Source organism: Microtus oregoni, unplaced genomic scaffold, assembly GCF_018167655.1.
Source record: "Microtus oregoni isolate MIOR12 unplaced genomic scaffold, Mior012 000000F_ref0000247, whole genome shotgun sequence".
Classification (NCBI taxonomy): domain Eukaryota; kingdom Metazoa; phylum Chordata; class Mammalia; order Rodentia; family Cricetidae; genus Microtus; species Microtus oregoni.
Genome location: NW_024543059.1, coordinates 44,862,794 through 45,004,254, shown reverse-complemented (window position 1 = coordinate 45,004,254; position 141,461 = coordinate 44,862,794). Strand labels below are relative to the sequence as shown.

At 52.4% G+C, this 141,461-nt stretch overlaps 3 protein-coding genes across 4 annotated transcripts; 2 read left to right on the top strand and 1 right to left on the bottom strand.

Annotated features, from left to right (window-relative positions):
* Nucleotides 1-20,849: 20,849 nt before the first annotated feature.
* Nucleotides 20,850-33,447, top strand: Napsa (napsin A aspartic peptidase). The gene is made up of 9 exons (XM_041658149.1): nucleotides 20,850-20,980; nucleotides 29,129-29,264; nucleotides 29,348-29,471; nucleotides 29,584-29,702; nucleotides 30,198-30,397; nucleotides 31,762-31,884; nucleotides 31,977-32,121; nucleotides 32,473-32,571; nucleotides 33,186-33,447. The coding sequence occupies exons 1-9, from the start codon at nucleotides 20,907-20,909 to the stop codon at nucleotides 33,423-33,425; spliced, it is 1,260 nt and encodes a 419-aa protein (XP_041514083.1). The 5' UTR covers nucleotides 20,850-20,906; the 3' UTR covers nucleotides 33,426-33,447.
* Nucleotides 33,448-37,717: 4,270 nt separating this feature from the next.
* Kcnc3 (potassium voltage-gated channel subfamily C member 3) lies at nucleotides 37,718-49,784 on the top strand. The gene is made up of 4 exons (XM_041648534.1): nucleotides 37,718-38,568; nucleotides 42,282-43,389; nucleotides 45,437-45,631; nucleotides 48,909-49,784. Exons 1-4 carry the CDS (start codon nucleotides 37,927-37,929, stop codon nucleotides 49,043-49,045), a joined length of 2,082 nt encoding a protein of 693 aa, XP_041504468.1. The 5' UTR covers nucleotides 37,718-37,926; the 3' UTR covers nucleotides 49,046-49,784.
* Nucleotides 49,785-52,400: 2,616 nt separating this feature from the next.
* On the bottom strand, nucleotides 52,401-124,864 carry Myh14 (myosin heavy chain 14). Of its 2 annotated transcripts, none has more exons than XM_041656335.1 (42): nucleotides 124,847-124,864; nucleotides 108,684-109,079; nucleotides 104,377-104,533; nucleotides 101,180-101,207; nucleotides 100,928-101,030; nucleotides 100,382-100,405; nucleotides 97,794-97,886; nucleotides 97,497-97,560; nucleotides 95,896-95,994; nucleotides 94,916-95,056; nucleotides 86,952-87,047; nucleotides 84,616-84,734; nucleotides 83,355-83,507; nucleotides 83,096-83,269; nucleotides 82,392-82,565; nucleotides 81,972-82,086; nucleotides 78,600-78,787; nucleotides 77,785-77,906; nucleotides 77,120-77,189; nucleotides 76,602-76,762; nucleotides 75,835-75,943; nucleotides 74,811-74,942; nucleotides 74,106-74,312; nucleotides 73,577-73,714; nucleotides 73,188-73,311; nucleotides 72,846-73,017; nucleotides 71,587-71,799; nucleotides 70,466-70,610; nucleotides 70,088-70,294; nucleotides 69,316-69,420; nucleotides 69,084-69,236; nucleotides 68,090-68,338; nucleotides 66,638-66,850; nucleotides 63,011-63,223; nucleotides 61,818-61,979; nucleotides 60,657-60,785; nucleotides 59,706-59,794; nucleotides 59,510-59,633; nucleotides 57,983-58,191; nucleotides 54,828-54,936; nucleotides 53,227-53,399; nucleotides 52,401-52,953 (listed from the first exon to the last, which is right to left on the bottom strand). In XM_041656335.1, the coding sequence occupies exons 1-42, from the start codon at nucleotides 124,850-124,852 to the stop codon at nucleotides 52,800-52,802; spliced, it is 6,012 nt and encodes a 2,003-aa protein (XP_041512269.1). In that variant the 5' UTR covers nucleotides 124,853-124,864; the 3' UTR covers nucleotides 52,401-52,799. The 2 variants fall into 2 exon arrangements, with proteins under 2 accessions (XP_041512269.1, XP_041512352.1); XM_041656418.1 differs by lacking the exon at nucleotides 124,847-124,864 and adding an exon at nucleotides 112,380-112,534.
* Nucleotides 124,865-141,461: the final 16,597 nt, after the last annotated feature.

Below are 141,461 nucleotides of genomic sequence, written 5' to 3'. Positions count from 1 at the left end.
TCATCCGGGAGTGTTTTATCCTTTAAACCTGTTTTTTTTTTTCTTTTTTTTTTTTTTCCTAATTCGGTTTGACTTATTTGGTCTGATTTCGGTTGCTGCATCGGTGGAGAGGCTTATGGGCTACAGAAACCGTTCACCTCAGTCCTGCAACGAAGCTGGCCTGCTCTGAGATTCAGCCACCAATCCATACTTTTTCAGAAATAAAGCAGGACAAATGCCTGACTGGGGTGCCTATTAACGTATCAAAGTGGATGCTGGTCTCTCAGCACCAACACCTGCTACAGAGTTACCCCTCCCCCTCAACCTCCCTAGCCCAAGCTTTACTTCTCTTCCCTCAGCTTCCTTTTTCTATACAACCCAGCCGTTTTGACTACGTGTCCTCTTGCTCTCTTGGTCCTCTGCCCTCTTGGTTCCTGGTTCCTCTCTCTTCCTCTCCCACCACCCTATTCCCATGGCCCAGTTTATTCTGCTGGTCAACTTCAGTATGGATCCTTCCAGAAACCTCTGGCTGTTTTCTCCCTCAGATCTACAATAGACCTTCTTCTCAACCATGCAGAGCAGTCCTGTCCTGTTTTTTAATTCAATATATATACACACATATATATGTATGTGTGTTCATGTGTGCAGCTCGAGGCCAGCCTGGTCTACAAGAGCTAGTTCCAGGACCGGCACCAAAGCTACAGAGAAACCCTGTCTCGAACCCCCCCCCCCCCAAAAAAAAAGAATTTTCTATGACTTATTAAACTTTATTTTATGTGCAATGATGTGAAAGTGTCAGATCACCCAGGACATGAATTTACAGACACTTACCAGCTGCCATACGGGTGCTGGAAATTGAACCCAGGTACTCTGGAAGAGCAGTCAGTGCTCATAACTATTGAGCCGTCTCTCTAGCCCCACAGATGTATTTAATATTCATTATAGTAGTAAACTGTCACATGCTGTTTGAATTCACTTAGTTGGATCTAGATTCAGGGTTGCTCCCACCCCCACCCAAACATATGTGACTTAGTGTTCTCCAAGACCCCTTGTCTGAGGTTGCGCTGGTTCCCTGGGCCCTCTGAGACAGGGAAAGGAGGACACCACCACCCCAGAGCAAAGGACCCAACCACTGTTTATCCCAGCATGTGTGTCCCGTGCACTTCTGCAGTCTGCTCTGTCATTACCATGACAGGCGAGTGATTGCGTGCGTGGTGAGGTCACTGCAGTGTGCCCGTGCTGGGAAGCTAGTAGGTCTGGTAGCTGAAGAAAACTGACTTCCCATACTGGTGGCCTGTGTTGGCTCTGGCCAGGCCAGGCTGTGGGTTGGTCCATCATTACCTAAGAGCTGGTTCTGCCAGCTCCTACTGGAATCTTTTATACTTGAGTGATGGGTGTGTTTTGTTTTGTAACAAAGTGTTACTATGCAGACCCAGGCAGCTCTCCAACTCTGTCCTGCTTCAGCCTCCTGAAAGCTGGAATTACAGATATTAATCTCCTCTCTTGGTCTTGGGGGAAGTTTTGGTTCTAAGCATCAGAAACTGCAGGGCTTGCGAATCCTGGACATTTTTCTTAAATGTGTGTGTGTGTGTGTGTGTGTGTGTGTGTGTGTGTGTATATATGTGTGTGTGTGTGTGTGTTATGCTTGCCTACATATACTTTTTTAAAAAATATTATTTATTTAATGTATTGCTGAGTGTTTTGCCTGTATGTAGTTCTATGTATGCCTTGTGCTCGTGGAGGCCAGAAGAAGGCATAAGATCCCCCTGGAACTGAAGTCATAGATAGTGAGCCACCATATGGGTGCTATCAATCAAATCTTGGGTCCTCTGTAAGAAGAGTCAGCTAGTGCCCTTTACCCCTGAGTCATCTGTCCACCCCTGTTCCTGGGCTTTCATATCCACTGAGAAGGAGAAATAACAGGAGGCAACAGACCAGAGGGACAAAAACAGAATCAGGCAGTAGAGAGTTAGTAGTTTTGAGGGGCCAGTGGCCTTGGGGTCCCTGGTTGTGCACCTAGCCAGTCCAGCTTTTTATCCGAGTCTCCTTATGTACCAGGTTCCGGTCCCATAACACATCTGATACACCTTTATTTTTGTTAATGGTTTTGTTGAGATTTTTCTCACTGGACAGTTGACCTATTTTGAATTTTACCAAAAATATAACTTTATTTAAAGAGTTTTCACCAGGTTTCGCAACCTTCTCTATAATAAATTTTAGAACATTTTTGTTCACCCCACAAAATAATCCAGCCATTAGCAATTGAACTCAGTTCTCCTGTCCCACACTGGTCACTAGGCAACCAACCATCAATCAACTTTCTATCTCCATAGGGTATGGCCATTCTGGAAATGTACTGAAAGTAGAATCCTAGAACTTATTCTCTGTGACTGGCATTGTTTATTCCGTGTACTATTTTCAAGGTTCATCTATGTTGCCCACGTATCAGTCTTTCTGTATGTTTGTGGTTGCGTGTTTATTGTACGGATATACTACACGCCATTGCATGTTTATTGTACGGATATACTACATGCCATTGCATGTTTATTGTACGGATATACTACACGCCATTGCATGTTTATTGTACGGATATACTACACGCCATTGCGTGTTTATTGTACGGATATACTACACGCCATTGCGTGTTTATTGTACAGATATACTACACGCCATTTATTTACCACTGGCCACCATTTGGGTGATTACTACTAAAGGCAACTGCAGCAAACGCTGAAAGAAAGCAACGCCCAGGACACACCAAGACCAGGTTCTCAGCACAGAGATGTATTTGTCCCTCATGCCCTCGTCTCTCTAGGTTTCTCTCAGCTCTTACTAAGAACTGCAGCTTCCATGCTGGGCAGTGGTGGCACATGCCTTTAATCCCAGCACTCAGGAGGCAGAGGAAGGCAGATCTCTGTGAGTTCGAGACCAGCCTGGTCTACAAGAGCTAGTTCTAGGACAGGCCACAAAGCTACAGAGAAACCCTGTCTCGAAAAACAAAAGACAAAAAAACATAAAACAAGAAAGAAAGAAAGGAAGGAAGAAAGGAAGGAAGAAGAGAGAAAGAGAAAAAAATGAAAGGAAAGCTCCTTTAGGCCTGTGTTTGGGCTTCTGTGCCCCTCTCCTCCCTGCCCGCAGGAGCTGTCTGCTCAGTCCTGTAGCCCCCTTAGGTCTTTCTGGGTCTCTGTGATGTCCCTCTGGTCCCTCAGCTTTCTCCTGGAAGTTCTGCAGCCTCTCTATGCCCTTATAGCTACATTGTTCTCTCTCCTTGGACTGCAAACAGATTTTATATTATTCCTAAGGTCTACTCAGGTTCACAATACTATTTGTCAGGCCTGTTTGCCTTTGCTCACTTTTTAAAACTTCAGTTATTTAGATAAACTGAGGCACATGTTATGCCCAGATATCAGCATCCCAAAAACCAATAGGAGACTGAGTCCTGAATGTAAAAGCAAAGAGCCTTTATTCTTATTCAAGTTTGAACTCAGACCCTCCACATGTCCAATGTATTGGCGTGATCAGACAGCCCCAAGCTCAGTTGGGGTGGGGTTTTTTATAATAGCAGAGCTTGGGGTGAAGGACTTCTAAGGTTCAGGACTCCTGATTGGCTGACATTTATCTAGGGTGTCCTGGTGAAAAGTGATGGGTGTGTGCTGGCAGGTGGTCCTGTCTACAGTGGTTGGAACCTTAGGAATTTCCTTTGGATGGTCTGTTCCTAGGTGCTGGCTGGGTGGTCTCAGTTTGTGGTCTTTCTAGGAAACAGGTACTGCCTGAGGGTAAACTGAGCCTTGGCCTCTGTTGAGATCCTAACTAACCCAGATATGCTGTGAAATATTACTTTAAGATGTGTTACAATCATTTATGCTGTGGAATATTTGTTTAATGATGCAAAGATGTGTTGCATTCTTTTATGTTACATTTGTTTAACTCTGTGAAACTGTGTTACTCTGCCTATCTAAAAATACTTAGTTGGTCTAATAAAGAGCTGAACAACTGGGAGCTGGAGAGATGGCTCAGAGGTTAAGAGCATTGCCTGCTCTTCCAAAGGTCTTTTGGTCCTGAGTTCAATTCCCAGCAACCACATGGTGGCTCACAACCATCTGTAATGGGGTTTGCTGCCCTCTTCTGGCCTGCAGACATACACACAGACAGAACATTGTATACATAATAAATAAATAAATATTTAAAAAAAGAGCTGAACAACCAATAGCAAGGCAGGAGAGAGGGATAGGCGGGGCTGGTAGGCAGGAGAATAAATAGGAGAGAAATCTAGGCCTGAGAGAAAAACAAGAAGTGAGGAAAGGAGAAAGAGAGTAAGATGCCAGGGGTAGCCACTCGGCCACCCAGTCAGTCATAGAGTAAGAAGGAAAGAAGAAACTGTGGATATGTTTGGGTTGACTGCTGTCCTCTGGGCAGACATCACTGGAGGGGCTGGAGGTGAAATGTTGTCCTGTTTGAAAGCCAGAGATCGACCACAATGAACCTCGTGGACAACTGTCAATTTAATTGATACAAAAACCACTTAAATTATACTTCTTACTCAAATATGTCCTTTTCAGCTGGACAGTGGTGATGCACGCCTTTAATCCCAGCACTCTGGAGGCAGAAGCAGGTGGATCTTTTTGAGTTTGAGGCCAGCTTGGTCTACATAAGGAGTTCCAGGACAGGCTCCCAACTACAGAAACTCTATCTTGAAAAAAACAAAACAAAAAAACAGTCAGATTTGTCCTTCTCAATCTCTGATGATGTTGAAGGCTAAGTATTTTACAAACACCCAGCTTTCTGGTCAGTCTATCCCATGTGTATAGTTTAGCTTGCCGACAGCCTTCGCGCTCTAAGAGATTTGGAGTTTCTAAAGGTCATGAGAAATAGACAAGTTATCTAGGTCAAGAAAAAATGAGATACAAATTGTGCAGGTCTAAGAAAGTAATCTAAGGTATATAAAGTCTAAAATAAGAAAGCTTAAGTTATGAGATCTGAGAACATATGTAAGTCCAAGAAATAAGTCAAGACAAGTCTAAGAACTCCTCTCGGTGCCTCCAGCTCCTTACAGAGGGCATGTTCCAATACGCAACCTCGACCCACCCCTCCAGACTCCCCCTGCTCCAATACACAACCCTGACCCACCCCTCCTGACTCCCTCTGCTCCAATACATAACCCTGACCCACCCCTCCAGACTCCCCCTGCTCCAATACACAACCCAGACCCACCCCTCCAGACTCCCCCCTGCTCTAATACACAACCCTGATCCACCCCTTCTGACTCCCCCTTGCAAAGTTTTTTTTTTCTGCTCCTTTCTCCCTTCCTTGGGATCTGTTCCCTCACTCGGAAAGGCTGTTCTCTCCAAAGTTGGCATGAGCTCTGCCTTCCACCCAGCAACAGCTCCCAGACACCCTACTCCCTTTGTCTCCCTTTCCTCAGCCACACCCACTCTCCAGAATCCCCAAACCCTTCTCACCCTCTGCCCACTTCTTTAGTCAGCCCACCACCGTGTGGGGTACCACATCTCCATTCCTCACGGCACATCATGAACCTCTCCCTCTCTATGACACCTGCAGACCCTCTGCCTGCATCTCCAAACCCAACACCCATGCCCTTCACCAGCCTAGGCTTCAAACCCATTATTCAGTCCCTTAACCCAAGCAGTTTTTATGCCTCACTTATACTGACAGTCAAAAACCAAAACCTAGTGGAACCTCCCACCTAATCCAAGACCTACACTCGGTTAACACTGCCATTATCCTTCTCCATATGCCCCTTTCCAAACCGTATGGACCTGGCTTGCCCCTCTTCTCCCTGCTGCCTGCTTCAGTCCTTGCCTCTCTGAGAGCAACCTCAGTTTCCTCAGCTCCAGGGTTACCCAAGTCACCTATCTAAGATTCTCTCTCAACACCTGGCCATCTTTGCTCCTCATCTCTGTCCTCAACCCGTTTCTTCCACTCACGGGTCCTTAGATACTCACCCCTGGTATATTCCCTATAGCAACCAGCTTCCGGGCTTCTCCTGACCACTTTCTTCCCACCCACAAACAATTCCTCAAACTTAAATTGCTGTCTTTTCTGCCCCAGTCCTCTGCCTCCCAGATCCATCCTCATACCTCCCAAATACAGACACTTCCTAGGACCGACTTTTGCCCCTGTCACTTAACTTGTAGAGACCCAAAAACTGGGAGCCTATTAATACTTTATCTGAAGGTCGGAGAGTTTTAGCTTGTTCAATTGTTGGGAACAAGTGTGGTCTGCATGTCCAGACCTACGGTGTGGTTACTTGGTCATTTTGATACTAAGATGGCCCGCACAGGTAGATCCTTGACCAATGGTCAGGACTTTCAAGCGTACTTCTGCCCCTTCTTTAGAGATAGAGGGTTTGACCTTGGGAGTGGCAGCCTTCTCTGGACACTTGGCCTAAGGTGGGTTCCCTGCCTAAACAACGGAATGCTAATGACTTGATATCTCAAAGTATTGAAGCAAAAACTGTTCTAGTTGCTCAATGTCGCCTGTTAAAGGCTTTTGTCTTCTTCCCTGTTGTCTCGGGTATAAAAGTGTGTGGGAAAGGAACCGCAGAGTTCCGCATTCGCTGAGTTGCCCTCTGATTACTATCCTACCTCTTAGTGGTTCTTTCTTATCTCTGTTCCTCCTACTGAAGGCTTTTCTAACCCTCACGCTCCCACCCTGGGATGTGCAAGCTCGCCACAGCTAGGATCACAGCAGAAGTCACCCCAAAATGGTGGCCCCCAATATTACCTCTCCAAAACTCTTGAGAGAACCGTCTCCAACCCGCCTCCTTGTTTCCACACTCGCTGCAGTTACACCTCAATCATAAACAAACCCCGAGATCCCTCCAACAATCTAGTCCCACCTCTAGCTCCCTCAACTCCTAGCTTCCAATGGATCCCCAATTCCTTCTGTCGCCTCGGAGTCTATCCCTCCAAAATTCCCTTATCAAAAACTCCTCCTGCTGGGCTGGAGAGATGGCTCAGTGGTTAAGAGCATTGCCTGCTCTTCCAAAGGTCCTGAGTTCGATTCCCAGCAACCACATGGTGACTCACAACCATCTGTAATGGGGTCTGGTGTCCTCTTCTGGCCTGCAGACATACACACAGAGTATTGTATACATAAATAAATAAATATTAAAAAATAAAATTTAAAAAACCTCCTCCCGCACCTTGCCTGTCCTCCACACTCCTCCACACTCATCCCTCTGCTTCAGCGCTCCCCAGATCCACTTCTCTCCTGTCTGGAAACTGTCAAAGACCTCCTAGCCGTTCCTCCCACACAAGAGTATCCTCTAGCTACTTCTGCCTACAGCTTCCTGCGAAAGGCAGCTCCTTCCTGTCAGACTCCCACATCAGACTGGCCCCTCCACGATCAATAAAGACGGTCAGTCAAGCCAGATTCACCCCACTTCCCTTCAGGCCACCTTTCTGCATAACCCAGATAACAACAAACTTAACCCTCCTCCAAATGGAATATTTTGTAGCACAATTCGTAAAAACTCAGAGACAGATATTGGGGTTCAACGTGAAGATCAGAAAAGCAAAAGCAATGAAACCGCTAGAGAGCTCTTACCTCTTGAAATCTGCAGCCTGAAGGAGCGAGTTCCTGTCTCCCCCACTCAGTCTTTGCTAGTGCTGGGATTAAAGGTGTGCACCACCACCGCCCAGCCTCTAAGGCTAACAGCGTGGCTGATGGGATTACAGGTGTGGGCCACCACTCCTTGGCCTGCGTGGCTGTTTGCACTGACCTTCAGGCAAGTTTTATTTATTAAATTTATTTTTTAAGACACAAATAATACACCACTACATTTCACTGTGTTCAGAACCTGCTCTTTCTCACCGTTCCCTCCCATAAAGCCCCCCATGGCTTCAGCGTTCTCTGTGCCCACCCTCCGCGCAGTCCATTGCCAGAGATACCCCAGTTGCCAATGCCCACCTCCCAGTTACTGACTGCTTGTCCCCTTGACCATCCCCGTCCCCCTTTGGGAACCAAAGCCAAGTTCTCTCAATCTTTCCACACCAGTCCTCAAAATCTGTTACAGACTGTGCCTGTCACTGTTTGCCAAGAGCCTCTCCCATCATCCATGTCCCTAAAATGTATCAATTTCAAAACCTACCTGGACACCCCAGGAAAGACTATTCTGATGTAATGGAAGCCCCTCAAACTGTATTCCCCTAAATACACACAACCAGTCGCTGCTCCCCCAAATAACCTTATATAACCAATCTAAATTTCCCTGGCTCCTCTCAGGACTCTCAAACAGACTCCAGATAAGTACTCCTGCCAACCAACAACCTAAGTTTTCCTGCCTATTGCCTATTCCTGAGGGTGGAACCTGATCTAGGGACTCCTCAAGTACCAGGACCATGGGCCTAACAGTGTCAAATGTACACCCAAGATAAAATATTTTCCCCTAAACTCCTTAACTTTACCTCTGTCCCTATTCTGTCTGTCCCAGCAGACTGTATGTCAGCTACAGACTCCAGCTCCTGCTCCAGCTCCTCTTCTAGTTCCTGCTTCAGCTCCTGCTCCAGACTCCAGTTTCTGCTCCAGCTCCTGCTCCTGCTCCAGCTCCAGACTACTGCTCTAGCACCAGCTCTAGCTCCAGCTCCAGACTCCAGCTCCAGACTCCAGCTCCAGACTCCAGCTCCAGACTCCAGTACCAGCTCCAGCTCCAGCTCCTGCTCCAGCTCCAGACTCCTGCTCTAGCACCAGCTCCTGCTCCAGCTCCTGTTCCAGCTCCAGACTCCAGCTCCTGCTCCAGCTCCAGCTCCAGCTCCAGACTCCAGCTCCAGACTTCAGACTCCAGTTCCTGCTCCAGCTCCAGATCCTGCTCCAGCTCCAGCTCCAGACTCCAGTACCAGCTCCAGCTCCAGCTCCTGCTCCAGTTTCTGCTCCAGCTCCAGCACCAGACTCCAGCTCCAGTTCCTGCTCCAGCTCCAGCACCGGCTCTAGACTCCAGCTGTTTCCTCAAAATCTACATCCTGGTCTAGCCTCATAGACTACACTTCCCTAGGCTGGGACGAACTTGCAGAACCTGGACACTGACTGACACAGCCTGCTCTTCTCAACCTTGACCAATAACAAATCTTCCTTGGGTCCCTAACAACACTGCCCCAAATGTCAGCAGGAAGCAGAAAGAACAACATCCACTTTCCCCACAACCAGTAACCCAACAATCAATTGGAAATGTGGGGATGAAGAACTCCAGCCACCCTGAGCACAGCAAACAAGGCTCTGCCCTTCACCCACCCCCTCCTCTTTGCTAAACATTCCTTCAAGGTCTACCCCCTTGCTTAGCCATTTCTTCCTCCAGATGCCGACTACCAAGGTTCAACTGTCAAAGTACTGAAATTCAGCAATCAAAATCCCCTTCGATGCCCTAGTTAACATGCCCAATCAAAATTAACCAACTTATCCTAACACAGGGGTTCCCCTCTTATCTTTGTAAACTGCCATTTGCCTATGGGATGAGTCTGTTTCTTCTCTATCTAGAGGCAGTACTTTGTCCCTCTGGGCAAATATCCCCCCTTCCCTTGTTCTTTTCTCCCTGTCCCTTGTCCTCTGTCTTCTGTGTCTTTGTTCCTTATTTCCTGCCTTTTGTTCCTCTGGGGTAGACAAATCTCCTTTGTGCTCAGAACTTGGCCTTGGTGTGTCCTGGGCCATCCTTTGCATTATATACTGATGTACAAGAGTTGTTCATTTTATTTTGTTCTGAAACAGGGTCTCACAAGCCTAAACTTGGAAAGATGGGAACAGGTAAGGGCACTGACTGCTTTTACAGAGGACCCAGGTTCAATTCCCCAGTATCCACATAGCAGCTGGAAACCATCTGTAACTGCAGTCCCAGGGGATCCAGTGCCCTCTCCGGCCTCTGCCGGCACCAGGCACATACACTCTCACACATGCAGGCAAAATACCCACACATGTGAAAAAATAATAGTATTAAAAAAGTTTAAGGTGGCACTGAAGGCATGCTCCTCCTGCCTGGTGAGGTCAGTGTTGAGATTCGAGTTATGCACCGTAAGCTGACGTTTGCATCAAACAGCCCTGAAATCCAGGAGACAAGTGAGCCTTCTGCCTCCCCCTCCTGATAGGAGGGCAATGTTGCTCCGATTTCCCCACATCTGCCAGCATATGTCATTATCCTTTTTACCTTACCCATTCACAGAATGCCAAGTCAGACTTCACTGTGGTTTTTTTTTTTTTTTTTTTTTTTTTTTTTTTGGTTTTTCGAGACAGGGTTTCTCTGTGGTTTTGGAGCCTGTCCTGGAACTAGCTCTCGTAGACCAGGCTGGTCTCGAACTCACAGAGATCCACCTGCCTCTGCCTCCCGAGTGCTGGGATTAAAGGCGTGCGCCACCACCGCCCGGCTTTCACTGTGGTTTTAATTTGCTCTTCCTGGTAAGATGTGTATCAAAGGGCAAACTACAAAAATACAAAGAGATTTAAGTGGGGTCTGGTGCCACAATCCTATAGCCAGGAGTTCTAGGCCACCTTGGGCTACAAGAGACGCTTTCTGAAGAGAGCAACAATAAAAAATCTCTCTTTCTCTCTCTCTCTCTCTCTCTCTCTCTCTCTCTCTCTCTCTCTCTCTCTCTGTAAGTGCGTGTGTGTGCCTGTGTGTGTGTGTGTGTGACCGCATGCGCAAGTACTAGTAGGACTGGCATCCAACCGGTCTTATTTCTGACTCTACAACTGACAAAATTTTATTTTATGGAACAGTAAGTGTCCCAGGAAGCGAGCAGAAGCAATTGTTTTCTGCAGAGGAAGAACAAAAGAAGCAGGAAGAAAATATTTTTTATTGATATTTATTGAGCTCTACATTTTTCTCTGCTCCCCTCCCTGCCTCTTCCTCTCCCCCAAGGTCCCCATGCTCCCAGTTTACTCAGTAGCTCTTGTCTTTTTCTACTTTCTACTTCCCATGTAGATTACATCTATGTAAGTCTCTCTTAGTGTCTGTATTGTTGTCTAAGTTCTCTGGGATTGTGATTTGTGGGCTGGCTTTCTTTGCTTTATGTTTAAAAACCACCTATGAGTGAGTACATGTGATAATTGTCTCTCTGGGTCTGGGTTACCTCACTCAAAATAAGTTCCATCAATTTTCCTGCAAAATTCAAACTGTCGTTATTTTTTTTTCTGCTGAGTAGCACTCCATTGCATAAATGTACCACATTTTTTATCCATTCTTCAGTCGAGGGGCATTTAGGTTGTTTCCAGGTTCTGGCTATGACAAACAAAGCTGCTATGAACATAGTTGAGCACATGTCCTTGTGGCACGATTGAGCATCCTTTGGATATATACCTAAAACTGGTATTACTGGGTCTTGAGGAAGGTTGTTTCCTAATTTTCTGAGAAATCGCCACACTGACATCCAAAGAGGCTGTACCAGCTTGCATTCCCACCAGCAATGCAGAAGTGTTCCCTTTTCCCCACAACCTCTCCAGCATAAGTTGTCATCAGTGTTTTTGATCTTGGCCATTCTTACAGCTGTAAGATTGAATCTCAGAGTTGTTTTGATTTGCATTTCTCTGATGACTAAGGATGTTGAACATTTCCTTAAGTGTTTTTCAGCCATTTTAGATTCCTCTGTTGAGAGTTCTCTGTTTAGGTCTGAAGTCCATTTTTTTTATTGGATTATGTGATCTTTTGGTGTCCAGTTTCTTGAGTTCTTTGTATATTTCTGAGATCAGACCTCTGTCTGATGTGGGGTTAGTGAAGATCTTTTCCCATTCTGTAGGCTGTAGGCTGTAGGCTGTTGTTTTGTCTTGTTGACCATGTCCTTTGCTTTACAGAAGCTTTTCTTCAGGAGGTCCCATTTATGAATTGTTTCTCTCAGTGTCAGTGCTGCTGGGGTTATATTTAGGAAGTGGTTCCCTGTGCCAATGTGTTCAAGTGTACTTCCCACTTTCTCTTTTGTAAGGTTCAGTGTGGCTGGCTTTATGTTGAGGTCTTTGATCCATTTGGACTTGAGTTTTGTGCATTTTTTAAAGATTTGTTTATTTATTTATTTATTTATTTATGCAGTATCCTGCCTGTAGGCCAGAAGAGGGCACCAGATCTCATAGGTGGTTGTGAGCCACCTCGTGGTTGCTGGGAATTGAACTCAGAGCCTCTGGAAGAGCAGTCAGTGCTCTTAACTGCTGAGCCATCTCTCCAACTCCAGGAAGAAAATATTTTAAAAAGCAGCTTGATTGTTGCAACATTGTTCCAACATCAGATTCTCCTTAGAATGAGCTGGGAAGGTTGCTCAGCCCACTGGCAGCCTAAGTTCCCTCTCTTGAGACCCAACCCAGCAGGGGTGGGGGGAGTGGAGGGAATGGGGAAATGGGGGATGGGGGTGTTGGCGACTGTAAGTAAAGTTGTCCTCTGCCACATGGGCGCTATATGTATGCACACATAAATAAATAAATAAATTAATAATAATAATAGTAATAATAATGAAAAGTAGCTGGGTAGTGGTAGTGGCGCACGCCTTTAATCCTAGCACTTGGGAGGCAGAGGCAGGTAGATCTCTGTGAGTTTGAGACCAGCCTGGTTTACAGAGTGAGTTCAGGACAGCCAGGGCTACAGAGAAACCCTGTCTTGAAAACCAAACCAACCAAACAAATAAATGGGAAAATAAAAACCAGCAAACAAACAAATAAACCGCGTAGCGACATCAAGGGACCCTCAGTGAGTTGGAGCTGGGGCTACAGGCATTCTGGAGTCACCTGAAGTGGGGGCCGAGATCAGAACTCCAGTCCGGAGATAAGAACAGCCCGTAAAAGTTTGTTACAAATGCAGCAGACGTGACATTTGAAACTGTGTACACAGGGTCACGAGGCTGAAAGTCCCTCAAGCGGCACTGTGTCCCTAGGTCCGTACCGGTACCGCACATCAAGTAGGCTGGGGTGGGGCCAACAGTGTTTGCTTTGCAGGCCGCAGGCTCTGCGCTCCAACCACAGCACCAGAAAGTAAAATCCACCGAACTTCTAGAAGACAAAGATTTGAGGAAATGACCTATGACAGGGGGAGGGGGAGGTGCTGTAGCCAGAAGAAGCAGCCTGGACAAAGGTACTGAGGCAGGAATAATTCTAGTACGTTCCAACACCAGGAAGCCTAGGGTGTGTGGAGGCTTTGAGTAAGAGAGCATGCAACAAGAGCAGGTGGAGGCAGGAGGATTGCCAGTTCAAGGCCGGCCAGGTTTACATAATTAGTTCGAGTGAGCCTGGGCAACTTAATGGCACCTGTCTCAAAACAGTAAAAAGAGGGCTTAGGATGTGGCTCAGAGGTAGAGCACCTACCTAGAAATACCCTTGGTTCCAGGTTCTATTCCCAGTTGCTCTAAGGATTTGGTGATATGGTCCCAGTTGCTCGGCTGTATGAGAAAGAGCATTTTCTCCCAGCTGGCTTGGACAATACCATCAGAGAGGAAGAAACTACCAACGCTGGGTTTGGCTAGGACCCCAAGCAGGTAAACTGCAGAGGTCGGTGTACCACCCCGCAGCTGAAGTCCAAGACACAGGTCCGTGCTGCCACCGTGTGGCCATGGTATGATTTGCAGACTACATTTCATAAAGTTCTTGGCTGGGAAGTGATGTGAGGGTCCCGGAATGAAGTGGCCCAGAAGAGGTGAGGTGGGTTGGGGGAGGGACAAAAGAGGAAGAGATGGGAGGGACAGGAGAGGAGCCAAGGACCCAGAGACCAAGAGACTAAGTAGTGAAAATAGCTGACGTTATATAGGAATCAGAAGCTGAGAGAAGGGAAGGGAAGCCAGGGGCTGGAGAGGGTCAGGGCAGAGGCTGCTGAGAGAAGCCAGGACCCTGTATCCAAACAGGCTTTCCTGGGGTATCCTGGTGAATTTTGAAATTGAGACGTTTCAGAAAATGGATGATTGGGGAGGTGCTTGGCAAATGGTGAGAGGGAAAGTCTGTAGATTTTTGGGGCTGTGTGAAAAAGTTGAGAGAACTTGGCTTTGGTACCCGCCCTACACAGTCCAGAAAGTCACCCACAAGGGACTGTGTAGGCAGAGGCCGCTCGTTGGTTCCTGGCCACCCAGACCCGAAATAATCACACAGAAACTATTAATTAAAACACTGTTTGGGCTACTAGCTTAGGCATATTCCTGGCTAACTTTTGTATCTTAAATTAGCCTATCTCTATTAATCTGCGTATCGCCTTGTGCTTTGGCCTAGCGGTAAATTTCCGTCCAGCGTCTGTCTCCTGCAGGGGTGGTTACACAGCTTCTCCCTGACTCTGCCTACTCTCTCCTCTATCTGCTTGGAATTCCCATCTTGCCCTATTCTGTGCTGCAAAAGGCCCAAAGCAGATTCTTTATTTGCTATCTTTTTGTTTGTTTGTTTTGTTTTTCGAGACAGGGTTTCTCTGTGGCTTTGGAGCCTGTCCTGGAACTAGCCTGTCCTGGACTAGACCACGCTGGTCTCGAACTCACAGAGATCCACCTGCCTCTGCCTCCCCAGTGCTGGGATTAAAGGCATGCGCCACCATCGCCCGGCACTTTGTTAATAGTATTCATAGCATACAGAGGGGAATCCCACATCAGGACTGGGTTCTGCAAATTTACCCTTTTTTTAAAAATATTCATTTATTTATTTATTATGTATACAATATTCTTTCTACATGTATGCCTGCAGGCCAGAAGAGGGCACCAGACCCCATTACAGATGGTTGTGAGCCACCATGTGGTTGCCGGGAATTGAACTCAGGACCTTTGGAAGAGCAGGCAATGCTCTTAACCGCTGAACCATCTCTCCAGCCCCCAAATTTACCTTGATATAATCAAGAAAATACCCCCTCCACACACAAACAAGACTCGACACTTCCTCATGAAGAATCACTTCCCAGCTGGTACCAGCTTGTGCCACGTTCTCATTTAAAACTGACCACCAAAGTTATCATAAAGTCTCAGTCCCCAACTCAATTTCTGCTGTTTTGTCACCCCAGGGACACAGGTGAATGGCACAGCAATGGTTATTTTGCTCCCCCACCATCACCCACAAAAGCCCAACCTTGTTCACCTTGCTGGCACATGGGAGTGGTACCCACTTACAATGCTGATATGCCAGCCAGTTGGATACTTGGAGCCCTCGTGCGGCTTTGAGGCCACTAAGAAATCTCATCTTACAAGGGGCTGTCCCCGAGGCCTCCCCAGAGTTTCTTACAGCTCCACTGAAGGAGTTTACTCTGAACCAGAGATCTGGGGGATGGGGTCACCTCCCTACCCTGCCCCCACAACCTAGTGCATTCTCAGGTAACTGTCCTTGAAGGCTTGAGCCCTTCTGGGCTTTTTTTTTTTTTTTTTTTTTTTGGATAGGGTCTAACTATGTTGGTGGCCTTGGAATTCACTGTGCAGACCAAGCTGGCCTTGATCAGCCTACCTTTGCCTCCTGAATGGTGGGATTAAAGGCATGCCCCACCATGCCAGACATTTCTAAGGGAAGTGAAAACTTCAGTGTCTCTCCCTCTCCCTCTCCCTGTTCTCTTCTCTCTGTGGTAGCTAAAGTTATGTTTTAAGTTTAGACAGCTGACCTGAGCTTGTGGGAGCTCATGGGTGAGATGCATGGGGCCAACTTAGGCCCTCTGCATGGATGTGACCTAGGCCCTCTGCATGGATGTGACCTAGGCCCTCTGCATGGATGTGACCTAGGCCCTCTGCATGGATGTGACCTAGGCCCTCTGCATGGATGTGACCTAGGCCCTCTGCATGGATGTGACCTAGGCCCTCTGCATGGATGTGACCTAGGCCCTCTTCATGGATGTGACCTAGGCCCTCTGCATGGATGTGACCTAGGCCCTCTGCATGGATGTGACCTAGGCCTTCTGCATGGATGTGACCATTGTATAGCTTGGTCTGTTTGTGGGGCTCCTAGCAGTGAGTTCAGGACCTGTCCCTGGCACTTAGCTGGCTTTTGGGAACCCGTTCCCCATGCTGGAATGCCTACCTTGCCCAGCCTTGATACAGAAGGAGGAGCTCAGTCCTGCCTCAACTTGATGTGCCCTACTCTGTTCACACTTAGGGGAGGCCTGCCCCTCTCTGAAAGGAGATGGAGGAGGGCAGGCTTGGGAGGGGAAAGGTAGGATGGGGAAGGGAGGAGGGAGGGAGGGGAAACTGTAGTTGGTATGTAACATAAATGAAAAAATAATTAAAATAAAAAAGAAGCCAGGTGGTTGCGGTGCATGCCTTTAATCTCAGAGACAGAGGCAGGTGGAACTCTGTGAGTTCAAGACCAGCCTGGTCTATGTTATGCCCAGAACACGGAGTTCCCCCAAAATCAACTAGGAGATCGAGTCCTGTATGCAAAAGCAAAGAGTCTTTATTCTTATACAAGTTTGCAAACTTGGACTCCCCGTGTGTCCAACATATTGGAGCGATCGGAGAGCCCCGAGCTCAGTTAGGGTTGGGTTTTTATAGTTGGAAAGGTGGGGGTGAAGGATTTCTAAGGTTCAGGACCCATGATTGACTGACACTTGTCTAGGGGTGTCCTGGTGAAAAGCGATGAGTGTGTGCTGGCAGGTGATCCTGTCTACAATGGTTGGAACATTAAGAATTTCCTTTGGATGGTCTGTTCCTGGGTGGCGCCTGTGTAGTCTCAGTTTGTGGACTTTCTTGGAACCAGGGTAAACTACTGAGACTCGGGCCTCTATTGAGCTTGTCATTGCTGGGTCTTCCAGGTCAGGTCCCAAAGCTACAGAGAAACCCTGTCTTGAAAAACCAAAAGGAAAGAAAGGAAGGAAGGAAGGGAGGAAGGAAGGAAGGAAGGAAGGGAAAGAGGGAGGGAGGGAGGGAGGGAGGGAGGGAGGGAGGAAGGAAGGAAGGGAGGAAGGAAGGAAGGAAGGGAGGGAGGAAGGAAGGGAGGGAGGAAGGAAGGAAGGAAGGAAGGGAGGGAGGAAGGAAGGAAGAAAGGAAGAGAGAGGTAGGGAGAGAGGAAAGGAGGAAGGAAGGAAGGAAGGAAGGAAGGAAGGGAGAGAGGGAGGGAGGGAGGAAGGAAGGAAGGAAGGGAGGAAGGAAGGAAGGAAGGAAGGGAGAGAGGGAGGGAGGGAGGGAGGAAGGAAGGAAGGAAGGAAGGGAAAGAGGGAGGGAGGGAGGGAGGGAGGGAGGAAGGAAGGAAGGAAGGAAAAGCTAAGTAAGCCAAGAAGAGCAAGCCAGTAAGCAGCATTCCTAAAAAATTAAGTTTAAATTACTGTGCTTAAGAAATCTACAAAACAAACCTGCCTCTAACCTGTAAGCCCACTTGCCTGAGGACACATAACTTCCTGGAATGAGGGGGACTGTTGTTCAGTCAAGATAATAAAAATTGATGAGTACACCAGGCTGGCCTTGAACTCACAGAGATCCACCTGCCTCTTCTTCCAAGGCATTCATCACTACTCTTGACTGTTCTCACTAAATTGTCCAGGCTGGCTTTAAACTCACTCTGTAGCCAAGGCTAACCTTGAACTTGCCATCCTCCTGCCTTAGCCTCTCAAGTAGCTGGGATGGCAGGGCTGTGCGTCTAAGCTTGGCTAGCCTCCCTCCTAACTCCTCCTCTAAGCCTGACTAGCCTCCCTCCTAACCCTCACCTAACTCCTCCCCTAAGCCTGCCTAGCCTCCCTTATAACTCCTCCCCTAACTCCTCCCCTAATCCTGACTAGCCTCCCTCCTAACTCCTCCCCTAAACCTGCCTAGCCTCCCTTCTAACTCCTCCCCTAACCCCTCCCTTAATCCTGACCAGCCTCCCTTCTAACTCCTCCCCTAACTCCTCCCCTAATCCTGGCTAGCCTCCCTCCTAACTCCTCCTCTAAGCCTGACTAGCCTCCCTCCTAACCCTCCCCTAACTCCTCCCCTAAGCCTGCCTAGCCTCCCTCCTAGCTCCTTCCCTAACTCCTCCCCTAATCCTGACTAGCCTCCCTTCTAACTCCTCCCCTAAACCTGCCTAGCCTCCCTTCTAACTCCTCCCCTAACCCCTCCCTTAATCCTGACCAGCCTCCCTTCTAACTCCTCCCCTAACTCCTCCCCTAAGCCTGCCTAGCCTCCCTCCTAGCTCCTTCCCTAACTCCTCCCCTAAGCCTGACCAGCCTCCCTCCTAGCTCCTTCCCTAACTCCTCCCCTAAACCTGGCTAGCCTCCCTCCTAACTCCTCCCTTTCTCCTCCTCTCTCTGTGTCACTTTTTTTTTTTTTTTTTTTTTTTTTTTTTTTTTTTGGTTTTTCGAGACAGGGTTTCTCTGTGGTTTTGGAGCCTGTCCTGGAACTAGCTCTTGTAGACCAGGCTGGTCTCGAACTCACAGAGATCCGCCTGCCTCTGCCTCCCGAGTGCTGGGATTAAAGGCGTGCGCCACCACCGCCAGGCTCTATGTCACTTCTTTTCACTTTTTTCTCCCTGTTTTTCCTCACAGAGAGGATTTGAACTCACGATTCTACTGCCTCAGCCTTCCAGTTACTACAATTATAAGCATTTGCCTCCAAGATCAATTTTCTTCTGAGATAGTTCTCATGTAGCCCAGACTGAACTTAAATTTGGCCACAGATGACCTTCAACTACTAATCGTTTTTGCCTCAGTTGTCGGGGTTACCCGCAGGCAGGTGCCACTGGCGTATGGAGGCCAGCGGTGTTGTCAGAAGGCTCCCTCTGTCACTCTTCACCTTGGTTTTTGAGACAGGATTCCCTCACTAACCTAGAGTTCATTGATCGGCTAGATTGGATGGTCAGCAAGCCCATGGACCTAGCTGTGTTCCCAAGACTCCCCATGTCTAGCTGTATTCCCCAGGACCCCCATGTCTAGCTGTATTCCCCAGACCCCCCATGTCTAGCTGTGTTCCCCAGGACCTCCATGTCTAGCTGTGTTCCCCAGACCCCCCATGTCTAGCTGTGTTCCCCAGGACCCCCATGTCTAGCTGTGTTCCCCAGGGCCCCCATGTCTAGCTGTATTTCCCAGGACCCCCATGTCTAGCTGTATTTCCCAGGACCCCCATGTCTAGCTATGTTCCCCAGACCCCCATGTCTAGCTGTGTTCCCCAGACCCCCATGTCTAGCTGTATTTCCCAGGACCCCCATGTCTAGCTATGTTCCCCAGACCCCATGTCTAGCTGTGTTCCCCAGGGCCCCCATGTCTAGCTGTGTTCCCCAGGGCCCCCATGTCTAGCTGTATTCCCCAGACCCCCCATGTCTAGCTGTGTTCCCCAGGGCCCCCATGTCTAGCTGTGTTCCCCAGGGCCCCCATGTCTAGCTGTATTCCCCAGACCCCCCATGTCTAGCTGTGTTCCCCAGGGCCCCCATGTCTAGCTGTGTTCCCCAGGGCCCCCATGTCTAGCTGTATTCCCCAGACCCCCCATGTCTAGCTGTGTTCCCCAGGGCCCCCATGTCTAGCTGTGTTCCCCAGGGCCCCCATGTCTAGCTGTATTCCCCAGACCCCCCATGTCTAGCTGTGTTCCCCAGGATCCCCCATGTCTAGCTGTATTCCCCAGACCCCCCATGTCTAGCTGTGTTCCCCAGGGCCCCCATGTCTAGCTGTGTTCCCCAGGGCCCCCATGTCTAGCTGTATTCCCCAGACCCCCCATGTCTAGCTGTGTTCCCCAGGGCCCCCATGTCTAGCTGTGTTCCCCAGGGCCCCCATGTCTAGCTGTATTCCCCAGGACTCCCCATGTCTACCTGTGTTCCCCAGGGCCCCCATGTCTAGCTGTGTTCCCCAGGGCCCCCATGTCTAGCTGTATTCCCCAGGACCCCCCATGTCTAGCTGTGTTCCCCAGGGCCCCCATGTCTAGCTGTGTTCCCCAGGACCCCCCATGTCTAGCTGTGTTCCCCAGACCCCCATGTCTAGCTGTGTTCCCCAGGATCCCCCATGACCTAGCTGTGTTCCCCAGGGGTCCCCATGACATAGTTGTGTTCCCCAGGACCAGAATTGCTCCACAACCCAGTGTGGGGAGGAACTCAGGTCCTCACACCTGGATTGCAAGTGTATCTCCCAAGTCCTGCTGAATGCATTTTCAGTCCAGAGACTTTACAGCTGTGGTTCTCAACCTTCCTAGTGCTGCGTCCCTTTAATACAATGTGGTGATCTCCACCATCCAGTTATTTTGTTGCTACTCCATAGCTGTAATTTTGCTACTGTTACGAATCATAACATAAGTTTCTGATGTGCGACCCCCAGAAGGACTGCAATGCCGGGGTTGAGGACCACTGCTCTAGAGAACACTTGCTCTGCTGATAAGAGAATCACTTGAGCTTAGCAACATTATGGGATCTTGTTTCAAAAGATAAAGAGGGCTGGGGAGATGACTGAGCAGGTGAAGACTCTTGCCACAAAACCTGTGGACCTGGGTTTGATCCCTGCACCCACCATGTGGAAGGAGGGAACTGACCCCTACAAGTTGTCCTCTGACCTCTGAATCCATTCTGAGGTATGTGGGCACACACACAAATTAATTAATATTAATTAATTAAAATATCAAAGAGAGAGAAGCCCCTTCTCAAAAAAAAAAAAAAAACTCAACAAACAAAACCAAAAAAGAAGATTAGAAAGAGTGGGCACCCTGAGAGGCTGGCAGGGCCACCAACCCACAACAGCGTGTTTCTGTTGTAACCGGCCCGGACCGCTTACATTTCAGTCCCTTCTTCTTGCTCAAGAAAATCTGTGGTTAATGAGTCTCAGAAAAGTGAACTGAAAGACAAAAGTAGAAGCCATAGAGGTGCAGGAAAGGGGTGGGTGCTGCGTCTGCCCTCACCACTCCTTCCAAAAGTGCAAGTCAAACAGCACACATCTTAAATAGTCAGGTTCTGGTCCCCGTGCCACCTGCTGCTGAAGGACTTCACACACACGCACACACACACACACACACACACACACACACACACACACCTCACACGGGTGGTGGGACGTGGACAGGGTGGAGTCTCAAGAGGAAGAAAGGGGCTGCAGGACATCTTGGCCTAGCTAGTCTCAGTCCCCAGAGATGTCGCCGCCATGGATGCTACTGTGCCTGCTGTTACTGAGGAGTTTGGAGCCTGCAGGGGCCACGCTGATCCGGTATGGAGATCCCCCCCACCTCACTCCTGACAGATTCCTACCACTTGCCCTTTAGCCTGGGTGCACCAAGAATCCGAATTCTTTTTTCAAAGTTCCCAGACTTTTCTCCTTTTTAAACTTGTGTGTGTGTGTGGGGGGGGGGGGGGGGGTCTGTCTGTCTGTCTGTCTGTGGTGGCGTGTGCAGGGAGGTTAGGGGACAACGAATAGGTCCTGTGAATCCAGCTCAGATTCAGGTTGTGAGATCTGGCGGCCAGGTTCCTTATCCCCTGGTCCATCTTAAAGACTCCGTTTCTCAACTCTCAAACTGCGGTCTTCACTCTGAGAAATTTAGCATATTTCCTAATACCCCACATTTTTTGTTTGTTCGGTTTGTTTTTGGCCAGACTGGGTCTCATGTAGTCCAGGCTGACCTCAAACTCCCCATGTTGAACTCCGGGTTCTGTTGCTTCCACCTCCCCAGTGCTGAAAGTCCCGGGAAGGGAACCTGGGGTTTTGTGCTACGCAAGAACCGTACCCACTCAGCCACATCCTTAGCCACAGTGCCACATGTCTTGTTTGCTTGCTTGTTTTTCAACACAAGGTTCCTCTGTAGCTTTGGAGCCTGTCCTGGAGCTTGATCTGTAGACCAGGCTGGTCTCGAACTCACAGAGCCTGTCTCTGCCTCCCGAGTGCTGGGACTGTGGGCACGCTCCACCACCACCCGGCTGCCCCCCACGTTTTTCTTAAAGACAGGGTGTTACTACTAGAACTCACTATTGTAAAACAGGCTGGCCTTGAACTCATAGAGCTCCTTCTGCCTCTATCTCTCAAGTGCTGAGATTAAAGTATGGCCAAGTGCTGAGATTAAAACTTGGCCAAGGTATGGGCCAAGTTTTAAATCCAAGATATTCATTTGGCTAGGTGGGGTGGAGTGGCCCAGCATTCGGGGAAGCTGAGGTAGGAAGTTGAGTTCAAGGGTATAGAGACACTGTGTCCAGACACCAAGAGCTACGGAGGTGGTTCAGGGGTGACACACTTGTCTAGGAAACACCAGGGCGTCCATTCAATGCCCAGCACCACAAGGCAAAACAACTCTGGTCCCAAGGACCAGGACTGGAGACCTCTCCTTATCCAATCAGGATACATTTTGTGAGGAGGTTCCTTGGACCTGAGCCCTGGTGGTCTGGCTTTAAGACTCAGGCCCTCTGACTTTCCCTCCATTCTTGAAGACCATGTCTGTGGTCTGGAAACTTCGATACCCCAGATTCTCACTTCTAAGCATGCCTGTTCCAGGAAGGTCTCCCCATGAGCGACCCCCAACACCTTGTCTCTGATTCTTCTCTCAACTTCTCCCCTTGTTTGCTTTTACCACCTCCCAGCTCTTGATGGGGGCACCGTTCCAGAAAGCATTTCTGTCAGGCTCAAGACACTCTGGGCCTCTCCAGGCCTCTTCACGGGCCTGGGTGGGGTGCCAGGGTGAGCAATGGCCAGAGGGCTACCATGCCTGGCTCCATTAACCTGCTTTGGGTTTTGTTTGCTTTCTTTAAAAAATCTGTTCATTATGTTGTGGAGTTTGTGTGTATTCACAGCACTTGTGTGGAAGTCAGGGGACATGTTTCAGGAACAGGTTCTCTCCTGCCTTACAGGTCCTAGGATTGAGCTCAGGTCATGAGACTTGGCAGCAGGACCTTTGCCCTCTGAGAGGGCCATCTCGCCAGTGCTGATGCTGATTTCTTCTCTCTCTCCCCCCCCCTCCTCTCTCTCTCTCCCTCCTTTCCTCCCTCCCCTCCCTCTCTTCCTTCCTCCCTCCCTCCCTCCCTTCCTCTTTCTGAGGTCCCACGTAGTCCAGACTAGCCCTAACTGGCTATATAGGCAAGGCTGAGCTCCTGGGTCTCCTGCCTCAACCGTTACAGGTGTGTGCACCACCTTGCCTGATTTATGCGGTCATGGGAGTGGAAGTTAGGACTTCCTGTATGGTAGGTGAACTCTATCAACCGAGTCACATCCCTAACCCCTTTTAACCTGATTTTTAACCTTCAGTCCTGGGGCTTGGAGCGCAACTGAGGCTGCAGCTTCACCAGTAGCCTCCTCCAGCTGCTCCCAGAGCCTCGCCGCAGCCTCGCGACTCCTCATTGCCTTTAAACCCAGCACCACATGGCTAAGTCTGGTGAGCAGCACAAGGTACATCCGCACATCCCTCTGGACCACAGCTTCTATGTGTTGAACTTGAGGAAGCATTTCCCAGAAGATTTCACCCCAGGGATGCTGTTTCTTTCTCTTCTTCTTCCTCCTCTTCCTCATCTTTAATAGGGTCTGGAACTCTCTATGTAGACCAGGCTGGCATTGAATTTGCTGTGATCTGCCTGCGTGATACTCAGTCTCCGCTGGGATTAAAGGTATACACTACCATGCTGGACCCTGGTGTCTTTTCAGTTACTGCTAGTTTCTCAGCTCCAGCTAACCAGCATTCATTGTCTCAGCAAAGCGAAGCTTCAAGGTTCTTAATTTATCACATAAATTACCTTGACAGAGTTTCTTGTTTTGTTTTGGCTTGGTTTGGCTTTTTGAAACAGGGTTTCTTCTCTGTGTGGCTCTCCTGAAACTCACTCTGTAGACCAGGCTGGCCTCTGCCTCCCGAGTGCTGGGATTGAAGGTGTGTGCCACCACTGCCTAAGCCAGATGTGTATAGTCTGCCTTGCTTTCAACATGCTTAGCTTCCAAGTTCCTGCCTAACAGCCCACTGAGCTCTGAGCATTCAACAGCTTCCTCAGCCCAAAGTCCAAATGCCACCACCATCCTTCCCCAAACACAAGTCCCAGGCATGCCCTTGAACCCGGCACAGACTTCTATCTTAGTTAGGGTTTCTATTGTGTGATAAAATATCACGGCCAAAGCACCTTGGAAAGAAAAGGGTTGATTTCAGCTTTACAACTGCTCAGGTCAAGGCTTGGCACCGAGGAAAACAAGGCAGGAACTGGAGGCAGGAACTGAACAAAAGCCGTGGAAGATCACTGCTTGCTCCTCTTGGCTTACTCAACCTGATTTCTTTCTTTCTCTATTTCTTTTTTAAAAACTATTTATTTTTGTTTTATGTCCATTAGTGTTGGTTCCCCTGGAGCCAGAGTTACAGACGGTTGTGAGCTGCCATGTGGGTGCTGGGAATCGAACCAGGGTCCTCTGGAAGAGCAGCCAGTGCTCTTAACCACTGAGCCATCTCTCCAGCTCCGTCAATCTGTTTGCTTATACAACCCAGGACCACCTGTCTAGAGGTGGCATTTCCTATGGTGAGCTGGTTCTTCTCACATCAAAAAATGCACAAAGTCTTACCCACAGGTCGATCTGGTAAAGGTGTTTTCTCCATTGAGACTCTCTCTTTCAAAATGACTCCAACTGTGTCAGGTTGTTATAAAAGTAGCCGGCATATGCCTGCATGTAAGTATGTGTTCTGTGTACATTCCTGATGCCTACAGAGACCAGACGAGGGCCTTGGATTCCATGAAACTGGAAGCATAGATGGTTACAAGCCACCATGCGGGTACTGGGATCAAACCTGGGTCTTCTGGAAGAGCAATAATGTTCTTGCCAGCTGAGCCACCTCTTTAGCCATGATTTTTTTAAATAGTCTTATTCTGTAGGCCAGGGTGGTTTGGAACTCATGGCAATCCTCTCATATCAGAGATTGTATATGGATTAGAAATTCTCAACACCACAGTTGTTTATGACAGAGGCTAAGGACAGGCAAAGCCTTTACAGGATACTGCCACCACTTGGAGGCAGAGGCAGGAGGATTGCTACAAGTTGGAAGCCATCAAGGGCTACATAGCAAAACTGGGTTTCCCTCCCCACTACCCACTGCCCACATAGAAAGAAAAGTGTGCCCAATACCACTGCTCGAATGGACCACGCTTCATGTTGAAACTCTGAGGAGCGCTGATGGCGCGAGCTGCTTCCCCTTTCGTCGTGGTGGAGCTGGGTCTCGTCTGCATATGCTTCACAGAAGAGCTGGGCTCCACCTGCCCCTTCTCCAGTCAGACCTGTCCTTGCTAAGCAGATCTTCTTGTACATTATTGAAGGGGAAGTTATGGTTGTTGGGTTAAAAGTTATGTCTAGAGTCTTCTTCCTTCTTTTTTGCCTCCTTTACTTCCTTTTTTGATATCTTTTTACTCTCCCTTTGTGGTACTGAAGACTGCACCTGCAGTCTTGTGCTTGTTAGCCAAATATTCTACCATTAAGTCACACTCCAGCCCTCACTGGGGGATTCTAGGCAGGGCTCTACCACTAAGCCACACCCAGCCCCTCACTGGGGGATTCTAGGCAGGGCTCTACCACTAAGCCACACCCAGCCCCTCACTGGGGGATTCTAGGCAGGGCTCTACCACTGAGTCACATCCCCAGTCCCTCACTGGGGAATTCTAGGCAGATGCTTTACTGTAGGCGAAGTTTTCCTGACCCCCAGCCGCTCTCAAATAAACACCCCGAGGCTTATATAATTACAAATACTTGGCCAATAGCGCGGGCTTCTTACTAACCTGCTCTTATATTTTAAGTTAACCCATATTCCTTATTTATGCTCTGCCACATGGTGGTACCTTTATTAGCATGGTACATTCATCTCCTGCTCCCTCTGCATCTGGCAGGTGAGTCCAGACTCCCTTCTTCCTCCCAGCATTCTCCTAGTCTGGATCTCCTGCCTAACCTTATTCTGTCCAGCTATTGGCCAGTCACCTTCTTTATTAAACCAATCACAGCAACATATATTCACATGGTGTAAAGGAATACTCAACAGCACTCTACCTCCAAGCCATTTCTCAAGACCTCTTTTTACTTTTAAAAATATTCATCGTTGCCAGGTGAACTCATGCCTTTAATCCCAGCACTCAGGAGACAGAGGCAGGCAGATCTCTGGGAGTTCGAGGCCAGCCTGGTCTACAAGAGCTAGTTCCGGGACAGGCACCAAAGCTACAGAGAAACCCTGTCTCAAAAAACCAAAAATAAAAAATAAAAAATAAATTCATCGTTGAGCTGGGAGATGGCTCAGAGGTTAAGAGTACTGACAGTTCTTCCCAAGGTCCTGAGTTCAATTCCCAGGACCCACATAATGGCTCACAACCATCTGTAATGACACCTGGTGCCTCCTTCTGGCACATTGCATACATGCAAGCAGAACGCTGCATATATAAGAAATAAATAAATCTTTTAAAAAAATATTCATCTTTTAAAAAATCTAAATTTTTGGGCTGGAGAGATGGCTCAGAGCACTGGCTGCTCTTCCAGAGGACTCCAGTTCAGTTCCCAGCACCCACATGACAGCTCACAATGTCTGTAACTCCAGTTCCAGGGGATCTAGCACACTCACACAGACAAACATGCCGGCAAAACATCTGATACACATAAAAATAAATAAATCTTGGCCTGGCAGTGGTGGCACACACCTCTAATTCCAGCACTCTAGAAGCAGAAGCAGGGGGATCTCTGTGAGTTCAAGTTCAGTTTGGTCTGCATAGTGAGTTCCAGGACAGCCAGGGCTACAGAGTGAGACCTAATCTCAAAATAAACAAACAAATAAAAAGACCACCCACAAATCAATTTTATTTTCTTCTTTTATATTCTTTTGTAAATAGTGTGTGCACTGTGTTTGCTGTGTGCACTGTGTGCGTGTGCACATGTGTGTGTGTACCATGTATGTGCACTGTGTGCATGTGCACCATGCGTGTGTGTGCGCCGTGTGTGGTGTGCATGTGCACTGTGTGCATTGCACCGTGTGTGCACTGTGTGTGCGTGTGCACCGTGTGTGCACTGTGCGTGTGCACCATGTGTGCGTGTGCACTGTGTGTGTGCACCATGCGTGCGTGTGCGCTGTGTGTGGTGTGCATGTGCACTGTGTGCATTGCACCGTGTGTGCACTGTGTGTGCGTGTGCACCGTGTGTGCACCGTGTGTGTGCACTGTGTGTGTGCACTATGTGTGCGTGTGCACCGTGTGTGCACCATGTGTGCGTGTGCACCGTGTGTGCACCGTGTGTGCGTGTGCACCGTGTGTGCACCGTGTGTGCGTGTGCACCGTGTGTGCACCGTGTGTGCGTGTGCACTGTGTGTGCACTGTGTGCGCATGCACTGTGTATGTGTGCACCGTGTATGGGTGTGCATTTGCTGCATTTGAGGACAGCTTGCAGAAATCAGTTCTCTCCTTCCACCATGTAGGTCTGGAGAATTATACTCCAAGTCCTCAGGCTTGGCAGCAAGCGCCTTTCCCCACTGAGCCATCTTTGCAGCTGGAACTGTAATCTATAGTCTCTTATCCGTATGCTGCATGCTGTCCTGCTTGGGAAAGCCTCCCTCTTCTCAATTGGGTCGTACTGACTTCTATTTCCTTAGAACTTTCCCATCAAGTCTTTGCCACTTTTGTGATTTATTTTGCCACGAAGGGTGAAATTAGGCTCTGGCATTGATATCCTGTATCCCCAGGTGTGGGAAACAGAGTCCCACCATCATGCATGAAGTGGCCGAGAATTCACAGCATTGATATCCTGCATCCCCAAGTGTGGGAAACAGAGTCCCACCATCATGAAGTGGCCGAGAATTCACAGCATGATGACAGGTTTTTAGCTCCCTACCCCATCCCCTGCCAAGGTCCACATAAAGAATTGTCAATGAAAGTCTGGAGAGATGGCTCAGTGGTTAAATGTACTGACTGCTTCTCCAAAGGACCCAGATCTGATTCCAGCATCCCATGGCAGCTAGCAACTGTCTGAAACTTTAGTTAGAAGGGATCTGATAGCATCTTCTGGCCTCTGCAGGCACCAGACATGCACAGAGTGCACACAAAACACCCATACACGTAAAATAAAGTTCTTTAAATCTCAAAAAAAATTGTAAATGTAATGTCAAATCAGGGTTTCCTTTTTTGTTTCTTCTGTCAGAACAAATTACAGCTTACTTCCTTCTAAGTTTATGTGTAATTTAAATATTTTATATATTTATTTTTATTTTTTAAAAGATTTATTTATTATGTATACAACATTCTGCCTCCATGTATGCTGACACACCAGAAGAGGGTGCCAGATCTCATTACAGATGGTTGTGACCCACCATGTGGTTGCTGGAAATTGAACTCACGACCTGAGGAAGAACAGCAAGTCCTCTTAACCGCTGAGCCATCTCTCCAACCCCTATCTATTTATTTTTGATAGTTTATATATACTTTTTTTGGTTTTTGTTTTTTGGAGACAGGGATTCTCTATTTAGGTGGTTCTGGAATTCGCTCTGTAGATCAGATTGGCCTCAACTAAGAGAGATCCATTGCCTCCCTCCTGAGTACTGGGATTAAAGGCATACACCACTGCTGCCTGGCCTACAATATTTTATATATACACCTAAAATCGTTATTTTTAATTGTGTGTGTGTGTGTGTGTGTGTGTGTGTGTGTGCAGGTAAATTCAGTGCTGGTGGAGGCCAGAAGTGGGCGTTGGGTCTCTTGAAACTGGAGTTCTAGATGACTGAGAACCTCCCAGTATGGATATTGGGAACTGATCTCAGGTTCTCTGCTAACTCCCAATGGTTCTTAATCACTGAAAACCATCTCTCCAGCTTCGCCTTCCCCTCTCTTTCTTTCTTTCTTTCTTTTTTCTTTTCTTTTTTTGAGACAGGCTTTGGAGCCTGTCCTAGAACTAACTCTTGTAGACCAGGTTGGCCTCGAACTCACAGAGCTCTACCTGTCTCTGTCTTCCAAGTGCTAGGGTTACAGGTGTGCACCACCACCATCCGGCCCTTTTCTCCCTCCCTTCTCTCCCTCCCTTTTCTCCCTCCCTTCTCTCCCTCCCTTCTCTCCCTCCCTTCCCTTCCCTCCCTCCCTCCCTCCCTCCCTCCCTCCCTCCCTCCCTCCCTTCTTTCTTTCTTTTTTGGCAATCTTTGAAACTCTCTGGGATTGGTGGTCCCAGGAGAACAGCTTAAAGAATCAGGATAGCGGTAGGCCTTTGAGTGTGTACCCTGGCGATGGCTTTCTCTTGTTGCGCCATGAAGCTGCCCTCAGCAGCACGCCTTGGTCACTGTGTAATACTCACTCTTTGGTCAATATTACAGAACCTGGGGACAGGTGCTATGGAGGGTATCTACCCCAGGAAGGTCTCCTAGATGCATGGCTTTTTCAATGTCCAAATTTCCTCACTCTCTAGAGTCCCTCTTCGCCGAGTCCACCCTGCACACAGGATCTTAAGCCCACTGAGTGGATGGGGACAGCCAGCAGAGCCTCCTAGGACCGCCACCTCTGGTGACGAGCCCACCTTTGTGCCTCTGTCCAAGTTCATGAACGTGAGTCGCGGCTCCCGTGTTCCTGCCCTTGCGGTGGAGTACCCGGTGCTCTTCCTTTATCGTGTGTCCTCTTGTGCCACCAGACGCAGTATTTTGGAGCCATTGGTTTGGGGACGCCCCCTCAGAACTTCACAGTTGTCTTCGACACGGGCTCTTCAAATCTCTGGGTGCCCTCCTCGAGATGTCATTTCTTCAGTTTGCCCTGCTGTAAGCTCCCCTGAGGAAGAAGAGGGGCTCAGCCTCGGTATCTCCTTGGCTGCCCTCCCAGGTGCTGAGTCTCCCATCCCCTGAGTGACACCTGTCTTTTCTCCCGAATTAGGGTTTCACCATCGTTTCAACCCCAAGGCTTCCAGCTCCTTTCGGCCCAATGGAACCAAGTTTGCCATTCAGTACGGGACTGGGCGGCTGAACGGAATCCTGAGCCAGGAGAATCTGACTGTAGGTGACTTCAGCCCAGAACCCAGGGTCTACCACCACCTGGTTCAGGGAGGGGCTTGAAGAGGCAAGCCCTCATGGGAGAGGGGGAGGGGATTCTTGAGAGGAGGTAGGGTCTCCTAGGGATGGGATGAGGGGCACCGGCTCCTGGGCAAGGGTTAGAGCTTCTCAGAAAGCTATGAAAGGAGGTAGGGTTTCTAGAGAAGATGATGGGATCTCCTTAGCAAGAGGATGGGGCTTCTTGAGAATGGGCGGGGCCTCGAGAAAGGGGGTGGGACTTTTGAATAAGACAAGAGGCTTTCTTTGCAAGTAGGCGTGGCCTCCCCGAGGAAGTGGACCCTCCGGAGTGGTGGGGCTGATGTGTGTTTTCTTGGGAAGCCGCAGGGATTCTCATGCAGATCATCTAGATTACGCTCCCATTGCCTCCAAGCAGGACCTCAGACATAGGCCGATAATGTTTTTCTAGAAGTAACTGATCTCACCTCAATTTACTCCTAGATTGGGGGAATCCAGGGTACCTCTGTGGCCTTTGGAGAGGCTCTGTGGGAGCCCAGCCTGGTCTTTGCTTTTGCTCGCTTTGATGGGATCCTGGGCCTCGGTTTCCCAACTCTGTCTGTGGGAGGAGTTCAGCCTCCGCTGGACTCGATGGTGGAACAGGGGCTGCTGGAGAAGCCCATCTTCTCCTTTTACCTCAACAGGTATTGGGTGGGAATTGTCTCCATACCTCAGAGTCCAGCTCTTGCTAAAACCCTTTCCCTTGGGAGGAGGTAGATTCCGTCTTCCTAAGGTCCCGATATCTAGGCCCTCTCCCTCCACAGTTCTCGGGGACCAATGAGTTTACTCAGCTCCCTTACAGAGCACAAACGAGAGTTTACCCACAGCGGCGTGGCTGCTCCTCCCCTAAAATCTCTCCCCAGCGGGGATGGTGAGTTCCCTGTAGCTCCGCAAATGGTGCCTCCTCTAGTCTTCCCCAGTCTGTATCCTCTAGACCCTCTCCCAGGCCACTCGCTATAGAGGCAGAGTGGTATGGGAGGGGGCAGCTGGGTACTCAGGTGGGGGGGTCTCACGACCCTCCTCACCCTTCCAGGAGGGAATTAAACAGACAGCAAGCCCAGATGGGATGGTCTCCTTCAAGAGGCACAGCCTGATCGTGCCCAAGATAGTGGTTGCTGGGCTGGGCACACGGGCACTCACAGCACCAGCCCGCAAAAATCTCCTTCGGGAAGTGTCACTATCAGCACAGGAAGTCCTGTGGTCCTGCATTCAGGAAAGTGCTTACCCAGTACAGAAACATGAGGAGAAACCCCACCACCTAAGTGGCAGCTCAGGACATGCCAGTGACACTCAACTGTGGGTCCACAAAGTCCCAGACTCTGAAGTCAAACAGGAAATTCCATGTGCATCTGACAAGTGCTCCACTTAAGGACCCTTACTTCGCCCCAGAGAGAGCTCGCACTCCACTGGAGAGCCCTCCCGAGAGCCAGGATCACCCATTACGCATCAGCTTTCAGTACCAGGCATGGTGGTGCAGGACCAGGAGTTCAGGACCATCCTTGCCTGGTCCCAGCCCCCATCCTTAGGACCTGCCACACCCTCCAGCCTATTGCCTTGGTTACGTTACTGTTGTGGTGATGGAACACCAGGACGAAAACCTCCCTGCAAGGCAAGGGTTTGACTTGCCTTTTACAAGGCAAGGGTTTTACACTTCCACACGCAGGATAGGAACTCAAACAGAAAGGACCCGGAGGCAGGATGCTCCGCATGGCTTGCTCAGCCTGCCTTCTTACAGAACCAGGACCACAAGACCACCCACAATAGGCTGTATCCTCCCACACGAAATACTAATGAAGAAAATGCCTTCCAGGCCTGCATGCAGCCAACTCTTACTGAAGTATTTTGTCACTTGAAGTTCCCTCCTCTCCAGTGACTCTAGCTACTGTCAAGTTGTCATAAAACTAGCTACCATACCTACCTAGAAGCCAAATGACAGAACGTCCTATTCCTGGCCACCTCGGGGACCAGCAAACTAAACCCCAGCCTCTTCTGCACTTTGCCTCTGCAGAGATGCTGAGGGATCTGATGGAGGAGAGCTGGTCCTGGGGGGCTCAGACCCAGCCCACTACATACCCCCCCTCACTTTCATACCAGTCACCGTCCCTGCCTACTGGCAGGTCCACATGGAGAGGTAAGGAGCCTGGCCTCGTGGGACTGGAGCTGAGGGTCTGAACAGCCAGACCCTGCCTCTGACGACAGCTCCTACCCCATCCTTTTCCACAGTGTGAAGGTTGGTACAGGGCTGACTCTCTGTGCCCAGGGCTGTGATGCCATCCTAGACACGGGCACATCTCTAATCACAGGACCTAGAGAGGAGATCCGGGCCTTGAATAAGGCCATTGGGGGATTTCCCTTCCTGGCTGGGCAGGTGAGGATCACTCCTGGTTCCCGTGGGTGGCAGACTCTGGGTGGGAAGCTGCTGTCTAAAGGATGGAAACAGGTAACAAGGAAGTAAACGAGGAAGGCAGGCAGACCCAGAGGTCCAAGAGATGGGGAGGGAGGAAATAGGGGGAAGCCAACATGCTTTCCAGGTGAGTGGGAGAGAAAGTCTAGAATTGGACCTAATGGGAGAAACCTACCTAACAAGGCCTTTCTACAGGAGGTTCTAAACACCTGACCACTCAATGCAAGCTGTAATCTAGGGCACTAGGGATCACCCAAGACACTTGAGCAGAGCAGGAACCACCTGCCCACCTTCACCGTTCTTCTTCTTCTGCAGTACCTCATCCAGTGTTCCAAGATCCCAGAGCTTCCCCCCGTCTCCTTCCACCTTGGTGGAGTCTGGTTTAACCTCACAGGCCAGGACTATGTTATTAAGGTAAGACGACTGCCATAGTGACATCAGAGTCACCAAATGGGGCTCTGCTTCACGGGGCTGCACACTAACACAGGAACTTTGCCTTTAGAGAGGAAGGGGGTCTCACTGTGTAGATTTGGCAGGCTCAGAACTGACCTCAAACTCAGAGATTCTCCTGCCTCCTTCTCAAGTGCTGGGATTAAAGGCCTGTGCCTTCATACTCAGTCGGAATTTTGCCTTTTTTTTCTTTTCTCCATTTCAAAGATTTTTATTTACTTTCTCTGTGTGTGCACACTTGACTACAGCATATGTATAGAAGTCAGAAGACAATTTGAAGGAATCGATTTTTCTCTTACTCTGAGGGGGTTGGAGGATTGAACTCATGTCGACAGACTCAGCAGCAAGCACCTTTACCAGCTGAGCCATTTCATAGCCCCCCCCTCTCTTCTTTTTTTTTTTTTAAAATGGGTTTAGCCCAGGCCAGCCTTGAACTCCCCATCCTCCTGCTTGAGTCTCCCGAGCGATGGGATCACTGGAAGGTGGCACCATGCCCAGCTAAAAACACTCCTTGTTCTGTTCTGGGTGCAGAGGAGACAATCAAACCCGGATCCCAGTGACACGCAATGTCCTTACAGATTCTTAAGAGTGATGTTGGCCTCTGCCTGTTGGGCTTCCAAGCCTTGGACGTTCCGAAGCCTGCAGGACCCCTCTGGATCCTCGGAGACGTCTTTTTGGGGCCCTATGTGGCCGTCTTCGACCGAGGAGATAAAACCAATGGCCCGCGCGTGGGTCTGGCGCGTGCTCAGTCTCGTGCAACCGGGCCGGCAGGAAGAAGGGTTGCCCAGGTGCAGTTCCCCAGAGGACGCCCCATTTAGGGTACAGGCACACAGGGCTTACAAAGGCTATGCTTCTTTCCAGTTTTTTTTTTTTTTTTAAAAATCACTTTCCATTGAAGGAACTCATTTTGGTCACTTTCGGGAAGGGGAAATGAATGTCTGACCTCTAGAGTTTAGGAAGAGATGGGAGGGAAGAGAAACATTCTATTCTGCAGTCTGCGCGCCAGCCAGAGGTCCCGGAACAACAATCTCCATGAAGCCTCTGGCTCCCAACTGCCCGTAGTCAAAGGCCCATGCATCGCGGAGCATCATGGACTTTGTAGTCCTTTTTTATGTTGGCTTCCCGCCGAGGGCGGCCACAACCTCAAGTGTGGGAGGCGACAAGTCGCGATGACGGTGACAGGTGGCAGTGGGGGTGAAATCGGCAAAGGATTCTTTCTAAGGAGATAGGTCACCATTCTGCGGACCTTGTGTGTCCTATTCTCTCCCTGGGGATTCCAGGGCCCCTGGATCTTTCATGAAGGTGGCCCTTGAAGACCCCTGTTTGTCGGGGGCGGGGTCTGCCTCTGCTCCGTTGGCGATGTCACAGCTCCCATATGCATGCAGTCCCTCACTCCTAGAAGTGCTCAGCCCGTTCACCCCTCCCCCCACGACATACATCCCTTCAGTCACCTAGACTTGGGGTGAGTATGAGGGAGGGGCAGAAGTTCAAGTTCTGAGGGTTGAAGACAGTCTACAGCTCAGCTTGTGAGACAGAGGACTCAGGAGACGAGACTGGGAACCAAAGATTGCAGCGGAAGGACCCCCTTGATTCTGAGCTTAGGGGTGGTGGCAAGGTACTTGTGTTTTGTTTGTTTGTTTGTTTAGTTTTGGTTTTTGGAGACAGACTATTCTGTGATGCCCTGGCTGACCTAGTACTCGCTCTGTAGACCAGGCTGGCCTCAAACTCACAGAAATACACCTGCCTCTGCAATCCTAGTGCTGGGATTGAAGGCGTGTGCCCGGCTGTGCGGGGCGTGTGGTGGGGAGGGCATTAGCAGTGTGTTTACAGTCTTGGCTTCACTGAGACTCTTCCCTGGATTTTGCACTGGATAGGTTGGGAGGAAGGGAACAGAGCAAAAAGTAATCTTAGAAGTCCTGAAAGGGGAGATTGGTCTCTAGTGTCTTGATCTTGGGAATAGGGAGAGGACAGCAGGAGAGGATGCCAGGGATGCCAGAGGGTGTCCTGTGGGGGGCAAGGATGAGGATGAGTGAGGTGGACCAGGACTGAGAAGAGTCTCAGAAGTAGGCAGACATCCTTCCTGGATCCCCTCAACTCAGTTTTGATTCTGTTCCCCTGTGGATGTCCTGTAACACAAGCTCCATCCAGTCTATGGTCAAAGGGTGGTGATTCTCTACTGACCAACCCCTCTCCCCATGCCCTGGGGAATGTAGCAGGCTTTTTCATGATTCTCCCAAACCATGACATGGAGACTTAATATTAGTTATGATGTTTGACCTTATCTCATGGCCTGTCCCACTAGCTCTTATAACTTCACCTGTTTCTTGTCATTCACATTTTGCCTCATTCTGTATGCTTCCTCCGTGTCTGTCTGTCTGTCTGGTGGCTGACTGGCTGGACCCAGGAATCTCCCTCTCTTTCTTCCTCATTCTCTCCTCTCTTCTTCCCCAAACCTAGATTTTTTTCCCTCCCATTTATTCTCCCTGCTTGCCAGCCCCGCCTATTCCCTCCTCTGCCTAGCTATTGGCCATTCAGCTTTTTATTAGACCAATCAGGTGCCTTAAGCAGGCAAGGTGAAACAGCAACACATCTTTACATAATTAAACAAATGCAGCACATCTTTAAATATTCCACAGAAGGGGCGGTCTTGGGAGATACCCAAGTTTCCCAGGTCACATGAGTTTCAAACTGTTGTCTAACCCCCTAGTCTTCTCTCTGTTTCCTCCTCCTTATCCCCATTTCTGACCTCTGGGGGGCGGGAGAAGACCAAATGCTGGTTTATTTGGTAACTGGATCCCATGCTTGGCTCTGTAAAGAGCAGAAAGTCAGGGTGGAGGTGAGGTGTGATAGAGGATTGTGATTTAGGCTTTTGTGACAGTCATATTTCCATCCTCTAATCCATCCTGGCTCCAACTGTCCCCTCACAGCGAGTCACTGCTTCTATCTGTCACCTGCCAGAATTAGGAGTGCGCAGTCGGTAGTAAGTGCCTCTTAATGGGAGCTCCAGAGTCTGGGGCGGGTGAGGACTCCTGGGTCTGCAGGACAGGCCTCCCTTCTGCGACTCTACAATGATGCAGACTCAACTGCTGTCAAGATGGGGTTAGATTGGGATGGAGAATCCAGAGACAGAGGAACCCCGGGAGAGAGGACGACAGAGCTTCAGAAAGTGAAACAGACAGAAATCCAGAGAGAGGGACGGGGCAGAGTCCGGGGGGCGGGGGCGCAGAGACTCAGAGGGGAGGAGATAGAGACTTAAAGAGGGAGGGACAAAGAGCTAGAGAAAGGGACTGGCACCAAAGGAGGGAGACAAAGACCCAAAGAGAAAGGATGAGACTCACACACACAGAGACACTTAGAAAAGAGGAACCAGATTCCCAGAGTGGTAGGGAGAGGTGGGCGAACACTCAGAGACAACGGAGAAAAGGTGACGGAGACACTTAAGCGGGAACGGGGCTTGGGATGGGAATACGAACCCGCGTAGCGCCTGCAGAGGGAGGCGACGAGCCAGCGACCGCCGCAACCCCTGACCCGCCCTCTTCGCTCTCGCTGGCGTCTCAGCCCCCGCCGCAACCCCCGCCGCAGCCCCCGCCGCAGCCCCCGCCGCAGCCTGCAGCCTCCGCCGCAGCCACTGCACTTGCGGTAGGACCGCCCAGGAGGCGGGGCCTACCAACTAGGAGGCGTGTTATCTCTTGTCCGACTCCTCCCTTCTTTCTCCATAACCCCACCCTTCCCCATTGGCCCGCTTATTCCAGTGGTTGAGAAGCTGTAGCCAGCTCCAAGGGCTGCACTCCCCCTTGCATGTACTGGCACCCTCTCCTTTACTCATCTCTTTGCCCTCCTGCCAGCAACCTTTATGGTTTAGGCCTCATTCTCTTTCCTCCACCAACTGGAAACTTTGCCCCTCCCCAAGGCTTCGTGGACCATCCCCTTGGGTCTCTGACACCGAGTCTTTACATTCCTGGCCCAGACCCCCGTGTCCTGTGAGTGTCTTTCCCCTAAGAGTTGTCTCATTTTCCTCCCTCCATCCCACCAGGCTGGCGGTTCCTGAAGCTAAATGCCCATTTTTAGTGCCCCACTTCTCCATCCACTTATCAGTCCCATCTTCCTCTGGACCATTGAAGATGTTCCCAACCCATTACAGGCCCCGCCCACTTGTCTACGTTTCTTCCACCCTCTTCCTAATGAAGTCCAAGTTTGCAGCCTCCAGCAGGAGCTGGTGGTGCACGCCTGCCATCCCAGCTACCAGGATGAGGTTGAGGCAGAGTCAGGATAGCAAACCTAAAGCCTCCCTGGACTCTACAACGTGCAGTTTCGGTCCCTCCCTAGCTTCCATGCAGAAGTTCCCAGGCCTCTCCTTCCACCCCTTCCCACTATCCCTGCCCCCGGTCAGCTTTTCAATCAGGTTCCATCTCCACCTCCAGTTCTGGTTCCGCCCCTTCCCCGCCCCCAAGTGAGACCCTTCCCCTCATTCTTCCGTCCCAATAAGAAGGACTGTTATTGATTTCTTGGGTTTCCAATCACTGTTAACCTAACTAAACCCTCCCCTTGTTCATCTGCTTTTCCAATACAGGTAGGGGAGTGACCAGTTTGGTTTCTTTGTCAGCTTCTCCTCCTGTGGTTACTCCCTTTTTATGAACCCCCTATCAGATTTTTTTTTTTTTGAGATAGTTTCATGTAACCCAGGCTGGTCTCCACCTCACCTGTAGCATGATCTTCAACTCCTTATCCTCCTTCCAACCCTCCCTCCCCCCGGCTCCACCGCACCTGTCTCTTTCTCATACCTGGCTCCTAGGTCTCCATTTTCGCTGTATTGCTGAGTTAGGCATTTTTAGGGTTCCCTTGACGCCCCGCCCCCTTCTAGGTACGACCCAATCCCTGAGCCTTCTCTGCAACCCCACCTACTCTAACTAGGCTTGGTCGGAGTCCGTCTAGCCATGGCCCCGCCCATCTCCGCAGCCCAATCAGCTCTTGCCCTTCCTCCACCTATCCAATAGCCCTTTCCTCATACAGTCATCGTCTCCTCTCACCCAATCAGCTTGGACTTTCCACCCGGGCCCCGCCCCTGCTATCCCGCCCCCAGCCCCGCCTCCCTGTCCAATGCTGAGCTCAGTGTGCGTTTGGTGGTTCCGCGGGCGCCAGGGGCTCGGCGAGCAGCATCTGCAACCGGCACCAACGCCGCCGCCACCGGAGTCTCCGCCGCCGCCGCCGCCTTAGCAGTGCACGCAGTTCGGCCCCGCCGCGTGCCCGGCGGGTGCCCCGCTTTCCCGTGGGCCCGGGGGCCGGCGCGCCGAGCCATGCCCCGGGCTGCCGGCGGTGGCCATGGGGCGGCACGGCGGCGGCGGCGGCGACAGCGGTAAGATCGTGATCAACGTGGGCGGCGTGCGCCATGAGACGTACCGCTCCACGTTGCGCACCCTGCCGGGGACCCGGCTGGCCGGGCTGACCGAGCCCGAGGCGGCCGCGCGCTTTGACTACGATCCGGGTACAGACGAGTTCTTCTTCGACCGCCACCCGGGAGTCTTCGCCTACGTGCTCAACTACTACCGCACCGGCAAGCTGCACTGCCCGGCCGACGTGTGCGGTCCGCTCTTTGAGGAGGAGCTAGGCTTCTGGGGCATCGACGAGACAGACGTGGAGGCCTGCTGCTGGATGACCTACCGCCAGCACCGCGACGCCGAGGAGGCACTCGACTCCTTCGAAGCTCCCGACTCCTCGGGCGCCGCCAACGCCGCCAACGCCGGAGGCGCCCACGATGCAGGCCTGGACGACGAGGCGGGCGCAGGAGGCGGCGGGCTGGACGGAGCAGGCGGCGAGCTCAAGCGTCTGTGCTTCCAGGACGCAGGCGGAGGCGCCGGGGGACCTGCCGGGGGCGCGGGCGGCGCGGGCGGCACGTGGTGGCGGCGCTGGCAACCCCGCGTGTGGGCGCTTTTCGAGGACCCCTACTCGTCGCGGGCCGCCAGGGTGAGCGCGCTCTCCGAGCACCTTTAACTATCCCAACCTCTCTGCTCCCAGAGTACTCCATGCCAAGTCTTTCCCCACCCGTCCCGTCTCCCCAGTCCTCTGGAAGCCCTCTTTCCCTGCAGCCGGAGTTCCCTACGCCCCTTCAAACACACCCCTCCCGAACCTTCAGCTTCTCCCGGGCCTTCCAAACTCCAACCACTGCTCTAAGTCATCGTAGATGCTGAGAAATGGCTCCCTAACTGAAAATCTCCCAGACTTCCCTGGCAGTCTCACCCTTTCCTTTTCCACACACCTCCTGAGACCTTCAAAATATCTCAAGCCCTCAAAATGTCCTTAGCCAAAACTCAACTCCCCGTTCCTTGAACACCCCGAAGCCCCTTATTCCCGGTCCTCGGTGTCCCAGACCTTAGAAACACTACCTCCCGTGTCGTCGTCGTCCCCTCTCCAACTCTCCCTCATTCTCTGTCAGGGCCCAGTCTCTAGATCTCTGTTTCTTTCTAACTTTGGACCTCCTGGCAGTTTGTGATCTTCTGCTCCTAGCTCTCAAAGTTCTAGAAGATCCCCGCCCCTGCAGAACCTCCAGGACCTCACTGAACCTCCAAACTGCTGGTTCCAGTCAGGACAGTTTCCCAACGACCTAGCTACAACGCTGAGTCCGGGGAGCGGTGTAGGGGGGGTCTTTTGTAAAACTCTCCTCCCAGATTCTTCCTCACCCTCTTCATCAACCCCCTGCAAAGACTCGCCCCATAGAGCTCAGACTTCCGCAATCAGGACCCACTTTTGTGTCTCCAGAAGGGCCCCATGCTTTCCCTCTCCTCTTTAGCACCTCAGTTTGTGCCCCTCCACTTTGAACTACCCTACAGTTGGCATTATATCCCCTCCCTCCAATCTCACACTGTCCTCTGCCTGTAGGATCCCTTCCCATTTCCATTCCTCCCTCGCCAGTTACTTTCTCATTCTGCCAAGTGACTTTCAGAAGTTTGAGTCCCCTCCAATCTAGAGACCTAACTCCTGCTACTCACCCCCAAGTCATCAGTCCAGAAACTTCTCATATGGTTTCCGTTCCCACCCCACCCCCTCTTGGGATAGCTCAACCCGCTGGGTTCTCCTCTCTTAGCCTTGCTTAAGCTTCCCCTACTATCACTCCTCCGTTTGTCTCCCCTGATGGTAAATCCAGAACCCTAGAAACCCCTAGGTTCCCTCAACAATCTCTCGTGGAAAAGTTTGTGAGCCGCAGTAGATACCCTCTTGATAGCTCTGGCTAGAGCTTTTCCTTCTTCCTAAACTTCCTCCAGGTCGGGAGACCCTAGAGGAGGGTGTGTGGGAATAGCCAGGGGAGTAAATTCAGGACAAAAGAGGGCACTAGCAAAAGTGGGAAACAGAAAGCCACTCCTCCCCTCCTCCCCTCCCCCCTCCTGCCACCTCGCCGCGTCCTGGGCCGGGAAGGACGCAGAGCCGCAGTGCCGCATTCGGGCTGGTGGGGGGGGGGGGGGGGGACCGGAGGCTTCGCATAAAGTTTTAGTTCCTGAGAAGCGCTGAATTGGCGACATTTAGGGTTGAGTTGGGAGGAAGGGGAAAGAAAGAGGGGCAGGAGGGACATGGCCCCAGATGCTCCTTCGCGCCTCAGAGCATCTCCACCCCCACTCGATGCTTTGGGGCGCCCTTTCTTCCTGTGACCCATTGAAGGGTGCTGAGACTGAGAGGAAGTCTTTGGGTGATGGCCAGGCTAGGGGTCCAGAATGGCTACGAAGGTCACGCATTTATTAATTGCACCGACTTTTGTTTGTCTGTTTAAATATCCGCTGTGTGCTGGGTACTTTCCAACCTCCAGGTGGACCTTCTTGCAAATTGGGAGCGCAAACCACTTTCAAGCTCAGGGTCCAGCCCTCCGGGCTCTGCTTTGCTTTCTTTCTAGAACCTCGGTACCCTCCCATGCCTTCTGCTTCGGAGTCACTTCAGGGGAAACCAATCCTGCACCTGTGACTGCAGCGGGTGCCCACCCTTCCTTGGACTCCTGGGAGGGAAGGGATTAGGCAAACTATAGGCCCGGTGGCTTTTAACTGTGAAGCCAAAGCCTTAGGTACTGCGGCTGCGCGCGGCTTGCTTGCAGCGCTTCGGCTTGGAATGAGTTAAGAAGGCCACCAGGCCACTGCGGCTGCGCACTGCGGCGGGGGAGCTGTCCGTGGTACTGGCCGCCGGGCGCCCTGCTCCGGGCCCGGCCGACCCGCCCCCACTGCAGTACCGCAGCCTGCTGGTTGGGGGCGGGGAGGCCCCGGGCATGCGCTCTGCAGAGACCTCAGGCCTCTTCTCCACTGCAGAGAAACCACGTCGGTGGTCTACACTACTGACCACTGTCCCATCCAACCCTAAGGCCGCTCATCCTTCAGTTATTAAACTCTGACTGAAAGCCCAGGCCCCTGAATTCACATCTCCATAACCATAACCCCTCCCTATACACAAGGCTTCCTGGTCCTCTTCCCGTATCAGATTCCCCCACTTGGCCCCCTTCTCTGGCCTTTGCTTGAGGTTAAAAGTCCAGATCCCCACACACAGGCCTTCCTCCACAGGACTCTCCTCTTTCTGATCTTCCCCCATTTTATAAGACAGCCATCTCTCGGACCTTGCCTCTCTAGTCCCAACTTCTTCCAGATCCTGATCTAGCCCCCTCTTCCTCACTAGGTAGCAAGACTCTGGGTCTCTCCCACTTTGACAAAGCACAAGCCTCTCACCTCCCAGTTACTGGACTTTGGCCCCTGAATTTACCCCCGCAGAACCACAACCTCCCCATCCACAAGGCTTCTCGGTCCTCTTCCCTCTCCTTAGCCTTATCTAGCAAGGCCTTCCCTCTTCAGTTCCCCTACACCCAGACTTTCATCCCATCCCCGAACTACCGCAGGTCTCTGTTTTTAGCAGATCACTTGCAGTGGGGTCCTTAGAGCATGGCCATTTTCTGACCCCCTTATCCTTGCCCCAGCTAACTGATCCACTGTACCCTAGTAACAGCTCAGATCTCACTGTGTTCCAGGCACTCAGCCAAGCACTGTTTTTGGAAGCAAGCCCTCTGTACACTCACCAAATCTTCATAACAATTCCATTAAAAAACAAAATTCAGATCCAAAAAGCTTAACCCTTGTTCCAGTTTGACAAATTCAAATCCAGGCTTTTGAGAGGGGCCTAGTGGCAAGCAGACTTCATATCCCAGTGACTCAGGAGGCAGGAGGACTACAAATTCAAGGCCAGCCCAGTCAAATTAGCGAGACCCTGTCTCAAAATAAAAGTTAGAAAAGAGGGCTAGGGATGTATCTTGGGGACAGAATGCTTACCTAGCCTGCGTAAGGCTGTGGGTTGTACCCCCAGTGCCACAGAAATAAGATCTAGTGTCCCCACATGCCCTTACCCTTCCCCAGGTTCAGGTTGAGTCCCAAACCTCTGAGACATGGGTAGTGTGGTTGTCCCTCTCAGGCCCATCCCTGAATAGAATATTTGAACCCTTCTGGGGAAACCTGATATGGGAAGTACCCAGAAAGTGCTCTTTCCCTGGGTCAGCTGTGGCAAGCTTCTGCCCTGAGCTTCTCAGAACCATTTAAGTGGGGACACTTGGATTCTAATGGGATTTGGGCCCTGAGGTGGGGAATGGGAGGCAACCTGAAGGGTCTTTACTCCAGTGATGCAAATGTATTGGTCACCCCATCCTCTCTCCCTCCCTCCTGCAGTATGTGGCCTTTGCCTCCCTGTTTTTCATCCTCATCTCCATCACCACCTTCTGCCTGGAGACACACGAGGGCTTCATCCACATCAGCAACAAGACGGTGACGCAGGCCTCCCCGATCCCTGGGGCTCCCCCAGAGAACATCACCAATGTGGAGGTGGAGACAGAACCCTTCTTGACCTATGTGGAAGGCGTGTGTGTGGTCTGGTTCACCTTTGAGTTTCTCATGCGTGTCACCTTCTGCCCGGATAAAGTGGAGTTCCTCAAGAGCAGTCTGAACATCATCGACTGTGTGGCCATCTTGCCCTTCTACTTGGAGGTGGGCCTGTCAGGCCTCAGCTCCAAAGCTGCCAAGGACGTGCTGGGCTTCCTGCGTGTCGTCCGCTTTGTTCGCATCCTGCGCATCTTCAAGCTGACCCGCCATTTCGTGGGCTTGCGTGTGCTGGGCCACACACTCCGGGCCAGCACCAATGAGTTCTTGTTACTCATTATCTTCCTGGCTCTGGGGGTCCTCATCTTTGCCACCATGATCTACTATGCTGAGCGCATTGGTGCCGACCCTGATGACATCCTGGGCTCCAACCACACCTACTTCAAGAACATCCCCATTGGCTTCTGGTGGGCTGTGGTCACCATGACCACCCTGGGCTATGGAGACATGTATCCCAAGACATGGTCTGGGATGCTGGTTGGGGCGCTGTGTGCCCTGGCTGGTGTGCTGACCATTGCCATGCCTGTGCCCGTCATTGTCAACAACTTCGGCATGTACTATTCACTGGCCATGGCCAAGCAGAAATTGCCAAAGAAGAAAAACAAACACATCCCCAGGCCTCCACAGCCTGGCTCACCCAACTACTGCAAGCCTGACCCCCCACCTCCACCCCCGCCACACTCCCACCATGGCAGCGGTGGCATCAGCCCACCACCGCCCATCACCCCTCCCTCCATGGGGGTGACTGTGGCTGGGGCCTACCCACCTGGACCCCACACACACCCCGGGCTGCTCAGGGGTGGTGCTGGGGGACTGGGCATCATGGGATTGCCTCCTCTCCCAGCCCCTGGTGAGCCCTGCCCACTGGCTCAGGAAGAGGTGATTGAAACCAACAGGGCAGGTGAGACTGGGGCCAGCACTGGGGGTGCAGGGAGACCTGGGGAGAGGTGGGCAGGATTGCAGGTGCAAGGCTGGGGCCAGCACTGGGGGTGCGGGGAGACCCAGCAGGATGGGGGAGGTGTCTCTTAGGTTCAGGGGTGGAAGGCAACAGTAGACAGAAAGGACAAATGGTTAGAAGGCTAGAGAGGAAGCAGAAAGGACTATAGAGACAGGCTCCATGTGCGAGAGTGTTTCTGAAGGTGTGTTTGTAGCCAGGCTGCTCCGAGAGACCCGTGGGCAGACAGCATAGCGAGGCTGTTTGTAGACTCGGAAACCCAGGTATCTGGGGCATGCTTCCTAGCCCTTGGAGGCACTTGGTACCTCCCATCTTGAAAAGTAGAGGTAGGAGGATCAGGAGTTCAAGGGCTAACCTGTGCTACACGTCCCTGTCTCAAATATCACCAGGGAAAAAAGTACAAAGAGAGAAAGAGAAGGGAAGGAGAGAAGTTAGGACGGGAAAGTGGGTGGATGGGAAGGAGAGAGATAGCAGGGACTCAACACTGGGGAGCCCGAGACAAGAGGGTCAGCACATGTTCGTAGCTATCCTAGGCCACACACATCCAGAGACCCTGTCTCAGGAAAACAAACAGAAAAAGGTTTTGAGTGACCTCCTGGGCCTGCAGTCCACTCGCATTCTCTGTCAGTTTCCTGGGAAAAGATGAGAGAGGGGAGAGAGAAAGAATAAAGAAAGAAGAATTCTTGTAACCCCAATACTTAGGAGGAAGAGGCAGGAAGATCAGGAGTTCAAGGCTGGTTGGAGCTACATGAGACCCTGTCTCAAAAAGAAAAGAGCTCAGTGTAAATAAAACACAGGGAGTCTCACATGACTCCCAGGAAGGCTAGGGACAAGCCTGCACACCAGGGCAGTGCATGACTCTGGCAGACTGTGCCGAGGCCAGAGCTGGGGAAGGCAGCATGGCTGGTCTGCCAAGTATCACCATCACTGATGAGAGGGAGACAGTGGAGTGGGCAGTCAGCAGGACAGAGTTTAGGACCCACCTACATGTGGGCAGAACAGCCAGGGTGTGGAGCTGCAAGGTACGGTCTGCAGAGACAGCATGAGAATCAGCCAGGCCTAGTTGATCACACCTGTTACCCCAGTATTTGGGGAGCTGAGGCAGAAGGATGAGGTGAGTTCAAAGCTAGCCTGGGCTATAGAGCAAGACTGTCTCAAAAGAATTTTTTAAATGAGTCAGGCCAAGAAGAGGGAGGAGCCAAGAAAACGGGTGGCTGTGCCTGATTTTGCATGTTGTGTGTGTCGTGGGGGACACTGTTCCTTGCAGGCAGTGACTTGGGTGTCCTGGAGGAAGGAGTTGAGCCCCCCCCCCCCAGGCCTTAAGTAGGTCAAGAAAATGAGCTAGTCTGCCTGGCCCCCCATCTTGTTCCCTTAGCCACTGACCCAGTTTTCCACCCAGTAAAAAATAGCTCAAGTCAGAGCCTAGGGGACCCCCACCTCACCCTCCCTCACCTGTCACCTCCCAGCCCTTCCCCACCCTGCCCTTTGCAGCACCCCACACTTGTCCCTAAGCAACCACTTTGCAATCCGTGGCATCCTCCCTGTCCCCTCTCAGGGCCTGGCACCTTAATGCTGGTTGTGCCCAGCACCACTTTTGTTTTGTTTTGTCTTTTGTTGTTTGTTTGTTTTGTTTTTTCTTGGAGGCAGTCTCACTATGCAGCCCAGACTGGCCTCAAACTCAGAACCCTCCTGCCTCAGCCTCCTGAGTGTTGGGATGATAGGTGGGCACCACCGTGCCGGATCCACAGTAACCACAGCGGCCCCAGCCACTCTCCCAGTACCAATTGTGGACATTCCCATACTCACGCAAGACCCGATTGCCACTTTCTAGCCCTCGACTCTGCCCCTCAGCCAGCCACTGCCCGTACCCTCCGCCCATTGTCTTCCCGGCCTACCGCCCCCAGGGTCACTCTCGGACCTCCATCCCTCCAGCGTCCTCCACTCTCAGCTCTCCCTTCAGTCTCTGTTCTGTCTGTGACCCCTCACCTTGCAGTGGACCCCCGTCCCAATGGGGACCCCGCAGCCGCTGCACTGGCCCACGAGGACTGCCCTGCGATCGACCAGCCAGCCATGTCTCCAGAAGACAAGAGCCCGATCACCCCCGGAAGCCGGGGCCGCTACAGCCGGGACCGAGCCTGCTTTCTTGTCACTGACTATGCCCCCTCCCCTGATGGCTCCATCCGAAAAGGTGAGGTGCCCCCCAGGAGCTCCCCAGAGACCCTTCCTCTCTCTCCAGCCCCGGGGAGGGAGGAGAGGGGATGGGGGAGGTGCCAGACTTCCCTCTGTGTCCCCCTCAGCCCCAAACTACCTTCTTCCCTATCCTCCCTCGCCTTGAGCCCCAAATTTCCTCACCTTTCTTTATTTCATCTCCATCTCCCCCACCCTCCCTGACTCTCCGGCCTCTTCCCTCAACCCCAGCCACTGGTGCTCCCCCACTGCCCCCCCCATACTGGCGCAAGCCAGGCCCCCCAAGCTTCTTGGCCGACCTCAACGCCAACGCAGCGGCCTGGATATCCCCCTAGTGGACGAGCCCCCTTCCCCCTAGGGTAAGTAGTTCCCCACCATGCCCCCCAACTTCCCTTCCTTCTGTACCTCCAGCTAACCTCTGAGAACACGCTCTCCCTGACCATGACCCTCAGCCATGGTGAGCAGCTGCACCCAGTTCCTGACACTGACCCCACCGTCACCCCAGGACGCACCTAGTCCTCACTAACACTCGAACTAACCCAGCCCCAGCTCCCACCTGTAACCTCTTCACCCCAATCCCCACCCCACTGCTGCCTCTACCCTCACCTGTCTGCACCCCTCTCTGGGTGTTTCTATCTAGTCACCAATGTGGGTTGGATGCCTGGACACTCCCGAGTGCAGGAAGAGTGAGCCAGGCAAGTTCTCTCTAATCTTAAGATGAGAGACAGGGACACAAGAACCAGGAAAGTGGGGCTGTACTAGAGGCCAGGCAGTAAGATGGGTGGAGCAAATCATGAGGCTGGAAGCTCGTGAGAAGCCGGATGAGAGTCTAGCAACAAGAGGAGGACCTAGCTGGAACCAGGTCTGTGAGATGAACACATGACAGCCAGTGGTCTGTCAGGAGGGATAGGAAAAGCCAAGCATGGGAGTACACATCTGTAAATACAGCATTCTGATGTTGGGGCAGGGGGGTTGTGAGATTGAAGGGTTAGAAAACAAGATCCTGCCCCCACCCCCCAATTTCTTGTTTTAGCTACTATACTTTGGGGTGATTTGTCACATAGCAGAGGTAGCTGTTACAATGCCCCACCATGAGGAGGGAAGAACTTTCCTGGAAGGCTCAGGCTCTCTCTGAGGTACTCTCAGCCTTGGTGTGCTCTCTCAGTGTGAACAGCGCTGTCTATCTGTGTTGTGGGTAGGCACCGGCACAGCTGACTCTGGGAAAGCTGTCTGAGAAAGTGACTTGAGACCTGAAAGGAGAGGCCAAGTACCCAGACCTAAGTGCTGAGAAGGCTGGGGAGGAGGGAGGCTGGGTTTGAACCCTGTCCATAGAGCTCTTGCCTAGAAGCCCCAGTGAGGGGCTGGGGCATGGCTCAGCAATGGAGAACTTGCACAGAGGACGGGTGGTGTGGCTGAACGGGGAAGGGCTGCAAGGGCATCCGAAAGCTTAGTGCTGGGGAGGCCAGCTCTGTCCTAACATGGGAGAAGTTGCTTGCAGGTGTTGATCTACTACCTGCTCGTTCTAGAAACAACACAGCACCTTCTTTAGAAATATAAACACATGAAGAATCCTTGCTCTTGGCCTAAGGCTGTATGGAACCCCCATGTTCCAAAGACCTCCAGGGAGTGCCAACTGGGAGCAGACAGGTGTGAGAAGCTAGGCTTCAGGCTCCTAGCCCAGAGGGGTCTGTGTGCCTCTCCCTTCCATGTCGTTCCTACACCCACCCCATCACCTTCCATGTCCATCTCATCACTCCTTCCTTCCTTCCTCCCATCTCACCCCACCCCCGCTTGAACCTAGACCTCTATTCCTTACCCCTTGTTGGAGGGTTCCTGGTGGGATGGAGGGCAAAGCAGAGTGTGTGGGGAATCCCGGGGGGTGGGTGAGGCCCTTGCTTTTTTCGCATATGATACCAAAATCCATTCACTGAACTCAAATGATGGCCGGAGCTGATGGGGCTGGCTGAATTCTCTGCCCCAATATTCCCCTACTTGCCTGCCTCTCTGCCCCAATATCTTCTTTCCTTACTGGCCTGTCTATATTTACCCTCTGACCTTCTGACTCCCATACCCAGCCCCATTCCTTCCATCCTCGGTCCCCCCCTTTCCCAGCCACCCCGGAAGCTCCTGCCATATTTGATGTCTCTGGCTACCCCCATTTCACTGCTCCCATCACCCCCGGAAAACACCAGAGAGGAGAAAAACATCCAGGCGTTTCTCCGTCCCCCCAACAGTGAGCCTGTGTTGGGGAGCCCCCATCTGCCTCCCATTCCCCATCCTTGACTCTCTGTTTCTGTCCCCAGCTCTTGTCACCGCCTGAGACCTCGCGAGACCCTCGGGTTCCCCCTGTCCCTTCCCCCCAGGTTAGCAATTGGGAATGGTGGGAGGGGGTGTCCCTGAGACACCGGGCTTCTGTCCCCCACCCCAGGCACTCTCCTGCAGTTAGAATACACCTTCCAGCCTGGGATGCTTAGAAAAGTCATCCCAGTACCTGGTGCTAGCAGAGCAATAAAAAAAAAAAACAAAGCAACAACAAAACCCACCCACCCACATGGTCCTGATACGGGATCTCATGAGCTGTGTGACCTTACTGCTTCCCGTCACCAGCAGACCCCATCAATTTTGGAATCATCCACCTCATCCTATGTCCTGGACTCTTGAAAGATGTCCATGTTGAGTGGAATGGCTTATGCCTTAGTCCAAGGCTACCTACCTACTGAATTTGAAGTCAGCCTAGGCTAAATAGTGAGTTTGAGGCCAGTCTAAGATACACAGTATGCTCGATTAAAGCCAGCCCGGGCTACACAGTGAGCTCTTATTACATGGTCCCAGGGTATCTCCTCCCCCTCCCTGCACCAGGCCCCCAGCTCCCCCCTGCACAGCCCCCTCCACCAGCTGCTGCCTCCACCCCAGCCCTTGCCGCCCACCATCCCACCTCGCCAACTGCTGCCTTTGGGCCTCAGATCAGGGGACCGACCGTGGGGAGGGGGAAAAGAAGGGTGGGCAGGCTGGGTGGGGCGGCTTAGTGGGCACCACCCACCTCCTAATCCTTTCTCTCCCCTTCCCTGTGTCTGCACCTTTCTTGTGGATGCTGACTGACTGCGATTTCTTCACCTCTCTCTCCATCTCCTCGGCCCACCCATCCCGCTTATGGGTGTTTCTCCCCTCTCCACCCTTCCTCTCTCTGCCTCTGTGTCCCTGTTTGGGGTCTCTGTGTACCCTCACCCTGGCTCCTATCCCCACGCACCCTCCCACCCTTGTCTCTGCTCCTTCCTCAGGTTACGAGAAGTCCCGCAGCCTGAGCAGCATTGTGGGCCTGAGCGGGGTATCCCTGCGCCTGGCGCCCCTCGCCACTCCCCCAGGCTCGCCCCGGGCCACGCGCCGAGCTCCCCCGACCCTGCCCTCCATCCTCTAGTGCTCCCTCTCCCGTGAGGGGACTGGGGGTGATGGGAAGGTCGAAAGGAGCTAGGAGTGGGGGCGGGGAAAGGGTTCTTTAAAAAAAAAAAAGTCATTAATAATATGCAAAAGAGGCAATGATGCCAGCAGACACCCTCGGGCCTCTCCCCAAGTACTAGAGCCTCCAGGATAGAGGGGGTGGGGCCGGAGCCTGTTCTCCCCCTACTCTCTCCCCTCCCTCCCCCCCCCAAAAAAAAGCAAACCTCAGGTTGTCATGAGCCATAGGACACCCCTCCCATCGACTCCTGTAAATAACTAAAAGCTGATTCCATCTTGGGGCACACTCCAGTTTGCATGCCTCCCAGACCCCCTCTTCAGCAATAAGCCCATCAGGAGCTGCTTGCAGTGAGTTGGAGGGGAGGCCGCCAGGAGCTTCTGGGGTCGGGACTGGCATTTTAGGGGTTTTCCTGCTCACCCCCCAAAATGGTGACCCACCCATCACTAATTGATTCAGGAAAAACAAACAAAAACCTAGGAACGTGTAGGGAAAGGAAAGCAGGTTGATCCGGCCGCAGCCTTCAGGAGCTCCGCTGGGGGTGGGGGGGTTCTGCCAGCAGCTCCCGGGCTTGGATGACTCCAGCTGGTGCATTCCACCCACGCCCGCCTCCAGGGATCTGCTCCCTCTATTCACTGCATGGACTTAGCCCTCCAGGCCCACAACCCTCCACCCTACCCTGACTCCACTCTATCTCAGAACATGAGACTAGCACCCTAGACTTCCGGAGATTGACCCAGGCACCGTGCCCTCCCATCCCCATGCACTCCGGCGCCCCACACTTCCCACTTCCATCACTCCCAGACCCATCCACCACTGGCCTGGCCTGCACTGCAGTGTTCTTCCACCCTCCCAGACCCTTTCCTTGTATCCCAGCTCACTTCCAGCCTCTGGGACCTGGCAGTCCTCATGACCCGGACATTGCTCAGATAAACTCAAGCTTCCCCTGACCCCAGACAGCCCCAGCCCCCTGCCCCCTGCCATCACACGCCTCTGTCCTGGGTACCTCTTCCAGGATGGGCTCGGCCTGTCAGATTCCAGGGAGCTCCCACCCCACCCAGCATCTCTGTCTAGGCAGTACCCTCCTCAAAACCCGTCCCACCGAGATGGTGCCAAAACACAGTTTCCCAGAGCGTGGGACTCCTGTTTCCTCTTCGTGTGCTGTAGTTTACAGAGCGCACAAACGACCAGGTGTTTAAAACGTGTGTGCTCCAGGCACAGCACACCTGGCTGGTGCGAGCTAGCACCGCAGCAGCTGCGTGTGCTGTGTGTCTCCGAGCAAGTCAAGGACAGTCAAGCACACAGCTTGCCTAACGTGCTACGGTCCCGGGGTTCAATCTCCGGCAACCCCTCTTCCCCTAAAACAGCCCCAAAGTGATCACAGAAGCTGTGGCCCGCGTGGTGGGAAAAGAGGACATGCTCACCTCGGCTAGGACCTCAGCCTGCGCTTCCCCGCGTTCCTTGCCCAACATGTGCCACGTTCGCGGTGGAAAACTTTCTCAAATCCCATCTTGGCTCCAGTATGCTACCTCCCCCTCAAACCCAGAGACCACACTGGTCCCAGAATCCTAAACAAACTTCCCTTTGGAGCAGGGTGGTCGGCAGAATTAGCAATCTCTCCCTTGTTCCCACAGCCTCAGGGAACCCTCCCTCGGTCACCACAGTGTCAGTGGGAGTGTCCTTGGACCCAATTCTTGATGCAACGATTCCTATGCAAGGGGCATTTTGAGTCCCCCCCGCCCGCCCCCAGCCTTCCCTTGAGATTTTAACCCCGGTGAGACAGGGGTTGAGGGGTGGGGTGGGATCTGGTAGGGACAGGGCAAAGGGCTAGGGGACTCCAGACACTAGGGTATGGGGTGAGGACTCCTAATATTGCCAAAGGGTTCGACTTCTTTAAATAGCCCCTACTATTCTCCCGTCCCTCAAAAGAGACAAATGGGGCGGGGAAAGGGGGTAAGAGTCCTTTTTGAAGGGTACCAGCCACTTCTCACTGTCTCCCCCTGCTCTCCAGTTTCCCACACGTATCCAGCTTTTTAGTTAAGCTTTAAAAGAAAAAGAAAGCTACTATCACTATAAATGTCTACAAAACGTGATTTTCGCCCCCTTCATATCTCCCAATTTACCAAACTACGGGGTTCCGTGAGGGAGAGCCAGGTCCTGGTCTCCCTTTTCCCCACGGCCGCCAGGGTGCCTGCAACTGCACGCATGCGCTGCATGACGCGCCCCCCCCACACGCATGCGTTGCGCACCCCTCCTGCGCGGGTGGGGGGGGGACGACGCTCGGACTTGGGGCTGGGGGCGGGACGACGGGGAGGAATGATTGGCAGGGGCAAGGGGGTCTTCCTGAGCTCAGCAGCTCCCCTCCTTCCCCACACACTCACAGCAATAAGTTTCTCTACTTCTAGTGGGCAGACGGGCCTGGCCTGGCCTGGCGCGGGAAGGGCTGGCCAAGGGGCGCTCTCAGGGATGGGGGCGGGTCCTGAGTCTGGGGGAGGGGAGGTCTGCAACTCTGGTGCTAACGGCGGGTCTTCCTGGCCCACCAGCAGGCAGGGAGGGAGGGGTCGGCAGGCTCCTCCCCCAAGCCTCCCCCATGCCCACCCAGGGTGCATGAACCACCCTCGCAGAAGCTGCCGCATGTCAGCCCTCCCCCACAAAGAAACAGTGTCATGCCCCTCCCCAGCCCAATAAATGATTCCTTTTCATTTAGAAGTGGCTTTTTTGATTTGGGGCTGGGGTACTCACTGGGAACTTAGAAAGTAGGTGGGGGCTGGGCTAGGTGATGTCGACCCAAGAGGTAGAGGAAATACACCCTGGGCAACAAAAGGTGAAAGACGGCTGGGAACAAAGTTTCCCAGAGTCCCCCATGGGACCTGATCTTTTGGTCTCCTTGGACACTGGGGCAAGTATGGGCCTTGACCTTGGTTCCCTTGATGACAAACGCGAACCTATTCTCTTACCCAGAATGTATGAGAGCCACAAGTTTGGGAACTTGAGTCCTAGAACCCAGGAAGAGAGTCCTGGGGAGACAAGGTGCTTATGAAAACTGTCTTCATGTGCAGATAACCAACCCTGGAGCCAGGCAGTGTGGGGTTCGGGTCCTGGGTCACTCATCCTGTGTGCTGAACACTCTGAAAGGGTCACTCCCTCAGCAATGGCTGAAGATGGAAGATGCTGAGGAGACAATTGTTTGCCTAGCATGTAGTGGGACACCGAGACTTTGTGCTGTGCAGTGACTGCCCCGTCCCTAGGAGGATCTCACAGATTACAGCGGCAGAGGAAGCCCCTCACACTCTCCCCAGTTAGGAATACAGCCATGGTGAAGGATTCAGGCGGGTGTAGTTTATTTCTTCAGTCCTGGAGCATGAGGGACCTGAATACTACCCTGTCGAGCACACAGATCTACCCCACCCCGTAAAAGAGGGCAGGATACTGGGAGGAGAATGGAGGCCCCCTGCCTGCCCTCCGCAGGGGACAGGCCTGCGGAAAATGGGAGCAGAAAGGACATCCTTGCCGTCCATGCTCATTTTGTCCCCTTAGTAAGAGTGACCATTCTTGCCTCCTGCCTCCCAGCTCCTTGGTTTAGGACCTCGATTTGGAGTCCTGTCCCAGTAGGGTTCATTAATGCCAGAAAGTGCCAGAGGGCAGCATTATTTCAAAGTACAAGCCAGGAGGGATACTGGGACAGGCCCTGTCCTTGGGGCATCTAGGACAGACTGGGTCACTGGGGTGTGGCAGGGGGTGGAGCCTCAGGTTCCTGGGGTGGTGCATGCCCAGGCTCCGCCCCCTCAGCCTCCTCTTCATCAGAAGCCACGCCCTCCTCCAGCCTGAACACCTGGCGAACAGTGCGCGTGGTGAAGGTAAGAGGGCCGCGCCTGTGGGAGAAGAAGGCGTAAGTGCCGGGGGCGGAACAAAGATGCAGGCAGGGATGAGAACACAGGTGCAGATTGGGACAAGAGAAGCTGAGCTCAAACTCTGGCAAATGGTCAAACAGGTGCACAGGGCACCTGAGCAAGGCTGAAAAGCACAGCGGGGAGGCCAGGGAAGCCACAGCTTCCTCCCCACCGCAGGGTCCAATCCCCATGCTGGTCTTCCAAGCTGAGTCTTGCTCTCCTCTCCTGGGTGGTACCAGCATGTGGGTAACTTACCGGAGCCTGTTCCTCAGCGTGGTCACCTCCCTGTTCATGGACTCCGCGGACTCAGTGACGTCCTCCAGCTCCCGTTGCAGCCGCCGCCGACCAGCCTGCGCCCGCGATGCCTCCTCCTCTGCTTCTTCCAGTTGCCTCTTGAGCTGCTTCAGCCGGAGGTTGCTTTTCTCCAGCTGAGAGGGGGGGACGGACCATGTCATTCCCTGGTGTCCCCCAGTGCCTACAGCAGCTATGGTGACCTACTGAGACTTTCACGGTTATGGCAACAAAATATGTGGAAGATAGCTGGGTGTTGGGCAACCGAGACCAGACAGTTAACTATCCAAGGAGCAGAGAATAGCCGACCCTCCCTGTAAGATCCTGCCCCTCACCCACTGCCTGTGTTCTCTGGGGTGTAAGGGCACATAGTAGGCCTGAGGGAAGGTGAGAGGGATGCGCCTCCTGGGCTGCAGCTTGTGAGCCCATCACTCATGCTGGGGCGAGGTTTCTTAGTGATGTAGCTGTCTTTGAGTCACCTGTGGCCCTGTAAGTGACCCCAATAAACTCACTGGCTTACCGTCCGGGCCTGGTGGAATTAGTCCCGTAACCTGTCAGTGCCCTATCTGGTATAAACACGTGGCTCACTGGAAATCACGTGACAGCACTGGCGGGACACTGGCACACTCAGAGCAGCCCCCTCCCATTTACTGCCCTTCTTTGCCTCCCCAGGACTGCTGGGTAAGGGGCCAGCCCTAAAATAAACTTCCTCATGTCCATGTCTCCATGAAACCCAGTGACCACATCAAGTTCAGTGTCTGATCTCCCCAGACACCTCTCTTCTGGGTAAGAACATACATCGTGTGACTTCATTTGTCTCAAGTAATACAGGCTGGCCTTGAACTCAGTATGTAGCTAAAGATGACCTTAAACTTCTGGTGGTCCTGCCTTCATCTCCCAGGTGCTGTACTGGGGATGGAAACCAGGGTCTTGTGCATGTTAGGTAAGCACTCTACCAACTAGCTCCAAGTTCATTTCTTATACTCCTCTCTCTTGCTTCCTTCATCAGGGCCTTTGAACTCCTGCTCTTTCTACTTGGCTCTTCCTCCTCTGTCAGGTCTTAATTCAAATGTCCTCCAGCCCTTTCCAACACCCAGTGGACAAGGCTCTCCATTCCTGTCTTCATTCTTCTCTTTCACAGCCCTTATCAGAACCTGGCATTATCTTTGGTCCTGTGTATAATAGCTTTCCTGGGCTAGTAATGTGAGCTGACGACACCTTATTTCCAATTCCTAGCAATGTGCCTGGCACAAAGGGCATGCTCAATAATCCTCTGTGGAATGAATAGCAAACAAGGTATAGCTGAGCTTTTAAGGACATAGGGATTCTACCTGGAGTCACATACAGGCTTTGTTGCCTACAGACTACGGGATATTTTTCATTGTTGCTGCTGGTTTAAGAAGGGGTCTTTCACTGTAGCATAGGCTCTCCTGGAACTCATAGCAATTCTCCTGCCTTAGCTTCCACCATAGCTGGGATGACCCACTTAGCCACTTGCCAGGCCAGGCTAGCAGTGTTATTTCCTGATTTTGATCCCACTGTTTGTGGTGATGCCAACTGCTCACCTGGTCCCGGAGCTGGTCAGCCACCCTGCGCTCTTCGTCCACCTGAAGAACCACCTCCTTCAGTCGCTTCTCAGCTCTGCGTACCAGCTTGCCAGAGAGAATGCGCTCTCTAAAGAAAAGAGCCCAAGAAACCCTCTGTCACCACAGCATTTTTGGTGCTGTCCCATCCTTGGGTTTCTTCCCTTTTCCCTACCATCTAGCTGCCTCCCACTCAGCCAGACACTGGTACTAGGCTTCCTTCTGAAAGATAGCTATGTTCCTAAAAATGTCTCCTGTGATGTTGATGGTTTTGAGACAGGGTCTCATGTAGCCCAGGCTGGCCTCAAATTCACTATGTAGGCAAGGATGACCTTAAGCTCCTGATCCTCCTGCCTCCACTTCCCAAGTGTTGGGATAGTAGACACGCACCATCATGCCCAGGACTTCTTGCATGCTGGGGAAACACTCTGGTCCACTGAGCCTCAGTCCCGTCCTGTCTCTGGATGTGATTTACATCCCTTCCAGAACAAGGTAAAGATGCTGAACTGGGAATCAGGAATCCCAGCCAGCCAGCCTGTCTGACCTGTTTGTCTATACACAGCATAAGGATTATGGGCATCACACCTACAGATGTGGACTATTAGTACAGCAGACCCACGGTGTCCCAACAGCCAGAGGCTGCCTGCTGTACTGAGACCCCTCAGTGATGAGTTTGATTAGCACAGGGACTCTTGACAGGTAAACTCAGCTTCTATTGCCGTTGCTTCCTTCTTCATTTTCTTGTGTGTGTTTATGCAGGTCTGTGTGCCATGTCATGTGCTAGAGGTCAAAGGGCAGCACTCAGTTATTCTCCCCTTCTGCCATGTGGATCTAGGGTGTTGTATTCAGAACTAGGTAGCAAGCTCACTGAGCCATTTTACCAGTCCCTTCTAAACAATGTTAATCTTTTGATGATTGTTGGGGCCTCAAAGGTTTTTGCACCCCCAGATCACTAGGGAAATTAAGAATGTTAAACACAGGGGCCTCTTCTCAATAGAGAAGATAAAACAGCTGTTTTCCTGCTCAGAAGGCTGGGGGTTGGATATTGGTAATGACCTGGTGACCGTTTTGCTCTCTGTGGTGGCAGATCACACCCACGTTTTACTACAGAGGCCGACTTCATCCAAATCCCCCAGAATGATTATCCCAGGATCTTCTCTCCCTGGACCATTACCCATCCTTAGGGGAGATGTCACGTGTGCTCTATGGCCTGCAACCCCTGTGCTGTAGGACGGAGACTGACTGTTGCGTGGAAACCTTTCCCCAAATTGTACTGTGGTTTAAATATGTTGGCAATGACCCACCCGGGATTAGGTTCCCTGAAGTCTGGTCCAGGTCAACACAGTCTGCACCAGGTTTTCATTCTCTCCTCTTGGGTCAGCTTCCCTGCCTGACAACCTCAGTTGGTATTTTCTTTTGTTTGATAGTTTTGTTTGTTTGGGGCTTTTGTTTTGTTTTATGGGACAGGCTCTCTCTATGTATGCTTGGCTACATACACAGAAACTCTCTGTGAAGATTAGGCTAGCCTCAAATTCACAGAGATGCGTTCGTCTTTGCTTCTGAGTTCTGTGATCAAAGGGCACACCACACACCTAGCCTGATGGTTACTTTTCTAGCGATGGTGGCACACGCCTTTAATCCCAGCACTCAGGAGGCAGAGGCAGGCGGATCTCTGTGAGTTCAAGACCAGCCTGGTCTACAGAGCTAGTTCCAGGACAGGCTCCAAAGCCACAGAGAAACCCTGTCTCGAAAAACAAACAAACAAACAAAAAAAAAAAAGAGACAGGATTTCTTCATGCAGCCCTGACTATCTTGGAGCTTACTGTACAGACCAGGCTCAAACTTACAGATATCTGCTTGATTCGGCCTCTGGAATGCTGGGATTAAAGACATGCACCACTACCACCCTGCTTGACTGTTACTTTTAATTAACTTAACAACTTAGAATCATCTAGAAAAAGAGTCCTAATGAGGGACTGTCTGGCTGTGTCTGTGGGGACTGTCCTGATTGTTAACTGATGGAAAGATGCAGCCTGCAAGTGGGTGACACTCTTCCTGGGTCTGGGTCCTGGACCATGTGTCCTGCTGCCTTGACTTCCCCAGAGTAGTGGATAGCAATGTGACCTGGAACTGCAAGCTGAAGGAACTCATCTTCCCTTAAGGTCCTTTGTCGGGGTGTTTGTCACAGTGACAGAAGCAAATCTAGGCCAGTGTGCACGTGTGTGCACACATGTGTGTGTGCGCGCACGTGTGTGTAAGTGTGTGCATGTACGTGAGCTTGCACATGCTCTTGAATATGGTTGGGGACAGCCTCAGATGTCAGTCTCTATCTTCCGCCTTGTTGAAGCAGGGTCCCTCACTTTGCTTGCCAGTATACAAGGCTAGCTGGTCAGTGAACTTCCAGGGACTCTCCTGTCTCTGCCTCCCATCTTACTGTAGGAGCGCTGGGTTATAGACACATGCTACAGTGTCTGGTTCCATGTGGGTGCTGGGGTTTTGAGCTCAAGTCCTTCCACTTCACGACAAGCACTTTCTCCACTCAGCCAGCTCTCTAACCTGGCTTCTTGGCTCTAAATATGAGTAAGTATGGATATCGGGCTAGATACAACTGCAGCCCTTTGTGCCCAAGAAGGAAACACAGAACACACAGACACTGACCCAGGAGGGCCCAGCATCCTTTTATCTAAGATGATGGTTTGATGGGGTAAGGTGGTTGAATTCTTACTTCTTCCTGTTCCTACACCCTTAGATGTAACATTTGACTGTGGACTTGAACTGTCCCAGGACTTGCTCTGCTTATGGCTAAAGTGGTACAGTGTTAGCTCCCAGCCTTTAGAAGCCATCGACAGTGTCCCTTACTCTTGGGCCCACAGCTCTGCCTGCTGGAGAATGAGAGGCTACAAGTCAGCCTAGGCAGTCAACCCTCTGACAAGCAAATACAGCAGACAGACCAACCAAACACAGCACAAAAGAGCCTGTCAACCAGGCCAGATTCAGAAGCAACAAAAAACTTGTTTTAGGGTCACTAAGTTTTAGGGTGTTTTGTTACACAGCAGAGACAGCTGCAGTACTGTCGCCTAAACTGTGCTCCCCGTGGACTGTAGTTTCTTTCAGGACAAAGCCTCCGCCCTTCTCACCTGCTCTCCTGCTCCAGCTGCTCCTCTGCCTGGGCCAGCTTAGACTCGAGAGCAGCGATCAGCATCTTCTGTCGGGCTCGGGCTCCGGCATCCTCTTCACCCAGGCGACCCCGCAGTTCCTGGATCTGCCGCTCCAGCTGCTGCCTCCCACTCTCGGCCTTGGCTGAGAAACTGCGCTCAGCAGACAGCTCTGTAGTGAGGGTCTCTACCTGCAGCAGGAGAGGAGATAGGACGTTAGTGGCCACACACGGCTCCTCCTGGGGTGAGCGGAGCCAGCGGCTGTTAAGTGCACAGCGCAGAGATTGGTGCTACTTAAGGACTCAACATCACTTCAGCAACCAGGAAAGACAACCCACGGAAAATGGTACCTTTTGCTTTTTAGTGAACAAGAATGTTTCAAATTTATTTAAAATTGCGCAAAATTATTTAAATCTATTTAAATTTAGTCTTAACATTTTTATTTGAGATAGTGTCTCATGTAGCCCAGGTTGACTTAGAACTCACAATGTAACTAAGATGCCCTAGAACTCTGAGCTTCCTGCCTCCACCTCCCAAATGCTGGGATGACAGGCGTGCACCTCAGAGCCAGGTTCAGCTCCGCTATTTTAGTGAGCCCCAGAGATGGTCACAAACTTGTTTAAATGCTCTAAATTTGTGGCTGTGAACTAGGCTATTTCAGGCCCTTCACACTCTCCTCTGCACCAGGGTCACCTGAGGAGCCTGTGAAAAAGAGGTAGGCTCGGGCCCCTCCCACCAGAGACTCTGAGCCCCAAGTAGCACAAGCAGCAGAGACCTGTGGTGTCCTCGGAGGAACGACCTGGGACTCAGCCCAGGCTGGTTAAAGCTTCGGCATGGCGCCTCCCAGGGCACACTCAGGAGCCCGGTGGCCCTCCTTCAGCCTTTGACATTTTCATTGTGAAATAAGAACGATGACAGGAGCTGGCGAGGACGCCCTTGGTACAGGGCTTGCCTAATAATACAAGGAGCCCTGGTTTCCCAGTACAGCACAGTCCGGTTTGGTGGCACAAGCCTGTCATTACAGATGGAGGCAGGGGGATCAGGAAAGCAAGGTCAGCCTCAGGCTACAAAAAGAATTCCTGGGCTACAGGAGACCCTGCCTAAAAACTAAAAAAAAAAGAAAAAGTGCTGAATAAGGCTAGACAAACCTGGGGCTGGTTTGTTTGCACACAGGGAAGATTGCAGAGGGAGGGTTGTTGTGACTTCAAGACCAGAAGCAACACCCTACACTTCCACCTTCTCTGCTGACTCCTTTATTAATGTGTGAAACCATCCACTCATACATCAGGGCTTGCTTTTTGTATCCCTGGCTAGCCTTGAACCTGTGACAATCCCCTGACTTAAGATACATGGCTTCAAGCCTTTCTGAGAGTCCTCAGAATCACAGATGAATCAATGAGCCCTGCCTTCCTGATTCACCCTTCTCCAGCACATCAAATGCCCCCCTTGGCTCGCTAGACAAGAGTGCCCCAAAGGCTAGGGCGGGATGGGGCGGGGCGGGCTGCCCACCTGCAGCAGCAGCTTGCGATAGTGGTCCTTGAGCAGCTCCGAGTTGTTCTGCTCTTCCTCCAGCTCCTCCTCTAACTGCCCCAGTCGCCCCTCCAGCTGCCGCTTCTCGTCCAGGATGGCGGTCCTAGAAGAAGGGAAGGTGTTGGGAAGGAGGCCGCAGGAGGAAGGTGCTTGCCCAGGGGGGCAGGATACTCACTTGCTAAGGTTGCTGTTGGCCACCTCCTCTGCCATCTCATCTCTGTCCTGCTGGGCCTGCCTCCGGGCTCGGTCGGAGGCAGCCAGTTCCTGTATGGACCAGCCAGGAGCAGAGTAAAGGAAATTAGGACTTTGGCATTAACCCTCCTGACTGTGAGCCTATGACCTCCAACCCGGAGGAGGCCTCCCCTTAGTGCTAGCCACAGTGTCCTCCTCCCCTTAGTGCTAGCCACAGTGTCCCCCTCCCCTTAGTGCTAGCCACAGTGTCCCCCTCCCCTTAGTGCTAGCCACAGTGTGCCCCTCCCCTTAGTGCTAGCCACAGTGTCCCCCTCCCCTTAGTGGCTAGCCAGTGTCCCGCTCCCCAACTCTTCTGAGTTGTGTCCCCTGCAGCCGGGCTCCCCTTCCATGTCTTTCATCACTGGGCGTCCTCCGACCCCCACGCCACCCACGGGCCCTCCCTCCTACCCAACTGTGCCTTCTTTTCCTCTGCCTCACACCTCATCCTCAGACCTCTCCCTCGCTCCAGCTTCCTGCTCCGCTCCTAACTTCCTGACGCCTGGCTTCATCTTCCCAGGACTGGCTTTGGAGGCTCCTGCTCTGACTCTGAAGAGCCCACAGGACAAGATCCCCACTCCCAATAAAAGAGGGCACCAGGGCCAGGAGATGATACAGTGGTGGTGCAAGCCTTTAATCCCAGCTCTCAGGAGGCAGAGGCAAGCTCTGTGAGTTCAAGGCCTCCCTAGTCTATAGAGTGAGTTCTAGGACAGGCTCCAAAGCTACAGAGAAACCCTGTCTTGAAAAACAACAATAAAACAAACAAAAAACTAACAAAGGCACAGGGAACCACGCTCACCTAGAGCCTCCAACAAGGACTGGCCCACTCCCCCAGGCCCTCTAGGGAAGCCCCGCCCACACTGGGGCCTCCCACTAAGCCCCACCCACACAGTCTCACCTCCTGCAGCCTCAGCACCTCGGCTTCCAGGCCCTTGAGCCTCTTCTCACTTTCCTTGTTCAGGGTAAAGATCTCCTCCCGGGAGCTGCGAGTCTCCTCCACCTCCCGCCACAGCTCCTTCATCTGGGCCTGGGTGGAAGTACTGTGCAGGTTAGTTGAGCTACTAGAATAGAAAACAATTAGCCTGTGGTTCTGTGGGCACTTCCTGGGAGTGTGAGGAGAAGCCAACACCAAGTCTTCCTCCACCAAAGGGGAGCCCGTGAGAAAGGTGGGTTACACTGGGAAAACAGTTATTATTACTATTACATGCCTGACAAAGGGGTTAGACAAGGGATCCTTTCTCTGGGTGCATGAACTGCTGCCCCATAAAAATATAACACAGTGCCGGGCAGTGGTGGCGCACGCCTTTAATCCCAGCACTCGGGAGGCAGAGGCAGGCGGATCTCTGTGAGTTCGAGGCCAGCCTGGTCTACAAGAGCTAGTGCCAGGACAGGCTCCAAAGCTACAGAGAAACCCTGTCTCGAAAAACCAAAAAAAAAAAAAAAAAAAAAAAAAAAAAGAATATAACACAGGCACCTGCCATTTTAAATATAGTATAGGCTGGGGTGTGGCTTCATGGTAGAGCCCCTGCCTAGAATCCCCCAGAGAGGGGCTGGGGGTGGCTCAGTGGTAGAGCCCCTGCCTAGAATCCCCCAGTGAGGGGCTGGGGTGTGGCTCAGTGGTGGACCCCTGCCTAGAATTCCCCAGAGAGAGGCTGGGGGTGACTCAGTGATACTCTGCCTAGCATTATTCAAGGTCCTTGGTTCTGTCCGCAATGGCACTAAATTTATTACCTAATCAAATAATGGGCTTAGATGTCAAAGTCTAGCATCTAAATGAATGAAATGCAGAGAAAAGGAGCGCATACACACCCGAGGCCAGCTTTGCTGGAGCTGCTAGCTAAGCCAGCCACTGCTGCTGTGCAGGTGACAGCAGTACACCTGGAGCCTGGCCTCACCTGGTGCAGGTGACAGCAGCACACCTGGAGCCTGGCCTCACCTGGTGCAGGTGACAGCAGCACACCTGGAGCCTGGCCTCACCTGGTGCAGGTGACAGCAGCACACCTGGACCCCGGCCTCACCTGGTGCAGGTGACAGCAGCACACCTGGACCCCGGCCTCACCTGCATCTTCCTCAGCTGCTTCACAGCCTCTTCCTTGCCCTGCCCAGCGGCGGATGTCTGAGCCTTCAGCTCCTCCAGTTCAGCCTCCAGCTTCTTTCTGGCAGCCACGGCCAGCGCCCTTTGCTTCCGTTCCTCATCCCGCTCCACTTCTGCATCTCTGAGCTGGGGGGCAGGTGTAGGAAAGGTCACAGGTCATGGCACCCAGATTCCCTCCAGGCACCCATTCCTTGGAGGGAAGTAGGACTTAGAGAAATCACAAGAACTCATGAAACAGAAAGTAACAAGGTCAAAAGCTTCCCTCCCTGAGACCACACAAGTAGTAAGCACTGGCCAGAGAGAGGAGACTCTTCAGTGAGTGCTCAGTGTGTGCTAGAAGCTCCTGGGTGTCAGCTTCCACATGCACCCCGGCAGGCTTTGCCATGCAGGCTGAATTAAGCAAGTCCCAATCAACTGAAAGGTTTACCAAGCTGGAGTCTCTCCTTTCTATGGCAGCTTGATGCCCTCTCTATCAAGGGTAAGTATAAGTGTGGTAGTTTGAATATACCTGGCCCCCAGAATCTCACAGGGAGTGACAATATTAGGAGGTGTGGCTTGTTGGAGTGGGTGTGGCCTGGGTGGAGGAAGTGTGTCACTGTGGGGGTTGGCTTTGAGGTTTCCTGTGCTCAGGATATGGCCCAGTGTCTCAGCCAGCTTCCTGATGCCTGCAAGATGTAGGACTATCAGCTACTTCTCCAGCACCATGTCTGCCTGCTGCCATGCCCTGTCATGATGATAATGGACTGAACCTTTGAAGATCTGGCTGTCCTGGAACTTTGTAGACTAGGCTGGCCTTGAACTCACGGAGATCTGCCTGTCTCTGTCTCCCAAGTGCTGGGATTAAAGGCGTGTGCCACCACTACCACCAGGCCTATAAGATTCGGCATGGTCATAGTGAACTTGGACAAGAAGTCTATTTAAACTTCCTAAGGAAAAGTCTAGAGACACCTGCATGTGACTTAGGCTGGCAGTGAGGGGCAGGAGGGGAGGCTGTACATGACACCTGGTGTGTCACTGCCTCCTGGCAGAACACAAAGATGGCTTTCTGGGTGGGGACAGAAAGGGGACCCTGATGGAAACGCTCCAGAGGGGAACTCCCTTTCGGCATGCATTCATCAGGAGGGACAGGTGCCCCACAGCCACCTGTTGGGCAGTACCTGCTTGGCCAGCTGCCTCCGCCTCTCCTCGCCTGCATCATCACGGCCCTGCAGGTCACGCTCGTGTTGAGCCTTCAGGGCTTGCACGGTCACCTCCAGGCGCAGCTTGGCATCCTCTGTGGCGGTCAGCTCATCCTCCAGTTCTGTCACCTGTGTCCGCAGGTCATTGGCTGCCTGCTCAGCCACCCGGCGGGCTCGCTCCAGCTCGTGCACCTGGTGGGATAGGAAGTGAGTCCTGGGCTGGGATTAAGATGGTGTCCCAGCCAAGCAGGGGAGACTGCGATGACAGCCGGGAGAAGGGCCTCAGTGAGTCATTCCCCATTCACACTGCCTACTAAGCATCTACCTTAAATCATCTTAAATTATCTGAAAACATTTTATGGAAACCTGTATGTGACGTTCAGTTTCAATTGTTGTGACACACTCTAAAATCGCCTGGGAAGAAGGTTTCAGCAAGGGGCTGTCCAGGTCAGGTTGGGCTGTGATGACCCTTCTGTGTTAATTGACATGAAAGGACCACCCACTGGTCTGGGTCCTGCACACATTCTCTCTGCTCTTTACTGTGAAAGTGACCAGTGCTTCTCAAGTCCCTGCCTTGACACCTGCCAGCAGTGGGCTAGAAGCTGGAGTTTAAACCCTTTCTCCCTTCAGTTGTTTCTGCCGGGTGTCACCATAGCGGCAGAGACAGAAGCATAGCTAGGATCGTGTGCACTGTGTAGGCAGAAACCCCCTAATCCCAAAACCCCAATTTACAAAGAAAACCACTTGAAGGGCAATAAAAGTAAAATATCCCAACAGGTGTGTCCACAGGCAGCCCACTGGCATGTGGCCTCGTTATGGACAAAGCCTGTCACAAAAGCTACAGAAATGCCCTAACAGTTAAACACACTGCTGCTCTTACAGCGCCCTCTTCTGGCCTCTGAGGGTACTGCATGCATATGCTGCACATACACACATGCAGGCAAAATATTCATACACATAAAATAAATACATTAAAAAAACTAAAAAAAAAAAAGAACCAACCCAAAACCATAACTATGGACTGACAGCTGGGGAACCTGCATGGGGCCAAACTAGGCCCTCTGAATGTAGGTGACAGTTATGTGGCTTGATCTGTTGGGGGGGGGGGCTTAAGCCAGGACCTATCGCAGGTGCATGAACTGGTGTTTTGGAGTCCATTCCCTATGAGGGATACTCTTCTCAGCCTTGATGGCGGGGGGGGGGGGGAGGTAAGTGGGGGGAGGGGCTTGTCCTGCCTCAAGTTGGTATGTCAGACCTTGTTGACTCCCCAAGGGAGGCCTTACCTCCTCTGAAGGGTGGATGGGAGGGGGATGGGAGGGGGGATGGGAGGGGGAAATGGGGATGGGACAGGAGAAGGGGAGAGAGGGGGAACTGGGGTTGGTATGTAAAATGAAAAGTAAATTTTTTTAAATAAAAAAAAAACCAAGAAAGGAAAGAAGGTCATAAATTTCCTTAAACATGAGTTCTGCTTCTTGTTTGATTTTTGGTAACAACTGTATAGTCAGTCCTCGAATCTGAGCTCTGCAGAGGGAAGTATCGGACGGTGAAGTCAGGAAGGCAGACACGGAGGGAAAACTTCCAGATGTGACTTTGTCTCAGCCAAACACAGTGATGAGAAATGTAAAAACCACCTGAGCAAACTCCAGTTCAGACCCCGCGAGGTCAGTCGTCCCCTGCCCTGCAACTCACCTGCACACACACACACACACACACGCACACATACACAAACACCACACACATACACCACACACGCACACACATACACAAACACCACACACGCACACATACATACACACACACATACACACACGTGCGTGCACACACATACCCACACATACACCACACATGCACACACACATACACACACATACACAAACACCACACACATACACCACACATGCACACACATACACACACATACACAAACACCACACACATACACACACATACACAAACACCACACACATACACCACACATGCACACACACATACACACACATACACCACACATGCACACACACATACACACACAGACACAAACACCACACACATACACCACACATGCACACACATACCCACACATACACCACACATGCACACACACATACATCACACATGCACACACACATACATCACACATGCACACACATATACACACGTACACAAACACCACACACATACACCACACATGCACACACATATACACACACGTACACAAACACCACACACATACACCACACACGCACACACACATACACACACACATACACAAGCACCACACACATACACCACACATGCACACATACATACACACACATGCGCGCACACACATACACAAACACCACATATACACATACACAACACGCGCGCACGCACACTCGCGCACGTAGACACACACACACACACACACTGCTGCATCCCAGTCTTCCCTGATGGGGCTGATATACTTGCCATGACCTTGAGGTGCTCAGGTCTTCCCTCATTCACAGACCAATGACTATGCTGAATTTACATGTATGTGTGTACACACACACGTGTGCCAATGTACAAATAAAGGCTGGACGATAATCTGCAGGAGTCTGTTCTCTCCTTCTACCATGTGGGCCCCAGGGATCGAACTGAGGTCAGCAGGCTTGGGGGTGAGCGTCTCTGTCCTCTGAACCCCCTTGCTAGCCAGACATCCTTACATTTCACTCTTCACAGTGTCTTGTGCCTTCTGGTGGAAACCTAGGTCATGTGGTATGGAACTTGGCCCTTGTGTGGTTGACACTCACTGCTGACATGGCCTAGGGTCGCCTGCAGAGGGCCTGAGGCACTGCCCGGGCCAGACTTCTCTATGGGCGTATCTGCTTATTAATACAAGAGAGCCTAGTCTTCCATGGTAGCATCCTACCTAGGCAGCTGGTCCTGTGCTGTATAGGAAAGCTAGCTAGCCTGATGGGACGGGGGAGGAAGGCAACCAACAACACAACACACACACACACACACACACACACAAAGTCACTGCGGTGATGGCACATGCTGTTAATCCCAGCACTTGGGAGGCAGAGGCAGGAGGATCTCTGAGTTTGAGGCCAGCCTGGTCTACAGAGTGAGTTCCAGGACAGCCAGGACTACACAGAGAAACCATGTCCCGAAAAACAAACAACAACCAACCAAAAAGCCAAAACAAAACCGTGTGTGTGTGTGTGTGTGTGTGTGTATGTGTATGAGAGAGGGGGAGTTCTGTTCACATCCTGCAAGTGTGTGCAGAACGCCCATTCAGCCTTTGGTGAGTGCAGCTCTTGGCTGCTGTGTTAACACGGCTGGGGTGTCTGTGTTAACACGACTGGGGTGTCCGCTGTGTTAACACGGCTGGGGTGTCCGCTGTGTTAACACGGCTGGGGTGTCTGTGTTAACACGACTGGGGTGTCTGCTGTGTTAACACGGCTGGGGTGTCTGCTGTGTTAACATGGCTGGGGTGTCTGCTGTGTTAACACGGCCGGGGTGTCTGCTGTGTTAACACGGCTGGGGTGTCTGCTGTGTTAACACGGCTGGGGTGTCTGCTGTGCTGCACACACGCATGTGCTCGCAATCCCCATCACCACGCTGCCCACGCGTGCTTACGTTCTTGCCCACGTCGTCCTTGCTGCTCAGCAGTGCTTCCAGCTCAGCCCGCAAGGCCCGGTTCTGCCTTTCCAGCTCCTCCCGCGCCTCCTGCTCCTCCTCCAGGGCCCGTGTCAGGGAGAGGGCCCTGGCCTCTCGCTCCCGGCCTTCAGCCTCCACCCGCTCACGGTCTTCCACAGCCCGTAGTACGGCAGCCTTCTCCTCTGCCAGGAGCTACAGGGAAAGATGCAGGGGAGATGGGCTGACTGGAAGGAGAAGGGCAGGGTAGATGAGGGAAGAGGAGAGTGAGAAGGGAGATCCTAGAGACAGAGACAGAGCTAGAAATGGAGAGAGACACAGAGAGACAAGAGATGGGCAGGGAGAGGGACAGAGCTAGCCAGTCTTTCTGGGGATGCCCTGCCACTAAGACTTGAATTACAGGCGGCCACCACACCCATCCAGCATTTACATGGATGTTGGGGTGTCCGGACTCAGGCTGCCTCCCCAGACCTCTGAAACTCTTTCCATCAGCTACAAAGGCACATGACCTTCTGTAGCGAAAGATTAAATAGATCGCTGCATCTGTTGTGAATTGGGAGTGATGGCAGAGTCTTTGTACATGGTCGGGGACTCTATGAGCAGCCTGAAGGATCACAGCCTTTGCATAACTCAGTCCTGAGACATACCTGGCAGGCCAGAACGCTTAGGTTCTAGTTGAGGAAGCCGACTAGCTAAAGATACATTTTGTGTGGCTTTGGTTCTCCAGAGTGGATCCCCTGCTGCTGGCAGAGGCAGAATTAGAGCCTGGAGTGAGAGACACAACACCTACAACCTTCGCTACAGAAGCTCCCATCCATAACTGGTGGGCCTTGGGAACGGTGGACACTAGATTGGGCCAGGTGGAGGGACTCTGACTTCTGCTGTCCGTCCACCATCCACTCTCCTCTTCCATACGCTGCTGTGCTCTGCGGACTCACCACAGACCCAGTGTGGCCATGGACCAAAACCTCCGAACTCATGAGCAAAACCCTTTCCATCTCATGAGCCAGTTGCCACCAACATTTGCACAGTAACAGAATGCTGACAGGCACACAACCTCTGATGCCTGCAGTGATTATTTTATTCCTCAGGCTGTGGAATCCTGGCATGATTCCCATTTTCTAGCTGGGTAAACTGAGGTTGAGGTGGGAGCAGCAACACACAGGGAAGTGGAGGATGTGAGCCCCGTCGGGGGCACAGAGAGGGTGTTCTGCATAGCATTATCAAACTGGGACACTCAGGCAATAATAGGGTGACACTGTGACCCTCAGGACGGCCTGATTTACAGGCAACACCTGCCCGGCTGTGACACCGCTCCTGTGCACACTTCAAAATCCATCTCACATGTCCCCTCTCCCCTGCAAATTTCTACCTAATATTCAAATGGGTTTCAGGTTCCTCAGGGTAGCCAGCTGGGTAAACCAAGGCACTCACCTGGTCAAACTTACGCTGCTTCTTCTCCAGCGTGCTCACAAGCTGCTTCTGCTGCCCCAGGTCCACTGTAGCATCGTCCAGTTCCTGCTGCAGCCGCCGCCGAGCTCGCTCCAGCCTCTCCACGGCCTCTGTCTTTTCTGCCAGGCGCTGGGCCAGGGCCTCCGCCTCCCTGGCCGCACGGCGCCGAGCCTCCTCCCCAGCCTCCAGCACCCCAGCCTCTTCCTCCTGGCGTCGCCGCCATTCCGAGAGCTGCAGGGAAGAGAAGGGTGTGGGAGCCACAGCTGTGAGTGACTGTGGTGTGTCCTGGGTGCCAACTGAGGCCCAAAGACGGGAAGGAGCTGACCACTGGACCCTCCTGCTTCATGGCAGCTGAGACCCCGAGGACTATCAACCCTGCTCTTCCAGGGTGTTGCCATCTTCAGCACGACCCAAGGGTCAGTCCAAATGGGACCTGCTCTTGGATCCCAAGACCAAGGCCAGGTGACAGGCTGAGGAAGAAGAGAAACATAATCTGAGGAGGCCCAGGCTGGGGAAAAATCTTCATGGAGATGGGTTCTGAGGCCCACAGAGCCTGCCAGTGGAAGGCTTCCCACACACAGGGTCAGAGTTATAAGAAGGGACTCCTAATCTGGTGGGGAGACTCATGGGTAGAATAGTCATAGCCCAAGGTAGCCAGAACTTGGTCAGAGTAAAACGGAGAATTACAAGGGAGGGAAGACCCTAAGTCTGGACGAGCGAAGGTTTGCGGGCATCACTGGGAAGTTCAGGCAGAGGCTCTGTCCAGGGTACTGGGGAGTCATAGTCGGCTGTGAGAGCCTGTGAGCAGAGCCCTTGTGCCAGCTGGGGAGACAGCGGGAGCTCTGGAGGAGCCCACAAGGCCGGAGGGCATGTGTGGGTAGGAAAGGCAAGGGCGGGCATGGCGGTGGGGACAGAAACAGTGGTGGGTGAGAGCACCACCCAGGCCCAGCCGGGGACACTAGGTCTCACTGCCCACCTGGGCCTGGGCGCTCTGCAGCTCACGACCAGCCCGCTCCCTGGCAACCACTTCCTCTTCCATCTGCTCCCGAAGTCCGGCCGCCTCGGCCTCCAGGGCACGCACACGGGACCCCAAGGCCAGCTTTGCCCTGGTCTCCTCCTGCAGCAGTTCCTGTGGGTGGAAGGGATGGTGGGGGTCAGGTCCAGTCAGCGGCAGGGCAGAGGACGGCACTGGGGGACAAGCAGGTCACCTGGGTGTCGTGCAGCTGGGACTCTGCACTGCTCAGCTCCTTGCCCAGCCTGATGGCCTTGGACTCAGCTTCGCTCAGTGCCGTGGACACGCTTTCAAGTTCAGCCTGTAAAGAGGAGGGAATTCAACATGGTGGGCCCTGTTGGTCCTCTGTCCCAACCTCTGCACACATGGGTGGGACGCCAGCAACGTGGCCAGAAGCTACTCTGCAGTCTAGCACAGTGCTGCCATGGGGCCCAGAACAACAGTGTTCCCAGAGGAGAGGGATTGCTGGGCCCTGTGTCCACGGGGAAATTCAAGCCTGATCTGAAGAGGGAGCAACAGCCACATCACCAACTGGGTGACGTGGACAATGAATCGTAGACACGGATGAGGGAACACTGTTCAGCAATGAGAGGGGATTAGGGGGCCGGGTGATGAGGGGACAACGTTCAGCAATGAGAGGGGATTAGGGGACCGGGTGATGAGGGGACACCGTTCAGCAATGAGAGGGGATTAGGGGGCTGGGTGTGGTGGTGCACGCCTTTAAACCTAGCACTCAGGAGACAGAGATTGATGGATCTCTGTGTGTCCAAATTCAGCCTGAACTACAGAGCGCGTTCCAGGGTAGCTAGGCCTACATAAGTGAGAGACCCTGTCTCAAAAACTAAAAATACTTGAGCCAAACTAGACAGGGGTGGAGTCATTGCTCTTGGTCTGTCCTTGTTGGCCTATGTGGAGTGGAACTTCTCACAGCTCCCCTCCTGGGTCACGTGACACCCCACCCCACCCACCTGAGTTCTCTGCAGCTTCTCGGCAGCCTCTGTCCGAGACCGCTCAACATCACTGGCACGGCCCTGGACCTCCTGCAGCTGGGACTCCAGGCGGCGCCTCTTCTGCTCACCCTCCTGTCTTGAGGTCTGCAAGCTGCTCAGCTCAGCCCTCAGCTCAGACACCTCGGCCTCCAGGGTTAGCCGGGTCTTCTCCCACACACTTTTGCCCTGTAAGGAGATGGCTGGAGTTGCTGGGGCAGGATGGCTCGCTGCCTTGATCTCTTGGTTTTGTTTAGTATTTCCTTTTCACCATGGACCCCACCAATTAAGTGATTACTCAGTTAACACTGACACACGGCTATGCATGTCCCCGAGGGTGGCTGGCCACTATCGACTCACCCTCCGGGCTTGCTCCAACTGCTCTTCCAGTTCCCCCAGGGCCTGGCCATGCCTCTGCCTCAACTCCTGCATGGCCACCTCATGAACACGAGCCTCCTCTTCCAGAGTCTTCTTCAGCTCTGTCACCTCCTGTTCCCTCTTTGACCTTTGATGGTGGAAGAGGGGAGGAGACAAGAATTTAGAGCAGAGGGCTGTAGGATGTGATTTTTCTCCTTTTCCTCTAAGGAGGGACCATAGTCTTTGCTTCCTGTGAGGGCCTGGATGTAAAACCCGGCTCATGTGCCCATCACCCCAGTGACCAGCTGGAGGTGCTGCTCTGAATAGATGAAGAGCCTTTGGGACACAGGTCCAGCTAGTACAGGGAGGCTCAGGGTTATAGCAGACTGGGTTCCCGCCCTAGCCCAGCTGCTGTCCCGTCAAGATTAGAGCCAGCTCTACTGCAAGCTCCCCACCAGACAGGAGAGGCTTCTGCCAGTGGAAGCCACCTCCTTGCCATGGCTAACGAGCTAAAGCACATCTCTCTCTCAAGTTGTCTCTTGTAAGGTATTTGCTGTATACACTTCCCAAGGTGTCTTGGTAGAGATGTACGAGGGGGAATGGGTCAAAGGTCAACTCCTAGCACTACTCAGGCCATATTCAAAGGGCCAGTCCTCAGCATGCCCTCCCAGAGGCTCTTCTATAAGCTGACTTCCATCTTCTTTATTTTTACTTGTGTGTGTGTGTGTGTGTGTGTGTGGTATATCCATATGACTGTAGTACCCAAGGAGGCCAGAAGGGGAAATCATATCTCCCAGATCTGGAGCTATAGGAAGTTGTGAGCTGCCATGCAGGCATGCAGGTGCTAGAAACTGAACTCAGGTTCTCTATACGCACAGCCAGTGCTCTAACCGCTGAGCCATCTCTCCACTCCTAAGACTTGACACTGAGTGTTCTCAATGGTCTGCAGTTCCTTTATGTGCCTCTGGTTTGAACGTCTCTAAGACTGGGGTGGTCCGAGGGCGATGCAAGGATCTGACTCTTCCATTCATTCTGCAGAGCTGGTACCCGTGTGGGTGGTGGCTCTGTCCGGATGTGCCCCACCCACCACATCCTCCCAGCCCAGGCCACCACCCTCTCCTTACCGTAGCTCCTGCTGGGCGTTGGTGGAATCCAGTGTGTCCTCTAGCTCCCCACGCAGGGCCTCCAGCTCCTCTCCCAGGTCCCGGCGCTGCTTCTCCGCCTTGGCCCTGGCTGCCCGTTCAGCCTCCAGGTCCTCCTGAGCCTCGGCCAGGCCGGCCTGTGCCTCTCGCAGGGACTTGAGCAGCTGGGCACGGGCTCCGCCCTCCTCCTCTGCCCTGGGGGTGTGACAAGGATCAGGGAGGGGTTGGCACCCAAGCAGGCAGAGCTGAGGATTAAGAGCTCAGATGTGGGTTCAAGTCTTGGCTCGGTCATTGGTTGTGTGAGTCCTATTTCTAAATCCTTCATGTTCCTGAGTATGCAGCAAGATACGTTCCACTGTTCCGGGCGACACTGGGCTCCTGTCATGTGCCCAGCCCTTTACTTGGGTCTTCTTTGGAGGTTTGTTGTTGCTGTTTTCTAGGACAGGATCTAACTTGCTCAGGATAGCCTTAAACTCATGGCAATGCTCCTGTCTCAGCCTCCCTGGAGCTGGGATGACAAGCATGTGCCACCTTTCTGGGCCACTTTAACTTCTGTGTGCAAGTGAGGGGCAGTGTCTTTTTTTTTTTTAAGATTTATTTATTTATTTATTTATTTATTTACTATGTATACAGTGTTCTGCCTACCTGTGTGGTTCCTGCAGACCAGAAGAGGGCACCAAATCTTAGATGGTTGTGAGCCACCATGTGGTTACTGGGAATTGAACTCAGGACCTCTGGAAGAGCAGCCAGTGCTCTTAACCTCTGAGCCATCTCTCCAGCCCCAGTGTCCTCTTCAAATCATTTCTCCACTTTAATTTTTTTAGGATTTTTTTTTATGTGCGTGAGTGCTTGGCTGCAAGTGGGCACGTGCGCCACACGAGTAGTGTCCCCGGGGCCAGGAGAGAGCTGTATCCCACGGAACTGAAGTTACAGACGGCTCTGAGACTCCATGTGGGTGCTGGGACCTGAATCTGGGTACTCTCCAAGTGCAGCCAGTGTTCCTAACCACTGAGCGGCCCCAGGCTTTCCCCCAGGCTTTCTAATTCACATGCTAACACCTCTGGAATGGACACAGCCGAGCTTTCTTGGAAGACTTGCCATGCAATGTGGGCACTGTCTTTCAATAGCCACCATAGCTGGCACACGGCAGTGCCTCGATAAGAGTGTGGAGCCACATCACATGCTGGGTCCCATCTGGCCCCTGCGGAGACAGGAGGAGGAGCTGCCCCTGGGGAAATCACCTGACCAGGGCCGCCTGCAGCTCATCCTCCTTGCGGCCCAGCTGTGCAAGCAGCTCCTCCGCCCGCTGCTTCTGCTCCACCATCTGCTCCTGCAGCTCAGAGCTCTCCCCATCCAGGCGCCGCTTCAGCTTCTCCAGTTCCTGCCGGCCTTTCTCCTCCTTCTTCAGCCGGTCTGTGGGCACCAGGACAGGTGAGGGCTTCACCTGAGGTCAGACCCTGTCTGCCTCCTCTCTGACCCCCTAGCTGCCAGCATACAGCATGCACACAGCCCACCCTGGCTCAGCTGCTCACAGCCCACCCTGGCTCAGCTGCTCACAGCCCACCCTGGCTCCGGCTACTCACCTTCCATGTCTGCAATTGTGGCTTCATATTTGAGCCTCAGCTTGTTGAGGCTCTTGACTTTCTCCTCCTCTTCGGCTGCCTGTGAGGAGAACTCAGCCAGACGCTCCTCCAGCAGCCTCCGCTCCTGGGGACAGAAGAAAGTCAGACCCTTGGCCTCCCTGCTACCCTTTCCTCCTCTGCACTCTGGGGCCTGGGCCCAGGCCACCTCCCAGGTACTCATCCCACACATTAAACAGCCAGCACACAGAAGGCCAAGGCTGCTCTTATGAACAACCTGGCAGGCCACACCACGGGGCAGCACAGCCTCACATCAACCCCCAGTTCGCCGGGCCAGCATCCCAGCAGGAGACCATCTACTATATCTTGCTTTGGTGTGTCCCTAGCCCCACCTTGCTCAGCTTGGCGTTCTGATCCTCCAGAAGCAGCAGGTCCTCCTCAAACTTCTTCATCTTGGCCTCTGTGGTCACCTTCTCCAGCTGCAGCTTCTGCCGGGCACCTTCTTCAGCTTCCAGGTGGCTCTCCAGCTCCTGAAGTGGGGGTGGGGGGCAGAAGGGACCTCAGGGGCTGAGGCTTCACACAGGTCCACACCCTGAGTGACACTGGGCAGCATCAGCCTTTCCTATCTTCCCTTGCCATTCATTTGAGTGCCTAGTGTATACCGGGCACCATCTCAGACCCTGAAGATAACAATCTGCAGTCCTGCAGAAGAGCTCAAATGTTCTCTCAGTGCACACAGGATAGGGGCTGCCCAGGGTGGGAGTAGGATGGGGCCTTCAGAGTCAGGAGACAGACTGAACCCTGAGGAGGGGACTTGAATAGCTCTACCCAGCAGTGCCTGAACTCCAGCTCCTCTGCCGCCTGGACCCTCAGAGCTGAGGTGTGGGGTGGACTTGGACGGGGTGCCTGGGTTCCCCACACCTGTATGTGCTGCTGCAGCCGCTTCTTCTCGCCCTGCAGCTGCCGGCTGCACTCCTCTTCCTCGCCCACCCGAGCCTCCAGCTCTGACACCACCAGCTCCAGCTCCTGCTTCCGGGCGGACAACCGTGCCCGAGTCTCCTCGGCCTCAGAGCATAGCTCCGCTTCGGCACGCAGCTGCTCAGTCAGGCGTACGCGTTCCTCCTCTAGCTGTGGGTGGGGTACCAGTTAGGAGCCCCACTCAGACTGTCCCCACAGCTCCTGTAACCTTCCTTAACCTCACACCACATACCCAGTCGGGCACAGCCAGACACTGTCCCTCAAGTGCTGATCTACCCCTCCCACCTACACAGCCCTGCCACAGCTCCACCCAAAGACCCTTCACCCCTCACCATTCCACCCCTCACCCTCTTCCCCTTATTGTTTGCCCCCAATCGCCATCCCAAGGCACCAAGCCAACCTTAAACCCCACCCCTGCCCCTGGGGATCCTGCCCATCACACAGGGCCTGCCCAACAGCCCTCCAAGCCTCTATCTGACCCCTTCCACAGCCCCACCTCCTCACCCTCCTCATTCTGCCTTTCATGCCCAGCTGCCAGTCCCACTCCTCACTTGAGGTTGAACCGCACCGCCCCACACTCCACCCAAAGCTCCGCTCCTCACACCATGGCCAGGCCTCACTCCTCATATCACAGGGCTTGCTCTTCACCTGTGCCACCCGGCCCTGCAGCTCCCCCACTTCACGTGCGCTCTGCTGCTGCAGCTCCTGAACTTTCTGCAGCTCCTGGGCACGCGCCTGCAGCACCTCGTCCTGTCGTGTCACCTGCAGCAGGGGCTTCACCTGCGGGAAAAGCGCAGTAGTTTCAAGAATGGAATCCACCCGATGCGTGCAACCTGCCACCCTTGCTGTGAACCTGAGGGTGGTCTGGGGGTGCCCTGGTGTACTCTGGATCCAGCTGCACCTGAAGCTGCCTGGACTTTTCCTTTTTTTTTTTTAAATTTATTTATTATTTATACAATATTCTGACTGTGTATATGTCTGCAGGCCAGAAGAGGGCACCAGATCTCATTACAGATGGTTGTGAGCCATCATGTAGTTGCTGGGAATTGAACTCAGGATCTTTGGAAGACCAGGCAATGCTCTTAACCACTGTGCCATCTCTTCAGTCCTGTTTGGTGGTTTTGAACCAGGCTCTCATGTAAGCCAGGATGGCTCACCTCTTTCTCCCCCACATTTACTGATTTACTGCGTGGGCATGCTGACACCTGAAGGTATGGTGGTCAAAGTCCTCGCGGAAGTCAATTCTCTCCTTCCATAGCGCGGGTGTTGGGGACTGAACTCATGGCATCAGGCTTGGCAGAGGGCGCCCTTAATCAGCCAAGCCATGTTGTCACCTCTCCCCCGTGTTTTCTGAGACCAGATTTTATGTAGCCCAAGTAAGCATTAAACTCTATATGTAGCCCCAAATGACTTAACACCTGATTCTCTGGCTTCCTGAGTTCTGACAGTTTTGTACATGCTGAGCAAGCATCCTGCCAACTGAGGTCCAGCCCCAGGCAAGGCCTCAACCTGTCCTCCGCAGTGTACCCTTGCCCACCTCAGTGTCCCGTATCCGACTATAAATCACCTGTCATAGGCGGACAGATTGGCTCCAGTTTACAGCCCTGGGGAACAGCGCCTCCCTCCCCCAGAGCGCAGGCGCAGGCTCAGGTGCAGGCGCAGCCTCGCTCACCTTGGTGAACAGTCTCCACCACTGCCAGTTCCTCAGCTTGAGATAGGCAGCACAATTTCTCTGCATCACCCGCAGGGCGCTCTGCTGCTGCTGCCTTCTCTGGAAGGCCCTGTGGAGACACAGAAGAGAGTGGGAGTCAGCCCCCTGGGAGCAGCCACTCTAAATTAGTTACTTCTGAGATGGGGTCTCATGTAGCTCAGGCTAACTGTGAACTCCCGTCTGCCTACCTCAGCCTCCTCAGGCCTGGTGCATGCTGGGTGAACCCTGTGCCAACTGAGCTGGAGCCCCAGTAGCAGCAGAGTTTACAGTTGGCCTCACACAGCTTGCTCTTGGCTCTGTCCAGGCCTCAGCTTCCCTTCCTTCCGTTCAGTCCATCCCAACACACCGACCCCGTCCTTGATCCTGCCACCCCCAGCTCCCCAGGACCCCTGGGCAAGGCCCGCAGGCCTCAGCCTGGGGTTGGGGCATCTGTTTGTTCTGAGGAGAGAAGAAACTGCTCTCCACCTGCCTGCATCCTGAGACAGGCCAGGTGCTTGTCACAGGTCCTTACACAGACCAGCTTCTCATCTGTCCCAGTCAGGCAGCTTCCAGCAAGACATGTCGCCCCTCCAACTGGGGTCTGAGCAATTAGTTGAGGCCAAACACATCTTGCTGGACCCCAGCTTTCTGAACCCCTACAGCATGTAGGACCCGAGCTCCCTCTGGGAGTGTGCAGGCCTCAGCCCAGCCTTGGCTCACAACACCTGGCATAGCCTGGCTTCCCTCACCTGCGGGCCAGGTAGCCCCGTGCCGCTGCCTGGAAAGACACTATGATGTCGGTAACCTTCAGATCCCGCTCCTCCTCCAGCTGGGCCAGGACTCCAGCACGGAAGAAGATCTTGCTTTGGCCAACACGGTATAGGTTGGGGTCTAGCTCCAGGGCCTGGATCTGGGAGGTGAGAACGGGGACGGAAGGAGATGGAGAAAGGGAACCGGTATCAGGAGGAACAATGGGGAGGTTCTCTCGCCCTCCCCAGCACCTGAATTCCCTGTCCAGGTGCTGCACCTGCCACAGACCCCACTCCCATGCTACGGGCCCCACTCCACCCTAAGGCCCCATGCAACCCTTCCCATATATCCCACCCCAACACCAAAGGCCCTGCGTATGCAGTTAGCACTGCCCCCATCTACAGGCCCCACTCCCAGCCATAGGCCCCACCCACTAAGCAGGCCCAGGCGCAAACCACAAAGCCTCACCCCTCCACAGGCCTCGTCCCCCAAAACATAGGCCCCTGCCCCTACATACCATCTTCTCACAGGCCTGCTTGCCATCCATGAAGCCCTTGGGAATGGCGTTTGGAGTGAGGATCTCATAGCTGCAGCCCGAGGGGACAGAGACAGGAAGAGGGCGCGTGTCATGAGAGACCATATGAACAAGGCTTGGTAGAAATGAGGCATGCTAACTATAGCTCTGTAATGTTCTTGAGACAGGCTCTCACTCACTGTGTAGCTCTGCTGGCCTGGAACTCTCTATGTAGATCAGGCTGGCCCCGATCTCAAGAGATCTTCCTGTATCTATCCCAGGATTAAAGACATGTGCCACTATGCCCAGCTTCAAGTTCAGTTTTTTTTTTTTTGGATTTTTCGAGACAGGGTTTCTCCGTAGCTTTTGGTTCCTGTCCTGGAACTAGCTCTTGTAGACCAGGCTGGCCTCGAACTCACAGAGATCCGCCTGCCTCCGCCTCCCGAGTGCTGGGATTAAAGGCGTGCGCCACCACCGCCCGGCTCAAGTTCAGTTTTAAAGTATAGAGGATGCTAACTCTGCACATTTCCCCCTTCCCCTCTCATATACCACAGAAGGGAAACTGAGACTCAATGACCTGGCGGCAAACCCCAGGCTGTGATGGTACTCAAAGGGACTTGGCTCCCCTTCTACACAGACCCCTGGAGCCCTTCGCGGGCCCTGCTCACCGCTGGCGGAACTCCTGGAAGAGGATGCGGTTCGGGAAGCCCTGGCGGCAGATGCGGATACCCTCGAGGACCCCGTTACAGCGGAGCTGGTCCAGCACCAGGCGTGGCTCCAGTTTCCCAGCCTGCAGGGGTGACGGCAGGGTCAGTGGTGGCCACCAGGGGCGCCACAGTCAGGGCCAGCCTCTCATTGGGGGATTCTAGGATGGAGCCTAGAATCCCCTCGGCCTTCTTTCTATATTTTATTTGAAACAAGGTGTTACTAAGTTGCCCAGGCTGGCTTTGAACTGCTGCTGTAGGTGAGACCAGCCCTGAACTTAACAATTTTTCTGTCTGGTTGTCCCTAGAGCAGGACTGATAGACAGGCCTGGCTGTGCCACCTCCTATCCCAGCAGCCTTTTCCCATTCCTGCTCCTGCTTTGCTCTCACCTGCCTTCGGGTGTTGGCACAAGCTGTCTCCTCTTGGAAAACTGCCTCGGCTGTGCAGCTCAGGCCCCGCCCCTCCAGGGAGCCTCCTGTGACTCCAAAGCCAGGCAAAACCAACCTGACCCTTCTAACTCTCCGGATTCACCTAAACATTCACAGTGGGTGGATGGCTGAATGTGTGTTTATCGCATGCCCTGTCTACCAGCAAATGGGAGAACTGGATGCTCTCCCTGTACTTGTTAGCTCCTTGCAGACATAGGAGGAACTGGAAGAGGCTCATCTCTCTGCCACACAGTGGACACTCAAAAAGTTTATGTCACAGGAGCAGAGAACCAGACACGGCAGCCACTTGTGCCCACTCAGCGCATCGAGCTGACGGGCCTCCCACTCACCCTCTTCTCATGGTTGGGGACGATGCAGCGGACAAAACTGGGGTTGGTGTTGCTGAGTGTGGCCATGAGGCGGCTCAGAGACTCCTTGTAGAGCTGCCCCACAGTCCGGAACATTCCACGGCGGGGGCGGCCTCCCGGAGGGCCATCCCCAAGGCTGCTCACCTGCTCCAGCCCCACAATGCCTTCCACTGTGGAGGGACAAAGAGGACCAAGGTCAGTTAGCTACAGATTCCGCCATCCTCCTCCCTCAGCCACCACACCCAGCTGCTGAGACTCTGAGACCGAACGCCTCGCTGTTTACGGGACCTGGCATGTTGTATATAACATTGCTTCTTGGCCTGGTCAGAGGTGTGCAGTTGACAGGCAGACAGAGGGTCAAGAGATGCAGCTACTGGCTTCAAGGTTACATAGCTCAGAAACCAGAAAGCCAGGGTCAGAACCTGGCAGTGAGTCTTCACGTGACCTGCCACCTCACAAGTTCAACTCTCTCTGGTGCTCCTATGCAGTCAGTCATTTTCAAAACAACAGATATCATTGATCGTATTCCTACAGAGTAAGGAAGAGCTAAGGTTCTGGGTTCAAATCCCTACTCTAGCATTTACTGGCTGTGTGACCTTGAGCAAGATATATAACCTTTCTGTGTTTTTTCTTCCTCTTCACCTTCCTTTTTTTCTGTTTGTTTCTTTTTGTTTTCCAAGACAGGGTTTCTCTGTGTAGTCCCAGTTGTCCTGGAACTTTCTATGTAGAACAGGCTGGCCTCGAACTCACAGAGATCAGCCTGCCTCTGCCTCCTGGGTGCTGGGATTAAAGGTGTGCGCCATCGTCCAGCTGGGCTTGTTTTCTTGTTTGCACATTAGGTGTTCAGGAAATGCCCTTCTTAAAATGTTAGCACACTGTGAGTGTGTGTGTGCGCGTGTGTATGTATGTATGTGCATGTACATGTGTGTGCAGGCACATGAATGTGTGTATGTGTGAGTGTGTGTATGTGTGCGTATGTGCGTATGTGTGCGTGCACATGAATGTGTGTATGTGTGAGTGTGTGTATGTGTGCGTATGTGCGTATGTGTGCGTGCACATGTATGTGTGTATGTGTGTGTACGTGTGCGTATGTGTCTCTGTGTGTGTACAGGGCATGTGTGGAGGACAACCTGTGGGAGCTGGTTCTCTCCTTCCACCGTGTAGGTCCTTGGGAGACTGAGCTCAGTCTTGGCAGTACACACACCTTCACTTGCTGAGCCATTTTGCTGGCCCCATCTGTGTATTTTTATTACATGGTCTAGCTAGAAGGCTCCAGAACCACCAAGGGCTCAGAAAGGAGGGATAGGAGCGGGGACCAACATATCCACCCAGGACCCCTCCCACGGTCCCCGTCAACTGTGTTCTACAAGCCTCACCCGTGGGTGCACAGAGAAACCCACCCCCTGGCGGAGAAGCGCCAGAGCTGAGTCTCCCCGCAGGTCCAGGGGGTGACGATGGGAAGGAGCCAAGTAAAGTGAACTGTTGGAGGCCCCCTTGTTCTAGGGACGGGCAGGGAGGGCAGGGAAGATGGCAGTGGTGGGAGAGATTGTGAGATGGCAGGGGAGAAGGCGAGAGGAAGAGAAAGAAAGAACGGTAGTTAGCACAGAGCAAGCTGGCAGCGACCTTTCAAGCCTGTTCACCTTTACATCAGTGCCCTGAGGTCATTTCATTTCTGAGAATTTGGTAGCAAAAAATACTAATAATACAGACGCCTTAGGAGCTAAAGTCACACTTATTTTCTTAGCCCTTTTTGTCCTGGATGCCAGGTAGCTCAATGATCAACTTGATATACCCACTCCACCTGGGGTACCCATTTGCCCATTGCCCTGGCTGCTAGGATGCAGGGCGACCAATTCCAGGATCAAGGCGGCTGTAAGTGAGATGAACTTAAAGTGGCCCAATTCCCCACCCTTCCCCCTCTCCTGCACTTTAAGGCAGATATGTTAGAGGCCCCACTCAGCTCGAAGACCAGGACTGTTCTCAGAGCCAGGCACATGGGTGCGCAGTGGGGGTGGGGTCATGGTTTTTAGAAAGGATTTATTTTTCTTATTTTTAATAGTGTGTGTGCACATTCGTAAGTGAGTGCAGGTGCCCATGGAGCCCAGGCTGCTGTGAGCCACCTGACACGGGTTCCCTGCTAGAGCATGTCTGCTCTTAGCCGGGGAGCCATTTTCCAGCCCAATGCAGATCTGATTTTAAGGAACGGCCCAACTTGTTTATTTTCTTTCATTTTCCTTTTTAAGTTTTTTTTAAAGTTTCTTTTTTGAGACAGGGTCTCTCTGTAGCCCTGGCTGTTCTAGAATTCATGATGTAGACCAGGCTGGGCTCAAACTCACAAAGATCCATTTGCTTCTGCCCCCTGACTGCAGGGATTAAAGGCGTGCGCCACCATGCCTGACTAAAAATATCTACATAAAGTCAGCTTGCCACATATTCAGGCTCTGTAACTCGTGATTGAACAACTAATTAAAAATATTCTAAGGAGGGCTGGAGAGATGGCTCAGCGGTTAAGAGCACTGACTGCTCTTCCCGAGGACCCGGGTTCAATTCCCAGCACCCACATGGCAGCTCACAACTGTCTGAAGATCCAGTTCCAGGGGATCTGACACCTTCACACCAATGCACATAAAATAAAGTTAAATAAACCATAAAAAAATTTAAAAAAAAATATTCTAAGGAAAAGAGTATATACTGAACACAGAACAGGCTTTTTCCTACCACATTCTCTATGTGATAGGGTAACAGCTATTTACACATAATTTGCATATTATAATAGTATAGTGGCTATTTGCATATCATAATAGTATAACAGCTATTTACATGTCATTTGCATTGTGTTAAATAAATAGGATGAGGGATGACTCAACCTACAGGGAGAGAGGGAAAAAGTATACGGGAAGATGTGTATATCAAGTGTAAAACTATGGTCTCCGAGTGGCCCACTGTCCTGTGGGTCTCAAGGACGACTGCACTTATTTTTCTGGTCTGATTGCATAGGAGACTATTACTGACACTAATATGTCCATGGGCATATATTTCTTATTTCTTATCCTTGTGTATGTTGCTAATTTAAGATAACACATTCATGCATGCATCCATCCACCCAACCCACTCCCCAGCCCATCCAGCCTTCCATCTATCTACTCACCCATCTAGATATCTACTGACCTGCCCATCCTCCTCATTACCAACCCATCCACTCACCCATCCCCCAATCAATCCAATCTATCTACTCACTGACTCCTCCCCCAACCCCCGGTCCACACACCCACCCACCCACCATCCCTCTCTCCCTCTAGTTACTGCTCCCACTGGGGGTGGGAAGGAGCACAGGCGCTGGGAAGGGGACCTTACCATCCTTCCAGATCTCAGCCGTGAGACGATCGGTGCTCTGGTGAAGCAAGGCAGCCACGCTGTCATTCAATGGGTCCATGTTCTTCATCAACCACTCATTGGCTTTGTAGTCAACCTGAAGCGAACCAGGCAGATTACAGTGTGACTTGGGCTCCCTACACAGGTGTTTGACATGGCCTTCTCTACACCCCCACCCTCCTGCAGACCATCTCTTTGCCCTCCATAACCACAACATTCTTCTAGTTCATTCTGCTCTGGCCACACAGGCCTCCTCAATTCTCAAGCACTGTCTGTTCCCACCAAGGGCCACCTCTGTGGAATTTCACAGGTGGTTGAGCTCTGTGTCATGGGAGCCTATATCCCAGGGCCAAGCGGAGATCCCTGGACCCTTGCATGGTCCACAGCCAGCCTAGCCCTCACCTTGCCTGCATAGTGCAGGACGCTGAAGTCCGCCTGATCCCGCAGGTGTCTGGGGCGCTGGAACTTGGGGTGGCCGCCCTGCTCCTGGGCTACCTTCTCCACAAAAGACTTGTCTGTGGCCTTGGGGAACCAGCACTCCTCGTCCAGCAGGGCCAAGAGACCTGGAGGGTTGGCCTGACCAACGGGTGAAGGAAGGAACAGAAGTCAGATGTGGCACCTGTGGGCACAGGCTGCGGCTAGCTGTCAGTGACATGAAGTGGTTTGAGGTTGGGGACTTGGGGTGGGGTGCTTCAGCACCTGAGCGCCTGCCTAGCATGCACAAGGCGTTAGGCTCCGTCACCAGACGGAGCTACACACTGACCCAATGTCTGGAACTCAAGTGGGACCTGCGTGGTCCAGAGAGCCCACTGGTCACAGGGATGGGGCAACTGGGGGACATTTCCTCTTTCAGTCCGTGAGGGCGCTACAGCAGGTGGAGAAGGAGCATTCTCCAGGATGGGTGGGGCAGAGTAGGGCGGGGTTGGGTAGTAGGTGGAGCCAAGCTTTCTGGGTGGTGCCAGTGGACAAGACAGAGCTTCAAGAGTCGGTGATGGTCAGGGACAAGCTTTGAGAGTCTAGGCGGTGGGCAGAACTGCGTGGGTCTAGCCGTGGCGGGGTGGAGCACTGAGGCTCTGGGCTACGGCCCATTTGTTCTGCCCCCTCACCGGCCGCTCGATGAGATCAATGCAAGGCTGCAGGTCCAAGCCAAAATCCAAGAAGGTCCAGGGGATGCCCTCGCGCTGGTACTCCTCCTGCTCCAGCACGAACATGGTGTGGTTGAACAGCTGCTGCAGCTTCTCGTTTGTGTAGTTGATGCACAGCTGCTCGAAGGAGTTCAGCTACGAGAGGATTGTGGGATAGAGCGGTGAGCAGGGTCAGAGGCACTGGGACTGGAGAGGGGGACAGCAAGACAAGGGTGCACACCTGGAAGATCTCAAAGCCGGCGATGTCCAGGATGCCCAGGAAGGAGGCGCCCTGCCGTGGACTTCTGTCCAGGGCACGGTTGAGCCGCAGAACTAGCCAGCGGAAGAGGCGCTCGTAGGTAGCTTTGGCCAGAGCCTCCAAGGCGAAGTCAGCCTACAAAGTAAGATGCTGTGGTGAGGCCCAGCACATGACACTGGGTGTGAATCAAGCAGGGCACCCTGAACCTGCGGCCTTTGCCGTTCATCTCCCAACTGCTTGAGTATGAACACTAAACAGGACCACACACGTAACACTCTGCCATCACTGAAGTCCCAGAGTGCACCAGGCTCCCGCCCTCCTCCACCGCTTAAATCGGTTTCTATAGCACAGTGAGCTCCAGATTCAAGCGTCCGGTATTAATTCCAGTACAGACACTCAGAGGATGTGTGATCTCATCCTCTCCATGTCTCAGCTTCTCTGTTCTTAGAGGCTGTGCATGAGGCAGAAAGCCAGCGATTCCCAGCTCCTTCCTGTTCCCAGTAATTTCCACCTGTGGTCATCTCTCTGTCACTACTGTGTCTGAGCCACCATCTTTACCTGGGTTGTGACAGCAGCCCTGAGTTTGCTTGCCTATATATGTAGCCTAAGGAACTAACTATTGCAGTAGCCATATTTATATAAAGGAAAAATGAAATCAAGCCACTCCCCAGCCTCCCACAGCACCTCCTTCCTGTCCCCCTCTGGCTTCAGAGACCCTCTCTCTCCCTTGCTCTGCTTTGACATCACTAAACCCTTCAGAGGGGAGCCACAGAATGGGAGCATCCTTTTCTTTCACCTGCTGAGTCTCCCTAGCACAGCGCTTCTCAACCTGTGGGTCACGACCCCCACGCGGTCACATATCAGATATTAACATTACATTTCACAATCAAATTGCAGTTACAAAGTGGCAACGGAACATTTTTGTTGTTGAGGTCACAACATGAGGAACTGTATTAAAGGGTCACAGCATCAGGAAGATTGAGAACCACCTCCCTAGTACTTCCCAAGTCCCTTGAGGGAAGTGTTTATTTTGTTTATGTGTGTGTGTGTGTGCGAATGTGGGCCCACATGAGTGTGCAGAGGCCAGAGGTCAAGCTCAGGTGTCTCTCCTCAGGAGGAGTCACTCCCCAGCCTGCCTCTCGCTGCACTTAGCTAGAATGGCTGACTGGTGAGAGCCAGGAACCCTCCTGTCTCCACCTCCCCAGCCAGTTCTTCCTGCCCCGCACAGTTGGGTTCCGCCTACCTGCTCCTTGGTCTGTGCTTTCTGAACATAATCTCGGCCAACTTTGATGCGGGGCGTGAGAAGGGCTCTGGAGAAGTCGGTCACCCCGAGTCCCAAGAGGCGGCAGAGCTTCTGGGCAGCTGACGGGGGGGGGGGGGGGGGGGGGGGGAGGAAAGAGAGGAGTTAGCACTGGGAAAGGGGAGGGCTTGAGGGAGGAGCACCACTGCAGCTCAGCTAAGAACAAATAATAAAAATCTTGTGTAGCCAAGGGTGGCCTTGAATTCACAGAGATCCATCTGACTCTGTCTCCCAAATCCTGGTGTGTGTCACCATGGCCTGACCTCTAGTGGCTTTAGCTTTGCCTCTGGCCTTCAGGCGAGATTGATTTATCAAACACCAATAGTACACCAGCACACACCCCTGGCTGAGCGGAGATGGAGGTGGCTCCCCACTCTTTGTAGCCGTGTCCTGAGTGCCTGAGGAAAACTAGCAGGAAAAGAACCTCAGCACTAAGACGTTAAATAGATGGATGATTGTGGCAGAGCACGGCGAGGCTGTGTGGGAGGAGTGTTTCCCTTTCTACTCTGAATTAAACCCTGAATCGAGCCATGTTTCCAGGCACCCGTCAGCTTCACGGAGGGAAGGCTTACTCCGTAGAAGGCAAAAGAGGAGCCCAGAAAGAAATACATAAAAAAGGCACCAGAGGCAGACATGGTGACACATACTACCTCCCAGCATCTGAGTCTGAGGCAGGAGGATCAGGAAATCGAGGTCATCCTCAACTATAAAGCTGGTTGGGGGCCAAATGAGATCCTGTCTGAACCCGATACTCCCAACCGCAGAGTTCGAGAAACACCACATAAATCATTAAGGGGAAAAGCAGCCAGTTTCAGAAAGGCCTGTAGCCAGGCAGTGGTGCACACGCCTTTAATTCCAGCACTCCGGAGGCTGAGGTGGGAGGATCTCTGAGTTCAAGACCAGCGTGGTCTACAGAGTGAGTTCCCGGACAGCCAGGGCTAAACAGAGGAACCCTGCCTCGACCCCTCTCCGCTCTACCCCATCAAAAGACTTGTAATGCCGATCCTCAATTAAGAAAAGCAAACAGGTGTGGCAAAGGGGGCACTGCCAGGCTGGTAAGTGGCGCCCCCAGTGGCCACAGTAGGCACTGCAGGGCTGGGTGGGTGGGGAGCAGTGCCCCAGTTCCCCAGATTTTTCAGAGCTGTGCAGAGTTTGGGAGTGAGCTGGAGGCTTTTATAACCAGGACAGAGCCTTCGGATGTCCAGAGGGAGCCGGCCAACTCTATTTCTGTCTCCATCTCCAGCTACAGGAGCACAGGGTAGGGAAACCCCAGGGGAGACGGCCTAGGATGCAGACATCTCAGGGGTCTGACTGTGGGCAGTTGTCTCTTCTTCCGTGGCAAACAAATCCCCGTATTTGGGAGGCTGGCTTTGAGTCCGAGGTCAGCCTTGGCTACAGTGACATCCTGTCCCATTAAACATAAAAGAAAGCTGGGTGTGGTGGCACCCGCTTTACTATCAGCACTCAGGAGGCAGAGGGAGGTGCACTTCGTGAGTTCAAAGCCAGCCTGGTCTACATTAAAAAAAAAAAAAGGCTGCACAGGGGACAGGAGTGAGAAAGGGACCACCTGCCACAGCCTTTCCTTTCCCCAAGAGGCGGAGCTGCTGCTCATAGCTGATGCCACTCACTGGGTGAAGGGAAACGGGCAGTCATTTGAGCAGCGCACCTCAGCTTCCCTTCTACTCAAGGGCTCAAAAGCAACAGCTATTTCAGCTGGATGTGGTGGGACAGGACTGTTATCCCAGCGTGTAAGAGGTAGATGCTCACTGGGTGGTGGTGGTGCACACCTTTAATCCCAGCACTCGGGAGGCAGAGACAGGCAGATAGATCTCTGTGAGTTCGAGGCCAGCCTGGTCTACAGAGTGAGTTCCATGGCAGGGTCCAAAGCTACAGAGAAACCCTGTCTCGAAAACCAAAAACAAAAAACAAAACAAAACAAAAGGTGGATGCAAGAGGTTTAGGAGTTCAAGGCCATCTTGGGTTACACAGGACACAGTGTCAAATAATGAACAGGAAGCAGGGGGCAGGGAGAATTAGTAATTTTCACTGTTTAACAAAAACAAGGAGGGGATATGAGCCTGGGTGTGGAGGCAGAGGCCTGCAACTCCAGCCTCAGAGACGTAAAGGCGCGAGGATCAAGAGTTAGAAGGACCCAAAGCTGCAGGAGGGCATCGCTCTGACCATTTCCTGCAGTGACTGGGCTGTCCCCAGCAGGGCGCGGGTCAGAGCTGCCCTGCGGATGTGTAAGGAGCACGCAGAGGACACTGGCCCAGGGGTACCTGTGTTGTCAGGCATGGTGGCTTGGTCTGTGTTGCGCTCTCTCTTCAGGACAATGTTGCCGAACTGCAGGACAGCGGAGACGGTGCGCAGCATGGCTGTGGAGCGGAACAGAAGAGCATGTGGGGCTGGGACTCCAGACTTCTAATCACGCTGCAGGAACCCCAAGGTTGTGCTCAGTACCCCAGAACTGAAAGCTCATCTGTGAGCTTATTTGGACTTTAAAAAACACTGCAGGGAGTAGGAGGTGGGGGGAGGTGTTCTGGAGAGATGGCTCAGAGGTTAAGAGCACTGGCTGCTCTCCCAGCAACCACATGGTGGCTCACAACCATCTGTAATGAGATCTTGTGCCCTCTTCTGGCCTGCAAGCAGGACACTGTATACATAAAAAATAAATATATCTTTACACAAGCATCAGAGTCAACATACTCAGCTTTCTGTGTTCAAGCCTTGCTTTGTCCTGTCTGCCCATGAACAGAGAAATGATTTATACAACATTCAAAATAAGCCAGATGTTGAGCTGGAGAGACGGCTCAGTCAGTAAAGCAGCCTGTGCAAGAACAAGGACCTGAGTCTGATTACCCAGCACCCACATAAAAAGCAGGTGCATGTCTGAAACCCCGGTACTAAAGAGGGCGAGACAGGGGGATTCTTGAGGCTCAGTGGCCAGCTAGTCTAGCCCAACTGCCGGGCTCCAGACTGAGTGAAGGTCATCAGGTCTGGCAGCAAGCCCCTTTGCCCTTGGAGTGGCCTTGCTAGCCCCATGCCCAACACTGTGTGAGTATCTGGTATTGGAAGTCAGCTCCTCAAGCTCAGCAGCGTGTGCTCCTCCCACTGAGCCATCTCCCCATCTCCCGGCCTCACTGCTGACACACAGAGCTTGTGGCCAAGGGTATTAAAGTCAACGCCACAGTGAGTGAGTCTCACGGTGTTTTCCAAGTTGGTCACCAAAGCCTCTTTGCTGCAGCACTGAGCTGCCAGGCAGTTCACACGGCAAGAACTGCTCCATGGTTCAGGAACATGCTCTTCAAAGGATCCAAGTTCTGTTCCGGTTCCCATATAACTCCAGCTCCTGGTTTCTGTAGGTACTTACAGGCGCGCATGCACGCGCGCACACACACATATCTTTTTTAATTTTAAAAATTCCAAACATATTAAGTTAGGAAACCAAGAGAACCCCAGAAAGGCCACTGGTCTGAACTGACACAGCTAAGCATCTTTCTCTGATGTTGACTGACGGTTCTTGGAGCCAGATCACACTACCCTGCTCTGAGTGGCCACAATCGGAGCCTCTGAAAGAAGAGAACATACAGAGCTAAGATTTCTCTAGAAAATTCCCCAAAAGGGCTGAATACCCTGAAATTCTGGCAACTGGAGGGGATGCCCCCAGAAAGCTGTGCTCAGTCACCCCAGTGTGATCTGCACATACATGCTTCCTGTCTCTTGGAGGGAGGAGTTGAGCCAGGGTCTCATTACATAGTTCCGGCTGTCCTGGAACTCCCTATGGAAACCAGGCTGACTGTAAACTCCAGACCTGCCAGCCTGTCTCCTGAGTGCTGGGATCAAGGTTGTGTGCCACACAGACTCTTTCCACAATCATTTATTGTGGTGTGTGTATGTGCGCGCGCGTGTGCATGTGTGTGTGCCCCATAGCACATATGTGGAGGTCAGAGGACAACTTAAAGGAGTTGGTTTTCTCCTTCTTCAGGAACGGAACTCAGGCTGGAGGCTTGGCAGCAAGCTTCTTTACTTATTAAGTTTTCTTGCTGGCCCATTTCCTGGACGGAACAAAGGATTCTTCTAGCCTTTAAATAAATTTATTCCCATCCCAATTTCTATTTCCAAGTCTTTGTTGTTGTTGTTTTGTTTTTGTTTGACTCCTTGAGATTGGCCTCACGTATCCCAGGCTGGCTTGTACCTTTTGATGTAACTGAGGTTGATCTCCTGCCTCCACTTCCCTAGTGTTGGGATGGCAAGACAGCACCATGCCTGGTTTATCAGTTCTGGTGATAGTGACAGGCTCTACCAACTGGGCCCCAGCCCGGGCCTCAGCCCCAGCCCCAGCCCCAGCTCCTACATCCAGGTTTTTGTGTAAGATGTCAGCCACAGATCTTAGAGACCTCTGGCCCCAGTAGGATTTGGGGTTACAATCAATCTAGGGAGAAAGTGAATTTGATTTTGCAAATGCTTCGTGCCAGCGTGAGTTTTTCCATAAGGGATGCTAGGTGCTTGGAGAACCGGGGTCGTGCTGCCCCCTGGAGGACACGCGGTGCACTGTGGAGAAACAGCTCAGCCTGTCAGTCAGGAGACCACCCTGCATGGGGTGGGGGTGAAGAACTGCTGCTGACCACCTTGCCGTTGTTTCCGCTGATTTTTAATTTATGTGTATGGGTGTTTCGCTTGCATGTATCTGTGCATTGTGTGCCTACAGTGCCCACAGAGGCCAGAGGAAGGGGCCAGATACCCTGGCACTGGAGTTAGAAGCACAAGAGCTGTCATATGGGTACTGGGAATCAAACCCAGGCCCTCTGGGACTGCAGTCCATGCTCCTAACCACTGAGCCATCTCTCCGTCCCAGCTACTGGTTTTGCTATCAAAACTTGGTCACCCTTCTGAGACATTCTGTTCTTTGAGGGCACTGGCATTAGGGTCAATGATGGGCTGCTGCAGCTGTGTTTGCATCAGCTGTCTCCATGGCAACATTAGGGATCACACAGCATGCACTGCCCCCCAACAGCGGTTTCCTAGTTTACCCAGTCAACAAACATGGATTATTTACTCTTCCCTACACCACATTCATTCCAAGCACCTGACCTTCAAACACAGCTCTAGAAGGTGGACCCTGCTGCCTATGAGCCCAGCTTGACAGATGGGTAAACTGAGGCACATGATTCACAAATCAGCATCACTCATTTCATAAGCTGGCAGAGCCAAGATTCCAGCTGGAGCTGTGTGAGCTTTCCTGTCTGTCATACAGTAAGGTATTGTAATGCAGGTAAGTACCTGCACACAGCACACCCAAAGAAACTGGGGTCACGCACACACACACACACACATGCACACACGCACACACACACACACAGAAATGCAAGCACACACATACACATGCACGCACGCACATGCGCACACACGCACGCACACACACATGTACACGTATGCACGCACACACACACACACATGCATGTGCACGCACACACTCTATAGTGGTACATGCTTGTCATCCCAGCATTTGGGAAATGGAAGCAGGAGGATCAGGAGTTCAAAGCCAGCCTGAGCTACAAACTGTCTCAACAACAGACAGCAATCAAGGGTTGATGAGCTGGCTTAGCTGATGAAGGGGCTTGCCACCAAGCCTAATTGCCCGAGTTCAATTCCCAGGCCCTACAAGGTGAAAGTAGAGAGCTGACTTCACTAAGTTGTTTTCTGACAGAGCACACATGCTTGCTTACAAAAACACCAAGTAAATAAATGTGAAAAAAGAATAAAACAAAACAGCAAATATTTAAACAGAAGCCCAGTGTTGAAAGACAGAACTGGCTGGAAAGAGCCTGGAGAGATGGTTCAGTGACTAAGAAAGAGCACTGGCTGCCGCCTTTACAGAGGACCAGGGTTCAAATCTCACCACCCACATGATGACTCACAAACTGTTCAGCTTGCAGCCTGGCATTTACAGTACCTAAGGCTGGGAGGGAAAGACACAAAGAGAAGAGATACACAGAGGTCTTGAGTCCCAAACACTGTCTGCCCAGGCTGCCCTTGGGTGGCACACCAGAATTCATCTGCATGGCTGGTAGTGCATTAATTGGGTCCACAGCCACTCTGCCATCTCTTTCTGTCTCATCCTTGACCTGAGTCTATGCAAAGAGGGTTGGCTCTACTCCATACAAAGGGAATGCAAGGAGACTGTCTGCCACTCCTGGAGGAATGGAGGGCACTCAGGTCCAGAGCTGCAGTGGGGAGCTGGTGCCACCTTGTGGTCAGTAGTGACATGGCTCCTCCCAGCTAAACCCATCTGAGATTAGGATCTGGCTAATTCTTGCCTAGAATCTCCCAGTGCGGGTCTGGGCATGCGGCACAGTGGTTGCACACTTGAACAGCACTCAAGTCCCAGGACTAAAATAAAGCAATGAATTACATTAAATGTGTCTGGGACTGCAGTGGACTCCAGAGCCAGGTCCTACGGTCTCAGACGATGGCCACACTGAGATCCTGTTTCTGAGAGGTATATGGTGATCCAAGGTCAGGCTGTAAGCACATCCAAACTCTGAAAATTTCATTTGCAAAAATGGAAAACTCCCATCTGCCATTAGACCTTCTCCACAGCAAGCCAGCAGGAGGGTCACATGGGCCACCTGGTATCAAGAGGCTGGGCTGACCAGGCCAGCTCACCTGGGCGGGGGGGGGGGGGAGAGTTGCAATCTAGGGGATTAAAGCCATGGTTAGGAAATCTGGCCGTGGCTGTGGCTGTGGGCACGGGTGGGCACATAGTCAAGTGCTCACCACTCTGGAGTGGGCACTGGAGGAGCCAATACAGCTCCTGCGGGGTCGGGGGATGGATCAAGACTGTGAGGCGGGTCCAGCTGATCCCTCCACACCTAGGGGTCTCTCTGAGAGCCCGGTCCATCCAAAGGGGAAAACACCTCCACCTCTCAAAAGACACTGTGGTCCAGCTGGGGAAAGGGGCCGGCGCCTGCCATCACGGGACTTTGCAGGCTGAGACGTGAGCACTGCAGTGAGCCTGAGGCTTTAGCTACACAGTGAGTTCCCGGACGGCCTGGAGGACAGAATGGCGAGCCCCTGGACAGCCTGGAGGACAGAATGGTGAGCCCCTGGACAGCCTGGAGGACAGAATGGTGAGCCCCTGGACGGCCTGGAGGACAGAATGGTGAGCCCCTGGACGGCCTGGAGGACAGAATGGTGAGCCCCTGGACGGCCTGGAGGACAGAATGGTGAGCCCCTGGACAGCCTGGAGGACAGAATGGTGAGCCCCTGGACAGCCTGGAGGACAGAATGGTGAGCCCCTGGACAGCCTGGGCCACAGAATGAGACTCTGAAACAAACAAACCAAATAACAACAATAATAACAACAACAGTTTTAAAGGGTTGTAAATGCAGTTCAGTTGGCAGAGTACCTGACTAGCATGTATGAGGGCCTAGGTTCCATCCCCAGCACCACGTAAACCAGGCATGTTGGTGCACACCTGTCACCGCAGCACTTGGGTGAGTTTGAGACCAGCCTGGTCTACAGAGTGAGTTCCAGAGCAGCCAGAAAACCAGCCTTGAAAAACAAAACAAAACAAACCACTACAACAAAACATTCTGACCAAAAGCAACATGGGAAGAAAGGTTCACTTGGCTTACACTTCCACATCTCGTTCCAACTCTGAGGGAAGTGAGGGCAGGAACTCAGGCAGGAAATGAAGCAGAAACGTGAACAAGGCTGCTTACTGCCGTGCCCAGCTGCTTTCTTTCTTTCTTTCTTTCTTTCTTTCTTTCTTTTTTTTTTTTTTTGGTTTTTCGAGACAGGGTTTCTCTGTGGTTTTGGAGCCTGTCCTGGAACTAGCTCTGTAGACCTGGCTGGTCTCGAACTCACAGAGATCCGCCTGCCTCTGCCTCCCGAGTGCTGGGATTAAAGGCGTGCGCCACCATCGCCCGGCTGCCCAGCTGCTTTCTTACACAGCCCATGCCCGCCTGCCTAGAACAGTGCCACCCACAGTCGCTTGGGCCCTCAACATCAATCAATCCCTACAGACACGCCCACAGACCAATGTGATCACACAAGTCTTCAGCTGAGGCCCCTCTTCCCAGGTGGGTCAACGTGACACACATCACTGTTAAGACACTCCTCCCTTCCTGCTTGTGATCGCAATGGGAAACACCAGATGAACTTCACAGAAGACCTTCCTCACACTTCGGAAGCTTTCATCTCTCAAGCATGCCATCTTTCCCTGCACCATCCAGCTGCAGAGAATGTTCTTCCTACTGCCCTCGCCAGTGCCTGTCCCCTTACCTCAGGCCTCTGTCCAAGGACCTTCTTCCAGTACCCTGTCTAACCTCCTGTAGGGAGCTGTACCCCAACTGCCACCCCCCCGTTTCCCGCTCTGTGCCCCTCCAGACTCTGGCCAGCTCCTACTGGATCGTGCCCTTTACGGCCCGTGGCTCTCACTTGATCTCCCCAAGGTGAGGAGGGGGGATTCACTCACTCCTGCCCTGAAGAGCTCCAGTCCTTCATACACAGCGGCAGCCTGGGAGGTGGATCAGTTCATAAGCAGTGAAGACAAAGAGATCAATGCTCAGTCCATAAACGTGTTTACCACGTATGCCCGATGGCCTGAGTTCAATCCCCAGAACCAACCGTGGCAGAACTGGAACCTACACACACCGGAACTCACACTCGCACACTCACACTCAGACATGCTCACACTCACACACTCGCACTCAGACATGCTCACACGCACACTCGCACTCAGACATGCTCACATGCACACTCGCACACACTCGCACTCAGACATGCTCACACACACACTCGCACTCAGACATGCTCACACGCACACGCACACACTCGCACTCAGACATGCTCATACTCGCACACTCGCACTCAGACATGCTCACACGCACACACTCGCACTCAGACATGCTCACACTCACACGCACACACTCGCACTCAGACATGCTCACACGCACACTCGCACTCACTCGCACTCAGACATGCTCACACGCACACACTCACACACTCGCACTCAGACATGCTCACACGCACACACTCGCACACACTCGCACTCACTCGCACTCAGACATGCTCACACTCACACGCACACACTCGCACTCAGACATGCTCACACGCACACTCGCACACACTCGCACTCAGACATGCTCACACACACACTCGCACTCAGACATGCTCACACGCACACACTCGCACACACTCGCACTCACTCGCACTCAGACATGCTCACACGCACACACTCGCACTCAGACATTCTCACACACACACACTCGCACTCAGACATGCTCACACGCGCACACTCGCACTCAGACATGCTCACACGCACACACTCGCACTCAGACATGCTCACACGCACACACTCGCACTCAGACATGCTCACATGCACACATGCTCTCACACCTAGCCGCTCATACGCTCACATACATTCACACAACTCACAAACACACACACACACGACACAGACACCTTCATATGCACACTCACAATAAACAAGGGCCGGTGATGTGGCTCAGCTGGCAAATCGGCTGCCAAGTCTGGCGATTCGAGTTGAGACCATGCCTAGGACCTACAAAGAAGAGGAAGCTGTCCCTCAAGCTGTCCTTTGAGCGGCACGTGCTGTGCCATGTGTGTTTGGATACTCCTTACACACAAATCAAGAAAAATTTAATAAAAATTACAGCCCTAGCTGGTCTGGAATTTGCCGTGTAGACTAGGCTGGCCTTGAATTCAAGCTCCACCTGCCACTACTAGGATTTAAGACGCGCATCACAACACCTAGCTCTAATGCATTTTTAAAAAATAATAAGTAAAATTAAACTCTAAAATCAATCAAAGAAAAATCTCTAAGATCAAGTTTGATGGCTCAGCTCCTAAGGAACAACATTCAAGGTTGACCTCTGGCCTTCTACGTGTGCACACACACATGTGCACACATACTTGCAGGTGCACATACCACATCTGCAAGTATTTCCACCTGCAGACATGGGATATGTTTCCACGTGCACATACACAACAAAATAAATAAACAAATAAAAAATAAATAATAACTAAATGCATGCTTGGGCGCACTGGCTAAAGCAGCAGTAGCTGGGTCCCGGTACTTGGGCGCACTGGCTACAGCAGCAGCAGTAGCTGGGTCCCTACTTGGGCGCACTGGCTACAGCAGCAGTAGCTGGGTCCCTACTTGGGCGCACTGGCTAAAGCAGCAGTAGCTGGGTCCCGGGAGCTCAGGTCTCTCACCTGTGATCTCATCCGGAAGGAAGCCCAGCACACGCAGGGACTCCAGCGTCTCCTGGAATAGCTCCCGCTCCTGGCCAGGGGACGATGAGGGCCCGTTGGTCAGGAAGCGATAATGGGAACAGGGCTCCAGAAGGAGGTCAGCTGTAGGGAGAGGGCAGAGATCGGGGTCAGGGAGTGCTGGGTCACGTGTACCATGACAGGGCGTCTGCTGTAGGAGTGATGGATGGGCCTGGGGCAGGCAGGCCAGAGAGGTGCACAGACTGTTCCTCTTGGCTCGTCCACAGTCTCCAGGCCGGTGACCAGGATGGCAGAGACAGCACCTGGGGACACATGTAATGCCAGGAGCCACAGAGTGGGAACCGAGGTGTCAGAGGAATAATGCAGGAACGAGGAGGAAGAAAAAAGCTGTGGGCAGAAGGTAAAGGGCTAAGGAGCTACAAGCCAGACACGGTGGCACTCAAGAGACGGAGGCAGGCGTTGCTGTGAGTTCTAGACTGGCCTGGGCTATACAGCAACATCTCGTCTCAAAGAGAAAAGGAGGAGACAAGAGAGAGTACAATTTTAGCTTCAAGGAGTGGGAGCTGGGGAACACAGGAAGGGGACAGGCCCCATTGTGGAGCTGGTAGGAACCACCACAGAAGGCAGCTTACAGGCACAACAGCACACAGCAGCGTCAACTGGAAGCATGGAGCTGCCAAAAGCCAGAGCACGACAGAGTCACCGCAGGCCAGGAGGAAGGGGTGCAGGACGGAGCAGACAGATGCGCAGGCAGCAGTGAGAGCCAGGAGGCAGCTGGAGGCAGAGGTGGAAGCAGGGGCTGGGAGGCCAGCGGACAGGATTCACTGCAGCAGCCCAGGGCGGCACAGCCTGACTGGTGCACCGCTCCCACGCACGAGTGGCGGGAAGGGACACGGGGACTCTGTTCTGGGGATGGGACTCCCGCCCACTCTCCCAGGGCAGCTGGGGAAGAGAACACTGACCTTTTAGCTGCTCGCTAGCGCCCCCTAGCAGCTGGTAGAAGATGTGGAAGCTGCATTCATCCTTGGCCTGTCTGATGGCCCGGGATTTCTCCAGCAGATCTGGGAGGGAAGGCCAGTCAAGGAGCCAATAGGCGGGCTGTTCCCTGCCATCTCAGTGTTTGGAATGCAGAGGCAGGAGGATTGTCATGAGCTCTAGATCATCCTGAACTACATAATGAGCTCCAGATCAACACGAACTATAGTGTGAAATTAAAATAATATGGAGCTGACAGGATGGCTCAGTGGTTAAGAACACAGGCTAGCCCGGTAGTACAGGCCTTTACTCCCAACACTTGGGAGGCAAAGACAGGCACGATCTCTGTGAGCTTGGGGCCAGCCTGGTCTACAAAGAGAGTTCCAGGACAGCCAGGGTAGTTACACAGAGAAATCCTGTCTCAAAAACCAAGAAACAAAAGCGCCACGGGTTGTTTATTTTTTGTTTTTTCAGTTCTTCGAGACAGGGTATCTCTGTGTAGCGCTGGCTGTCCTGGAGTCACTCTGCAGACCAGGCTGTCTACAGTGATTCACTTGCCTCTGCCTCCCGAGCGCTGGTATTAAAGTGCACCACCATGCTAGAACACAGGCTGTTCTTAAACAGGCGACCGAGGTTCGATTCCCAGCGCCCACATGGTGGCTCACAACCATCTGTAACTCTGTTCTAGGAGATCAAATGCCCTTTTCTGGCCTCTGACAGCACCAGGGACATGGTGCAAAAATGCCCACACATACAAAATAACAGAATAAAAATAAATCTAAATCAATGGGAGACTGCAATATAAGTTCAGTGGGTAAAGGTGCTTGCCACCAAGTCTGAAGACCTGAGTTCGATTCCCAGGACCCACATGAAAAGCCAGCTCTTTGGCCCTCAGTTTTGTCTGATATTTTGAGATGGTGCTAAGTGCTGGCTGACAAGCACACCCTAACGTGTGCTGTTTCAGTGTGGGGTACACACTTCAGGAGCACGGGGCCAGAGCTCAGCAGCTTCAGTGTGGGATACACACTTCAGGAGCGCGGGGCCTGAGCTCAGCGGCTTCAGTGTGAGGTACACACTTCAGAAGCACGGGGCCAGAGCTCAGCAGCTTCAGTGTGGGATACACACTTCAGGAGCGCGGGGCCTGAGCTCAGCGGCTTCAGTGTGGGGTACACACTTCAGGAGCACGGGGCCTGAGCTCAGCGGCTTCAGTGTGGGGTACACACTTCAGAAGCATGGGGCCTGAGCTCAGCGGGCAGAGGAGCTACCTCACCCTAGTAGAACACCGAGCCCTGAGGCTCTGCCTAGCTTTCCAGGACTGTCCCCTGATAGTGTCCCACCGTTTAGGCAGTTGGGCACATCCTATACAACCCCACGGAGCGGACACTCTGGATGCTCTCCTGGCTTTCCTAGACCCAGTCCCTCCTGTCTCTCCCTGGATTCCCACAAAGCACAGTCAAGGGGCTGACCACAGGCTGAGTGGGACATCAGAAACACTGTGTGTGGAGGTCTAGACCCAGCACAGGGGTGAGGGTTCAGAGCGTTGTCCTCCTGGCTGCTTTCCTATCCTCCCAGGACCCTCAGAGGATACAGGTCTCGATATTTGCACCCACGATGTAGCCAGCGACGTCAAAGTTGATGCGGATGAATTTGCCCTGGAGTAAAAATGGGGCAGGGCCAAGTTGAGGGATCTCCCCAAATCCACACCTCCTTCTTCTTCCTAAAGCTCATACCCACGCTACTCCCTGGCAGGGGCTCTGCAGGGAATTCAGGGCCAGACAACTTTGACGAACCTCCTTCCTCAGACCTCCTCCCTCCACCCTTCTTCCCTACCCCCAGATCAGGCCCCAGTTTCCCAGACTGCCGGATACACAGCCCCCCTGCTCACAAATCGGGAAGAGTTGTCATTCTTCACAGTCTTCGCGTTGCCAAAGGCCTCCAGGATGGGGTTGGCTTGAAGAAGCTGTCGCTCTAGCTCCCCCTGCAGGGCATGGGAGATGGTGCATCAGAGAAAAGTGGGAGGCGGCCTCCTCTTGGGGCCAGGACTTCAGGGCTGACTTTCTCTGTGGCCTTTGGGTTGGGGAGGGAGCATCTTGCCTGCCGTGGGGAGTAGGGGGTTCTGGGAGACTGATGAGTGGAAGTGAAACAACCAACCAAGGGGAAAATGTTGCAGAACCAGCCGTGTTCCCATGAATAAGAAACAAAGGTTAGAAACTACAGCACAAAGAACACGGTTATTCCCAAATATACACATGGTGGATATGCAAACGGGGAGCGGTCTGCAAGGCGCACACCAAGCCGCAACGACCCTCTCCTGACGTGTCTGCTGCTGTAGCTCCCAGGTCCCCATATGCTACTCGCTGAAACAAGAGAATAACGTATACTACAAACTCCCCGGTGCAGGGTAGGCATTCAAAAATGCTGGTCTCATGCTGAACTTCCAGCGCCTCCAGTGTCAGAGTTACACCAGTTAGTGACTTGGTCAAGTGAACAACAGGAAGGAAAAAAAAATCAAATGGGACCAGGCATGGTGCTCACATCTGTAACCCCAGCATTTGGGAATGTGAAGGCAGGAAAACTGACATGAGATCAAAGCCAGCACGTGCTACAGAGCAAATTCAGGGCCAGCCAAGGTTACAAGGCAACAGCCCATCTCAGAAAAGATAAATAAAACAAAGAAAAACGGTGATGTGCAAAGTGAGGGTCGTGTGGCGTGGCCAGGGTCGTGTGGCGTGGCCAGGGTCATGTGGCGTGGCTAGAGTCATGTGGTGTGGCCAGGGTCATGCGATGTGGCCAGGGTCGTGTGGCGTGGCCAGGGTCGTGTGGCGTGGCTAGGGTCGTGTGGCAAGGCCAGGGTCATGTGGCATGGCTAGGGGTCGTGTGGCGTGGTTAGGGTCGTGTGGCGTGGCTAGAGTCATGTGGTGTGGCCAGGGTCATGTGGCATGGCTAGGGGTCATGTGGCGTGGCCAGGGTCATGTGGTGTGGCTAGGGGTCGTGTGGCGTGGCTAGGGTCGTGTGGCGTGGCTAGGATCATGTGGTGTGGCTAGGGTCGTGTGGCGTGGCCAGGGTCATGTGGCATGGCTAGGGGTCATGTGGCGTGGCTAGGGTCATGTGGCGTGGCTAGGGTCATGTGGCGTGGCTAGAGTCATGTGGTGTGGCCAGGGTCATGTGGCGTGGCTAGGGGTCATGTGGCGTGGCCAGGGTCATGCGACGTGGCCAGGGTCGTGTGGCGTGGCCAGGGTCATGCGACGTGGCCAGGGTCGTGTGGCGTGGCCAGGGTCATGCAGCAAGGCCAGGGTCATGCGATGTGGCCAGGGTCGTGTGGCATGGCCAGGGTCGTGTGGCGTGGCCAGGGTCATGTGGTGTGGCCAGGGTCGTGTGGCGTGGCCAGGGTCATGTGGTGTGGCCAGGGTCATGTGGTGTGGCCAGGGTCATGTGGCGTGGCCAGGGTCATGTGGCATGGCCAGGGTCATGTGGCGTGGCCAGGGTCATGTGGCGTGGCTAGGGTCATGTGGCGTGGCCAGGGTCATGTGGTGTGGCTAGGGTCATGTGGCATGGCCAGGGTCATGTGGCGTGGCTAGGGTCGTGTGGCGTGGATAGGAGAGCTTGTTTCTCCAGCCCCGTGGGAGAAGGAGCTCAGGAGTCTGCAGTATTGTGTGATGCTATCTGTGGCCTCTCTCTGCACACATGACAAGCAGCATGGGCCCAGGCTGTACAATTACAGTAGGTCTGGGGTGTGCACACAGTATGGCTTCTCTGCAGTGGGGGCCTAGTTGCATGCACACAGTAGGGCTTCCATGACCAATAATGGGGACATGACTATGTGCAGACAGCAGAACTGCACTAAAGTAGCATGGGGTTTGGGCATGTGCACATAGTGGGTCACCATGAATGGTTTTGGGGACCCTTGCTTTGTGTACATGAATACTGGGGGGTGAGCAACTACATGCACATAGTAGGACTGTGCTAAGTGACAGCACGGGGTCCAGGAGAAGTGGTGCAAATGGCAGGAGGCTTGGCCACATGTACACAAGAGACTGTATTAAATGCCAGCCTGAGGTCTCAGCATGCATACAGCAGGGCTGGCACAAACATGGGAGAGGTGTCTTTGTACGTCATTAAGACTGAACTAAATAGCACTCTGAGGCCTGGGTAGCACGTCACATACCAGGGCTGCCATGAACGGCAGGGTGAGTCTGGCTGCATGCACACACTAGAGCTTTCTATGGGCTTGCATACACACCGCAGGGCTGCATGGACAGTGGTGGGGACCCTGGCTTCATGCACATAGTATGTCTAAGTTAGATGGCCATGTGGTCCCTGCATTTGCATAGTAGGACTGTCAAAGTGGCCTTGTGGGTCCCTGGGGGGCTGGTGTGCCATTCTTGGGCCCTGTCTCCCAGGTGTCTGTGGGCTAGCAACCCCAAGGGACACTGGGGTGACACTGGGGTGGCAAGGGGATTCTCTGCTACTCACATAAGACAAGGTGCTGATGGAGGTCTGAGGAAGTCACAGGACAGGAGACATGGACCAGGACACACGGCACATGGAACATGGACAGACACATGGGTGACCCGGAGGCCTTGGGGCAGAGCTGCAACTGAAGGGCTGGGGCAATGGGAGTATGGGGCAGGGAAACCTCGGGATTATGTGCCCAGGCTCAAATCCCACGGTACCACCCCCTCTGCCCCACCACGACTCGCCCCCAGAGACTGTGGTAGCCATTCCCTGAGGGTTCAGAGACTGGGAACACCTCTACAGTCCTCTAAATCTAGACACAGGTCACCTAAAACCAGGTCTCAAAAAAGCACCTACTATGTACCCAGAACTATTCTAGAAGCAGCAAGGCTAAGAACCAGGCTCATCTCTCTAGCCTGCTGGCTCCTGGCTCTACACTGAGCACACAGGAAGTGCTCAGGCAGCCCAGGCAGAAATAGGACCCGGTACCAACTACGGGTGTGGAGTGCAACCCAAGACAAGGGGAGCTGCTGGTCTGGGGTGTCCCAAGGCTGCATGGCTTACAGGGACACCAGGCTCCTTCCTGCCCTTGGGAGATGACGCTACGTGGGCCAGGTACTGGATGACCTTCTTGGTGTTCTCCGTCTTTCCAGCTCCAGACTCCCCTCTGTGGGGCAGCAAGGGGAGGTGGGTGGGCAGGGAGACCAGGCAGCCCCTGCCCACTGGCAACTCTGCCAGTTTACCCAGTCCACACCCACTGGTGCAGAGCCACGTTCTGTGGGGGTCTCTGCCTCTGGAGCCCTTAAGGTAACTCACGTGCAGAGAATGGACTGATCCTCACGATCTGTAGGGAATAGAAGGGAAAGACAAGTCACCCAGAGCGTCTCTAGTCCCCTGGCCCTTTGCATCTCAAAACTTTCCAGACCCACAAGCAAAAGGTGGGATTGTAATGATCGGCCCTCCAGAGTTGACATATTCTATCCTGACTAAACATCTCACTTGCTGAGCAACCCTACAAAAGCAGCTGTCCCTCTCTGAGCCTGCATTTCCTCATCAGCAAGGTGGAGACAAGGACCCCAAATATACAGACTACAACTCACCTCAATTCGGTAAGTCCCTACTGTGTGCCACCTCAGGCTAGGTGGAGACAAGGACCCCAACTATACAGACGACTACAATTCACCTCAATTCGGTAAATCCCTACTATGTGCCACCTCAGGCAGCAGAATCTCAAGAATTGGAAAGGGAGGTCCTGGACCCCAGAAGTAGCTGAGACACAAGATGTCTATTCTGACTCCCTCCCTGGGTCTGGCACCACTGGCACCACCATCTCTCATACACTTTGACCACCTACTAAGTGCCAGGTCCTGTTATCAACAAGGAAAGGAACACTGAATAGCAGAGCTAAGACAGAAAACCTAGGGCCGCAGGCCGTGACTATGGATGAGGAAATCCCCATGCTTCTCAAGGGAGGAGTCATTTAGGGCACAACCACCGTGTAAGTCTCTGGAAACCGTTAAGCCAGACAATAAGCTGACATTTGTGATTACACAGCCCGTGTTCTCACGAGTGAAGACCGTGGCTGAGCACAGCCAGCCAGGTGACACAGCACAAGGGCTCCCGATGAACTTGCTGTGATGTGCCCTGTGACCCCGGCCCGGTCTCTGAGCTGCTCTGTGCCTCTATTTCCCTATCTAAAAAATGGGTTCAGCCAGGCTGCAGTCAGAGTCTAATGGGGCCTTTAAGACGCACTCAGCACGGACTGAGGGAGGGCTCAGTAGTTAAGAGCATTGGCTGTGCCGGGCGGTGGTGGTGCACGCCTTTAATCCCAGCACTCGGGAGGCAGAGGCAGGCGGATCTCTGTGAGTTCGAGGCCAGCCTGGTCTACAAGAGCTAGTTCCAGGACAGGAACCAAAAGCTACGGAGAAACCCTGTCTCGAAAAAAAAAAAAAAAAAAAGAGCATTGGCTGCTATGCGGAGGACCCAGGTTCCACTCCCAGCACCCACATGGTGGCTCACAGCTGTAGTATCTCAAAACTTCAGCTCCAAAGGGCCCAGTGCCCTCTCTGGCCTCAGCAGGTATCAGGCATATAAATAGTGTACAGACAGACATGCAGCAAAAAAATCCACTTCCAAAAAGATGAAATACATAAATCTTAAAAACAAAAGGCAAGACTCAGACGGCTCAGTGAGCTGGATGGCCTGAGTTTGACTCCCAGGTCCTAAATGACGGTGACGGTGACATAACCACCCCCAGGCACTCGCCTTGCATGCCCAAAGTCCATTCTCAGCATCACGCGAACCAGGAATAATAATCTCAACAGGAGGATCGGGAACCAAAGTCATCCTAAACTACACAGGAGCTAGGGGCGAGCCCGGGCTATATGAGATCATTTCATAAACAAAACGTCCAAATTCAGAGTGGGACACTGGGAGCAGTGGCCAGAACACTGGGTTCAAGTCATACCTCAGCACTACCCTTCAGTATGGCCGTGGGCAGTAACTGTACTGCTCTGTGCCTCAGTTTCCCCATCTGAAAATGATGGGTAATAGAAAAAACCTACACCAGAGGACTATTAAGAGGTTAAGTAACGTAGCCGAGAGACAGCTATCCTAGAAGACACTCCTATCTATACCTTGCACAGAAAGGACTCAATAGCACCATGGGCAGACCTACAGACTGGGCCACACAACAACAGCAGCTGATTTCCCAAGCCCCAGCGGACTGACCACATTCAGGGGCCTTCACACAGTGAAGAGCACCAAAGGCAAGGCAGTCTGCCTCGGACCAATCAGAAACCAGCAACAGGAAGAGAGGACGGGGCTGGAGAGATTCTTGGCTGATAAAGCGTTAGCGATCCCAAGGGCCTGAGTTCAGTCTTCAGTACCCACACAAAAAGCTGGGCATGGCGGGGGCACAGTTGTAGCCCCAGTGCTGGGGAGGCAGAGACAACTTCCAGGTCAGAGGCTGACCTTGGGTTCAGTTCCCAACTCCTGCATGGCAGCTCACAACCTCCTGTAACTCCAGCTCCAGGGGATCCCATGCCCTCTTTTGGTTCCCACTGGCACTGCACTCACATGCTCATACTCCACACATTCTCTCTCTCTCACACACATGCACACGTACACAAACACATGCATGCATGGATGCACACACACATATCCCCCACATTCTCACACACATGCATATATGCATGCACACACATATCCCCACATTCTCACACACATGCATGTATGCATGCACACACATATCCCCCACATTCTCACACACATGCATATATTCATACAGACACATATCCCCCACATTCTCACACATGTATGCATGCACACACACATATCCCCCACATTCTCACACACATGCATATATGCATGCACACACATATCCCCACATTCTCACACACATGTATATATGCATGCACACACATATCCCCCACATTCTCACACATGTATGCATGCACACACATACACACATACCCCCACACATTCTCACAAACACATGCATGCATGCACACACACATATCCCCACATTCTCACACACATGCATATATGCATGCACACACATATCCCCCACATTCTCACACATGCATGTATGCATGCACATACTCACATACCCCCACACATTCACACACACACATGCACGCACACACACATGCACGCACACACACATGCATGCACACATACACACGTAATTTTGAAAAAAGCCAAAAATAAAAAGCCAAGGAAGGAATGAGATCACAGAACATGACCCATTATTACCCACGACCTGACACAAGTATTCACTATGAAATAGGTGTGCATGTCACACACTTACAGTCTCTCTGGGAAATGTCTAGAGACCAGCATCAATTTCCTTTCAAAGCAATACTGTCATGAACACAGACCAAGATTTTTTTAAAGGGCCTGCATGGTAAGAACTGGAGCCCAGCCCACCTCCCAATGTGTCTCCAAGCCATCATTTGAGCCTGTCCCTGGTTCCCAGCAGCACCAGTACCCAGCCTGGTCCCTGCACTCACCCTGGAGCATGCTGCGGTACGCGCCCTCTGTCACAGCATACACGTGCGGTGGCACCTCGTGACGCTTCTTGCCCCGGTACATTTCCACGATAGCCTCCGTGTAGATGGGCAGCTGTTTGTATGGATTGATGACCACACAGAAAAGGCCAGAGTAGGTCTACGGCAGGCAACAGGGGAGAGAGTGTCAGGTGGCTGCCTTCAGCACGACAGCTGGGTTAGGTTGACATACAAGAGGAAACTGTACAAGGCAGAAGGTAGAGCTACACCCTGACAATGCACAGGTAAGGTTTATTTTGCTCGTGTTTTGCTTATTTTGTTTTACTAAGGGTCTTACTGCATGGCCTTGGTTGGATTGAAACGTATATGAATCCTCCTGCCTCTGCCTCCCCAGGGCTGAGATTATGAGTGTGTACTATGCTTGGCTCTCTGTCTCTCTCTCCCTCTGTGTGTAATTATGGGTATGAGTGTTTTGTCTGCATGTTTGTCTGTATACCACACGCATGCAGGACCCACAGAGGCCAGAGAGAGCCTGGGGTCTCCCGACTGGAGTAGAGACGACTGTGAGCTGCCTATGGATGCTGGAGATTGAAGATGATCAAGGGTTCTTGGCTCCTAAGCCGTCTCTGCAGCCCTGTTTGCAGCTGTTAATTGTTCGAGGTGAGTCTTACTCTAGCTGAGCCTGGAAAGCTGTAGCAATCCTCCTGCCTTCCAAGTGACAGGATTCCAAGAAGGAGGCACTTGGCCTGGCATGAGTGCTCCAGACGCTGCTAAGCTAACAGCAGACACGAATCTTCCCAGACTGCCAGAGGTGCACGGGCGAAGAGCCACCACAGAGGAGATGAGGCCAAGGAAGGCAGCCTCAGGTCACGAGCCTTGATTTCTTCGATGGACACATGTGACCCCAAAGCTACACATGAAGCTGTGGAAGCGATCCTGTACGTCTGGAACCCCAGAACTCAGGAAGCTGGAGCAAGGGGATTGCTGAGGGTTCTGGGCCAGCTTGAGCTACTGACTGAGATTCTATTGTACTCAGAAGGGTACAAGATCAGCAGGAAACACTCAACACCCACGGGGTGGCTAGAGAGCTGAGAACTAGTTAGCCCCTTAGCTAAGTCAGCCAGACAGCTAACTAGCCTAATGCACTGGAGACAGCCGGCCGAACAAGCCAGCTAGCTCACCACTTAGAGCACAGCTGCTTATTAGTCAGGCTAGTCAGCCAATGCTGGCTCTCTGGTGGGTACCTGCTCTGCCCTCCCGCCTCACTCTGGCAGGGTGTGGCCACCAGGCTGCCTGGTGCCACCTCTTCAGGAGGGGGCATGCAGCTGGCCACAAGCGGAAGAACCGGTTAGCCTAGTATCTGTCTCTCTAGTCTCCTGGCTGCTCCCAGAGGTCTCAGGGTGGAGCGGCTGGACCACATTCCCTGGGAGGGTATCTCATGGCCGCTGGCGCCAGAGCCCACTCCCCATGCTAGTCCCTTGGGCCAGACACCACTTGGGTAACACCCAGGATGGAAACCCGAGCTGGCCAACAGGGCCAGGGGAGAAATGGAAGAGGCCTCAGTTCCTAGAGGGTCCATAGAAGGGTCTGGAAGGACTGCCTAGCCTGTAGGGCTCTGGAGACAGGCCTGCTCCTCCCCACCCTCCACGTCTCCACACACAATTTGAGGATATTCCCCTGTCTGGCTTCCTCTGGAAGAGCCTGCCTCATTACAATGGCCCAGGGATTAAGAGAGAATGAATGCCAGCCAGCCAAGGTGGCCCCACCTCCTTCTCCAAACAGCAGTCTGGGATGCTCAAGTTACAGAGCCACTGGGAGCCAAAGCTGACTGCTCTAACTGTCTATGATGGAAGCCAGAGGCTGAGTTTCCCAGCTGTACATAACTTCCAGGAAGAACTGACCCCTTAAAGGCTTAGTGAGAGTCAGGCCTGGGAGCATGGGCTTGCCATGATAGCTACTCTGGAGACTGAGGCAGGAAAATCAGAAGTTACCATAGGCAACCTAGTGAGAATTTGTCTCAAAGTAAAAAGAGATCCAACGATGTGGTCGGTGGTAGAGCCCCTGCCTAGAATCCCCCAGTGAGGGGCTGGGGTGTGGCTCAGTGGTGGAGCCCCTGCCTAGAATCCCCCAGTGAGGGGCTGGGGTGTGGCTCAGTGGTAGAGACCCTGCCTAGAATCCCCCAATGAGGGGCTGGGGTGTAGCTCAGAGGTAGAGCCCCTGACTAGAATCCCTGGGGGTAAAGCTCATCATGAGCAAGGCTCTGATTTTGATCCCAATAGGGAAAAAGTCCACAAAGTTCAGCCCTGGACAATGGGCTCAAACAGTGACACATTGTCCCATGTTACACGGACCAGAGTTCCTGGCATAGTCATTCACTCCACCAGTTTCCTCTGCCACTGAAGTCCACTGAAGTCCCACTGAAGTCCCACTGAAGTCCACTGAAGTCCCACTGAAGTCTCACTGAAGTCCACTGAAGTCCCACTGAAGTCCCACTGAAGGGGCCAATCCCCTGGGCTGGCCCCTGGAGGCCTCACTTTCCACTGTTCTTACATCAGTTAGTCACAAGCACATATTGTGCATTGGCGGTCAGACAGGAAGGGAGCCGAAATCTCGGTGCTATCAATTTCCTACTGGTTGACCTGAGCAAGCAAGCCCTCTGGGTATCATTGTCTCCATGAATGGAGAACAGAATTGTGCTTCCCGCCCAGCATGGCCGAGAGCCTGTCAAAGTCCATGTGGTTTCTGGAAACTCGGCACCCATCTGCAGCACTGTACGTGTTTGGTGGGAGAGCCACCATCAGCTTGCGTTAGGCCAAGCTGAGGGAGAAAGGACACAGCCTGGTGTGTGCATGGCTAGGGAGGTGCGGTGGGCAACAAGAGTCCCTAGGAAAGGGATTCAGAGCTGAGCCTAGCAGAGACAGCTATGTGTATCCACGGATTCCTCAGTGACCATGGGCCCTGGGCCCAAGTCACTTAACATTCTGGAATGTCGGTGACATCAACAGTCCCCAGCAAAGAAGCCAGCCAAGAACTCAACAGCAGCACTCAGAGCAGGCCCAGGACAGCTTAAGTCCTCGATAAATATTTACAGTCACTATTCTCAGGGTTTTTTTTTTTTTTCATTATAGTTGTAACATTCTTTGTTAAACTCTATGATCCTGTTTGCTCTCTTATAAATGGAGTTAATCACACCTTAGCTGTCCATGAGACACACCCAACAAGCTTATTTAAGAGGAACAAAAGCTGTGCGTGTCACCCCCCACCAGCCCGGAGTGCCGTGGCCATGGGATGTGAGGCAGCAAGCAGGCCTCTGGAGACCTCCTGCATTTCCAACAGGAAGCCAGGATGTGGCACAACTTCCGTGTGCAGTACCCCCACTTGAAGTGCTATGCAGACATCAGAAATAGATCACAGAGCTTGGCAAACCACCTCAATCAACCTGGATATCATCAATCCCATGACATTATTTTGTTTTATTCTGCTGTTTCAGAACAGGATATCACTCTACAACCCAGCTGGCCTCAAAGTCAAGATCCTGCCAGAAGGTGTTGAGATGGCTCGGGGAGTAAAGGTGCCTGCCATGGTGACCTGAGTCTGAACCAAGATTCATGCCTACGAGAGAACCAATCCAGCAAGCTGCGCTCTGACCTCCATACATGCCCCACCCCAAGTAAATAAATGTAACCATTTTTAAAAGAGCCTCCTCTCTTCTCTATGCCTGGTTCCATGGCAGTTTTTATTTTTATCTCTTTCTCTTTGTCTTTAGTAAAATGGGGCTAATAAAGGCCACACCTTGCTGAGCAGAATGAAATGAACTAATGAAGCCATGTAGGCTCATTAGTCTTGAATTTTCACTGTTTATTATTACAAAGTGATACAGGGTGCCCCATACAGGACATCCAGCCAGGGGAAGCAGGCTCCAGTCGTTGGATAAAGTACAAATTGGGCCACTCTTAGGGTTGCTAGCTGCCATTCCAGCTACGCTAAAGGACAGGCAGCAGCAGCCCAGGTTAGAGGCCAGCCTTGGTTACAACAGAGATCTCATCTTTAGGTAAAAAAAACAAAAACAAAAAAACAAAAAGTGGCTCGGGGAAGTGGCTCAGCAATAGAAAACTTGCCTAGAATTTCCCAGTGAGGTGCTGGGGGCGTCGCTCAGTGTTGGTGCACCTGTCTAACCTCCTATTCCATAAAAAATAAAGCATTAGAATTATTCACTAGTTGGAGGACAGTCACAGGACTCTAAGCCACTCCCTGCTAATCCAGGTCAGGTTGGAGACACCTGGCACCCCACGTGGGGGAATGTCACTCACATAAATGAGCCCGGAGTAGTAGCGCTCTCGCAGGTTGTGCAGGACGGATGCCTCGTTGAGGCAGGTGAGCTCAGCCATGTCCTCTGCCTTGCTGAACTTGGGTGGGTTCATGCGCTGGATTTGGTCCCTGGGCAGCCGCAGGCGCCGCCCACTCTCCGCCAGCTCCACTTCCGCCTCCTCCTCACCTTCATCGCGGAGGGCTGCGGCCTCGAACCCATGTAGTTCTGAGGGCACCCATACCATACGCCGTGCTGTCCACTCCACCTGTGGCCCTCCAGGGCCGCCCACGTTTGGTGTCCGGGGTGTAAACAGGAACGGCTGGGCCGCCTCAGGCACAGGGCCTGGCCTGGCAGCCACCTTCCTCCCAGACACAGACAGGGTCATTGCGGCCATCGTCTGTGGAAAGAGAGCGGGCACATTAGTTGGGACTGTCTTTGGCCACACTGGGACTTAAAGCCCTCCTGCATGCTAGAAAACATCGTACCACTGAGTCACCCCTCAGTCCTTTTTTCTTTCTTTCCTCTTTTTTTTGGGGGGGGAGGGGTGGTTTTATTTTTTTGAGACAGGGTTTCTCTGTGTAGACCAGGCTGGCCTCGAACTCACAGAGATCCGCCTGCCTCTGCTTCCTGGGTGCCGGGATTAAAGGCGTGCGCCACCACCGCCGGGCTCCTTCTGCTTCAGTTTTACACTAGATGGAATAAGACTGTGCCACCTGGCCCAGATTTGCTACTTAAAAAATTCATTTCAACTGAATGTGAGGGCCCACGCCTTTAATCCCAGCTCTGGGGAGGCAGAGATAAGCAGATCTCTGAGTTCGAGACCAGCCTAGTTTACAAAGCAAGTTCCAGGACAGCCAGGGATATACAGAGAAAACCTGTCAAAAATGCAAAAATAATAAACAAACAAACAAATAAATCCATTTATTATGGGTCTGGAGAGATATTTCAGAGGATCTGAGTTCAGTATCTTGTATTGGGTGTTCACAACTACCTGGACTCACCCCCCCCCACACACACACACATAAAGTAATATAAATAAATCTTCTTGTAAAGGATTTATTATTTGTGTGTGTGTGTGTGGTGTGTTTGGGTGTGTGTGTGTGTTTGGTGTGTTTGGGTGTGTGTGTGTTTGGTATGTTTGTGTGTGTGTTTGGTGTGTTTGGGTGTGTGTGTGTGTTTGGGTGTGTGCGTCTGGTGTGTCTGGTGTGTGTGTGTTTGGGTGTGTGTGTCTGGTGTGTTTGGTGTGTTTGGGTGTGTGTGTGTTTGGCTGTGTGTGCCTGGTGTGTGTGTGTGTTTGGCTGTGTTTATATGTCCACATGTATGAAGTTCTCACAGAGGCCAGAAGATGCACTGATTCCCTGGAACTGGAGTGACGGTGTAGATGCTGAGGAACAAGCAGCCGTTCTCTGCAGAGCAATCAGTGCTACAATGTCTATACCACATGCATGCAGTACCCATGGAGGCCAGAAGAGGCTGGTGGATCCTCAGGAACTGTAGTTACAGACTGTTCAGAACCACCATGTTGGTGCTGGTAACGGAACAGAGATCCTTTGCAGGGAGCAGCCAGCAACCCTAAGCACTGAGCCATCTCTCCACTGCCCCTCCCCTCAAAATGTGCTTACCATAAAATTTTAAATACACTCTTGGCTTGCATTCTGTTTATATTGGGCGGTACTATCCTAATCTCAGGAGACAGATAAAAGATAAATTGTTACAATCATGTAAATGGTTCAATGGTGACAAACGGCTATCAGAGGTATAGAGCAGGGAGAGGGGATGCTGGTGCCGAGGCCGCGCTTACATTTTACCTGGACTAAGTAGCAAAGCCTTTCCTACTAAAATAAAGACCTGCATGATCTAAGGGGTGGACTGCTAGGACGGTGGGGTAAAAGCAAAGGCCCTGGGGCAGGAATGTGTACCTGTCTGCAGCGCTCCAGTGGCTGGCGCTGCAATGAGGAGAGGGTAGGAGGTGGTAAGGGCACTGCCCACTCTAGGGGGCCCAGACAGGGCCCGGATCTGACGTCTGTCACCTCTGCACCCACCTGCCCCATAACCACAGGATGGTCGTCCATCCCCATCCTCCCTCTGGCTCCCCCGCACTCTTTCTTACATTCATTCCGCATTCTCAGAGGCACCGGAGGCTCATGAGGTGCGGGGGCCCCGCCTTTGAGCAGGCCTTAGGGTGCACTAAGTCTCGGATTCTTTAAGGAGAGTTCCTGGGGGCAGTCACAGTACCTGGGCGCCTTCCCACCTGCTGGGTCACTGATTAGGGAATGTCGCGGTTCCAGGGGGTTCAATTATCCCACAGAGAATGTCCCACACTCTCTCTCTTGCAGGAAGTAGACCCTATGGTCCCGTCACCTCCATCCAAAAGCAAAGAGCACCACACCCCATCTTCCACTTCACCCTGTGACCAGGCCACCTGCACCTCCAGCGCACCCCTTGGGAGCATCCACCCAAGCTCTCAGCTTGTTCAAGGGGTTTCCCCCTAATCTTGTCCCCCCTAATCTTGTCCCCAGGAGCGTTTCTCACATGTAAACTTCCTCCCAGCCCCACGAGCACCAACAGCCAAAAGTTCCCAGTCACTGTGGCCCCCGAACTCAACAAATGGTGAGCCCCAAAGGGCCAAGGATCACCCCAGGCTCCGTGTGGCAAAGATACACCCAGAGCCAAGCCCCATCCCAGGGACTTTACCCCACCCCACCCACCTGCTTCCTCTCCAGCCTGGTGGCCTTTGACCAGAAAGGGTTTCATGGCTCTGAGCCTCCCCGCCCCATCACTCCCCCTAAGTGCTAGAAGAGCAGGCTCAGCGCCTCAGAGTCAGGGCTCAGGGCCCCGGAGTGGGAGCTGCAGCCCCACTGGTGCCCACTGCAGCCAGGGTTAGAAGTGGGGATGTGGGGTTCCTAGGACCTGGCCTCAAATGGCTGAGCTCCAGTCACACACCTCTCCCTTAGGCAGCAGGAATGTGGTGCCAGGACTCATTAGTGTCACTTAGGCAGGTGAGAGCACCTGGGAGGGGCAGACAGAGCTGTGTGGAAAAGGAAAGCAGCCAGGGCCCCGCCCGCCCGGACAGGGGCTGGGACAGAACCAAGCTTATGACCTCAGCCTATGGGTGAGATCCCATCCTGCTCCCGCCTCCTCCCTCAGACAGGGGGTCCGGGTCCCAGCTGCCCCTCTCACACACAGGGGTCCCGCTCCCGCCTCCTCTCTCAGACACAGGCATCCAGGTCCCAGCGTCCTCCCTCAAACACGGGTCCAGGTCCCAGAGTCCTCCCACAAACACGGGTCCAGGTCCCTGCGTTCACCCTCAGACACAAGGGTCCAGGTCAAAGCCTCCTCCCTCAGTCACAGGGGTCCAGGTCCAAGCCTCCTCCCTCAGTCACAGGGGTCCTGAGCCCAGTCAGCTCTCCTCCCTGAGGTTCAGGTGTCCAGGCCCCAGCCTCCTCCCTCAGATCAGGTGTCCAGACCCCAGCCCTTCTCCCTCAGACCCAGAGGTCCATGGTCCAGCTTCCTCCCTCAGACCTATGGGTCCTGAACCTCAGTTCTCCTTCAGACACTGGGGCTCATGCTCAGCTTCCTCCTTCTGACTTGAGGTACCCGGCCCATGGACCTCCGGAAGCTCGCATCCTAACCCCCTCTCCTCCTGATCAAGTGTCCTGTGACCTGCCTCCTCTATCCCGTGGACCCCCGAGGATACCTGGGCGCCTGGCGGTGGAGAGATGGGGAGGCCTTGGAGTCCAGATCCTCTCCAGCACCCAGGTGAGGCCGGCTCTGCGGTCCAGAGAGGGGCGGGGCCTCTAGCGTCAGGAGGTGGGACCGGCCTCTGACATCACCCGACACCTGCCGGGCTGGGCAAGGGGGTGGGGCCTGGAGCGGCAGCCAGCCAGAGGTAAAACCTGTTGCCAGGTGGGCGGCGGCAGATAAAGGTGAAAGTCCGGCGCAGAGCCAGCCTGCACACGCTTAGGGTTCGAATCCCTCTCCGGCCTTCTGGACCTCCGCTCTCCTCGCTAGGAACTGAGGCTCATGAAATCAATAAAAATCACGTGGGAAAAGGGACCTAGACTGCTGTTTTATCATTTATTACCTCTGAACCTCAGCTTCCTCAACACTGGAAGTGAGGCACCCCAATCCTTAGGTACGATGCCAAAATGCTATGTCTGCTATGAAGGCTTGGGTCTCTTTAGGGTGAACTGAAGAGGAAGCATAGGGTAGGCGTGTCTGCCAGAAACTTATAGTTTTCTCCTTAGACGATGTAAAGAGTTCTGACTTACACAATTTATTTTCTTTTTTGTTTTTCTGGTACAGGGTCTTAGGCAGTCTAGGCTGGCCTGGAACTGGTCGTGTAGCTGAGGCTGGTCTCGAACTACTGATTACTACTGTGGTGTTATTTAAAAAAAAAGGGGGGGGGGAGCCACATGGCCAGGCACACCAGGTCCCTCCATTTGCCACCACGGCCCGGTTACTCTGTGAAATGGGGACTACAGAAACCACCTCAACTCCATTCTCAGTTACGAATTAAAGTGCCCAAGTCCATTGTGAGGGTGTTCGGATAAGACTTGGCTGTGCGTAATGGCGCAGTCCTCTCATCCCAGCATAGAGAGACTCAGGCAGGAAGGTTGGGACTAGAGGTCAGCTTGGTCTACACCGTGAGCTCCAGGATAGCTAAACTACAGAATGAGAACCCGTCTCAGAAAAATTAATTAAACCAAGTCAAAACAAAACAAACTGGGACACTCAGACAAATACATCCGTCCCAGCCCCTGGTCCTTCCCTCGCTCTCTGGTCCACAGCTATTCCATCCTATTCACGGTCGTCCAGGGAGCTAGGGACAGGAGACCATGACTCAGGTGTTCTATCACACAAAGTTCCAAGCACTGCCTCAGTTTCCCTTTCTGCAGAACAGACCGGGTGACTCCTTCAGAGAGGACCCCAGGATCCCTGGCACGCGGTGGGAAGCAAGGCTGGGTGACTGCAACCCCCTCTACCCCTCCTCGACCCCGGGCTCGCTTGCACCCACAGTGAATGCCCCGGCCCACCCCTCCCCGTGGCCCCCAGCACAGTCCGACGGCTCCGGCCTCCCCTGGCCTGGCCGCCCCTGGCACCACCGCCCCGGACGCACTGCGGGGGCCCCGGACACTCACCGGCGCCCAGGGCGGTCCAGAGGCCTCGGCCTGGGCAGAAAAGGGGGAGGGGCCTGCGTGGGACAGCCCCGCCCACAGGTGGGCACCACGGACCAATCAGCACTCGCTGCGGCCCGCTCCGACCCCATCCCCGAGGCTCAGCTCTGTCCAATCAAAAGGAGTGGCTGGTACGCCTTGCCAATCAGAAGTTGGCGAAGCGTGCCAGGCGTGGGAAAAGAACCTGGCCGAGAGTGCGCGGCCGTTGGGGGGGGCCCGGGCCTGATGGCCAGCGGGAGGCACCAATAAAGAGGCTCGGGGAGCGGCCGGGAGCCGCTGGTTGAAGGGGACCCGGTGAATGGGCCGCTTTGTACACAGCCATGAATGGACGCCTTTGTGCGTGCACGGACAGGGCGGCAGGAGGCCGGAATGCCTGGGTCCCCGGGGAGCCGGCGCGCGGACACACACTAAGGAGATGTCGCTTTTGTGGAACGCAGACCGTGAGCAGGCTCTATGCAGATGGATGGCGACTGCCTGGGTCAAAATTGTTATTTATTGAGCGCCTGTTGTATGCTCAAAGCTAGGTAGAGTGTTTCCACTATATAATGTCCCTGAAGTCTTTAAATTGGGGCTATTGAGAGCCTCATCTTGGGCTGGGACACAGTGGTAAAGGTTTGCCTAGCATTCCCGAAGCCCTGGGTTCCATCCCAGCACTGTGTAAACTGGGCGTGGTGGCACCTGCTAGTCATCCCAGCCCTCGCCCTCTGGCTACCTAAAGGTCACCCTTGCTTCATAAGGAATTCTAGGCCGGCTGGGTTACAGGAGACCCTGTTCTAGAAAATAAAAACAAAACCCCGACCTCGTCTTGAGGATCACATCTATCACCCGAGCATTTGGGGGCGGGGTGACTGCAGTACGTTTGAGGTCATGGGTTGAAACAAAGCGATTGAGCGATGGCGTGTGATCCTGTCTCTACAGAAAGAAGCCTAAGGGTGCTTCAAATCACACTGCTGCAAAAATAAATAAAAAGTAAACAAACACCAAAGGCCCCAAGGCCCTGGCCACATAGCCACACCCCGCCTGTCTCCCAGCTGCTTAGCCCCTGCATTTTTTTAGCCCCATAAGCACTTGGACCTGCGTGCATACGCTAGTCCTCCCAGCCCTTGTTCCGTGTGTATTTTTATGCAGTGTGTATAGTTGTTTCACCTGCACATATGCACATGTATTATGTACATGCGGTGCTGTTGGAGGCCAGAGGAGGACATCAGAGTCCCTGGAACTTAAGGTACAGATGACTGCAGGCTGCCATAAGGGTGCTGGGTATTGAACCAGGGTCCTCCAGAGGAGCAGCCAGTGGCTGCAGGCCTGCTCCTTCATTTCTGAGTCCTGGCCATCCTGTCACTCTGTTGTCCATTTGGAAGTGATAGCCCAGGCCCCTGTGGCCAGCCAAACTTCCTGCCGCCTAGTGACGCCATCAGCCTGCTCAATCTTCCTAGCAACCAGTAATGTCATCATGTCTTCACTGGCCTGTTACGTGAGGTAGCATGAGCTCCACTTGCTCAGTCTGAGGAGACATGGGACTGGCTATGTAGAGGAGAATGACTCTCTTCACCTCGTGAATGCTGGTATAGCCAATGTGCGCCACCACACGTGAGGTCATACAGGCTTCCTTCCACTGGGGATTTTCATCTATCTATCTATCTATCTATCTATCTATCTATCTATCTATTGTGTATACACTGTTCTGTCTACATGTATGCCTACAGGCCAGAAGAGGGCACCAGACCTCATTATGTTGCTGGGAATTGAACTGAGGACCTCAGGAAGAGTAGTCAGTGCTCTTAACCTCTGAGCCATCTCTCCAGCCCCACTAAGGATTTTCCATACCACTTAAATGTCTGCTCTTATTTAGAGAGAGCACTCACCGTTCTAAGCCCTCAAATTAAATCCCACAATATGGACCCCACCAGCGCCATGCAGTTGGTCCTGCTATCGTGCCCATTTTACAGGTGTGGGCACAGAGACCCGGCTGCCTCGGTGAGATCACTTCCTGTCTCCACTGTACCACCAGAGGCAAGGCAAAACCAAAGAATCAATTCCAAAGAAAGCCTGCCCTTTCCTCAAAGCCCTCCACACATCGTCCATCACACCAGACAGAATACATGCTTGGGGTAAAGTCCCAACCTGTCTCCTAGGAGATCTTGACATACACACACCCGACACCACCTGCGGGTTCTCCCCATCATATTGTGAGCCCCTGGCTGTCTGGGGCTAATCTTCTCCTTATGAAGCTACCTGTCTCAGGGCTTCTATTGTCACAAGAGACACCATGATGGTAGCAACTCTTATAAAGGAAATCCCGTTATCTTCATGAGGAGAAGCATGCAGGCAGGCATGATGCTGGGAGCTAAGAGTTCTACATCAAGATCCACGGGCAGCAAGCAGAGACACTGACACTCTAGGCCTCGCCTCAAAGCCCACCCTAGTGATGCGCTTCCTTCAGCAGAGCCCCACCCCTCACAGTGCTGCTCTCCACAGGCCTTTGGGGGTCATTTTTATTCAAACCATCACAGTCCCCATGGGCAGGTAAGCTGCAACAGAGAGGAAAATCAATGGTAAAGAGGAATGGAACACCCAAATATGTGTGGACAGAAAGAAGGAAGGAGACCATGGAAGCTTCCTGAATCCCAGCCCTCAGTATGGCCTGAGTCCACAGAACTGAGCAAAAAGGCTGAAAGGTGTGGGTAAGACAAGCAAGGCGCTAAGACATTATACAATAATAAAAGATTTTGTGTGGGGTGAAGTTCAGTCGGTAAAGTGCTTGCCCGCATGCACGAAGTCCTGCCTTCAGTCTCTGGTATCACATAAACTGGGTGGAGTGTCCCATACCTGCAATTCCAGCACTTTGGAGGTGGAGGCAGAAGGATCCAGAGTTCAAGGTTCCATATGACCCCAGTCAGAATGACCATAATCAAGAAAACGAACATCAGGCCAGCAAGATGACTTGCCAGGGGAAAAGGGCTTGCCACCAAGCCCCATAAGCTGACTTCAGCCTCCTGAACCCACATCAGGAGGCAAAAGCTGGAGAGGCTATGTGTGAGACCAACTTGATCTACATAGTGAGTTCTGGGCCAGATAGGGCTACACACTGAGACTGTGTCACAAAAACAAATCAGGACTGTCTGATGGTCACGAGGCACTGGCCACCAAGCCTGATGACCCGCGTTCCATTCCTGGGACCCATGAAGTGTAAGGAGAGAAAGGCACCCCATACTGTTCTCTGACCTCTGACACATGCCTTGTCAACACACACTCACTCATGCACACTCATGGGCGGGAATGTCATAATAAGGGACATGGCAGGAAAGCTCAGTTGGGACAGGTGCTACTGGCAAGCCTAATGACCCGAGTTCAAGCCTGGGGACAGGATCGGCACCTGAAAATTGTTCTCTGCCCTGCACACATGCATGTGGGTGTCCTGCACTAACACACCTCTCCACTAATAGTAAACACATTATTGAAAGACTAAAAACAACTCCTATTCCAAGAGATGACACCCTGCTCTGGCCTCTGTGGGCATATGTACTCACATGAACAAATACACCACCCAAAAAGGACACACACACACATACACTCACATGTACATACACACCACCCACAGAAGGACACACACACACTATTTCAGCAGTTAAGAGTGATTGATGTTGCAGAGGACCTAGAGTTGTTTCCAGCACCTACAGCAGATAGCGCACAACCACCTGTAACTCCATTCATGTTAGCCAATGCCCTCTTCTGGCCTTCAAGGGCACAGCACTCCCACGGTGCACATAAACACAGGCAAGGGTACACACATACTCATAACAGGGTCTCCCTAGGTAACTCTGGCTGTCTTAGAATTCTCTATCTAGCCTTAAACTCACAGAGATCCACCTGCCTCTGCTTGGATTATGTGAGCCAGGCATAGTGTGCATCACTATGCCTGGCTCACATAAAAAAAATTAAAAACAGGCCAGGCAGTGGTAGCACACACTTTTAATCCCAGCACTCGGGAAGCAGGGGCAAGCGGATCAAGGCCAGCTTGGTCTACAAAGTGAGTTCCAGTACAGCCAGGTCTGTTACACAGAGAAACTTTGTCTTAAAAAACAACAAAAAAATTAAAAACAAATCTAAAAACAAAAAAGTAGAGACTGGAGTGATAGCTAGAGGTTAAGAGCACTAGCTGTTCTTGTAGTGAATCCAGTTTCTATTGTAGCACCTGCATGGATGCACACACCCGCACAGATGCACACACCCACACGATGCACACACCCGCATGGATGCACACACCCGCACAGATGCACACACACATGAATGCACACACCCGCATGGATACACACACCCACATGGATGCACACACCCGCACAGATGCACACACCCACACAGATGCACACACTCGCATGGATGCACACACCCGCCCGCATGGATGCACACACCCGCACAGATGCACACACCTGCACGGATGCACACACCCGCACGGATGCACACACCCATCTGTAACTCCAATTCCAGGGCATTCAATACCTTCTTCTGGTCTCTGTAGGTACCAGGCATATAGGTAGTATACTTTTATACGTAAATGTAAAACACATAAAATAATAAAGTATTTTTTTTAATAATAAAGTAATTTTATATGCAGACAAAATATCCATGAACATAAAATAGCAAGGTATTTTTTCCCTTCTTTTATTTATTTATTAATTTATTGTGTATATAATATTCTGTCTGTGTGTATGCCTGCAGGCCAGAAGAGGGCACCAGACCTCATTACAGATGGTTGTGAGCCACCATGTGGTTGCTGGGAATTGAACTCAGGACCTTTGGAAGAGCAGGCAATGCTCTTAACCTCTGAGCCATCTCTCCAGCTCCAGCAAGGTATTTTTAAAAATTATAAAAACTAAACCAAAATTAGAACTACTGCATGATCAGTCCTAGCCCACGTGGGAATGTACCCAAAGAACTCTGAGCATTGCTCCACAGGGACACCTGCTTGGCCATGCTCACTGCTTCTCTGTCCACAAAAGCCAGGAAGCAGCAGCCGCTTAGATGGCCACCGAGAGATGAATAGATAAGGAGAATGTACGCAGGCACAATGAACCTTTATTCGGTTGTAAAGAGGAACAGAATCATGTTCTCTGCAGGAAGATGGTGGGGCCTGGAAATCAGCATGCTAGAAGAGCTCAGACAGCTTCAAAAGACAAATATTGAATGCCAGACTCTAGATTAAAATATATTATAAACAATAATCATACGTGATATGTTTCACTATATATGACACAAAAAAAAAGGAAGAAGGGGTTCGGACATGGTGGCTCATGCCTGTCATACCTGCACTAGAGAGATGAAGGCAGGAGGACCATCGGGTCGAGGCCAGCCTCAGCTACAAGGAAGTTTTGGGTCAGCCTGGGCTATGTGAGGTAGTGTCTCTAAAAAGAAAAGAAGAAGCTTGGCATCATGGAACTGAGGCAGTCAGATCTCTGAGTTCAAGGCCAGCCTGGTCTACGGAGTGAGTTCTAGGACAGTCAGAGTTTAATAGCGAAACCCTGCCTCAAAAAGGAAAAGGGGAAAAAAAGATGAGCTGAGAAGATGGCTCAGTCAGTAAAGTGAGTGCCATGTGAACACGAAGAACTGAATTTTGGTCCCCAGCACCCAGCCGTAAACCAGGTATAGTGTTGTAAACCTGCAATTCCAGTGCTGTGTGGCAGACCTAGGGGACTCCCTGGGGCTCCCTAGTCAGCCAGGCAAGCCCAATTGGTAAACTCCAGGTTCAGTTAGAGACCCTGTCTCAAGAAATGAAGAGAAGGGCAGGTAAGATGGTTCAGCAAGTAAAACTGCCCAGCCTGATGACCCACATGGTGGGAGGAGGGTCGGTCTCTGTGGGGGGAAGGGAGGAACCAGAAAGAGGGCAGAAAACCCAAGAGAGAGTCACAAGGTTGGATATGACATAAGCACATTCCAAACAGTCCTAAAATTATCATAATTAACCGATCCCCTTCCAATTTTAATTTTGAATCTAAAACATAAAAATAGATACTTGAACTGGTAGAGCCCCGGCCCCCAAACCTGGAGCTGAACAAAGAGATGGGAAATCAGGGATGGGAAGGCTGCCCATGGGGAAGAGACTTTTTTTTTTTTTTTTTTTTTTTGGTTTTTCGAGACAGGGTTTCTCTGTGGCTTTGGAGCCTGTTCTGGAACTAGCTCTGTAGACCAGGCTGGTCTCGAACTCACAGAGATCCACCTGCCTCTGCCTCCCGAGTGCTGGGATTAAAGGCGTGCGCCACCAACACCCGGCTCGGGAAGAGACTTTTGAGTGAGCACAAAAACTGGGGGACCCTGGATCCCACAGAGCAAAGAGAGAGCTGGACTGCAGTGTCCCAGGGCTGCCTTGTAATTCCACCTGGGTATTTTCTCTGTGGCAAAGGCTCAGACGGTGCCAGCATTATTTTTGGTCACTGTTGTGTTGGCTGTAGTTCTGGTCCGTGTGACTCTGGGCTGGAAGTAGCCCAGGACCAGAGAGAGTTGGCAGCCTCCAGTGATTCATGGACAAGTGGCAGGCCTTGTTTTGCAAAGAGAAATACTTGCAGAGTGCCTACTGTGTGCTGGCTCTTGTTCCGGTTTGGGACTGGCCAGATCTGGCTAGATCTCCCGCACGGTGCTAGACAGTAGAGACTTCTCTGCCTTACCAAGGCCTGGGCTATAACTGCCCAGTTCCACCCTTGAAACCTGACAACAGGTGGAGGTAAGAGGTGAATGTATGGATGAGGCCATGTCCTAATAAAGCTTTATTAACACATACAGGATGATTGGCCCTCGGGCTGTGGGTTGGAAAGTCCAGTCTTGGACTTTCAGATGATGACAGGCGTAAAGATTTGTTAATCTGACTACCCAGGAGGCATCAAGATGCAGGTCACTCTTGTTTATCTCCCACTCTGGATCCATATTGCCTGGTTACATCGAGAGAACCAGCAGAGTTTTCACTGGGGCTCTCAAGTGCCATCTGCTACCCCTTGCCTTCTCTGGTCTCAGCCCTGCCCTTTCTGAACTAGCTAGCGCTTGTCAGCTTGAGCCACAGGAGAAGAGGGAACCTCAGTTGTGTGATTGTGGCTGTCACAGGGGTCTGTGGGGCATCTTTTTGATTGACGATTGCTGTGGAAGGGCCCCAGCCCACCGAGGGTGGTGGTCCTGAGTTGTATAAAAAACCAGGGTGAGCAAGCCATGGCGAGCAATCCAGTAAGCGGCACCTCGTGGCCTCTACATCAGCTCCTGCCCCGATTTCCCCGTGTGAGGGACCCTCTCCTCCCCCAGGGTTTTTTTTTTTTTTTTTTTTTTTGGTTTTTTCGAGACGGTTTCTCTGTGGTTTTGGAGCCTGTCCTGGAACTAGCTCTTGTAGACCAGGCTGGTCTTGAACTCACAGAGATCCGCCTGCCTCTGCCTCCCAAGTGCTGGGATTAAAGGCGTGCGCCACCACCGCCCGGCCCCCCAGGTTGTTTTGGGTCGGTGTTGTGTAACAGAAAGTGAACTACATCACGTGCCCCGCTCTAGCCCCTCTGGCCTCTCCAGTTCCTCACACACCAGGCCTCCGTCCCTGCCTTCTCCACCCAGGATGTGCCCATTCCTTCCTTTTCCAGAGGAGTTTTCCCTGAGGACCTGCACATTCAAGAGGACCCAATACCCATCTCCCTGGTCTTATTTTTGTGGTTCATCTGGTTTGGTTTAATGGTTTAATGAGAGAGTCTGGCCTCTAGCTAGGCTGGCCTTGAACTTTCTATGTACGACCTTGAAATTCTGATCCTCCTGCCTCTACCTCCTAGGTGCTGTAGTAACAGGCTGGCTGGGCACACGGTACTAAAGGATCCGATGTCAAGTTCTCAGAGTCGAAAGGTGTGCACTTCCCCAATTAAGCCTCTCCCAGTACCACTTCTCTTTTTATTAAAACATTTTTAATAGAAGGATCCTTTTAATAGGAGGCAGAAGGATCAAAAGTTCCAAGCTAGCCTGGAATACAAAGTAGGATCAAAAAATCAAATATAAGACAAATAAAAAGGAAAACAAAGCCCAAAGCAGCCTCCATCAATGGAGCAGCAACCTGTGCAGACACTCCATCAACCCAACTGTGCAGGCAGACACTCCATCACCCCAGCTGTGCAGGTACTCCATCAATCCAGCTGTGCAGGCAGGCACTCCATCAACCCAGCTGTGCAGGTACTCCGTCAACCCAGCTGTGCAGACAGACACTCCATAAATCCAGCTGTGCAGGCAGGCACTCTGTCACCTCAGCTGTGTAGGTACTTCATCAATCCAGCTGTGCAGGCAGGCACTCCATCACCCCAGCTGTGCAGGTACTCCATCAATCCAGCTGTGCAGGCAGACACTCCATCAATCCAGCTGTGCAGGCAGACACTCCATCAATCCAGCTGTGCAGGCAGACACTCCATCAACCCAGTTGTGCAGACAGACACTCCATCATCCCAGCTCTGCAGGCAGGCACTCCATCACCCCAGCTGTGCAGGCACTCATACTTTGGTGTGGATTTTTGTTGAGTGTCTACTGTCTTAGGTAGAGCAAGCTGATTATAACCTTCCTTCACTAGGAGATTCTGAGTGCAGGCACTGTCTTAGATATTTTATATCCTGGAGCTAGCTCACTGGGAGCTCACAACCACTCTGAGGCTAGTGCCTGCAGACTCCTCTATCACAGGAAACAAGGATACTGGTGAAGCATAAGGCGTGTTCAAGCCTCCTGAGGAGCAGTGGCAGGGCTAGCTTAGAAATCAGAAAGTCCCAAGGTTCCTCTAGCTCTGCCCCTAGAGGAGGGGACCCAGAGCAGGTTGACTGTGGTAGCCTGTGGGTGTACAATCCCAGCCCCCTGAACCCTCCCCAGAGCGGTCAGGATGGGTAGCTCTGGTCAGGGCCTGGAGAGTCTGCATCTCAACACACTTCTGGGTACCATGGCCTCACTGACCCCTCCAAAAACAACCTGAAACTTAGTGGTTTTTAAAGTTTTTTTTTAAAATATATGTGGTGCTTTTCCTTCACGACTATCTGCTCACTATACACTGTGGAGGCCAAAGAGGCTTACAGACCCTCTGGGACTGGAGTTATAGACAGATGCGAGCCATGTGGATCCTCTGGGAGAGCAGCGGGTGCTCGGAAGCACTAAGAACTCGCCCTAGCCCCTTATTTAGTTTTGCATTGCTTTTCCTTGTTCATGTGTGTGCACCTGCCTCTAGCCAGTCTGTTTCCTCCTTTCACCCTGTGGATCCTGGGGACCGAACTCAGGTTCTCAGGTTTGGAGGCAAGCACCACTACCTGCTGAGTCCTCTTTCTGGCCCCAGCTGAAATATAAATGGCCTTACTCATTGAAAATATTAGGAGGCAGTCAAGAGCCACACTCACAGGGATGGATGAGCAGCAGCCCCTAGTCTGGTGCCTGGAGAGCAGGGAACTATCACTCGAGCACACTAACCACTGCAGGAATAGGTATGACCATGAGAGCGAGCTGCTTCTGGAGAGACTAGGGTGTTTATCTCAGGAGTAGATTAATTGTCTCTGAGCAGACTATGTATGAATACTGTAGGCTAACAATCACAGGAGTGGATAAGCCATCTTGGGGGTAGTTATCCTGCATAAAGACTGCTTACTTCGAGAACTTGGATACTTATGCTAGAGTGGGTCAGGAGTTGTCATCTCCTGAGAGCAGGCTAGACCATCAGGGAGGAGTCATCTCCCGAGAGCAGGCTAGCCCACGAGGGAGTTGCCATACTATAAGCACAGCTTGTTCTAGCACGCCTTGGCTCCTGTGTGGAGTGCTGTGCATGACTGTGCATACAATGACATCACTGAAACCCAGTGCCTAGATACTGGGCTTCCTGCTTTCCGGAACTACGTGAAGAAAACCTTTCTGTTTGACTCGCTCAGCCTCTGTGTGACCGTGCATTATAGCAAAAGAAAAGGAACCAAGACCCTGGAGTCTTAGAACTCAAGCCCTTCCTATGACTCTCAATGCTTCTTAAACACCTCAGCCCCTACGCCCACCCATCAGCAAACACCTCACAGGTGACCTTCACCATGCAGCCACACCCAGGCCCTGCTTGTCCGTCCGCTCAACACCTACCCTCCAGTCCACTCTCGCCTTTGACCACGTATGTCTGTTCCCTACATGACAGTCAGAGTTGTCTTGTTGGAACCCAGGTCACCTCACACCCTAATTGCTCACAGTCCTCCTGCTATTCCTGTCACCCCCAGAGTCTTCAGTCAGACCCTAGGGCCCTGCTAGCAACGGCCGCTATGCCTCTTCAGGTCTCCTCTTCCATCTCCCCCTCAGAGGCTCTACTGTGAGTACAGCGGCTCCTTGCACTTCCTCCTCACACACACATCCCCAACACAGGGCCTTTACGTTGCTGTTCCCTCCCCAGCATCCCTGTGGCTCACTCCTGATTCACTCATTCCTCACCTTAAGACCACGTGATGCTTGGTTTATAACCACAAACTAGGACCACATAAGCAGAGCTCTCAGCTGAGGAGGTCTGCAGGGGGACTGTCTTCCTTGCTAACTAGTGTAGGAAGACCCATAGCGGTTGTGAGCTGGCCATGGAGCCCCCAAGATCTGGCTGTCTCTGCTCTCCACACTGGAGTTGCCCAGTACAGGGACTACAGGCACAAACTGCCATGCCCAGCTTTGCCCATGGGTACTGGGGATCAAGTCTTCACGCATTTCAAAGACTAAGCCCCCGTTAGGGGTTTGCTCATGGAAATAGGATATATGTATATACATATAAAATTCTGGTTCCTCCCTAGGAAATGGCATATTTTACACAGGAATTTTATTTATTTTATTTTTATTTTTTTATAATCAAAAGACATTTTTTTAGCCTTTTGCATGTGCTGGTATTTTTTCCCACTCATGCGTTGGCAGGAACCAAGGCAATGACACCAAGCACCTACTTAGACACAGGAATTTTAATTTGTTCTTCCTGTTTAGCGACACGCCTTGAGGAAGTTTTCACACTCACCTTCATCTCTTTCACACTCCGTGACCTCTGTCCCTTGGCATCAGTGTCTCTCACCTGAGGGGAGCTGGGAGCGGCTTTCCACATGCCATTTCCTTTACAAAACACCCCATGTCCTGTGTCCTTGTACACGAAATGAGACCAGCGAGGGCCAAAGAGCACAGGCAGTTAAGATCTTAAACAGTGTTGTTTAACTGCTGCCCACAATATTGTCTCATTCTGGCCAAGAAAAGAAAAAATAAAACAGTCATTGGGCCAATCAGTCTGGAGAGGCTCCGCCCCTCAGGAGGTTCACCTGCCGTTCTAGTCCTCTATGTCCCGGGGACACACCATGGACTGTTGGCCCTTGGGGCTGGCTGTCCCCTCCTCCACCCTTCTCTGTGTCGGGGATGTTGCTAAGGTTTCAAAATCCGCCACAAACAATGGGAGGCAACGAGAGCATGAACTATGCACACGCTCCAGTGTGGCAACGCCACAGCCAAGGGAGGACTTGGGGACACTGCCCGTGGGTGAGGAAGCAGCTTGGGGAGCTGAGAAAACAGATGTCACATGTGAGGCATACACCTGTCATCCCAGCACTAGAGGTGGAGGCAGGAAGATCGAGCTGACCGTAGTCTACAGAGTAAGTCTGAGGTCAGCGTGGACAGTCAGTGACCTTGTCTCAGGAAACACGAAACAATAAGCTTTGCTTTCCATTATCCAGAAGCAGTCAGCCATAAGTTGGACATTTGTCAAATGATGTCATGCTAGCTCCTTGGGAGGGTGAAGCAGGAGCATCATAAGTTTGACTCCTGCCTGGACTACAGAGAAAACTCAAGGTCAGGGCAACTTAGTGAGACCCTGCCTCAAAACAGAAAGTATAAAGCAGGCTTGGAGCCTAGTTCAGCAGTAGAACCCCTGCCTAGAATCCCCGAGTGAGGGGCTGGGTGTGGTTCAGTGGTAGAGCCCTGCCTAGAATCCTCCAGTGAGGGGCTGTGGTGTGGCTCAGTGGTAGACTCCTGGCTTTCACATCAGAGGCTTTGGATTTCGTCTCTAACACTTTACAGTGGATGAGTGAAGAACAGAAAGAGTTGGAATCACACATAGTAACCCGAAGACTTCTTGAAAACGTACTGTCAAATGCAAACTATATGAAACTGAGCAGAGTCTGTAGCTCACGCCTAAGGATGGAATAACGGAACAGCAGCTGTGGACACAGGAAACTGCCGAGTCACCCTCTGGCTCCAGCCCACCTGTGGTTCCTTCCCAGTCGCTCCAAGTGCTGTACCACCTCCAGGCTCAGGAGAGTCACAGCCTCAGAAACTAAGCCTGGGTGCCCTCCTGGAACAGCTCTCTCCCTATCTATCTCTGTTTTTTTTCTTCTCAAAAATGTCTCATGTTAGTCCTGCCTTTGAACTCCCCACACAGGCAACAGTGACCTTGAACTCCTGATCCTCCTGCCTCCACCTCCTAAACACTGAGAAGACTGGCATGCGTGCCCAGACCATATTTTATGCCATGCTAGGAAAGGAACCCAGGGTTTTAAGCATGTTAGGCAGGCACCCTACCAACTGAGCCAGCCCTGGCCTTTCATTAAGTTTCAGTGTGAAATTTTCAGCCCCTTCCCTTCCCTTGTGCTCCTTTCCTATGCCTCTGGACCGCTCCCCCATCCCTCTGGACCACTCCCCCATCCCTCTGGACCGCCTCTCCCATCCCTCTGGACCACCTCTCCCATCCCTCTGGACCACCCTCCCATTCCTCTGGACTGCCTCTCCCATCCCTCTGGACCACCTCTCCCATCCCTCTGGACCACCTTCCCATCCCTCTGGACTGCTCCCCCACCTCAGTGGTTCCCCTTTGGCTTTCACGCTTTTTCAAAGTTTAGGTTCTGTGTACAATGAAAACTATTTGGTATTTGTCTTTCTTTCATATATGAGTCTTTGCTTGTTTGCACGCTTGTGTACCGCCTGCATGTCTGGTGCCTGCAAAAGCCAGAAGAGGGAGTCAGATCTCCTAAAACCAGAATCACAGATGGTGTGAGCCACCATGTGGGAACCAAATCTGAGTCCTCTACAAGAGCAGTGGTGTGTTTTAACATTGTGCTGTCTCCCCAGCCCGTGTGTGTATGTGTGTGTGTGTGTGTGTGTGGTCAGAGGACAACTTCCATCTTTACGTGGGTCCTGAGGATAAAATTCAGGTCACCAGGCTGTGCTGCAAGCATCTTAACCCATTGAGCCATCTTGCTGACCCTTAAATTGAAATGAATTAAAATGAAATGAAGTGAAAGATTGCGGCCAGGTATACTGGCACACACCTTTAGTCCCAGTAAACTTGGGCAGGAGGATCTCTAGGGAGTTCCAGGCCCGCAGAGGGGGAGGGGAGGCATTGACTGATAGTGCCCGGTTGCACCAACCACATTATTATGTTACCACAGCCTCACAAGGCTGCTGGCCACCATGTTGGCAGAATGGTCACTCTACATTTCTATCCTCATGGAAGGTTCCACAAGTCTTGAGGCAGGATTGGGGAAGGTGGGAGGGGGAGTGGACCTGTCCTTACAGTGACCACTCTCCCCTGAGAAGATAGAGATGAAACCATGGCCTTCCCACAATGGGGTGAGGCAAGGACCAGGAGGCAATGAGATTAACCAGTCAGGGTGGAGATGGCTGCCTGCCCAGTAATGAGTGTTTACTGCCGGGCACCTGCCTGTCCCAACCCCACAGCCCCCTCTCCTTCTCCAGACCGCAAAGGCATTAACCCTTTGAGCTCTGGTCCGGGCCCCAGCCATCTCTGGGACAATCTCTCTGAAGTGCATGCTGTTGAGATATGAACCTGCCCATTCCTCTCCAGCGCCCTTGTCACCCTGGCAGCTAGTGGTCTGGCTGCAAGTGCACCATGTCTTCTGCCTGCTCTCTCTGCCCAGCCCAACAAACAGCTGCCCTGCTGCTACTGCTCCCTCCCCACTCCTCACAGCTTCAGATCGAGACTCTTCCTGCTGCTTCCAGCCTCCAGATCCTCCCTTCTGCCCTGCCTCCACTCTCAAGTCTTTCTATACCCAGGATGGAGCCTGCCTTGTGGATCCAGCCTCCTATAGATCCCCAGTGTCGGGCACTACCCTGGCCCTTCCTCTTGATGTTGGGACGTGCCAGACTCTTCCTCCTCTCCCCAACCTTCAGCACCCTTACCCTCCCCCATGACTCTTCTGAGCCTCTGCACCAGGTCCTGCTCACACTCCTGCCTCTGCACCAGGCCCTGGTCATACTCTGGCCTCTGCACCAGGACCTAGTCACACTCTGGCCTCTGCACCAGGTCCTGCTCACACACCGGCCTCTGTACCAGGTCCTGGTCACACTCTGGCCTCTGCACCAGGCCCTGGTCATACTCTGGCCTCTGCACCAGGACCTAGTCACACTCTGGCCTCTGCACCAGGTCCTGCTCACACACCGGCCTCTGCACCAGGTCCTGCTCACACACTGGCCTCTGTACCAGGTCCTGGTCACACTCTGGCCTCTGCACCAGGCCCTGGTCATACTCTGGCCTCTGCACCAGGACCTAGTCACACTCTGGCCTCTGCACCAGGTCCTGCTCACACACCGGCCTCTGTACCAGGTCCTGGTCACACTCTGGCCTCTGCACCAGGCCCTGGTCATACTCTGGCTTCTGCACCAGGACCTAGTCACACTCTGGCCTCTGCACCAGGTCCTGCTCACACACCGGCCTCTGTACCAGGTCCTGGTCACACTCTGGCCTCTGCACCAGGCCCTGGTCACACTCTGGCCTCTGCACCAGGTCCTGCTCTCACACCGGCCTCTGTACTAGGTCCTGGTCACACACCGGCCTCTGCACCAGGCCCTGGTCATACTCTAGTCTCTGCACCAAGTCCTGGTCACACTCTAGTCTCTGCACCAGGTCCTGGTCACACTCTAGTCTCTGCACCAGGTCCTGCTCACACACCGACCTCTGCACCGGGTCCTGGTCACACTCTGGCCTCTGCACCGGGTCCTGGTCACACTCCGGCCTCTGCACCGGGTCCTGGTCACACTCCGGCCTCTACACCGGGTCCTGGTCACACTCCGGCCTCTGCACCGGGTCCTGGTCACACTCCGGCCTCTGCACCGGGTCCTGCTCACACTCCGGTCTCTGCACCGGGTCCTGGTCACACTCCGGTCTCTGCACCTGCACCGGGTCCTGGTCACACTCCGGCCTCCGCACCAGTACTGGTCACACTCTGGCCTCCGCACCAGGTCCTGGTCACACTCCGGCCTCTGCACCAGGTCCTGCTCACACTCCGGCCTCTGCATCAGGTCCTGCTCACACACCGGCCTCTGCACCAGGCCCTGGTCACACTCTAGTCTCTGCACCAAGTCCTGGTCATACTCTAGTCTCTGCACCAGGTCCTGGTCACACTCTAGTCTCTGCACCGGGTCCTGGTCACACTCCGGCCTCTGCATCGGGTCCTGCTCACACTCCGGTCTCTGCACCGGGTCCTGGTCACACTCCGGCCTCTGCACCGGGTCCTGGTCACACTCCGGCCTCTGCACCGGGTCCTGCTCACACTCTGGCCTCTGCACCGGGTCCTGGTCACACTCTGGCCTCTGCACCAAGTCCTGCTCACACTCCGGCCTCTGCACCAGGTCCTGGTCACACTCTGGCCTCTGCACCAGGTCCTGGTCACACTCTGGCCTCTGCACCGGGTCCTGCTCACACACTGGCCTCTCTCTGCTGTTAGTTCCCAGCACCTGCCAGTCTTCCTTAGTAAAGTGTGTTATCCCAGAAGATCTCTCTGGGTAACCCTGGCTGGCCTGGAACCCTCTATGTAGACCAGAAAGATCCTGAACTCACAGAGATCCACCTGCCTCTGCCTCCCAAGTGCTGGGGTTAAAGGTATGCACCACTACCCCTGACCAGGGGAAACGCTCAGTTGTTGGAGTCACCATTGTGAACAGGGCCCGACACAAAGTGTGAACTTAGTTATGTGTGGCAGGAAAGTTAATGACAACATAGCAAAAACCAACTACAAATCCTACTTGGGATTTGAACTCATATCCTTCTTATGACTATTTTAAAATTATGACATTTTAAAAAATAAGTAAGCTGAGCATGCTGCTCAGGCCCCTCATCAGACACTTGGGTGTCTGAGGCAGGAGGATTGCTTTAAATTTGAGACTTTACCCACTGAACCATCTCACAAGCCACAAAAGAAATAAGTAAACATAATTTAAAAATTCTTTGGTGTTTCTTAAAAATGTATAAGCTGGGCATATTGCTCACACCTGTGACTCCGGCACTTGGGTGGCTGAGGCAGTAGTGTGGCTAGGTGTACCAGACGTATACTAAGGTGATGAACTCTGAGAACCAGAAACAAAGACGGACGCTTGAGGGCCAGGGTGGAGCTCCGTCAGCAGCTTGCTTGCCTGGCATGCAGGAGGCTCCAGGGTTCATCCCCAGCACCACATGAACCCCAGAACTCAGGAAGTAGAAGCAGAAAAATCAGGAGTTAAGGTCATCCTGGATGACATGAGACCTTGTCTAAAAATAAATGGGCGTTTGAGGAGCTGGATTGATGGTTCTGAGTTAGAAACACTCCTGCAGAGGACCTGGCTCAGGTCCCAGCACCCACAGAGTGAATCACAATCATCTGTGGTTCCAGGAGATCGGACGCCCTCTTCTGGCCTCAGCAGACACCAGGCATGAACAAGGTGCATAGACATACATGTAGGAAAACACCCACACACATAAAATAAAAGTAAATAGATCGCTTATAAAGCAATGGAATTCGAAAGCTCTGGACCCTGCTACCTTTTCCCACAATCTGGTACCTTCAAACCCATTAAAAACCATCACCTCCCACATTTGCAATTTCTTAACTCAGGACTGTCATTATTGCAAGAACATCGGTCATTAACCCTTCGTTACCAAATGATATCCCGCAGATCAGGGATTCCCACAGCCCAAAGTACTTGTTAAATGTATGTTGAGGAGAAACAGTTAACAATTATTTGCACCAAATGAGCCACACATGAGAAACCGTAGCTGCAGAGGAGAAGCTGGGCAGGCAGTTCTGTTAGCAAGTCACAGGGATGGGAGCTGCTGGGTGAGCAGCCTCCTGACGCGCCAGCCAATGACGCAACTTCCTACAGTTTAAAGATGTTTTACACTCATTTGTTTATTGGGTAGGGCACAGACGTTACACGTCACGTGAGGATGCCAGAGGATAGCTTGAGGGGGTTTGGTGAGTCTAGGGGATCAAACCCAGGTCGTCCTTGAAGACAAACTCCTTTACCCCAGGGCCGGCTCAGTGGTCAGTGACGTCATGTCTGTAGTTAGTAGGAATGCTGGGAAGGATCTTGTGCAGTCTCAAGTCAGTGGACACTGCTGTACGCATAGCCTAGGCTGGCCCTGACCTTGAAGTTATCCTCCTGTCTCTGCCTAGCAAATGCTGGGATTAAAGGCCTGTACCACCACACCTAGCCAAAGCCAACTTTATTCTTCTTTTGGGACAGGTATCTCACTCTGCAGCCCAGGCATTGCTGAAACTCATGTGTAGCCCAGGCTTGCCTGAAACTCACTGTGTGGCCCAGGTTGGCCTAGAGAGTCACAGGAGACCTCTGCCTCAGTTTCTTAGCTCCTGGATAATATCAGTGTTTAAGTGTGGATATCTCCTTAAGGACCCTCACCTGAGTGTACCATCTGGTAAATTGTTCAGTGATGCCCTGGTTCCGGGCACACAAAGTTAAATTCCTTGTTTCCTTTGAGCTGCTCCGGCATCTTGGTTTTCAGTTAGAAGGTCACTGTGGCTCACACTGTTAATCCTTGGGAGACAGAGGCACGTGGAATCAGGGGGATCCAGGACATGGAGGGTGGGCTGCACCCCTAGCCCTGGCGACCTGAGGAGGGTTTTCTGCACAGGGGATACCAGAGTCAGCCCTGGAGAGATGACCTGGGAAGGACTTCCTGCACAGGGAACGCAAGAGTCAGCCCCGGGGAGATGTAGTCCCCTGCTTTCCTGGGAATAAGGGCATGGGTCTCTATGCCAAGTTCAGGCTGGACCCTGCCCTAAGACACTCCGTACTGTGGGACACAGGCCTTTTACACGTCCTGAAAGGCTCCACTCACAAGCAGCTTTTGGCTGTGTACAGATGGAAGGTAGACACTTGATGGGTGTCAGATGCTGACACACAGACATAAATAAAATCATATCAGATAAGCCAGCCCAAGAACTTATCAGAGGATAGAGTCTGACTTCCTCATCTGGACCCCCAAAAGAAACAGGCTCCCTGCATTGTGAAGGGGACGTCCCCACCAGTCTGTTATCTGCCCACTTGATATTCCAGGGCCAACAGGAGATTGTCCCAGGGGCTTCAACTTGGCTTAGACCTCGGCACTGATGTGGTTGCTTTAACTACTTTCAGGCCACCCACCTGCTCACCTGTGTAGTCCTGATGTTCACTCACCTGCTCACCTGTGTGGTCCTGATGTCCACCCACCTGCTCACCTGTGTGGTCCTGATGTCCATCTACCCACCTGTTCACTTGTGTGGTCCTGATGTCCATCCATCCACCTGCTCACCTGCATGGTTCTGATGTCCACCCATCTGCTCACCTGTGTGGTCCTGATGTCCATCTACCCACCTGTTCACTTGTGTGGTCCTGATGTCCATCTACCCACCTGCTCACCTGTGTGGTCCTGATGTCCATCCACCTGCTCACCTGCGTGGTTCTGATGTCCACCCACCTTTTCTCCTGTGTGGTCCTGATGTCCATCCACCTGCTCACCTGTGTGGTCCTGATGTCCATCCACCTGCTCACCTGTGTGGTCCTGATGTTCATCCACCCATCTGCTCACCTGCATGGTCCTGATGTCCATCCACCTGCTCACCTGTGTGGTACTGATGTCCATCCATCCACCTGCTCACCTGTGTGGTCCTGATGTCCATCCATCCACCTGCTCACCTGTGTGGTCCTGATGTCCATCCACCTGCTCACCTGTGTGGTCCTGATGTCCATCCACCTGCTCACCTGTGTGGTCCTGATGTCCATCCACCTGCTCACCTGTGTGGTCCTGATGTCCATCCACCTGCTCACCTGTGTGGTCCTGATGTCCATCCACCCACCTGGACTATATTGCAGTCTGAGCCAGCACCCTGATTCCACAACGGTAGCCAGGAGTCTCTCACCACACCTACTGCCACCTCCTCCCCAGAGCTGAGATGATTTGCCTGCAGACAGCCTAGTCTTGGAGCTATTTAAATCATTTTTACCTATTCATTTCCTGGTTTAAATGTGTCAGATAGTCCTGAGGCAAGGTCTCCTTCAGAGCCAGAGGATGTTTCTGGCTCACAAAGCCACTAATCGACTGCTCTGAGACGCCCCAGACCCTAGCAGATATGGGATAAGAAGCCGTCAGCCTTGGTTCCCATCCATGGGGCCTCTACGGAGCCCCAGAAGCTCCACCACCACTCACACAATCCCACAAGGCTAGCCTATACCCAGAGGCAGCAGGTCTTCTAGGCCCCAGGTCCTCCCTATGTCCCAGCCTCGCCCCTTGTCTTCCCTTGAAGCAGGACAGAAAGGCTGGGGGAAGGAAAAGAGGAGCAGGATTCTCTCCTATGGGAGTCGGGAATTTGAGCACAGGAAGAATTTGCTGTGAAGACTGCCCGCACAGAGACAGTATTTGTCCGTGTGTGTGCGTGTGTGTGCATGTGCCTGTGTAGGCCAGAGGTCAGTGTTTCCTCAACTGCTGTAACATGTGGGCTGGCTTGTTGGGGTTTCTGTCCCACCCAGTCCCTCAGCTGTTTAGTCCCAGAGAAAAATCACACAAAAGTCTCCATAAGATTATAAACTGATTGACCCATTAGCTCAGGCTTTGTATTAGCTCTTATAACTTATATTAACCCATTATTCTTATCTATGTTAGCCATGTGGCTCAGTACCTTTTTCACATCTTGCTTCTTTGGTGATCTGGCTGGACTGTGGAAAGAACTTCCTTTTTCCCAGAATACTCCTGTTCTCATCGCCCTGCCTCTACTTCCTGTCTGGTTGACCCACCTATACTTCCTGCTGGCCAATCAGCGTTTATTTAAAACATTATTGACAGAATACAGACAATTCTCCTGCACCAAGCTGCTCTCATTTTCTTGAGACAGGGTCTCACAAATCCTGCTGGACTGACTGGCTAAGTGAGGCTCAGGCTCCTGTTTCCTCCTCCTCCCCAGTGTGGGGGTTATGAGCCCGTGCCAGAATGCCCAGCCTTTTATGTAGGTACTGGGGACCGAACTCAGGTCTTCATGTTGGCAAGCTCATTACTGACTGTGTCATTTTCACAGCCCAGAAATAGTCTTTTTAAAAAAGATTTTTTAATTACATGGATATGTGTGTGCCTTTGTGTGTGAGCTCAGGCCAGAAGAGGGTATCAGATTCCTGGAACTGGGGTTACAGAGAGTTGTAAGTGGCCATGTGGGTGCTGGGAATTGAACCTGCACCTTCTAGAAGGGTTCTAATTTTCTTAACTGTTGAATTATCTTTTTAGCTCCTACTACCCTTTCTACAAGGGCCTCCTTCTCACTCTAATGCTTGTGTTTAAATTTATTCAAAAGTCTTAAAGTTGTAGTGATGCAGAGAAGGCAGCAGGCTGCGTTCCTGCCGCTCAGCTCCCAGCCGCCTGGCTAGCTTATGCCCCGAAATAACAACACACAAATTGTATTCATTTAAACACTGCCTGCCCATTAGTTTCAGCCTCTTACTGGCTAACTCTCACATCTTGATTAACCCATTTCTAATAATCTGTGTAGCACCACGAGGTGGTGACTTACTGGGAAAGATTCAGCATGTCTGACCTGGCGGCTGGCTCCATGGCAGTCTCTCTCCCTTCCCTTCTTCCCAGCATTCTGTTCTGTCTACTCCACCTACCTAATTTTCTGTCCTATCAAAGGGTCAAGGCAGTTTCTTTATTAACCAATGAAAGTAGAAGGCCCACCTACATCATAAAGTTGTTTAAAAGTTGGTTTCATTTTGCTTGTTTATTTGTTTGGTTTTTCAAGACAGGGTTTCTCTGCGAAACAGTCCTGGTTGTTCTGGGACTTGCTTTGTAGACCAGGCTGGCCTCAAACCCACAGAGATCCGTCTGTCTCTGCCTCCAGAGTGCTGGGATTAAAGGCATGTGCCACCACGTCCTGGCTTTGGTTCAGTTTTTAGATAGGGTCTCGCCATGTAGCCCTGGCTGACCTAGAACTCGATATATAGACCAGGCTAGCCTCAAACTCACTCTCGTCCTGCCATGTACTCCTAAGTATCAGAATTACAGGTGTAACTGCCACACCCAGCCAGTGATTTTCAACTGTCACGAACTCGGTGCACACCAGACAATGTCTGCAGACAGTGGAGTTACAGGCTTGAGTCTGGCTTCTTTCATTTAACAAAACTGGGCAGGGTTCATTTGTTCTACCCATGTGGATATTTGAAGGGGTCAGGGGATGTGTTTCAGCGGGTAGAACATTTACCTGGCATGTACAAAGTCCTGGGTTCTATTCCCGGTACTGCATAAACCGTGTGTGGTGTGGTGGTTCATTCCCAGTACTGCATAAACCGTGTGTGGTGTGGTGGTTCTATTCCCGGTACTCCATAAACTGTATGTGGTGTGGTGGTTCATTCCCAGTACTGCATAAACCGTGTGTGGTGTGGTGGTTCATTCCCAGTACTGCATAAACCGTGTGTGGTGTGGTGGTTCTATTTCCGGTACTGCATAAACCGTTTATGGTGTGGTGGTTCATTCCCAGTACTGCATAAACCATGTGTGGTGTGGTGGTTCTATTTCCGGTACTGCATAAACTGTGTGTGGTGTGGTGGTTCATTCCCGGTACTGCATAAACCGTGTGTGGTGTGGTGGTTCATTCCCAGTACTGCATAAACCGTTTGTGGTGTGGTGGTTCTATTTCCGGTACTGTATTAACCGTGTGTGGTGTGGTGGTTCTATTTCCAGTACTGCATAAACCGTGTGTGGTGTGGCGGTTCATTCCCAGTACTGCATAAACCGTGTGTGGTGTGGTGGTTCTAGTCCCAGTACTGCATAAACCGTGTGTGGTGTGGTGGTTCTATTTCTGGTACTGTATTAACCGTTTATGGTGTGGTGGTTCTATTTCCAGTACTGCATAAACTGTGTGTGGTGTGGTGGTTCATGACTGTCATTTGGCACCGACACTCAGGGGGTGGAGGCAGAAGGATCAGGAGTTCAAGAACCATGGAATTAGACACCAACCTGGGCTACAAACAAACAAAAAGAAGGGGAAGGAAGGGAGGGAGGGAGGGAGGGAGGGAGGGAGGGAGGGAGGGAGGGGAAAAAGAAACCAGCAAATAGACATGAACCTTGTTTTCCCTGCAGTTGGGCACCTGGGTTCTCCAGTGACAAGGATCCTTGGATTAGACTAAAGCTAGACGTTCATGGCTCTGGCTGATGGGAGGTAGAGACTAAGAATCTGACCTCAGAGGCTTCTGTAACCCCAGACCTCAGCACAACTAACTCCATGACAGAAGTGCCATTCAGGCTGGAAAGCTCATCAGGCAGGCAGCACCACCTGCCAGAATGAAATCAAAGACCTAAGCAACCCATCAACGCCGTAGCTCCGGGAAAGTCCCTGAATGTACTAACCTTGCCCTTCAGCTTCTGCAGGTGTGTTCTGGCTAACTGTCCTTGCTGTGCTGTTGTCTTTTGTTCATTTGTTTGGTTTTGTTTGTTTGTTTGTTTTTGAGACTGTAACTGGCTGTCCTGGTACTCTTTTTGTAGACCCGGCTGGTCTCAGCTAACTGTTCTCGTTAACTGAAGTGTGTCAACCCTCAACATGGTTTGGGGGTTTAAAAGCTCATCCTGAGAAAGGTTCATGACTACACTGGGATCCTGAACACCCAGTGTAGTTGCTGGCCAGCTGATAAAGATTTTCTATTGGTGTAAACCCATGTTGGTGCAGTCGTCTCTGGTGGACACCCCACAACAGCTTCCAGCTATGAGCCTAGGTGCTCATAGCCTAGAGAAGTGAAGTGTGTGACCTACACCTCTCGACAGCCCCTGACCTCAGCTCCCGGCAGCAATGATTCCTAATGAAAGTGTCACAGTTCTCAAGACCCAGACCCCAGAACTCTTCTGGTAGCAGGATGCCACAGCCCTCACCTTCAGCTCCATACAGACTATGTGTGTGTGTGTGTTTATGAATGTGCAGATGCACATACTCAGGTGTGTGTGCAGACACTTGTCTTTCTCTATGTCTCTCCACCTTATTCCCTTGTGACAGTGCCTCTTGCTAAGCCAGAAGTCCATTGTTCTGGCCAGGCTGGCTGTCCAGTGAGCTTCCAGGACCCCCCTGTTCCTGTCTCAGTGCTGCGATAATCTGTAACCCCCTGCACAGCTATTCCTGGCTTTTGGGAGGGGGGTAGGTTCTGGGATTTGAATTCAGGTCCTCACGTTTGCCCAAGAGTTTTTACCCACTAAGTCATCTCCCCAGCTCTCTATAGACTTCTGTTTTCTTCCACCATGCTCCATCATCTCCACCACCTCTGATCTCTGCGTCCTGCCTCGGCCCTGGGGGCTGTCTGAGGTCCATCAGATGCCCTCTCGCTCCTGCTGGCACTGCCAGTGTGCTGCTGTGCGCTCACCCGGTCGGCCCACTCCAGCCAAGGGAAGACCATTCAGGAAAGCCTTTCTTGGGTCTAATGTTGCAGTACGGGGGCACCACAGGGAGATGGAGATGGAGGTGTTCTCAGAAAGTGGGCTGACCTGGCATGGTGGGCACACATCTGGGATCCCAGCATTCTAGAGCCAGAGGCTAGAGAACACTCATGAGTTCCAGGCCAGCCAGGCCTATGTATCCAGATCCCGTCTCAGGGTGGGGTGGTGCTGGGGAGCTGGGAAGACAGCTCAGTAAAGTGTTTGCTCCAGATTCCGTATTTTAAAAGCTGAATGTGGGGGCTGGAGAGATGGCTCAGAGGTTAAGAGCATTGCCTGCTCTTCTGAAGGTCCTGAGTTCAATTCCCAGCAACCACATGGTGGCTCACAACCATCGGTAATGAGGTCTGGTGCCCTCTTCTGGCCTTCAGGCATACACAGAGACAGAATATTATATACATAATAAATGAATAAATATTTAAAAAAAAATAAAAGCTGAATGTGGCATAGTTGGGATTCTTCTTGGGCTGCCAAACAGTTCCCAAGTAAAGATACAGAGACTTGTTATTAATTATGAGAGCTTAGCCTTAGCCTAGGCTTGTCCCGCTAGCTCTTGTAACAATTTAACCTATTTCTAGTCCTTTGTATTTTGCCTTGGGGCTTTTTATCTTTCTTTCTTTCTTTCTTTCTTTCTTTCTTTCTTTCTTTCTGTGTCCTATTCCCTACTCCCTCCCGGTCTGGCTGCCTGGCCCCTGGTGTCTCCCTGGCAACCTCTTGTCATCTTTTTCTTTCTCTCCCCCGTCCCCATCCTGTATTCTTCCTCCTACTTACTCTCCCTGCCTGTAAGTCCTGCCTATATCTCCTCCCTCACTATTGGCTGTTCAGCTTTTTATTAGACCTATCAGGTGCCTTAGGCAGGCAAGGTAAAACAGCAACACATCTTTGCACAGTTAAACAAATGTTTCACAACTATATGGGGCTGGAAGGATGGATCAGTGATTAAGAAAACTAGCCCATCTTGCAGAGGACCCAGGCTGGGTTCCCAGCACCCATGTGGCAACTCACTAGCACCCGTAACTCTAGTTCTTGGTGCCAAAGAAGGGTCTAATGAACATTGATTGAAATCAACTCACCCGGTCTCTAACATCTCAGCTTATTTAAAGGAAAAACCAATAAGGTGTCTTTAAAAATCAAAAGGGTGCTTACAGGAAGGGCCCCTCACTTGCCTTTACCACCTTGACAGTGTTTAACAATGCCGAACCTTTCTAAACCCTGTCCAGTCCTCTAGGGAGAGTTGGGTCACAGGTCCACAGTGAATATTTGTTATCACTGCTGTGCTACAGGGCTGCAAAGCTACAACCTGTGGGCCAGATCTGGAGGATCACATATTTGTGTCAATAAAGGTTTATTGGCACCCAGTCACACTCATTCAGCCAATGCTGTTTAAAGAGCTGCAGTAGGAGCTGATGACTCTGTAAGTGCCAGTGTCACAAGCACGCAGACCCGAGTGTGACCCCCAACACCCACATGCAAAGCACCTGGGCATGGTGGTCCATGCTGGAAATCCCAGCACTGAGGATGCAGAGATGAGTGGAGCCCTGGACTCACTGGCCAGACATCCTCGTCTACTCAGTCAGTTCCAGCTGAGTAAAAGACCTTGTCTTAGAACAAGGGGGGCAGAGGGAAAGCAAGACAGCTGAGTGGGTAAATGTGTTTGTCGCCCTGAGCTTGGTCCATGGAAGCCATACAGAATTGGAAGGAGAAAAGGGATCCCAGGAGGTGTCAGCTGATCTCCCATGCACTCCTTGGTATGATCCCCCTACACACACAACACACACATCATGGACACTCACAAAATAATAGTCAAAAAATTTAAAAGTAGATAGCACCCGAAGAACAACACCTACGAATTCAGAAGTAGCACGCCAGCCTATTCTAGAAGGCTCTTAGCAGTACTATGGTAGTAATCCCTTGTAAAATCCTCACCCCTGTGAATGGGTGAATGACTGAGATATTTTCACAGTGCCACCCAGCAGGTGTGGACGAGGAGGAAGGGCTCCTTTTTTGCTCCGCTCAGTAACTGGGGGCAAGGTTCCAAGAGGGTAAGTTTCAGCCTGGGCTCTGCAGATGGGCTCACAGCCTTAGCTCACTGTAATAGGGATGGGCAAGAGGGGGCCTGTCTACACTGCTGGACAACTCTCGGTCAAGACCTGCTTGTTACTGCAGCATAATCTGCTTTATTCTGACGACTACAGCCATGCCAAGTCATCTCTTTCCTTTCCGCTCTTCCTCCCCCTCCCAGCCCTCTCTGCAAGTCCTCTGCACTGAGCTGTGCTCCCGCCCCACACCAGACTACACACCCAGCATGGCCTCAAGTTTCACTAGAGGGTTTGATTGCAAAACTGCTTGGAGTTGCTGGGCGGTGGTGGCTCACGCCTTTAATCCCAGCACTTGGGAGGCAGAGGCGGGCGGATCTCTGTGAGTTCGAGACCAGCCTGATCTACAGGACTGGCTCCAGGACAGGCTCCAAAACCACAGAGAAACCCTGTCTCGAAAAACCAAAAAAGAAAAAAAAAAACTGCTTGGAGCTTTGCTTCTGAAGTGATCCGTGGACCAGATGAAGTCTCCTGGCTCTCGTGGTGCCAGCCTGTCATCCCAGGGAGGCTGAGGCAGGAGGAGCTCCAGTCTGAGACTAGCCTGGGAAACTTAGCAAGAACTTCTCTGAAGTTGAAGAACTGGGCTACTGTGGATACAGAGTACTTATTGCTATGTGCAAGACCCAGGGCTCCATCCCCAGAACCGGGTGATAGAGTCACATTTTTCGAGCCTTGAAGGATTCTGGCAAGCTCTGCATCCTTGCCAACTCTTGGAATTAGCAGTGCTCTGTTTTGTTTTGTTGCCATTCTGTTCAGTTTATGATAAACAGTGGTTGTGGGGTATTTGAAGTCACTCCTGACTATTATTGGGTTTTACTATTATACTATTATTATTGTTATTTTTGCGTGCTGTCAAATCCTGGAATTAGCAGTGTGTGCCGCCATCTCCGGCTGTTATTATTTTGAGACATGGTCTCCCGCAGTCCAGGCAGACCTCGAGCTCATTATCTGGTCAAGGAGGGCCTCTGAATTCTCCTGCCTCTACCACTCCCCGTGTGTCTGCGTTGAGGACTAAAGCCAGGATTTCATGCATGGTAGACAGTAATCACTCTACCAATCGAGGCCCAACCCCGCCCGACACTTGTTTGCTTCACCGTTTTTGATATAGGAGCTGGCTCTATAGCCCAAGTGGGCCTTGAACTCAATCCTCCTACCTTAGGCTTGACCAGCCCAGTCAGCTTCCTGAAGTACACACTAGGGGGTGTTTGTCACTTCTCCTAGCCAAATGATGCAAATTAAAGCCACACCTAGAAGTTCCAGCTGATGTGCTGGTAAGAGCCTTATCTGCCTGCTATCTTGGTGGGGACGGTCAATGGGTACTTAAGGGCCCACAAAGCCGGGTGGAAAGACGGGGTGAGGAGAGGAAGGGGGACTCAGGTTGTCCTGAGTGCTTGGGATTCCACAGGAATGTTCCAGCATTTAGGGGTGGAGGCTGTGGACAAGTTCAATAGCCTGCGGGACACAGGATGAAGCTGGGAACCCCCCAAACGCAGCAGCCCCGAGACAGACTGCTGGCCCAGGCCCCCAGGAGCTGGGTTCAAGATAGATGCTGCCTCTGATTGGCTGTTGGATCCCAAGTACGTTGACTTATTTCTCTGCCTCAGTGTCTTGTGAGTTGGGAACAATGTCATGACTTACCTCAAAAGGCAGAGACAGGGGGAAGAAAACCTAGTGGGAGCCCAATGTTGGTGGCACACGACTTTAATTCCAGCGCTTGGGAGACAGAGGCAGGTGGATCTCCGTGAGTCTGAGGCCAGCCTGGTCTACAGAGTGAGTTCTGTTGGGTCCATGGGGGTTGAGCAAAGATGGGGACAGACTACCGACGTCTGGTA

Bases quoted from the DNA above. Each gene is read 5' to 3' on its own strand.
- Napsa (XM_041658149.1), top strand. From the start codon at position 20,907: ATGTCGCCGCCATGGATGCTACTGTGCCTGCTGTTACTGAGGAGTTTG. The intron at 30,398-31,761 runs GTATTGGGTGGG...TTGCCTCTGCAG, and splicing joins TTCTCCTTTTACCTCAACAG to AGATGCTGAGGGATCTGATG. The intron at 32,122-32,472 runs GTGAGGATCACT...CTTCTTCTGCAG, and splicing joins TTCCCTTCCTGGCTGGGCAG to TACCTCATCCAGTGTTCCAA.
- Kcnc3 (XM_041648534.1), top strand. From the start codon at position 37,927: ATGGGGCGGCACGGCGGCGGCGGCGGCGACAGCGGTAAGATCGTGATC. The intron at 38,569-42,281 runs GTGAGCGCGCTC...TCCCTCCTGCAG, and splicing joins ACTCGTCGCGGGCCGCCAGG to TATGTGGCCTTTGCCTCCCT. The intron at 43,390-45,436 runs GTGAGACTGGGG...CTCACCTTGCAG, and splicing joins GATTGAAACCAACAGGGCAG to TGGACCCCCGTCCCAATGGG.
- Myh14 (XM_041656335.1), bottom strand. The intron at 82,566-83,095 runs GTGAGGGGGCAG...CCCGTTGGTCAG, and splicing joins TTGATCTCATCGAGCGGCCG to GCCAACCCTCCAGGTCTCTT. The intron at 71,800-72,845 runs GTGATTTCCCCA...TCACACCCCCAG, and splicing joins CTGCAGGCGGCCCTGGTCAG to GGCAGAGGAGGAGGGCGGAG.